Here is a 144179-nt window from a genome sequence, read left to right on the forward strand (position 1 = left end):
GAGCTGCTAGACTTAGCAAGTAGAAATATAGGACAACCAGCTCAATTTGAATTTCAGACAAGCGAGGAGTCAATTTTGTAGTATAAGTGTGTCACATGAATATTTGAGACATGCTTATACTAAACTATTATTTGTTGTTTATCTGAAATTCGAAGTTAACTGGGCATCCTCTATTTTATCTGTTTATAGGGCAACCCTATTTCCAACAGTTTTTTAAGATCAGTTTGGTGATGATTCATGGAAACTGATGGAAAGGCTTTCAGAGCTTGCTCTTTGTTGTGAGAGGTTGTCCTGGGTGTTGTAGGACATTTAGTAACCTTCCTAGCTTCTGCTCACTAAATGCTAGTAGCCTCCCCCCTCCTTCCATTGCGACAACTAAATATGTCTCCAGACATTGCCAAATGTCCCCTGGGGATGGTAGGGGCAAAATCACCCCTAATTGCGAACCACTGCTTTAGACATAGTGGCGAAAGCAGGACTCTGAAATATATCAAGATGGTAGACCAGAAGATGGCACTTTTATCCAAATAATGATACAGGTCCTGCCCCTACCTCCACTGCTCACCCCCTCCCTACATTCTGGGCTCCCTCCCAGTAATGTGAAGAGCTGTCTCCCTCTGTAGAGGAGCCCAATGATACAATTTTAGTCCTGTGTTGACTCTAATCATTCTGTATTCACTTTGCCTTTCTAAACAGCTCACATGAGGCTATATATGGCAACTGTTTAGGTTTTAACTCAGATATCTTATTCAAAGAACACCCAATGAACTATTAAACCGAGTACTTACATTTTCTCACAGGTCACCAGTTTGTGTGGCCTGGAGGGACTTAGCGTGTGATGGGCAAAAATCTTATAGTCAAACCACTTCATGTAAGTGTATGTATTATTCTTTTGCTCCATATCATAGAGGGAGAGATTTGGAGGCATTGGATAAAGAATTCTGTCCTTCAAACATATCCACCTACATGTTTATCGTTAGAAAAAAATGCTGATGTGCATCCACATCACAGTTTCTATTTGTAAAGTTTCCCTGTCTGAATATGTTTTCTTACTCTCTTGGAAAAAACTGAAGCCACTTTCACTTTATTAACTTTGTCCAGCATTGATAATTAATTTTGTAGGCCTATCAGCTTATGTAGTGGGAAAATTTCATTAGCAAGTTAAATGTAACTTCGTTTCTTCATCGCTTTCCATATTTTGTAGGGTTTTAGAGGAGCAATGGTTTTATAAAAATCCATTGAGCAAAGCAAAGACAATGTAACTATCTGGTTATATTGCTGTGGGAAAAAAATCTCTGTTCTTCATTCCCCATGAAGGTTGTATATTCTCAAATCTCTTTTGTCCAGTGTTCTTCCTTAAACAGGAGTACTCTGTTCCCTAAGAAGCCCATCTTAAAGAATAACATTATCTTTATTTGTAATCACAGGCCTTCATCATTGCTGAAAAAAATCCGAGCCTTCTCAGATTCTGATATTTGTATTTAGTCAATAACCACATTGCTTTTTCATCTATCTTACCTCTACAATTGCATTTTCCCAGCTGTGTATGTTTTATTGTGTAAGAATTCAATTGAAAGAGCCATTCATGGTTGCAAAAAGGATGATGTTTTATTATTGGTCATAAAGAAAAGAAATTTCACACTTTGTATAACCAACCCTTTCCATTATAGCATGGTGAATTCTGAAAGTGGGGAACAAGTTAACAAACTGTGGAGAGGCCACGACGATCTTGTAGTAGTCCGACCACATTATAAAATAAGACCTGGCAATTTTTATGTCTCTAATTGACAAGCATTCAATTCACATTTGAAATGCATAAACTTTGGACAATTTAAGGGTATACAGATTAGAAAGGATAAGGAGATGATGGTCAAAATGTTTAACACCAGTATGGCATGGCCTAATCAATGACACCAGGTACCATATTATTGGGACAGGATCCCAGAGACCCCCTGCAGGTCCTGGTGTTCTTTTAGTGGCTGGACCATGGGAAAGTGGGGTGGAGGGGGAGCTAGGAGAGGGGCTAGGGTGTCTGGGGGCACGGGGGAAGTACTAAGGAGGTTCAAGGTAGCAACTGTGTATGAGCCAGTCTGGAACTATTTTAATATTTGAACCATTGGAACAGTTGTAGCACTGTGTGGAGAGCTATGGAGTGGTGTGGTGTAGTTGGAAAATTAGACTACCTGCCAGAGTTCCTGACACTGCCATTAGCTCACTGCATGGTTTTGGATAAGTCAGTTCCTGCGGCCTCTATTTTCTCTTATGAAAAATGAGAATATTACATAAGAACAGCCCTAGGTTCCCTTCCTGTTCTAAGAATCTACTTTTTTTCCCTCCTAATGATCTGTAAGTTCTATGCATAGAGTATAGAGCTGTCCCTGAGCTTCTGAAAAGCATAGAGACTGAAGTGTTTCATAAGGAGTGTGGGACACTCTCATGCTCTGTGGCTTGTGAATAACATGATAGTCAAACAGGAACGAAGCTGGCATTAACCGTGGATGCACTGTGCTGTCAGGAGCAAGCCAGGAGCAATTAAATACCTTTTTAGAGGCAGTTTAAAAATATTTTTTAAAGACTGCTAGTTTTCAACGTTTGGAGGAATTTATTGCAGCGTGGAAAAATGTGCTAGTTTACTATAGAAATAAAACAAATGTTGCCTTTGCTTGAAATTATCCAAGTCAGGCAAAAACAGGTATTTTGTAATTTGTTGTTGTTGTTTGCCTAGATTGCAAAAACTTGTCTCGACTCCCCACTTCACTTTTGTGTTCTTTGTTCGGTTGTTGATATATTCTGCTTTTTTATATTCAATGAATATATTGAGATATCTCCATGGGAATATAAAAGCACACATTAATGAGCAATGTCATGCCTGTAGAAAGTAAAGAAGATTCCAGAGTAACTTCAACCTAGATTTGTTTTCCCCCCCAAATTGCTTGTTTTAATTTGTTTGAGTTGGAAATCACTTTCCAAGTTTTTATCACATCTTGAAAAAAAATTTTTGTAAATATGAAGTGGTTAACATAATTATGCATTACTTTATCAGAAAAAGAAAAAAAAATGCTTTCTGAAGCACATGCTGTATTAGGAAAAGTCAGTGCTGAATAAGTACCTGCATATGTCCTTCTTTTGGGTGCTTACACAAATGATAAAGTTTAGTAAAATGAGCTGATTCTGTTTTAATATCCTGTTGCTTATTGTACCCGACAGAAATGAGGAAAATGAAGAATTGATTATCTAGGGTCATTTTCTTGAAACTTGCACGTAATTCCCATTTATACTCATTAGAATAAAGAAGAGCCTTTCTGTAACAAATTAAGAATATGCGTAACCTGTTATGACATAGTCATAGACATATAATAATATGGTCTAGAATTACAGTACTCTCTCAAAGTACATCATATTCAAAATTCACTGGAGATGTCTTAGAGACATCTGTTGTAATTACAGGAACATGGTTTCTAATTCATTTAATTCCCTTTCCTACCTAAACTGTACATATAAGTGAATTTTAAGAGACTGTATAAATAAATTTTTAATTACAAAATGATGTTATACAATACATTATTAATAATAACCAACAATGCATAATGTTTATGCATGAGTCCATTAGAAAGACAAGCTAATGTATGTCAATTCTAAAAGAATGCACTAATTTGTCCTGAATTTGTGAATGAAGTTGAATCCATGATGCAAGCCAATGAGTGCAATAACAGAGTGGTTTAGCATGCTGTTTTATAGTCAAGAAACATCTTGTACCTATGGCATTTAAGAGGTATTTAAGACTTGTTCATCACATGTGATCAAGATCTTATTTTTCAGTGAGCCATGCGGTTGTGAAATTTGGAATGAGACCGTTGAGTTGACAATACTAGCTTTCCCAGACAGGTGCAGAATAAAATGGTCGAGAGCATCCAAGAAATGTGTGCAGTCCTTACGTATCAGCACATGGAAATCACAGTCTCATTGTAATGGAATTTCCCTGCTTGGCCAAAGGGTCTGTCAGAACGTGGTTATTTCATGGCACTAGCGGTAACAGATTTCTGAAATCTCCATGGCCAACTCCAGACACTCGCTGGTCTCGTAGCAAGGTTCAAAAAGGCTGCAGTCCACGTCACAGTTACAGTTACAATCGTTCCGAGCGTGGCTTTCATCCGAGGTGTGGTGATACCTGTGAGAGGGGCAGCACAGATTGGTACACACCGTTTCGCACATATCGGGGAGCATCAGGAGACAGTCCCAAAACTGGCAAAACAGACAGGTGAGGATAAGGGAGGCACACTCCTCTGTTTAAAGAAGAAGAAAGAAAATTAATCATGGCACATATGGGGGCGTCTACAAAGGGCAGGCGTGTGTGGTGGTATGCTTGATAACTTTACAGCCAACTCTCAATTATTTATCCATGTTAGGGGTAATGTACACGGCTACCCTCTCAAGCTCCCCTCCCCCATGCCAGTACTCACTCTACTTAAGTAATTGCTTTATTAACTTCCTGAGCATTTCCTCTTGATTCCATGTAATCTGGTTATTTAAAGTGCTGTCACTTTTCTAAACTTTATTTACTTTGCTGGCAGGGAAGCCACACAACTAGCCACCTATCTGGAAACCTTGCAACTGTCTGAAAAATAGCAAGTCCTCCCCCAGGTGCAGGGAGCCTTCAGGAGCAATCAGAGTTGGGGACAAGGAGAGACTGTACAAATTTCCAGCTACTTGTCACAAGGTTTTCTTGTTTGTTTGATGTGGATTCTCATAAACCTGCCGCATATTCAAATGCGAGTGAAAAACGTATTTCAAAACCTAATATAAACGATTTTTTAAATAAATCATAGTTTTTTAAATTATATTTTATTTTTAATCCCTGTCTCTTTTTTTCTCCAGTTATGTAAAGCCTTGATTTTATATTCAAGTTAAATGAAATACATCATCATATGCCTAAAAGGGGATAAATCTTATCAATCCTCTTTAAGAAAATTGGTTTAAAAATTTACTATACACAGTTGTAAAAATCTGAAAAGTATCTCTAAGGCATTGAAGGTAATTGGTAATTCAAGCCAAACAGCTGTGATGGGTTATAAATTATTATATTTTTTGTTTCCATAAAGGGAATTAGTTAGAAGATGTAGCAGTTCTCTTGTTAAAATTATAACTTTTCTTTTTTTTATTCTTAAGTTAAAAAAAGTCTCCGAAACACGTGAGGGTTTCGTAAAAGGGTAGGTAAATGTTCCCGTGATATATCATCTAATTAATTAAAACCAGTATCCTCAAGATTGTTGATGGTTGAACATTCTAGCACGAATTGGAGAAAAATTTCTTCCTTCTGTTAGGCTTATCACTTGATTAAAGTTAGACTTTCATAAGGATTTATTTTTTTTCCCAATAAGAATGTTAATAACTTTTGGTTTTCAAACTTGGGCCCACTGAGACTGTACAAGCCCACAGGAGAGATGTTGCTCTCTCAACCAAGTGTTCTTAGGGCCCAATTCATTTACTCCGAATGGTATTTTCCAGAAAACTTTTTTCTTTTATTGTTCATATACTTGTTAATCTTTAAGAGAAGGGAGAACATGAAAACTTGCTCCATAAGGGAACTAATATTTTAAAGAAAGCCATTTCAATTTCTTTTAAAAACACTGTACAAAGGTCTAAAGTGAGTCCTGAATCTAGGTGAACGGGAATCTTCTTTCCTCCCTCGGTTCCTCTCTCCCTCCCTCCCTGCCTTTCACCCTCCTTTCCCTTCTTCCCAGTAAGCTGATGGTAAAGAACCACACCACGACTTTTATGACGACTTTAATTGCCATATATTGTTGCAGGTGCTGTGGTCATTACTCAGTATTTATAGTTTAGGCAGCATATTCCATAATACCTCTATGATGTATGTACTCATCTCTTTGCCAGACGGGGTGTATTTTTATTCACTTGGAGCCAGCTTCTAGCATGTGGCCAACTCACCCATATCTCATAAGTCACCACAAAACACCCACAAAAATTCAGAAGTGAGTTAGTACAGTATATAGACTCTATTTTGCGTATGCATTTCTGAAGAGAGCATGTTGGTGGTCAAAGATCTGGGGCATAAAACCTCATCAAGTTTTACCAATGCCACGACTGCTACTATAGCAGCCCCTGGCAAAGAAGAGCGTCTCAGTAGAAAATATTCCAAGCAAATGCTCCCTGATCCCTCAGGCTGGAGGCTCAAGAGACTTATACAGGCTATGACCATAGAAAAATGATCCTACTAGATTCTGTCCTTTGCAGATGCAAGGTTGAAAGTTTGGTTTGGAGTTGAGTCGAGTTGGGTGCAGGGTGACTTGTGAGGATAGAAGCTGGTGTTTCAGGGTGTAAGGAACCTGTTTGTAAAATGGCCTTATAATTTCCTGAGGGCATATAACTTTTTGGTTCAATTCCTCTTGCCAATGTCTCTTCGGGTTGGCAGACTCTGGAAGGCTCTCCTTCTGATGTGTACCGTAGATTTTATTTACAAAAAAATGATTTGGCCGAATCCTTTGGCCAAATTGGCATTTGTTTCCTTCCACCTCTATTTTGCACTTGAGAATAGAGCCCATTTTTTTCTGTTTATAAGTCAGTCCTTTTTATTTGGTTATAAAAGGTAGAGCCTCTTGCCCAAAAAAACACGGCCACGTTAATGAATTGAAAACAGATTTTTCCAAACTTTCAAGCGTGTCCCATGTTTTTCCTAAAAGACATGTTAAATAATTCTACACGAGTGGGCAAAACTGTTTTGCATATGGCTGGTTTTTGTTTGCACAAAGTAACATAAGCAGTTCAGGGGAAAATTTGCAACCGTTTGAAAGGAGCATTAGACTTCTCATTCTCCTGAATGGGTATATTTTCCTTTGCCTGCACTATTTCTTGGGGCTTTAGTGTTTAATAAACATGATATTTAAAGTCATAGCCCATGATCAGCACCCCTTCTCTCAGCCCATACCAAAGAGAATGCCATGCATCTAACTGCCTGTTTCACATCTCTTCTGCAGTGTCTTCCAGCATCTCACACTCACCAAGGCCCAATTGCCTTACGAATCTCCCTCTTTCCCCCATTCCGCAAACCTGCCCCTCCTCTGGTTTTCCCTTGTGAGCAGCTCCTGAGCACTCAGATGAATTCCGCAGAATGCTGGAACTCCTTGTCATTTTCAATTCCTCATCATACCCTCTCATCCAATTCTTGGCTGAGTTCTGCTGATTCTTTTTCAAATTCGTATTTGAAATTCATAAGCCTCCATCCCCCTCCAGTGCCACTACCTTAGTTCTAGGCACCATCAGCCATCATTAGATCAACAGCAATAGCCTCCTATCCAAGATGCTGCTTCCACATGAGCCCGTCTCAAATTCTTCAGCACCTGTGATATTTTTAATCATAAATTAGAACAACTCACTCTCCCCTTAAAGTTCCAAATCCTTGCCATAGCCTGCAAGACCCTGTATGATTGGGTTCCTGCCTATGTCGCTGACTTCTAGTCCTAGTCTCCTCCTCACTTGCCGCACTCCAGCCACACTGGCTAAATTTCAGTTCCTGGGATGCACCTAGCTCAGGGCCTTTGTACATGCTCTATCTTTGGCCTGTGTTCTTACTCTCCCCTCACAACTTGACTAACTCCTACTCAACCTTTGGGTCTTTAGCTTAAAATACTTTCCTCTAAATCACATCCTTGCTGAAACTCTCATAGCACTCTGCTTTATTTTTTCTTTATGGCACTGACCACAGGATGATATTAAATTAATTAGTTTGTTCATTAGTTTCTCCTCTACTAGAACCCAAGTCACAAAAAACCCATATATTTTGTTGAATGAATGAATCAATGAAGAATAAGAGATAAGTAAAGTGATCCCCATTTTTTAGATGAAAGGATTAAGGCTCAGAGATTGTCACTGATTGTCCCAAATCTTTCAACTATAAGGTGCTAGAGCAAGGACGCAAATCTAGGTCTTTCTGGATCCAAAGCCCATGCTCTCTTTCCCATTGTTATACGTGTCAACTGTTTCATGGAAAGCAGATTTGCAGTCCTCCATCCTTTGTATGTATCTCACATGGGTCTTTAAATACCCCTGAGCTGAGTGCTATTACTATCCTTGTTTTATAGAGGAGGAAGCTGTGATGCAGAGAGTTTAAGAAACACAGGAAGTGGTGGGGCCGCCATTTGAACCCAAACTGTCTCCTCCAGAGCTCTTAACTCTGAAGCTGGCCTGCCCTTCCCAACACTCACACTTGCTTGCATTCATGGTGGAACATGGTGCAGGATGCTGCAGGCTTACTAGTGCCTGCTCTCCCTCCATTCCCTGCTCTTACCCTGCTCCGCTCTGCATTCCCAAGACTGCTAATGTCTATTTTCCAGGTCCCATCAAGTGGCTTCTAGCTGGCTCCAGCCAAAAAGAGGCAGCGACAGGAAGTGGGAGGGTGGGAGGAAGGGAAAGCCTGGGGTATATCTCCTTCCCTGTCTCTGCTTTGAGTGGTGTCTTAGGCAGTATTTGTATCTTCTCCTTGGTTTTATCTCTTTCTGAATGCCCTTCTCTCTGTGGCTGCTGCTAATGCTGCCTACTATTGGTCTGTCTAGTAATGGTTAGTTACTAGTGGTCTACGAGCTAATGTCAGTACTAGTGGTCTGCTAGTGACCCAGAGGGACAAAGGGAAGAGGTGGCAGAGCCTTCTTATTGTTGCTAAGTTCTGGGTGGCCTCACTGTTCCGTTACTTGGCTTTCACATCTTCTAAAACCTTTGTGACAAGTTCTCTGTATATTCAATTCCCTTATGGAACCACCTGGCATCCTGGCATAGGTTCCAATTGCTGCTGTCAGAGAGCCCTTCTCATGTTCCCACTTCTTACTTTCTTAAACTGGATTAAAGATGGTTTAAGATGGCTTCAAGACCTGCAGGCCTTACAGCCCAAGTGGTATTTGGCTGTGAGCAAGAAGCCTGACAAAAACTCTCTGAGGGTTGTTTCATTTCCTTTTTACACCCCTAGGGTACCTTTAGGACATCAGGCTCTAATGTGCTAAGTGATACCCTGATGACACTGAAGGACTAATGCAGCCTCCAGAAGTGCTAAATGTACAACTGGGGATTAGCTAATTAAGCGAGAGAATCTGCCTCATTAGAAAGAACCATGTTTAATTATAGCGGCAAAGGTAACAATGCAAGGAGTTTCCACAAATGTATCTGAGCTCAGCCTCGAGGTCACGGTCCTGTGATTCCTGAGTTTGCCCTCCCAGCTTTCCATCTTGCCACCATGATGCCTGGGATTCAGAGGAGGGAGGACAAGAGGCAGCTTTAGCTGCCCACTGTAGTTCCTGTAGCATTCCTCAACTCCAGAGACGTCCCTCCTGCTACTTTGGGAATCATTGTCTGAAGTAGCAAGAATATGGTTCTTCCAGAAGTGACCCCACATAAACCACAATCTCCCCTCCTCTCACCCCAAAACAAAGTAAGAAAAGAACAAAAAGCAAAATGAACCTGGCCCAAACCCAGCATTCTAATACGTTAATGGTTAACGTGTTATCACAGAATTTGGCATAATAACAAGATTCATGACACAATGGCTCTGACTGATTCCTGAAAGTTTTTGGTCAAAAAGTACAAAAATTGGTTCCCACTCCCCCAACATTCTGTTCTTTTAAAAAAAAAAAAGGTCTGTAATGTAGAATGGGAATAAATAAAGTGTGACTGAATGCCTTTCTCTAGCTGGGGTATCATCCCTGATGTTATCAATTTTAATAGCTACTTAAATATGTCAAAATCTATTTAAGTTCAGACAAGCACAACTAACGTTCTAGTCATTTCTTTAGAACTAGAATGACTAGATTTGGGTGATACTTAGTAAATTTGTGCTTATGTTTTTTTCTGAGCAAATGAACTGAAATAATTATAAAATTGAAACATTTTATAAGGTGACACTATTGCATTTAATTGTATGAAATTTACAGTGTAGAAAATGTAATCATTTTATTCAGTAGTCCATGGTGTAATTAAGACTATTCTTTTGAGGTATCTTGTATTTACGATTTTCCTCTTCCACCTGGTTGAGACGTCTCAAATTCAAAATTATACATCAATTAGGTCTAGTCTCAGGATTCTTTTTAAGGAGCCTGTTTTCTAAGATCGTGTGTATCCCTGGTTTTATTATCCATGAGGATGCTTTTGCAATCAGAACAGAGAAACAGAAGCGAGACACAGAGAGAGCTCTGGACTTTATCCATTTTCTTCGGGAAAGGGACCACACAGGATGAGCCACAATTTCATAATAAAGTAATGTTGCAGCACATAGTGTGTGATGTACAGTAAAGATTCTTTTAAATTTCCATCAGAGCACACACCATGAACTGTGCTAATGGATGTAACACATTTTACAAAATCTGCATGGGTGAGATTTTTCCATCCTGTTTTAAGTGGGGGAATGTATATAAATAATAGATATTAGCAATTAAGCATCCATTCCTATGCACTCATTTATACATTTGAAAATAAATTAACCACAAACTACATGAAAGTGAATGCAATCTTCTCTTTTCCCTTCTGTTTCCCCTGCTGTTCCTTAAAGATATTTCTGTATTTATCTCAGTACGAACAATGACCCCAGCTCTCAATTTCTGCATCCTTAAATTAATTACTATCAAAATTTCCCTAAAATGAAGTGAGTCTGACTTAACTCTTGATTTCCTTGATGTTTGCTGTTTAGGATAATGAGGGCTTTTTATCAATATTTGTGAGCCTTAGTCTGGGTGTTTTACTCTCTCTTTTATCCAGGTACCAAAAACTCTTACCTCAGTGGGGGGTATTTTTACAATGGGGAGGAAATGAAGGATGGGCTACTACTTGTGTTGTCAGCTTAAAATTGGAATTTCCTGGGTCGTACTGGTCTCAGCCCAGACCTCAAGAAAATAGTCTAACTCAACTGTCTTCACGAATTTTCTTTGCTCTTTTGAAGAAAGAGTAATTGATTCTTTTCCTGCATGAGGCTCCTGAATATCAGTTGTGATTTTTATGGAGTAGTCATTTTGGCCCTTCCCTGAGAATACAAGGATTTGGGTATCAAGCTAGCTGCACCGGCCCTTCTCATTCTCCCAGAATCCCTGATAGACCAAATCAGAGTAGTTCTGGAGGGGCACTGGGTTTTACTGTGTGGATACGAACAGTGGCAGTTCCTAATTCTGGGATCATTACAACCAAGATCCATTACAAGTAAGATCCATGCATCCCTCATACCCCAATCATCTGATAAGATGCTCTAGCATCAAAATGCTTTTGCAGAGAACTCTCCTGTATTGCCTGTTTTCTTGATTAGCATCAAACTTTAATAAGGCCAGAGACTTGGGAATCATCTTGGATTTGAGGTCATAACCTGGCAGTTTACAGACCAAAGTTGGCCCAAAGCTGTGTGTTGTTGGGAGTGTCTGGGGCTTCATAAAAGAAATAGAACTAATGTCAGCACTTAAAAATTTGGAGACTTCACATAATACTCTAGATCTGGCAACTCTGGGCCTATATTTCCTTTTTGCAGCTATCAACTGGAGCTGAGTAGAGGCATTGAGCTTTCGATGAGACATGTGTTCTTCACTTTGACATAGTCCTCACCGATCCCTATTATTTACTTCCAGTTTGCTTTATTATTCATATTATCTCCTGACAACCTCAGGCAATTGTGTCTGTAGCTTCTGATTAAAGCCTCCATGACAACATTTGCACAAGACACCGCATATGTAACATATGTTAGAAATCTTCCCTCCCTTTACTTTCTAAAACTGTAGTCATAATAAAAGCAAAAATTGAATATCTATTATGTGACAGGTTTTGTACTAGATGCTTTACACATGTTATTTCACTTGATCTTCAAAACACCCTATGGTGTGTTACTAGCTCCATTATATAACTGAGAAACTGAGATTCAGAGATGGTAAAAAACGTATCCAGTTTTACACAGTTAATAAATTTCGGAGCCAGGAGTTAAACTAATGTGATTCCAAAGTTCTGTTATACAAAGTTTATTTAACTTTTTTTCTTATTTTCAAAAAGTAAATATGACTTTAAATGTAAACCAGAAACTATACACTATTATATTTTCCTTTGGGAAATTCCTAGCTTTCTTTAAATGCAGATGTAGGTATTGAACACTACAAAATTCTTGAATGGTTTATGTCTCCTGTAAAAGTCGCTGCAAAGTTAACCTGAATAAAATTCCATGTCTTGATGTGGAGTTCGTGACTTTGAACTTGACTGTGCTCATCATTTAGCACCAAATCAATCTGGCTTTGCAAATGGAACATGCCTTTTATGTCATATACAGGGATGGTTTGGTGTAGGTTTGCACTGATAAAAATGCCTAAGAAATGATATTACCTAGAGAAACCAACACTTTTACACAGGTTGCTGATGTAAGCATCTTGATATTTTATACAGTCTATATATACACATTTCCAGCATTTCAATACCATTCCACTCTGATTTTACTTCCTCTCATCCTCGAGTCATGGGCTGAGTAGTCCCAGATCTGAGAAGAGAAAGGAGTTTGCCATTTTTCCCTATCCACTTCACAGCCCCACAGCAAGAATGATTCCACCTCACCCCAGCTTTTAAAAACAGTTTGCCTCCGATTCCCAGCTTTGAGAGCAAACAATCTGCCAAGCGCCTCATAATTGCAAAATGACCTTGACATGTGTCATTCACCAGGGTTTTCAAATCGAAGTCTTCCTGTTTAATATTCATAAAGACTTTTTTTTTCCCCAACAGCATGTGTGATGATTTTACAGGGGCTAGGGGTTGAGGAGCTTTATTTAGAGATGGGTTGATTCTGAGAAACATACCATCAGTGTCTCTCTGATGAACTGAAGTATCTGTTTGGAGGTAGGAAAATTTCGTTTGGCATTCTTCAAGGGAGGACAGTGATGTGCTGGATTCTGACAGTTTTTTCTCACTGGGGGTTTCTTTGGCTGGTCCATCTGTGATATTGAATTCGGATACTGAATTTATAACAATAGCATTAATGGGTTTCTCGTCTGCATGCTTTTCATTTGTGAGTTGCGTATCTAGATGAAAAAAGAAAACACATACACAGACTCACTGTAGTTGACATGACCTAGTGATCTAAGAATGGACATTTGCAGAAAATTTCACATTCTAGACGTTTATAAGAGTGAAGTCTTATTTAAAAGAATGAAGCATTATTGAGTAGGATAATTTTGAATGAAAATATAAGAATAAAAGAGGGCAATAATTGCAAAATTTTACACATGAGTTTTACCTATCACAGTAATATGTAACCCTTATTTCTACTGTGGGTTTTCTTGGTGATGGATGGAGCGAATCAAGGAATTTATCACTTGGATCAACAAACTCTCGAAGTATGTTGTCAGCTTTCTGTCATAGGGTATTATGGATCTGAGAAGCAATAAAAAAGTCTGAAATGCTGGGAAGTACTGCTCAGTAACATGTGTGATCTCTATCAAGTCGTTTTATTTCTTTGTTTCTACAAACCTCAGTTTCCTCCCTTGCATAAGAAAAGAGGATATTGGTTAGGTCTCTACTCAGGTGATAGTCTAAAGCTTTGGGAGTATGCTTCTTGGGAACATGCCCCTTATTTCCATATACCCACCTGGCACAATTGTTAGAGATGTTCAGGGAACCTCTAACAAACTCCTTGTCTGAGATTCTGGTTTGGAGAGGTATAGAGATGGCTGAGAAGGCCTAGGTGTTTCATGTATTTTAGAACTCCCGTATGTATTCATTCATTCCCACATGGTAATTGAGGGTCTGTTATATAACAAGCACTGGGCCCAGCAATGGGGATACAGTGATGACTAAGACAGGCATGGGCCCTGGCTTTCACAAGCATGAAATAAGTTAGCAGAGAAATAACCACTTAAGTTACAATATTGAGGAGTGTGTAAAAGAGAAGCATGCCATGAAAACGTGTTAGAGAGAGAACCAGACTTGGTAGTGGTGCAATTAGATTGTAACTTATCCACATTCATTAAAGAGTCCTAAGATCAAGAAAAGTGTTCATAGAAGGTATTCTCAAACATGCAGCCAGGCCGATTCCCAGGGACATCTTAAGACCTAAACAAGTAACAGTCCTGGTGATTTGAGGGCACTATTGGGAGATGGTAAAGATGCATTCTGGAGATTTACATTCTCATTGCTAGCGCAATGCCTGGTTAATTCAATTGTGTTCATTGAGTGCCTGAAATAAATAATAACATTGGCAACCTGGTTTGATTTTACCATGCTTACACAGCTCAGTGCAAGAAATATATTCTTGCCAAGTCCATTTTCATTGTCATTTCGAAAGTTTTTTCTTAGTTTGGGGCAGATAGAAATCTCTACTTGGTCCCACCTCTTAGGGCAGTGGTTTCCAGACTTGTCTGCAGAGTAGAATCACCTGGTAAGTTTTTTAAAAATTTGGAATTATTTTTACAGCTCATGGAGCCCTCTCCAACAGAGTAGATCACAATTCCAGGGGATTTTTGAAGCTCCCCAGGTGATACAAACATGCAGACAAATTTGGGCACCACTGCCACAGGGGCCTTCTACTTTTGAAAGTGGAGGAAGGAGAGAGAACAGCCCCTGACCTGTGCATCAGTGATTTTCAGAAACCAATCATGAAATAATTGCTCTCTGAAGGCTCCTGACTGGCACAGGAGCTAACAGTATGGCACACACAGTTGCCTTAGGCCATTTTTGTTTTCTTCAGAGCCTACAGCTTTGGCTTCCAACAATGTTTAATTTTTATTCCCTACCACTTGTGCTGCTGGCCTTCTGTCTCTTAGTTGTGATTTGACTCACCCTGAAAAGGATTGGCAGAAATAGGAGTTCAGGAAAATATCTATTGTTGATGTCAATTAATATAATATTGAATAGATAGAATTAGCTCAGCAGATTGGGAAACTCTAGGCTTCCTGTAACCCAAGAAAGATTTACCAAATTAATGATATGATGATGATGATGATGATGATAAAAACAATAATTAGTTTATTTTTCTTACTTGGGTATCAAAGTGTCCAGTAACCAGCTAATATCGCATACAGCCGTTCAATGCCTTAGGACACTTAGAGTAATATTGATATTTTGGGCTAGATAATTCTTTGTCATGGGGAGATTGTAGGGTCTTTAACAGCATCCCTGTCCTCTACCTACTAGATACCAGTAGCACCCATCACTCTGGGTGATGACAAACAAAAATGTCTGTAGATATTGCCAAATTTCCGCTATGGGGTAAAATCACCCAGAGTGAAAACCAAACCACTGCTTTATACACATACACACATACACATATGTAGTTGCATGCATTTAATGTCAAGTTCCATGTTGCCACTTACATACCTTATTTAACTTAAGTATTACAAAGACTCTAGGAGGTAGATATTGTCAGCCTCCTTGAACAGATGGGAAATGTATAAATTGATATCTCCAGTTAACAGATAAATGATGGTACCAAGGCTTAGATAGTTTACCTAGATAATTTGCCCAAGACTTCCTCATTAGTAAATGCTAGAACTGACATTTGAACCCAGGCCTGGTGGATTCCAAAAGCTTTGCTCTTATCCTGGTCTCTTTATATTACACAACATTTTCTTTGATTTGTTCTTAGGTTTATCTCTGCTTCCTAGCTGCTGAGACTGCTCATCAGCAAAACACGCTTCACCCTAAATCCAATGATATGTCACCTACCAAAATCGAGCCTTGCAAATAGCTTAGTTTTACAGATGCATCTTTCCCTGAGCAGTCTTTGCAAACCAAGACTACCTTCTTGCACCCTCGGGGAAAGGCTGTTCATTCACAGCTGCTTTATACTGTATATTAAAGAGCAGCTCAGAAAGAGCTGATAGATAACGAAACCTTGATGAGTAGAGATTGCAGCGGCTATTTACTTACAGAATTAATTAACAATCAGTTCAAATTATCACACGTAGTCAGGCTGCATGTAATTTAAATTGCTTTTGCACACAGTAATTCAGTAGCAAAAAAAAAAGTTGGATAGAGGTTACTGGAATGTAAGAACATGCAGAGAATATAGTATACAGCCAAGTGGTATATGATTCTCTTTTTAATTTTGCAACAATTATAAGTATAGCATTTTGAATGTAAGTGGTATGCTACATTAAGCAACCATTTGGAGACACTAGCTTGTACTGAGAGGATTTTATGGAGAAGTTAAACTGCCATTCATAAAGTTATTTTAATTCTATATCCCTGTTTATATTTTTATTTTTTTCATTCCCCAGTGGGAACTATCTGTTGCTCATTAGAAAATCATCTGACATACACACATTTCAGAACCCAGTCTGTTCAACCCAGAATTCTGACATCTGAAGTGAGTCACAATTTTTGGGTGAATGTTGCTGACATCTTCCATCTTTTATAGATGGAATGCTAACAATAATCTCCCCAGATTCCTTCTTTTGTGGTGTTATTTGACATCATACCCAAAGTATTATAAAGTAGCATAAGCTAAAAGGAGAAACACATGAAAAGTGGAATCACATCTTCTGCAGAGAAAACTATTTTGGAATTAAATAGGGAACTCGTGAAACTATATTTGGGATGTTATACATAGTTCTTGACATTAACTTAGAGAAAATAATTTTTTTCAACAGAAAATAACCCACCAAAATTAGGACAAAAATTAGAAGCTCAAGTATATTTCTTAAGAAAAAAATTAAAGTGTATCTTGAAAGTCAGTGAAATAGAAAATTCATGTTTGGGCTAGAAGTAATTGTGAAACCAATGGGCATAAACGTAAGTAACAGAAAAGACAGACAGTTAATTAATTTTTTATTACCATTGAGCAAATGTTATTAATTTAATTCAATTAACATTTATTGAGTACCCACATGCAATAGATGAATCAATGTGACAGGAGCTATTAATTTATTTACTTTACGTTATTAAGGAAACATTTTAATGATTTTCATTTTTGCTCACTAAATGTGACTTTGTAATTTTTGCATCCATGTATTCTCTATTTAATTCTATATATATAAATGCATTCAAATTGTGAATAAGTAGCATCTCTTCTTTCCTGGCTCCTCTGATTCTATTCTTGTTTATTCCTTTCCATCCCTTCCCGTTCCGTTTCTCTCTCTTGGTTTAATTCTCTGCCTGACCTTCCCTGTCTCTATTATTGGTTTCTTTTTTTCCTCCAGTTCCTTCAATATATTTATTTCTCAAGACTTTGTCCTCTTAGTTCCTTTTTTGTACCCTACCCTTGAAGGTTCTATTTGTCCACACTCACAACTTAATTATTTTCTTTGTGAAGTTGGCCCTTAAATCTCTATGCAGTCAGTCAGCCAGCCAGACAGACTTAATGAGCATAATCTATGTGCCCAGCCCTGTGCTAGGTGCTGGGGAATTCAAAGAAGAATGACAAATAGTCTTGGTCCGCAAGAGGCCCATGGTCATCACAAATTGCAGTCACAATCTTGTAACTGACTATTGGATATTTTATTTGAGTTACCAGCCAAATCCTTGTAATTATTATGTCTCTTTCTACTTATTCCCTCATTCTTCTCCCAAGACTGGGTAACTCTGGATAACCCTGGGGAATTCATAATTCAGTTTATTTTTATTGTATTGTTATTTTTCCACTTCCCTAAGCTTAAAAATAGTCTTTGACTTGCCCCATCCCTCCATCCAATCATTTACCAGTTCTTATTTACTCTTCCTTCTAAGTATCTCACAAGTCCATGTCTGATTTTTCTTTCCTATCACTATCACTCAGGTTTAATCCTCTGTGTCCTCAAATCTGGGCTATTTCAGTAGCAACTGGTCTCAACCATAGTGACGACCCTCCCCAAGACATCTTATACACTATAATCAAAATGATGTTTTGAGCACTATTCTTCTGATCATATTACCCATTAAAACACACACACACATCATGCACAATACAAAATGTTAATAGTTCATTATTACCTGAGTATTTTCCCATTCTCTTGTTCTCAGTTAACCTATCTATTCTATTGCCAAATTGCCTTTTGAAAATGATGGCTTGTTGTTAAGTTTTTCTTGTGAGCAGTAAACTCCAGAAGTGTATATGAGAATTATTAGATAAACTTTTAAGGCAGAATGATTTAATTTTACTTCTAGACCAAAATGTTTAAAGTGAGTGTATATTTCAAATGCATGGACGATTTTTTGTGTGTGTGTGTGAGGAAGATCGGCCCTGAACTAACATCTGCCAATCCTCCTTTTTTTACTGAGGAAGATTGGCCCTGGGCTAACATCCATGCCCATCTTCCTCCACTTTATATGGGACGCCGCCATAGCATGGCTTGACAAGCGGTACCTTGGTGCGTGCCCAGGATCCGAACCGGTGAACCTTGAGCCGCTGCAGCGAAGCATGTGCACTTAACCTTTTGCGCCACTGGGCCAGCCCCACATATGGAACATTTTTAAAGCTATAATGGTGAATTACATTTTCCCTTGGATTTAAACTATACTCTAGCTTAGAATCTAATACTGTAATTATATATGTTTGACATCACATCAAAGCAGACAGGTGACACTGCAAGGTATAAGCTACGAAACCACTAACAAATAATCATGGTTAGTGAAAGTAGTTAATTGAAGTGACACTGTAGAGGGGAAAAAAAGTTTTTTCCTTCATATGTAAAGTTTGTAAAGTTTACACTAATGTCAGAAATGACTTTTTTGTTGTTATTGTTAGAACATATGGACTGTATTCTCCACAAGTTGGTAGGTAATAACACAATACACAAAATATGGGAAAGCATTCAACATAATCAAACCTGGTGAAAATTATTAGACAGAGCTAGAGTCACATTTTTTAGATGTGTGGAGCACTATTATTCTTATGTTGAGTAAAATTTGAGAACTGATACTATGGCTAAAACAGAATAAAATTAAGATGGTAAGAATTCCTCTGATCTGACAAAAGCATAGTGAAAGATAATTGATACTCAAAGAAGCTGTGTTTTTTAAAAAAAAGAAAACATTTTCTTTTTTGGAAGCTGAATGGGATAATTTTCTCGAGCTGAAGGATGAAGGCTTCCCAAAATATCCTCACCTTTTTGAAATGAATGGAAATAAGTAATTCATGGAGTGTTCCATTTCTATATTCTGTTAGACTGGACAAAACAAAATCTTGGGTTCATTAAATCCATTTTTTGGGGGGGTGAGGAATAAAGGAGATTATTAGACCTTTTTTTCTTTGAATTTCAAATGCCAGCTCTGGTTGGAAGATGTCATTTAAAGACTTTCACGTTAAAGCAGCAGGTTTATATATCATTGCTTTAATTTGTCTTCTGCAGCCCTTCAACTAAAACTCTGCTTCAAAAAAACATTAGATGGAATGTTTATCAAGGGCCCTGACAAGAGGACATGTTAAGCCTTTTCAATCAGCCTTAGTAAATCTTTTTTTAAAAAACAGAGAAAAAGCAAAAAAATATTATTTCTCCAGAAATAATAGCAGTGAATGTTCAAGGTGAAAAGGATTAAACAATAAGAAAGAACTAAAAGAAGGGTGAACACAGCCCCCTCCCCAAGCGTCCTTGACACTAGCAAAGCAATTTCGGTCTTTTGGGGCCGAAGTGGGTTTTTTGGCCTAACTCTTCTAGATAATTACCTCAGTTTTCTGCTTATGACTATATTTTGCAGTGTAGACAGATGTAGGCTAAGTGATATACTTTTATAGCTAGATACTAAGCTGTAACAAGGAGCAATTCACTCATAGGAGGTGGTTGAATCTTCTTCAGACATGAAAACAGTTTGCAATTATGAGTCTCCATTTCATTTTTATGCAGTTATCTTCAGTTTAATGTTTGTATAAAATGTCTCAAGAAATAAAGATTATGTTATCTCAGAAAAAAAATTGGCTAGCAGTTCTTATAGCTTCATGCAGTTGGATTGGTGATAGGTGTAGGGCTCTGAAAAAATAAATGAAGTCAATCAGGCTATAAACTCATGCATAATTGGTATTACATATACAGTTGAATTTTTTTTACTGTCAGTGTTTAAATGTAAATGTTAAAAATTAAACTATAATTATTCAAAATATTCTCTATTATGTTAAAACCATCACAATTTATTCAACCCAACTATTTGAATGTCACTTAAATTCTCTTACTTGCATGTCTCATTTGAGGCTCACAAGAGTTTTGCAAAGTATTATTATCATCACTATTATATGAATGAGGAAGTGGATGCAGGGTTAGAGAGTTTAGTGGTTTGTCCAAGATTGTCCAGCTGGTAAGGGACAGACCTAGTACTTGAACTTAGATCTCATTCCCGTGCCAGTTCAACTTTACATTCACAAATTGCTTTATGAAACCAGGTACTCTGTTAAGAGATCAAGATACTTTTCTGGAGTGAAACTCCCTTGTCACTTCTCACATTGTTCTCTCCAGATTAATCGATCTTGATGATATCTGATTAGGAGGCGCTGTATGTGTATGCTCAAAACCAAAACTCTTACTAATGATTCCATTTTCCAGACTTACCCCTCAAAGCCCAGTGCAAGTGTCACCTCCTATGTGAAGCTTCCTATAATGCCCTCTACTTCAGTTGAAATTAATTTTTCCCTTTGGGAGCCCCCAGAAGCCTGAGTTGATATCCTCATTATAGCTCCTACTTCAGTTTATTGTACTGTGGTTAATTGTGGATGTATCTCTCTTCCCTGTTCTATTGTGAGCTCCTTGAGGAAATGCGTGCTCCATTCATCTTCGATTTCCTAGCACCTAGCACAGAGTCTGGCAGAAAGCAAGTGCTAAATAAATTTCAGATGACTAATGAACTGACTGACAGATTGAATGTGGGGTGTCTCAGCTTTCAGTTGACAATCGACTCATTTTGCCTGGGACAGGTTTTCTGAGCACATCTTCCATTGGTCTTCCTCCCCCACTTTCGCTATGCCAGTTGATCCTGGTGCAAGTCGAAAAATTCTCTCTCTATATATCATATATATAGTGCTTCCAAGATGTGTCACTCACTCTTCTAGGACCTTTGCATATATTAACTCATTTAATACCCAGCAACCCTATGTGATAGGTACTACTAGTGTCATCCCCATTTTTTGGATGAGGACACCAGAGCACAGGGATGTAAAGTAACTTACCTGAGGTCCAACAATTATAAATGATGGAGCTGGGATTTTAACTAAAGCAGCCTAGCTCCAGGTCCATTCTCCTACCCATTGGGCTATAATGTCTGTCTAGATAGAGACTTAAAAAGAAAAACAATGTTGGGTTTTTACTGAATGTATTATGTGTTACCATTATATCATGAGTGTTTCCCTACATCCTAAAGATTATTAAAAAATATACTCAGGTCTCAGCTCAAATGTCACCTCCTCACAGAGGCTTTCCCTTGAGCGAAATCTAAAGCAGTAGTTTTCATTCAGGGCAGATTTTGCCCCCCAGGGGACATTTGGCTGGAGACATTTTTTATTGTCATGACTGAGGTGGGTACATTTAGTGAGTAGAGGCCAAGGATGCTGCTAAACATCCTACAATGTACAGGCACCCTCCCCCGCCCCAAAAAACCCCCATAAAGAATATGCTTTCAAATGCCAGTAGTGCCGTGGTTGAGAAATCCTTATATAAAGTGGTCCCAAGCCTTCACCACCAGCCACTTCTACTACCTCAGTGTTTCATTGTCTTCATAGCGCTTTTCAGTATTCTGAAAATGTTTTATATATTTATTTACTTGCTTATGGAGTACATGTCTCTTTTACCTTTGGCTAAAATATCACCTTTATGAAAGCTTCGTCTGTATCAATTTTTTATTTTTATTTTTTGTGAGGAAGATCAGCCCTGAGCTAACATCCATGCCAATCTTCCTCTTTTTGTTGAGGAAGACCGGCCCTGAGCTAACATCTATTGCCAATCCTCCTCCTTTTTTTCCCTTTTTCTCCCCAAAGCCCCAGTAGATAGTATATGTCATAGTTGCACATCCTTTTAGCTGCTGTATGTGGGACGCCGCCACAGCATGGCCGGAGAAGCGGTGCGTCAGTGCGCGCCCGGGATCCGAACCCCGGCCGCCAGTAGCGGGGCGTGCGCACTTAACTGCTAAGCCACGGGGCCAGCCTCTGTCTCTATTAATTAATTGCTACATCCTAGAAGAGAACCTGGGACATAGTATGTACTTAATAAGTAAGGAATCAAAGAACGCATAGCATTTCTTGCATGGTGTATCATAAATCATTTAACAATTCTCCTATTCAATGAAAATGTAGATTGTTTCCAATTTTTGCTATTATAAATATTCTTAAACATTATTTTGATGAATATTTTCATATATGTGTTTGTTTATGTAGGTTGAATTGATAGGGAAGGACTTATTGAATTAATGGCCAGATTTCTAAAGCTTTTACTATAATTTACTAATTGTCTTCCAGAAAAATCATGTCAATTTATACTCATACCAGCAGTGATTGGGAGAAGTTTTTCGGCTGTTTTCTGGCCAATTCTAGGTTTTGGAATTTATTTCCAAATAATTTATTTATTTTTATCAATTTATTTTTATCAATTCAAAAAGAACTTTGATTCAAGTTTCCAGTTTTCTACATCTGAAAAGATAGTCTTTCACCATCATGAGAGGTAGAAGATTTTTTTCCGTATTCACTGCCTTCCTGGGGAATTTTTGTTCCACAACTAGATTCCTGGGTAATTCTGAGTTCTCCTGCATTATACAGAATTAGGCAGTTAAAGGCACTCATTCTGTGTTTATAGATCAATAAATTCTTGTTGAAAAATATTTATTGGATGATTGACGATTGGATTTGTTTATTTGGCTGGTTCTTGTCTATGTGTTGTGTGGGCTCTGAGGCGACATATCGGTTGACAGACTTTGGAGGCCCCCTGTGGGCTTCTAGGCCTTGATGGGTTAGTATCCATCTGTGAAACATGGATATAAATGTAAGATAGGGATAAATCTATACAGAGGCCCTGGAGAGACGAGAAGTCAAACCACACTAGAAGGAAGAGGCAAGAGGTAAGAGGAGGGAGTGAGTGGAGAAGAAAATCACATGCTTATTCACAGCTCCTTTTGCCCATTGTGTGCCCAATGTATCATGGAATCTATCAAAGGCCTAACTGGGGGCTTAAGATCTATTTTCCTGGCGGCCCACCTGGTGGAAGTTTAGCCCAATGGTCTCCAAGTGGCATATATATACCTAGGGAGGGTACAAGTCTATCCAATGGGGTTAGAGCATCTATTTATGTTTATTATTTTTTGAAATCCTGATATTATAGCTATTTTTGCATATTATATAATGTATATAGCAGTTAATATAGCAGCATATGTATCCATTGTGTGTGTATGCGTGTGTGTATGTATATACATAAGGTGGGCTTGCCGTTTTGCCCCTTTTTTACTAATAAAGATTTACAATAAAAACTTTGGAGACCACTGGTCTAAGTAATAGACTGAGGTCAACTCACTACATCTCTCTCCACCTGAAGGAAATTCAATTTTCTTATGCTTCCATTGGTACCCAGGGTGTGGTTGCTGGAACATTTACAGCCACAGCAGCTGCAGTAGTGGCCTGAGTAGACTTTTCCTCTGAGTTTCTATAGTGGTAACAGGATTAACAGACTCTATTCTGGAAGTACTTGGGTGGCGTAACACCTCCCAGCAGAACTATTCCTGACAAGGATGTGCAGATGGAAATGCATATTTATGTCACTTAAAGCCTACCAGAGACACAAGGATTTGAGCTATAACAATAAATAGAAAAAAAAATCTCCAGCGTTTTTGGTAACCCATGCTCAAGCGCATTGACTGTGCTTGGCGAAAGACCTACAGTTTGCTCTTTGTCCAAGCATAAAATATTCAGCATTCAAGCATGTTAAGGTAGAGTATCCTGAATATATTTTAGAGTGTTAAAACAAGCTAGCTCAAAGTTAGGTTAAAATTTCAGGTCTTAAAAATAACAGGACAATTCTATGAAGTGTTTGGGCCATTTCAAGAAAAAAAAAAAGTCTCCTTTAAAAAAGAGTGTCCATTTGTTCCATTTACTAATAATGATAAGTTTTATAAAATTATTTCCAAAGGCCAAATAGTCATTGCAGTCAAGCCTTCCAAGTTTAAAATAGTCTTTATAGCATTCCTTGATATACTTTCTTCTAACTTCCTCCTCCAACACCTCTGACAATATAGAAAAAGAAAAATGCTCACATCCACAAAATATGGGTTTGATAGTCTTTGGAAAAATTTACACTTCATATCAAACCCATTAGAATTGAACTGAAGAATCCCATCAGTCTGGCTCTGCTGAGAGTGAAACGAACATCCTTGGTTTCCCATGTTCCTGGTTCAGAAATCAATATTTTGTGTCAACCAGAAAACTGGGCAGCCACCTCTTTTGAAGAGGTGTGATTTTGATCTGACCAGAGAGCTATAGTTTTTGTCACTCTAGCCAATCCAGATATAATATATTATAACACACAGAAGAAAATTTTCAAAAATTGTTCGAGCTTCTCATTAGTTTGCACAAAGAACTCTGAAGAAAAGAGAAGATAATCTTAAGGAGCAAAAAATTGAGATGAAAAATCTACAAGAGAGATCCAAAGGAACATGGTGAAATAAGAAAGATTCTGAAGAAGTCAGAATTGTAATTACAGAATTGAAATCTACATTAGGGGCAGTAAAACACAGAATTGACACTGCAGAAAATACCAACAGTAATGTGGAAAGCAAGTATGAAAAACTTTTCCATGGTTGAAAAGGAAAGGACAAAAGATTAAAGTTATAACGGTAAAAATGGTGCGAGACACAGGGGTCAGGGCATATACATCTCATCCAAGAGATAAAGAGTTTCCAAAAGAAGAAGCCAAAACAATTTAAATATAAGCTTTGTTCAACGGTAATCCTGTGGGCCGGCCCAGTGGCATGGTGGTTAAGTTTGCGCACTCTGCTTTGGCAGCCCAGGGTTCACGGGTTCGGATCCCAGGCCACAGACCTAAACACCACTCATCAAGCCATGCTGTGGTGGCGTCCCATAAACAAAGTAGAGGAAGATTGGCACAGATGTTAGCTTAGGGACCACTTTCCTCAAGCAAAAAGAGGAAGATTGGCAACAGATGTTAGCTCAGGGCCAATCTTCCTCACCACAAAAAAAAAAAAAGATAATCCTGAGGTATATGTCCTAAGTAGAAACAATTTTTAAGTGTGTACCTCACTGACTAAAATTAAGTAAAAAGAGACCAACAATCCCGGAAAGTATTTTGAATTATGAAAATAAAAATCATTTTCAAGCACCCAGACAAGCAAAACTAGATGATATATGAAAGAAATGTCCTGAGGTTGTCGCCCAATTGTTCCTGCACGAAACTAAGTGCCAGAATACAGTGGTGTGATGTTTTTAAAATTCTGAGGGAATAAGATCATCCCTGATGATTTTGTCCTCAGTCAACTTGTCTTTTCTGTGTGAAAGTACAATAAGGTGTTCTCATCACATATGATCAGAAGAAAATATACTCCTCTTAAAAAAACCAACAAAACCTTTCTTGAAAAAATTAGTGGAAGTCATATTTTCACTTCCTGAGAGAGCAAAACAAAATTAGAAACTGAAGTTTTGAGAGGCTGAGGCAAGGAAAGAATGACTAATTGTGTTGAGGAACCATCAATTGGAACAAAATCGAAATCACAATGAAAGCGTTGAGGTGAATTTCAGCATTGAAAACTAACTCTGACCAAAGGCGACAGAGCCAGAAAGCAGGAAGTGTTTGGCAGTGTTTGGTCTCCTTGTAGAATGGTGTCTGAATGTAATGTATAAGGAAACCTTTGCATCATTAATTTTTATTCTCCATTATGCCAGTAACCTGGAAAGTACACGTAAGAAAGATTCTCTGACAAAACCTCCACTCACAAAAGTAGTTTCTGAATTTTCCGAATGTCTGTAATGAGCATGAGTTTTCCAAATTTTCTGAATCTTTCAAGTTTTCTTAAATGAGCATTTTAATGTAAAAGCCCTTCATAAAAGCTAAGAAAAATATATTTCTTCATTGAAGAAATATTCCTTTTCAAAATGACAAGTTAAAAATAGGGCTCTTTAAAATGAGTGTTATAAAGTACTAATGTGATGATATGGATTAGAAACCAAGATGGTCAAATAGAAACATTAGCGGCTAGAGTGATCAGTGTGCATACGCTGACACATTGATAGCTTTAGTCTTTGGAAAGTGTTATAAGTATTTCTTTTGTTTAATGAAAAGAATGATGAAGGCAAGTATTGTATGTCTTTATTCTTTAGTGATTCTCTAAAATATTTTCATAAAGAAAGGAGGAAGAGAGAATTAAGGCATTTTGGAGAAGACCCTGGAGCTAGTGAACGTTTGAATGAGGAAGCCAACTCAGAACTATGTGGGTGCCGACGAGGTCAGAACGAGGGCAGCGATCAACACAATAATAATGGAGTTGTACAGCACTTTGAATTCAGACAGTGTTTTCATAGCCACTCTCTCATTTGATATGCAGTTCCTTCCCTCCGGACAGCACCCTCCGATACACATATATTTGTGTCTCCCAATTTTGTGAATGCCCTTTACAAGTGTCATTCTTTCTGCTGAGAGTTCCCTTCTTCTTGTCTCACCTTACTGAACCCCTAATCATCACTCAAGACTCAGAGGCAATGGTTCTTTATTTACTCAACAACTGTTTGTCAATTGCTACTATACTTGGAAACCCTGCCAGGTACTGGGAATATGGGATGAATGAAACCCATTTCCTGCCCTCATGGACATTTCACCTTCTCTGAAGCCTCTGTTGATTTGCTAAATAGAAGGTCATTTCTGTGCTTCCATGACATTCTGTTATAAGCATATCTTTCCCACTGTGAGAGAAGGGGCCTATGCCTTTGTATTCCTGAGCTTGCCATAGTGCTTGCCATCATGATTGAATGAACGTAGATATCTATCAGCTTACTAAGTGTTAAGTAATGAGATGTTTAAATTCTGGTTCTCTGGCTTCTAGTCCTATGCACCTTCCCTGTATTATATTGCATCCCAAGTAGGCACAATAGTAGCCAGCACTGGTGAAATATTTTCAGATAAGAAGTTTTCAGGCATGAAGTTCTTTGAAAACTCAATAGTGTTATAGAATTTTAGTTGTGGAATAAACCATAGATGTCAGTTCGTTTCATCGCCCACACACCAATTCATCCATCCATTCATTCATTTAGCACCTGCTATAATAACAATAATGATAGCTAACATTCACTTCCACTATGAGAAGCTTTGGCTAAGTGCTTTAAATGAATTCTGATTTAATCCTCACAGTAACCCAATGAGGAAGTTGTTGTAAGTTCAGTTTTCCTAGTGAGGAAAAGCAGCTTGGAGAGGACGGCAGCTGTGCCTTATTTGTTGTTTTATTCCTAAGCTAGTCGAGAGTGGAGTAAGAATTTGAATTGAGGCGTTTGGAGGCTGCAATCCTTCCTCTTAACCACTGGGGTATGTTCAGGAGATACAAAGATGATTGAGGCACCATTGTGCCTTTGGGGACTTTGTGGTCTATTCAAAGGAGGCAAACATGTCAACGGATAGACTGCCCACAAGCATCCCTTCTATGCCATCTGTAACCTGATTTTTGTACCAGTGTAATTCCCTTTAATGACTAATGGCTGGTCAGAAATCCCCAAGGAGGCCAAGGTTCAAATGAAGGAGGAGAAAAGACAATGAGATAGATCTTGTATGATGGGAGATAAGGCAATTTGGCTGTTGTCTCACTTGCTGGGACTCTGATGCATATGATTATGTCAAGCTATCATTGTTGAGGCGGTCTTCGGTATTTACAGGGCACCGCTAAATTAGATGATGAGTGTTGGTCTTCAGCCCATCAGTTGGGTAGATTAATCACCTGATTCCACCTTAAGACCCTCTATCAATTAGGTTGTCATAGAAAAAGAACCATTGAGCCTGGCTGAAATCCTGTGTGTCAAGTAGGTGAGTGCTCTCGCTCTATCCTGCTTATTAAATAACAACAACAATATAACTATTACCACACCCGCCCTTTGTTTTAGATTTCTCTAGGTGCTTTTATGTTCCATACACTCTCCCTCCAAGGGTACAGGATGAAGAAGTTCTGCTGGTCTCTTTCTCCAGAAATCTAAGGTCTAAGGTAGGAGAGCATGCAGAGCCATAAGAGTCAGAGGTTTGGGTAAAATTTGAGTTGTTCTTTGCAACTAGAGATGAAGACTCTGAAATTCTAGGACCTCGGCTTCTGAAATACTTTTATGTTGCCATAAAGCTAAAGCTAGTCATTTTAGCTCATTGGCGTTTTTGTTTTCGTCAAATGTTATATAAAACTATGCATTTTAAATAATTGATATTTATGGATTTGTTTGTGTCTGTGCTTATAATTTAGTACTTTGGATGGGTAGGCTTTCAACAAAGCAATTCTTTACTACTACATCTGCTTTGGATTAATCTCACTTTAATTGAATGCCAAATACATTTGCAGAAGCTCAAAAGGTTGAAAACAGTAACAGAAACTCTAAAGGAATAATACTTAAGATGGAACCATAGGGTCTCCTGGGTTACATGAGCTTCCTTACCACTGAGCTAATGGAATATTTAACCCTGAAATGAGCCAGCCATACTTTGTTTGAAGTTGTCCCTTGGTGATACAAACAAGTATAAATATACCAGGTGATTCCAATTCAATAACGGTGGCAGACTGGAAAGAAAATTTTTTTCTCCATGAGAGCTCCATAAGTCATCAGAAGATACTGCCGATGTTTTAAAGGAAGTACATTTGCTATTGTCAAGGTTGCTCTAAGAGGAATACCTTTACGGGTGATCAGCTCGTTGAGTCCAACTGGTACTTGTGCATAGTTTATACATCACGTTGGCATGAGCCCACCTAAATATTGTTTTATAATACCTAGGTCAGTGGTTCTCAAACTTCAGCCTTCATCAAAATCACTTGGAGTGCTTGTTAAAACACAGATTGCTGTGTCATACCCTCAGAATTTCTGATTCTATAAGTCTGAGTTAGGGGCAGACTTGTAACTTAGAATAAATTACATTAAACAGAGAGCAATGGAAAACCTGGCATATCTTATGGCCAAATTTCTGCCACCTGCTTCAGATGAGTCACATTATTCTGTTCTGTCCTTTTAGTTTATCTGCAGGAGGATGTTAATATGTGAAAATGACACTTTTGGTCAAAGTTTTCATTTATTGTGCACCAGTTATGAGCCGCGAGGCAACTGAGACTCAGAGATGAAGCAACTTGCCCAAGCTCACACAGCTAAGACTCAAACCCAGTTTGTTCTAACTCCAAAATCCTATCTCTTGCTGCTATCTATCTCTGCACAGATTCCTTCCAGTCACCTTAAACAAGTACAGAGCACTGATGGAAATACTTGTATCCAGTACTTTGGGCCCATATGTGCTTAAGAAGATGTTTGAGTTAGAATTAGAAATGATTCCATCTTTTCCTTTCCAAGCAAAATTTATCTTTCTAGATTTCAAGGGAACTAGTTGCAGTGCCTCAATTCAGAAAGATTGAAGTTCTCTCCCTCTAGAAATTGGGAAATCTATTGACAAATTCTTGTACTCTGGGCTGTCATATTGAGTCTTAAAGGCTGGTGCCCTGTCCCAGGTTCATCTCCGAAACTGAAATCTGAGAAATTTCTTTTCCCGGCAGACTACTCAATTTTAAGAGCATCCCAGAACAGAACCAGGTCAACAACAAGCTTGCATACAATCGATTTAATTCACATACAAATAAATATTTGGCTGCTTTGGGTTCTTGCAGTGTTTTTTTTCCTCAGAGGAGAGTTTGTTTTTATCACTCTTTTACACCTAATCTTTGATCCTCTTTATTTTTATTTTTTGCTGAGGAAGATTTGCCCTGAGCTAACATCTGTGCCTATCTTCCTCTATTTTGTATGTGGGTTGCCGCCACAGCATGGCTGGCAAGTGGTGTAGGTTGGCACCCAGGATGCAAACCTGTGACCCTGGGCCGCCAAAGCGGAGTGCGCCAAACCCAACCACTATGCCCCAGGGCCAGCCCCTGATCCTCTTTTATTGTGCTCTTTCTCTGATACCACTTGGTCAATCTGACTTTTACACCCTCCACCCCCACCTTGTGGTTACCTTTCTTTCTTGACTATAACTTGATATGCTATCTGCATTAGATATGTACAAGAGCACAGTATCTATAGTCTTTGTGTATTTCCCCATGCATCTTTACCTTTATTCTTTATCACAATAGACGTTGTAGGAAACACCAGGTTAGTGTAAAACCCGAATACCCGTGTGTATCTTTATCACTACTAACAAGCAGAGGGAAAATAATTGTACTGTGGGTGAAACTGCATTAGTAAACTGCAAGAAATAGCGAAAATATATTTTCTTCTAAGTTTGTAAATGGGCATTTCGCATTCCGATTCAAAGTCCCAGCTAAGGACTCAACATGGACCAGACACATTGCATTCTTCCTCGGTATTCCAAGCACATTATAATGGCAGATGAACAACCCCAGTTCACGTATAGAAATGAGTCCATACTGCAGCTGATGTTGAAACCTCAGTGGCTGAGCCATTTTGCTTCATTATGTTCTATCACTGATTCTGGAAGCCATTTGGATGGGCTCCAGATGTTCCATAAAAGGTGGCACTTTTTATAAAGAAAAAGGCTTACTTTTCTTGTTGGCAGCACTTAATGAGCGTGTTCTGTGAAGATAGGAGAGCACCCTGCAGAGGATACATTTAACACGCTATAATTTCCGCAACGCTCACTCAGTGCCTGACTTTACAACTGCCCCTTTGCCTTCACAAGTGCCAGAGGCAGTAATGGGGTCAGTCAGAGAGCTGCCTTCAACACTTGCGAATCGACCCTCGGAGACTTCAGTGGAGTTAAACATCAGGAGAAAATTCACCCTTCTGTTTTTTTTTTTTTCATTCATTTAGAAGTTCACTCAGCAAAATGCCATTTCCAATTCTGTTCTCTATTAAAACACTGCAGTTGATAACATCACTGTAATTTTTACAGTTTTTTTCCCCTTAACCATCCAACAAAAAAAGGAGATGGATGAAAATGTATGTTAAGTGAAAACATAATATTATATCTTCTTTTACTTTTGCAAAGGGTGTTAAAACAGATTCATTAGTTTTGACTAAATATGAGGTTTCCGTGAAGATTTTCGATAAGTGACATGTCAATGTTGATACGTGCACTCAAGACAATGGAGATTAAAACTGTTTTGAAAATACATTTCTCTAATATAGCTTGCGTGTTGGGAAAGTTACAGAATAAATATATGGTAGATATTTTTCAATGTAAGAAAAGGATTTTCAAGGCAGGTATGTCTTTTCGTAAAACACCTTTTGTGCCATGATGAGCTAGCCAACAAAAGAATTTTTTTTTTTGGTTTCATAAGAGAAAGTAATTTATAATACTGATATGTCAATATGTTTTTTCAATAAACTTTTCCCCAGATTTTCTTGAATTCTCGTCAATGTAAGAATTATAATTATATATCTTTCTCCTACTTTGAAAGTGGTACAAGGTGCTCATTTGCAGTTCTGCCGTTCAAGTCGTCACTGGAATAGAAATGTCACGACTCAGTTAACAATGCTTTATTATTCACATTGATCTTTTTTTATAGTGTTCTTTATCTCAAAAACATTGTAAATCAGATATCTACCTCCCACTCTTTTGTTCATTTGCAAATTTTTATTATTCTAGTTTAAGGAAGCAATGGTGTGTCAAGAGTCAGTGTATACTGTTTATGTTCTCCTTGCTTCAAAATCCTTTTCTCTGTAAAAAGTGAAGATGCCAGAAGCATGCCTAATTCCAACTTCTTTGTACACTATTCATAAGAAATTTTGTTTCTCTTCTGGATCAAAAGAGGTTTGGTGTTTCTTGAATCCATGAAGATGAAACAATGGAGGGAACATATATTTTACTGATAAGAATGAAAGCACTTTAGATTTATGTTTTTTAAAAAAATATCCTTGCTTCTGCCTCTGTTTCTCCTTCTTTAGCTATGTATATGGCTTGTACTGCAGTAATGCTATTTTACAGCTCAAGATATACGGTGGTGCTATTGTTGAAACAATATTACAATGATCCCCCTTTAGACAAATGATGCTAGTGGAAAGGATGCTGGCCTCCTATGACTTAAAAATCATGGTATCAAATCTTTGTTCCATCACCAGCTACCAAGTTGTTCATTGATATGATGCTTACATGATTTAAAACAATTTAGAAAGGGTTCACGTGAAACATAGCACCTTATTCCTGAATTCATCTCTGTGTGGAAGAGTATGGTAATCACGTGAATTAACCAACATTCATTAAGAAAATATCCCTCAGAAGATGTCAGGCAATACCCCATCTAACAGATGAATTCGAAGCAAGGCAGCGATCAGTAATTCACTCACTCATTCAGAAACATTTATAGACTCTTTATAAAGAGCCAGTAAGTATGCTAACTGCTTGTAGATACAGAAAGATGAATAAGACCAGGCCCCTGCCTTCAGAGTTCACTTTTCAGTGAGGTGACAGGCACTAAGACAACTTCAATAGCAGATGATAAGTGGATAATAGAGGCATGTATACAGTTCAACACGGAAGTGTGGAAAACGATATTTAGCAGAGCATAAAAGAGCATTGTAGGGAGAGGGAGAGAGAGGAGGGACTGTGGCAGTTAAGGTGAAGCTTTTTATGATTGCCTATGGATTTTAAACTTTAGCTATTGGAGCAGTGGTTCTTCATCCAGGGGGCATGGACCCTGAGGAAATATATGCATCCACTCCTTGGAAAAATGCACCATACGCAGACATACTATGCAGTTTCCCCACCCCGGCCCTCCCCCTACAAAACACACAAACTATATCTAGGTTCCCTTAACTCCTATTTAAGAGCCTGAAATAAAGGTTTTACGTAGGGATGAAACAAGATCATATTTGTCTTAGAAATGCCAACATGGAGGATGAGTTATAGGGAAAGTAGACTGAAGTCAGGACTCTAGTTATTCTTATTTGGCTAGTCTCCTTCAAATTAACCTGTAAACCAATTACAGCCTTCTCCCCTTCTCCTTACACTATTTTTCTCTGAGCTACCATGATATCAGTCTCTCTGAATTTTTCCATACCTCTTCTCCTTGCTCAAGAATTGAGAACATTTCAAGAAAAAGGGTGTGATTAAATGGACCAAATGCTGCAGAGAAGGCAAGGATACTTCAGGATGGAAAACAAACCACTGAGTTTAGCTATTTGATGACTTTTGCTAGAACAATTTAAATAGCTGGATAAGGCTAAAAGACAGATTAAAATAGGAAGAATGAAAGAAAACAGAAATAAGAAAATAGAAAAGTTGAACATATATTACTCTCTCAATAGGTAATAATAGCTAAATGTTTCTAGAGCCTTTTGATATGCCAGACAATGTTCTAACAGGCTTCCAATGTATAAGCTTATATAAATCCTCACCTTAACCCTATGGGCTAAACTCTATTACTATCCACATTTTACATATGAGGAGGCTGAGGCACAGAAAGGTAATATAAGCTGTGAATTATTATTACAGATAGTGAGTAGCAGAGCTGGGATTTAAACCCAGGAAGTCTGGTTCCAGGAAAAATGAGCTTTTAATTACTATGGTGCACTGCCTCTGATAAAGTAAACTTCATAAGTAAATAGTAACATTCATAGTATGTGTAATATAATAAATAATATTGATAATATAGTAGTATTATAATAGTAAGAAATATAAATTATATGCAAAGGAGAAACTTTAATGATCTCAGTTTGAGTAGGTCCCCACTATTATTAGGATAATGTGTGCTAAATATTTCAATACTTCGAACTGAATAATATGCTAACAGTAGTTTTTACTACCCCTAAGTTTTAGAAGTTTGATATGAAGAAAGATATTTTTTAGAGGTGAATATCTACAATAAGATCTAAAATGCTACAATAATTTTAAAATACTGAAGAAAATATAAGACTATATTATTTTGTGTTTCACTGTGAATGGAAAAATATTGACAAAAAAATCTTTTCTCTAATCAAAGTTTAACTATGAAAAGTCAGCATAAGTATTTTTTTCCTATCTCTCAGACAGAACTGTTTGTCTTGTAACTGATGTTAGACTACCAAAAAAATCATATTTCACTAATAGAGCTTCAGAGATGGTCTCTTTTTTTGTTAATATAGCACAAAAGTTTTGGGAGAAGGATCCCTGGTATGCTTGTTCTAAATTGTTTGTCCTTTTTCTACCTTCTAGTTATAATAAATTAATACATGTAGGAAAGGAAAATATTTCCAAAGTCAATTTACTGGAACTTGGTGAAACACTCAAGATCGTTTACTGTTTTAAAGTATGGTGCTAAACGTTAAAAACTGAAAACAAAAAACCAAGAGTTTTATACTTTTATAAAGGAGAATGTATATTCCTCCCATTAATTTTTTTCGTGAATCATTTATTCTTTGTCAGACAGCACTCCCGTTGCATTTGTATTATGGTTTTCTTTACTTAGGAAGAGGTACAGCTGGGTTACACCTCAAATTTCTTTAATTCATTCAGTAAATGGTATTGAGTGTCTAATACATGGCAGACATTGTACTAGGTGAGGAGAAACTCAGATAAAAGACATAAGTCAGTTTTCAAATAGCTTCTAGTCCAATAGCAAAGTCTAATAAAGAGACACTGAGAATTCCACATAATAAATGCTATGACAGAGGTTATGGGGATACCAATGAGGGCATACAGCTCAGGCTCCATTGTGGAAGAGGTCTTCCCAGAGTAGATGAATTAAGACCTGAATCTAGAGGAAGAGTATGGAAGATGCACTTTTTCTTTTGTAAAAGCATAAAACTTTTTGCAAAAAGTTTGTTTTTCAATTATCAGCATCCTGGTACTCATGTTAGAAGACGAACCAGCAAAGGAGACTGAGGAAGAACAGTCAGAAAGTAGAAGAAAAACCCGGAGACAGCCAAGGAAGGTGAGTGTGTAACAGAATTTAGTGGTCAACAGTGCCAGTGCATATATCAGGAACATTACATATTCAGAAACTCCTTATTTGCAATATATTGGCATATCCAATGCTTCAAATATGGTTAAGGAAAATACTGTCAATTACGTCATCTTTAGCTCATAAAGATTGATGTTGGTGACAGAGACTGGCTGGATGCATATTGAGCCAAATCTACTTCTTCTTTCTGGAAACACAGTGAAACTCCATTTTCTTGCCTCTTTGCATCTACATTGGGTCATACAAATAGTTCTCACAAAAGGGATGTGGGCAGAAATGATGTGCCCCACTTCCAGGTTTGTATCCTGAAATATGTCACATGATTCTCCACATTTTTTCTTTACTTATTGGAAAGCTTTAAGCAAAGAATACAGTAGTAAACCCTGAGAAGCCCTCTAGGGATGGCAGAGGCACAAGATGAAAAAATCCCGGATCCCTGAGTCACCACATGGTGGAGAGCAACCCAGAAATGTCTGCCTGCATTGAGCTTCGGGTGGCAAAGAATGAAGTTTATTAAGTTCAGCCACTGAAAACGTGAGAGTTGTTTTTTACAGCAGCTACTGTTCATAAATCTGGCTAATAATATGGACTATACCTCATATGTAAATTAATCAATAAATGTGTTTCAGTATTTAGTATAGAATAATAATGATAAAAATGTTTAATATTTTTTGAATTCCAGGATTTGTACAAAGTACAATGTATTTATTATCTAATTTTATCCTATAAGAAATGCGATGAGGTAGGTACTATTACTGCCATCCCCACTATAATAGTTAAGAAATTGGGGCTCAGAGAGTTGGAAACATTTACTTAAGATCATAGAATTAACAATAGTGTAGCCAGGATTCGAAGCCATGCTGTTAGACATGAGAGCTATCCACTTAACTGTATATTGTCTCCCATTGCTGGATACCATAATATATGTTGAACAACTAATATCTCATATTATTTCTTTCAAGAAGGTAAACATAGTTTAACAACACCCAGTATAGTTCCCTTTATTCTGTAGACTAATATAGGAGATCCATTTCACCTTTAGTATAACAATAAAAATTCTTTTCACCAGTATGTCCTTTCATAAAAATATGTATTTGTTTGTGTGCTGGTGTCAAACCCTTATTTTTGACCATTAAAATGCTTATTTGGTTCTCAAAACTTCTACCAACTCATTGTTATTGTTAGGCAAATAATAGATGAATCATATATACACACACAATTTTTTTTTAACTCTAGCCAAATGGATGTTTGAATAACAACAGAAATCTCTCTTGAAATTGGCTGATAAAAGTTATCTATTTATTATTTAGTGTTTAATATCCAGATTCATTTAACAAAAACAAAATGAGCTGTGATAACAGCAAGCTGTAATTTATTAGTCAAGGATTCTAGTTTTTTGGTGGATACCTCTTCTAAGTGGTGGTTTATCTATGGAACTCTTTATGTCATCCCCTCATCCTCCTTGAGTTTTGAAGGCGGTGCTCCATGATGAATCCAAGGGCCAAATACATACTCAAATATGAGGATGCTGCAGGGCCCACCTCACTTTGCTTGTATTACCTTCCTCTTCCCAGGTGGGACAAGACAGTCTGAACAAACAAAGCTCTTTATTAAAAAGGTGAACTTCAATTTGAATAAAAAAATCACAACCTGATCTCATTTTGCTACATTTCCCTGCCCGCGGGGGCTGGATTGACCCTTAGGAGGGACTGGCAGCCATGAAGCACAGCCACACTGGCCACTGCTCTGCGTTTGTAACAAATACTTTTTTACCTTTCCTGACCAAACAGCCCTATTGTTATCAACTGTAAGTGTATCAAAAACACACAAGAGCATTTTAGTATGTGTATCGTGCATGAAAAATATTATTGCCTAACGGGCTCCAATTGGCAAGTGAAAGAGGTTTTATTGAAGGAAACAGCAGTAGCAAACAGCGAGCAGTGCGCAGGAAGGTAATTGTTCCTCTAACGTTGGCGGCACACGTTCACTTACGACTGAGCTCCTGCCCCTGCCTCATCCACACCCAGAGCACCTGCTAGACAAGCAGCCCGCCGCCTCTCTCTGGGATCAAGCTGTCAAAGCAAACTTGCATTCTTTCCCTTTTTCTGAGCTAAGCTCTACCCCCAGAGCTCCCGACGCTTCCTGAGTGAAAGCTCGAAAAGAGCTCCCTTCTAAATTGCGTCACGCGCGCCGCACTCTTCAAAGTGACAGAACAAAAGAGCCAAATTCCAAAAGTCTGGTCTGAGTGACTTGTTAGTTGCGCAGGATGATTACCTCTTAATGGGCTCTGAGAACAGGCTGTGGTCGTTTTGACGCTGCTTAACTACGCCTTGCAGAGTCCTTTCCTGGTTAGTTACTAATTAAGGTTGATTTGCTTAATCAGCGAAACACACACTAAGGAGAGAGAGAGAGATCTAAGAGAGGGGGCAAAAGCAAGTCCCTACTACGCTCCCTCACCTCTCCCACTTAGTGGCAATGAAATTACTTGGACCAGGAGTCACAAAAATAAATTCTAGTGTGGAAGGACTAAACAGGCCTGCTGTGATGTGTGTGTGTATGTGTGTGCAGGTCTTTTTCCCTCTCAGATCTGATGCTACACCAAATAATAGCCCTGTTTTCTTGACGGCTATTTAGCGCTGTGTGCTCCCAAAACCTTGTTGTCTGCTCCTTCCACCCTGCTCCCCCCTAACCGTTAATGCATATGTTCAACTGGCCAGGGTCACTTGATTATTCTGACATAATGAACTGGGGGATGTGATTTCCAAGTTCTGAGGCTGACACGGGCAGGGTGACGCCTTCACCTCGCGGTGCCCCGACTGTATACTCGACACACTTGGAAGAATAAATATTGATCTGCTTTCTGGGGATGTGTGCCATGTGAAATGTTAATGCTTTTAAACGACTTTGGACATACAAAGCGGCTATTATTACCACTATTATTATAAGGTATAAAATCTCAGAAAGTAGCTAATCTTTACCCTTTATCCTCATGATTAGTGCAACATGTGTTGAGTGCCCACTGTATTCACACCACCACTCATGTGACTGGATACTGTGATGACATTCTGAGACAAAGACATTGATTTTGAGACTCCCCAGCAAGGGAGATAAGGATTATTCTCAACAATAATGTGAATACATATTGTTTGGCGGACTACCAATAATCTTCATGAGGCCTCCCTTGTTATTATGGGGTTGGAGATTTTCCATTTGTCTTCCCTGGATGATTCACTCTTTTGCACAGAGAGAAGGAAAAAATTGCCCATAGCCTAAAATCATTCTTGCACTGATTTAAAATCATAATTGGCTCTAAAAGTTTGGGGGCCTAAAAGGGATGAGGTTAATATCTGACTTTTGGTTTGGCAAAATAATTTCTGGGAAAGTTTGGGTTTTAAAAGTGAGTTCCCCTGAAGCCTGGTGTAGGAGATAGTCACAGTTAAATTTTTCTACGCAAGAAAAAGCTGAATTTGGGGTTTGCGTGTTACTGGTGAAGCTTTAGAGAGATAGGAGTTCAGCAAGATGGTAAGAGGGAAGGTCTCAGCATGGATAATGGCCAATGAGGATGGCCAAGTGACACAGTTAACAATTTGGCTATCTAATATCTAATTTTAAATCACTTTCTAGCTGGTGCTTTGATGATAATGCCCTCCTCCCTATTGTTGTCTCACTGTTGTCGAAGTTTAGGAAAAATCTATTACACACACAATCTATTGCTGATGGCATGAAGAATAAAGAGACTGAAGTCATATCCAATGGAGCCAGCTGAGGCCCTAGGTAGATCTGAGTGAGATGTGGAAAAGTACTTGCAATGAATGACTTGGGATCAGATATGAGAGAATTCTACTTTTGTCAAGGATTCTAGACATTTGAAGAGAGGGCTAGGCTGACATCTGAGTTATACATTTGTTTATTTACTAAGTTACTCATTCAGCTAATGTTTATTGAACGTCTACTATATGCCAGGGACTTGATGGGGCTTGGGAATGCAAAAGTGTGCGGTACTCATCTCTGTGCTTAGAACAGCTGACGGTCCTAAGTAATGAGATACACATGTATCTATTTTGCATCAATTTAGAAATTTATAATGATCCTTTGTGATCTGCCCACCAACCAGCTTTTCTATTTTCTTTATTTCCTCTGTGCTTCCTTCATTTTAGGTCAGTTAATTTCTTTACTAGCTCCTAGTTTTTCAGATTTTGCTCAAGTTATTATCACATGTAATGACTCCCCTTCTTCTCACCCAGTCAAATCTTGCCAGCTCCTCTTTAAAGCCTGCCTTAGACACCTTCAGCCTAAGAAAATTTCCAGTTTTTCTGATTTAATTGGTCTAGAGTGCAGGCTGGGCATCACAGTTTGTAACAACTGCCGAGATGATTCTAACGTGTAGCCAGGGTTGAGAACCACTTCCAAAAGCGTACATATAATCTCATTGGTGCAGTTTCCTATGATTGCATTTTACTGCAAAATTTCTCTGTTCCTTTACATTTCCTTCTATCCTCTATCAGAAGAGAAGGGGCCTTCCTCCTTTTAAAGATGAACCTCTGCATCAGGAGTGTGAATTCCTATCTCTTTCACCATCCACAAGATGTGTCTTTTTCCACCATCATCCTCTTTCTCTGTATTTTTAGTCTCACTCTTCTGACTCCTTCCTCTGCACGCATGCTTAGGTGTACCATAGCCTAAAATCCTCCTTGTGTTAATTTTCCCATCACCAATTCCTCAGAGGAGTCCTTAACACATACTATTTCAATATCCACTCATTCCTTAATCCCTCACAATTGCTTTTCGTCGCAAATGAAAGTGATCTTGCAAAGCTCATGTGCTACTACATGCTAGGTCTTAATAAATATTTGTTGAATGAAAAAACAAATGAATACATGACTTTCTGATCACCAAATCAATGATCTTTAATTGGTCTCCCTTCTCCTTGATACATGGTTAGTCAGGCCCATGACTCTGTCCCTGTCTTCTTTAACATAGAATTCTGGTTTTTTTCTTATTCTGATGTTTCTTCTGTGATCCCTTGGCTGGCCACTTTTCAGGAGGCCGTGTTACACACGTTTATGGGTTGTGGTGGCGGACAGACTTGGGGTTCAAATAAAATCTCTGCCACTTCATAGCAGCATGACAGGACAAATTGCCCACTTCGCTCAGCCTCATTTCTTCATCTGTAAAAAGGAGATGATAATAGTGTTGTTCTAAAGGTTGATATGATACTTAACACCATTGCAAAGGCAATAAACGCTCAGTTAACGTTAGTGAGTATTTGCACTCCAGTGAATATAAGCTCCCTATGGGCAGTTACCATGCCATTTTTTTCTGCCATTCTATTCTGTCTTCAAAACCTGCAGTGTTTGGCTCAAGGTCCTCGAAATTATTAGCTGTGAATGAATGAGTGAATGCATTCTTCCCCTTCTCTTAATGGATAATCTTTCCCAAGGTCTTGGCTTCAGTTCTCTTCACTCTCTCCCTTGCTGACTTCATTTAATCCCTGATGACCTTTTGATCTCATTCGCTTCTTCAACTATGGTCTTCATGGAGATGACCACCAAATCTAAACTGAAATCAGACTCAGCTCCTTGTGACCTCCAGATTCAGATTTGCTGTCTTTAAGATACTTCCCAAAAGACATCTTCAAGACATTCTTTGATACCTTTTTCTATATTTAAAAAAGAACTAGTCTTGACTCTTCATCTTATTATTCATTCGTATCTATTCATTATATATTCACTGTGGCATATATTTGTTTATTATACATGTGTATTTGGAATAGCCTCCTATATAAAAATATATATGTTTAATCTATATATTTGTTTAGTTTATGTATACATATACACACACAAAATCTATGTATCTATATTTGTAATAACCTCCAAAGAGTTCTGCCTGCCTATTTGTTTATTGGCTTTAAGATAATCCCACCTGCAAAATATTATTCTTCCTAATGTATAGCTCAAGGTATTAACTACCTGCCCCATTGACAACCAAAAATAATAACATTAATTTTTAAAAGACCACACCCCTTATCCTGCCAGTAATTTAGCCTTTATTTTAATAGAAAACTTTATTTTTTGCAAAGAATATTTATTTATTAAGCAAGCAACATATAGGTACATTTTTATTGTGAGAAAAAGTAGCTCAAACAATACAGGAGTGTAAAAGTAAAAGCAAAATCCCCACTTCGCTGCTGCTTGCCTCGTTCTTGCTACTCTTTACAGAGGTGACTCCTGTTATCAGTTTGGGACAACTGTTTTCCAGACCTTTTACTTACATTAATGAACATCTGCATGTTTGATTTTTTGCTTAGTGTAAATGGGCCATACTGTATTTAATAATGTGAAACTGGATTTTTTCCCTCATTAATATGTCTTGGAGGGGTGCTCATTTAGATCTGCCTCTTCCTAGAGAGCTACTGTGCAGTATTGCCTCGTACAGAAGCATCATAACGTGTTTGGGCAGACTTTTATTGATGAATGCTTAAAAGCTATCTTGCTATTTATTTACCATCCCTCTCATATGTGTGATCTTTTAACTAAATGAGGGGGCACATTTCAAACTTGTGTCTCTCGGCCCCTTTGTGCATGCCGTTCTTTTCTTATTCCAGACAGTGAAACTTCTACTTAGCCGCCAAAACCCAGCTCAAATGTTAACTTATACATGCAGTCCTTTAAGCTAGCTCCAGCTTAACGTAACATATTTAAGAGATTTCATGATCCTTTGAAGAAAGACACTGAGGTTTTTGTACTCCCACAAAGCTTAACATAGGGTCCTACATATATGGTAGAGTCTGAATCCATGTATTGTGTAAACAAGTATGTGATTATTAACCTTTTTTTCTCTAACATGTATACACAGACTATAAGCACCTCGAAGGTCAAAACATATCTCAATGTACCTTGAATAATGCAGATATTTGATGTTTTATAGGCCAGTGCTATGGCAGCTGTACTATGGACATGGACAAAATGGAGTTCATCTCTCATCATATTGCACCAAAAGTGCCCGTCAGTCAATATAGAAAGCTATTACAAAGAAACAGAGATGAACCTACCAGGACCTCCAAGAGGATTTTGAATTGAGCCGAATAATGCTAAAAGAAGGCAAATTAAAAAGAATTATTTTCATGGATATCCATTGTTTTTTTGTTTGTTTGATTTTGCCTGTCCAGGATCCCTTTCCCTTTTTTTCAGGAAAGATAACCTCACTTTCCAGTGGAGGACCTGTTCCATGTGGCTTGAGTGGAATGGCCTTGCTCACCCTTGCTCCCTGCACAGAGACGTGGAACCCAAGTCCTCTATTTCCTAACCATAGTGGTTTGTGTGGGACGGTTCTGAGAGTCAGGTAGTACTAATCAGGGTGTTCCCTGAGACTTGAGATTAGCATGCTGGGAATGAGGATCCACCCCTCCTTTGTGAGGTGGAAAGATAATGTAGACTTGTGACTGACAGAAGCCATCTTTCCTGCCATGTGTAAAAAGTCTGAGAATAAAGTCAAAACAAGGGGCCAAACAGCCTAGAAAATAAGGTAAAGGCAGGGCACGGAATTCATCTTTGGGTTCCTGGATTTACTTACTTCTGAAGCTTGTCTACTCCTGGACATCCTAGATGTGTGAGTCTACAAATTCCCTTTACCTAAGCTAGTTGAGTTTCTATGATCTATATTGGAAAGAGACTCACAAAATTGTATAGGAAGTTTAATTAATTTTGAATATTTCTTCTGACTCTATTTTCTTCTTATCTCTTTTTAAAGGATGTATGCTGATGAAATTCTCCAAATTTAATTGTTTAGTCTCTGCTTTCTAACTCTCAAAATGTTCACAGAGTGGAAGTGTTTAATTTTGTGAAGGTATGCCAAAAATGATTTATAAAAATGGCTTCAAATTAGAGTCTGGATCTTATGTTAAAATGACTAGTAAGAAACTGAGATGTGGTTTCTACTGACCTGGTCTTTCATCAGTCCTATTCCATTTACGTCAGTGAAAAGAGGGGACAGAAACTGCTATGAGTACCTACTCAGTTCAACTGTCTCATGAAATTTATCCCTTTCATGTAGATATTGTTATCCCGATTTGAAAGATTTAAAAAAATCCAAATGATTTTCAGAGTTCCATTCTTACCCAATGTCACCTAGCTGGTTAGGCATAGAAGATTCAAGATTAGAACCTGGTTGAGTCTGACTTCAAAACCCTCCCTCTCCACCATCTGAGATGCCATACAATTAGGATGGATGTTGACTCTGTTCTCCTTTCTCAAAGCACATTTCCAACTCTTACTCAACTGTCTTGACATTCGCGGCTTGGCCATTACTATTTTTGGGGGAAAAAATCATTTTCTGGGGAGAAGTATATTGCTATATAGAGAGTATGAGATTTGAATTGGGAGACATGAATTCTAGTCCTGTGATCTTTCCATTAAAGAGTGCTGTGATTTTGGAGCTCAACGTTTCTAGGTCTCATTTTCCTCGTTGGTCAAATAAAAGACAGGGCCAATCATCTCTGAAGTCTATTCCAGCACTCTTCCACTGCTAAGTGCTTCCCCAGAACCCTGTACTTCCCCGTTAGAGATCATGTCACCTATGTTATGATTATATGCTAGATGCAGTGATGCATCTTCCTATTCAACTTAGCATTCCCCAACCACAAGCCCAGTGTCTGGCAAATGGTAGATGATCAATAAATATTTGTTGAATAAATAGATGAGGGGATGAAGTCTATTCACTTTTATGTACATAATACTACTCTTTATATTATTTTTTTCTCAACTGACCAAAGAGTCATCTTTGAAATTATAGAAAATACTTCTAATTTTGTTGGTGAGAAGTAAAAATAGGTTAATGATAGATTAGAGGACTACAGTGTTTCATACATGAGCATGGATTTTAAAGAAGACTTTCCTTTAATTCAAAGCTCAACATAAGCAAACAGCTAACTCAAATTTTAAAAATAGGAGATGTGCTTTAAAGAGTAAAATGGTCATTTTAGGTGGCCATTGTAAGTCAGCTTTTAAAGCTTGGTAACTGAGCGATCCTGGTGAACCTTCTGTGTGAATGAAACCTTCCCTAATCGGCTTTTCCTGCGCTATTTCATCCTGGGAAAGAAAAGCAGTAGCTAAGCCAGAAGCAAGCAAGATAACAAAAAAAAGGAGTCTGTGGCCAACACAACAGAATTACTTTTCTTTCATCCTTTCATTTGTGTTTGTGAAGGAAAAGTCAGAAACATAATTTTTTGTCTTTGTTTAGACATTGGACAATACAAATCACAAGAACATATATTTTTGACATACTATTTTTTTGGTGTTCCTTGGAATTTGGACCCTAATTAAAAAATATGTGTTTCCTAGCCCTTCTTTCTGTGAAAATCCTTGGCAATATAAACAGATGCACTGGTTGGCTTTTAATTCTGACACCAGACTGTCTGAAATAATAGCTTTAAGAAAGTGTGAATTCTTTCGTTCTTCAAGCTTTAATTATAAGTACTTAATTTGTTTCTCTTTCTGTTGCCGACTATTGTACTAATCTGGTTTATTTTTCATCTGGCTAAACTTGGTGTACCTCAGAAGCCCCTCATTTTGAAAAGTTTATTCTTCCTGGGAAGACAGAAACAAGCTAAAAGTTTCAGTTATTTTCATACTCTGGGGCACGTCACTGTAATTTAACAATTAAGATATTAAGTGATGTTCTAAAAATTTCAGTAATATAGGCCTGTAAGATGACAGAATGAGGATCTTGATAAGCAGTTTGAAAACACTGAATATTTCTCACAAAAGTTGATTCATCATTTGAAAAATGAGCCAAGTTAATAGCTTACTAACTCACCTTGACCTTTGACAATTGCAAACATTCTTCCCTTTTTGTGTCCATCATTTTTTTGTGTGTGTGAGGAAGATCGGCCCTGAGCTAACATCTGCCAATCCTCTTCTTTTTGCTGAGGAAGACTGGTCCTGGGCTAACATCCGTGCCCTTCTTTCTCCACTTTACATGGGACGCCGCCACAGCATGGCTTGACAAGCAATGTGTCGGTGCGCGCCCGGGATCCGAACCGGCGAACCCCAGGCCGCCCGCAGCGGAGCGCGCGCACCTCACCGCTTGTGCCACTGGGCCGGCCCTCACGTCCATCATTTTTTACACTTTGTAACCGATTTGCTGCCACAATGTTTTTAGCCAGGAGACTGACTGTGATGATACTGATTTCTGTAATTAGATGAGGTACCGCATATGGCACATTAGCCAAAAAAGTCATCAGTTGCTGAGAGTAGGGATATTTTGAAAGAATCTCTAGGTCTGATCTTCCTGAATATTGTCATGTTTCCATTTTGAAAACTTCACTATGTAGAGATGTATTTTTATATTCTAAGGGCAAAAATAAAATCAAAGAAAGACAAATCATTGCTGGAACTCGTGATAAACATAGTGAAGAAAGGCTCGTGATCTTCCTTCCAACTGGCTTCTTTCCAAGCCTCTCTCTGTATATGTATTTACATTTTGAGATACTTTCACAATTATTTTGGAGCCTAATACTAAAGTTGTTTATATCCTCTTTGTATATATGATGGAAAGAATGATTATGGCTAAAATGTAATGAGATTTATATTAAGAATTGTTAAGCCCCGTATTTTTATTATCATTTTAATCCTCGTAACAGTCCTTTAAGGTATTGTTATTATTATTAGCCTCATTTTAGAGGTGAGGAAACTGAGATTTAGTGTAGCTAAGTAACTTACCCAAGTACACAGAGCCAGGAAGCTTTGGAAGCAGGGATTTGAACCCAGGAAGGGCCAGAGTGTTTAATCATATCCCTGCTGCTACTAGATATTACAGCTATTAATATACCTTATGCTTTACACACATTTAATCCTTCCTAAAAAAACATTAACGTGGGGAATATTATACCCATTTTACAGATGGAGAAACTGAAACTCTGATAAAGTAATTTGCACAAGCTCACTCGTTTCACAAACAGTGGAGATGAGCTTAGAATTGAGGTCTACCTGATTCCAATAACCTTGTGCTCAACACCTTCATTCTAAACTGCATAATAACATTTGTTTAGGGCTTTAGAGTTTATTACCTAAATCTAGTAGATAGCACCAAAAAAAAATTCTTCAGTATGTAATGACTATCTTAGATGCCAGAAAGATTAGAGATAAGGGTAAGGGCCAATAACGTGTACTGCTGTTTTTGACATTTTTATAACAGTGATGAAAAGGAGTCTTGGGGGATATGTATTTCCAGTGGTAAAAGCAGAGACTAGGGATTTGGGCTCCTGGATTATTTTCGTAACTCTCCTTTACTTGACACATCATTTAACTCATTTCCCTCCAATTAATCTCCCCCCAAATTAAGTTTGCCATGATCACATCTCTTTAGAAACACTGGGAAAAACACACGGTGAAACTCTCTTGATCTTTTTGCCAAAATGCAAGTACTATTTTGTCCATTTTTTACTTTTTTCCCATAAGTAGAAAATTTGTTTTTGTGGAATTAGATTTTTGAGACTATGAAATCTCAGTGGCCCTTGAGTTCTGTGACACACTTTGGGGCAATAGCTTGGACAGCAGTGATAGCTTCTAAGTTGTTTCCTGTTTTTCTTGGTCTCATTGCAATCCTTGCCAAAGCTTCCCTCCTTCTCTGCTGCATTAGTAATGCAAAATGAAATTCATTGTGCCCATTATATCTGTTAAATGGTTTCCATTTTAACTTGAGAAAAATGTATTGACGTTCATGTGTTTGGCATGGAAAATGTGTATATCTATCGAAGATAGCAACTTGTCTGTTGGAATTACAGTGCATTATGTATAATGCTGCTTTTAGCTGTGCATGTACATTTCCTGGAATCTTATTGTGTCAGAGCTTGGAAAGTTTACACAAGCATTGGTAATCTAATTTTTGTCTGGTGGGTGGCTGTGGAAATATGGAGTATTTGAAAAAGCAAATGTCTTGGCCATCTGTGCCAGGGAGTGGTTTGGTGGCAGGGGTGTATAGTCAGGTGGGTAAAAAGCATCCATCAAAAAAAAAAAAGGTTTTAAAAATATTGCCCCAGGCCTAGCCTAAACATTAATTTCCCAAGAGCAGAAAGATACAACAGTTATTGTGACATGATTTTTAGCACACATGTGGTTATTCTTTTTAGGAGTTCTAATTGTAAGGTTGAGGAATCTGTTTTATCTTTCTCCTGCCTCTTAACAATAATCCTCCTCTAGACTATATTGTTTCCTATGTCTTTTGTCTTCACAGACATGAGTCTTTGGCTCACGAACATCTTGTTAAGGTCTGTTGAGGATTAGGGGCTGTGACACAATTTTCTTGCTGAGTCTTTTTATTGGGGATTTTTCAGTTGGTTTGTCTTGGAGGTCTTTGAAATGTCTTCTATCAAGCAATGATTTTCATTTTTCTTTGTTCTCCTCAAAATTGGGATTGTATTCTGCTCAACTGTTCCAGGGGTCTAGGTAATGAATTGTGTTATTTAATAGGCAAATGTGAAATTCTGTGTGCAGCTGCTGTACTGCTCTCTGTCTCTCAGAGTTGCTTAAATCTGACTGCACTGCTGCTGAACTGTGATGTAGTTTTGTTTTTTAGCTTTAAGTGTACTTCAGTCATCCACCTAAAGTAGGGTTTCTTAACTTCGGCACTATCGTCATTTGGGGCTGAGTAATTCTTTGTTGTGCGGGCTTGTCCTGTGCATTGTGGATATGTAGCAGTGCCCCTGACCTCTACTCATCAGATGCCAGTAGCACCTTCCCTCAATATCTCTAGGTATTCCTAATGTCCCCGGAGCGGGGTGGGTGGGGAGGGGGGATGAAATCACCCCATTTGAGAATCACTGATCTAAAGCAAGGTTGAAAGACAAGGTTGGCGTGATGTAAAGGAATTTCCATAAAAAGCAGTGAACTCAAGCAATGTAATGACTATACTGAGAGAGCTTTGTGTCTTGGAGGATATGTGGAAGAACTGTATCACACATCCCTGGAGGAAATACTGTAATAATTGTCTATAGTTTCTTAGAGTGAGTAACAGAGGAGGTAAGGGTCACCTTTTAACTGCTTTGCTTCTGATCTGCTAATTATCTCCTCACCCTGTGATGCTTTTTATCTTGCCTCTGCGAAACTTGACTCACAGAAGGAAGATTCTAATTCTTCTCAGATTTTCCACCGTAACTACTTTTCTAACCTAACCTCCCTGCTCTTCTGTTTCCCCACTGGTTTCCTTTGGCTCAAATGGGGACATGGTGGCCATTTATTTCTTTAATCCACTTCACCACCTAATAGTATATTCTCTTCTGAGGATGAATTTTAACAAGATGCTTTCTACTCATAATACACTTTGGTAGAGAACTAATGTTTACCATGATCAGCATCCTCTGTTCTGACTGAAAAGCAGGGATGCCATCGACCACTGCAGTGTAGACTTTTTCGTGTTTAACTTTTTCTCAATGCCTCTTTGAGTGAGTTCTATCTGTTATATTTAATGGCAATCTTATAGGCCTGTCAAAAGGGCATCTTTTTGCTACTGAAATAGCAATTAAGATAACGCACAAACGAATGAAGTAATCAAATGCATCTGATGATAACGTCGAGATTATTTTTTATTTTTTTTAATGCTGTGAAAGTTGTGGAGGTAAGCTAACAAATCTATTTGATCAATATATGGGATATAAAAAGAAGAAGAGACAAGATTGACTGATGAATAAAATGAAACTGACACAAACAGGCTGACAGCCAGCTGTAAGTCTCTTTAGGGCAAATGCAATTAACTTAGAATAATAGACTAAAATTTGATGGTTAGAAATGCATTTTTATTAACAATCACAGGCTGAATCATTATGCTCTTATGAATAAAATGGTACTTATATTTTGTGCATGTGTCTGCATGCATATATAAATACGTATACATATGTCTCTGTACGTATATATCTATGCCTCGCACATTCCTATGTGCTCTGCTTACAATTTGGGTGGAAAAGTTGATTTTTAGAATAATGTACTTTAACAAGGAAATTCATTCATAAATTGTCTCCAGGACTATAAATTCTGAATATTCTCCCAAATTACTTATATAAAAAGCATGCTACTTATCGGGTGCTATTAGATGTAGAGCCGGTGAGCCCTGGTCCCAGAACTGCTGCTCCTTTGGGGATTTGGAATTGCAATCAGGGATTTACAGATTTCATTTTGAAGAGGAGAAGTCATTACTAGAAACCTAAGCTCATTTCCTCTCCTTTAATAGCTATTTTAAATCATTCATTTAGAAAATACATTAACTATTTAGGGTACTTGCAGTGCATTTTTCTTGGCATTAAGTCTGCATTTTTTAAAGAGTTTTTTTTCTCTAAAATTATTTCAAAAGAAGATGAGCATTAGAAAAAAAAAAGACCAAAGGACTTTTTGGTGATATAAAATTCCTTTTGCATAACATTTTCCTCTCTCATTACCTAAGAAGAAACAACTTAAAATTTTAACAAAATATTAAAATATTATTAGCAAACTCTTTTAATGCCATAGAGATGAAAAAAAAGTCTGTGCCCCTTGGAAAATTACAAACTAGCCTTTGAATATGATTAAGAAATGGCATATGGTCAACAGCCTGTTTAAATGAATTTGTTAATAATTTTAAGAGAAAGCGGTTTTAATTCTGTACTACTTACTTAACATTGATTCCAACCTTAACTAGTAATTGGATAATAAAAGGAAAAAAGGTTATCATAAAAAATAAGTAACTTGATAGTAAAAATAAGTAACTTGGAATATGGAGTCTTGCATAACGCTGCAAACTGTTTTATATATATATATATATATTTTTTCAAATGCAAAATAAAGCTCCCTGAGTTATGTAATTGCTATTCTTCAAAAGGACATCGTGAAGGTTGACAATTTAAAATGTACTCTTCCTGTCACCATCCAATTTCTTTAAATGTCTACTGATGGTGTTAAAAACAATCTCCACCGAAGAGGGCTGCCATTGCCAATTTAGGACACTGGCTTTGTTATTAGCGTAGGCATATTAGATCATCCTCTTGCTCTTTCTGCCTGCTTTGTTCTTTTGATGTGGCAGGGAACTGAAATTGACAACAGCCTACATTTATATAACAATAACCTGCATTGTTAAATATATAGGTGTAGATAGACAGATAGAGAGTTCTTTTATTCGCAAAAGATATCAAAGTTCACTACACAGCCTGAAAAAAACCACAGAAATATGCAGATGCTTCTGAGGTGAACCATGGCAACTATTTAAAAGCATAAAGTATTGACAGCCTCAAGTTTCTTGGAATAGTTCATAGTCATTTTTAATTTTTGATATTTTTATCCCTTTAGAAAATTTCTGTTTTCTTCGGGAGGAGGAAAGGATAAAGGTCACACTTGGTGACTTGTGGGATAAACCAGAAGCCTTTAGGAAAGTAAGCTGGGTATATAATTGTCCAAGTCTACAAGCTTAAAAAACATTTCTGCTGTAAACACAGGGCTGAGTAGGCTGCTTTATATCTCAGTCATTGTGTGATCCATTGTATCTGTTAAAACAACATACAGTGAACTCAAAGTGGGGAGTCTGAAGATTGGATGGGCACCACTATAAATAGAGTTACCAGATTCAGCAAATAAAAATAGACTCCTCAGTTAAATTTGAATTTCAGATAAATGACACATAAGTTTTTAGTATGTGTCCTATGCAATATGTGGGATATACTTAATACTGAAATTGACATCAGCCTACATTTATTTAACAATATGTGGGACATTAGTAACACTAAAAAATTATACATCATTTATCTGATATTTAAATTTAGCTGACATTCTGTACTAAATTTGGCAATCCTAACTATAAAAGCAAGGCTTAGTGTGCTGTTTAGAAAGTAGATTATAATTGGGGTAAGGAAAGTTTTTAGAGAAAAAACAATAGAACTTTATTCTTTGTTATCCTTAAAACAACATTACCATCTTAGAAACTTGTAAATCTCTTTTCCTTACAGAATAGTAACTCACAATATTATATTGAGACATGACTCTTTGCTCACTTATTCATGATTATAGGTCCTGGACAGAATATTCTTGAATAATATAAGGTTCAGGTCATATTATAATAATCCGTGGGTATCTGTCTGTCTCCCTGACTGCCCATGAAGAATAGAGAATTTTTTAAAAAATTATTTTCCTGAATACCAGATATGGTGCCAAGCAGGTGGTAGGAGCTCAATTCATGTTACTTGAATGAATTTATTTTCTGGCCATTGAATTTATTTTCTCTCCTTTCTTCTAACTTTTTGTCATTTCCCTCCTTTTTCAGACATAATGATAATATTTCCCTCTATAGTTTCATTTCCATTTTGAGATATTCTTCATCATGCACAAGATAAAATTTGACACCTTCCTAGCGGTAAGGTATAGGCAATATTTCTCTGGCTATATTTCTTACACGGATGGGACTAGATTAGGTCTGGGTGGTCGAGGGTGACTCTCCTAGAGGTGCAGAGAATTAGTGAAGTATTATTTTTTTTTGGCCTAGCATGAAAGTTGTATTATAGAAACATTTAACTGAAGATATTCAGCTGTACTCTTGAGCACTTCATATGTATTCTTAATTATGTAATGTACACTATCTATTTATATGAATGTGTTAAGAATTTTCTTAGAGGACTTTAAATATATAGAATTTTTATCTTAGGCACTGTACCAACTTTTGAACCACAGACCCAAGCTGCAACTCCATTGTGTTAGAATTTTAATATATAACATTATATCCCTTTTAAAACTCAGAATTTTATGACTCTTTAATAGCAAAAAGTAAGTCTTTTTATCCCCATAGTCATTGTCATTGGTTTCCTTCCTATTGTATACATGCTATGGGAATTTGCCAAGGAAATATAAAGCCGGAGGGATTGGGGTGAGGGTAGCAAGAAGCAGAGTGAGATAGAACCTTAAGGAGGATTCAAGGTTACAAACACACAAAATAAGATTATGGTCATCAAGAATATAGAAAATAGAAGTATTCATCAAGCACAAACATAATATCAAATTATTTTTCCTCTTAAGTATAAGTTTGTATTTTCTGTGGTAAAGAGATTCTTATTCTCCTTTTAGATTATATTAGATATTACATTAACAAATGAAGTAAAATTTTCAGTTAAGATAATCGAAATAAAAGTTCAAACAAGTCAATTTAATCCATCTTATTATTTGGAGGGCAGGGAGGAGAGTGGTAAAGGAGCTGGGCTAACATTTATTGAGTACCTACTACTTTCAGGCACTGTGCCCAGCAATGGGAATACTAAACCATAATCTCTGACCTCAGGACTCTTTGACTCATGGTCTAACAGGAGAGACATGCAGAGGAAGTAAATGACTGCAATGCATTGTAATTTAGTGCACTAAAGACGTAGTATGTTGTACTGCCATGGTCTCATGTAGAATGTTATCAACCTTCTAAAGAGATTGCATAAATGTCTTCACTCGGAAATAATACTTGAGTTGGGTTCTGAAGGAGTTTATCAACAGGGCAAAAAAGGATTTTACATAGAGGGTACAACAATTGCCAAAGTGTTGAGTCATGAAGCAGCATTAGAAGCAGACTGATTTGATTGGAGTGTAGGGTTCAGGGTAGAAAGAATTCCAGGAAATGGGACTTGAGAGATAGGCATTGCTCAGAACTTGGAGGCCCCATATATCATAGAAAGGAGAATTTAAAGTGCGAAAATACATGGTCAAATTTAGAAAGAGAATGCTGGCAGCAGATTGGAAGGGACAAGATTAGGTTAGAAGAGCAATGTTTGGGCTCTTGCAATCAATGGTTCAGGCAAGAGGTAATCAAGGCTTAAACAAGATATCAGTTTGTAATTGGAGATGGACAGGATGTAACAGATTCAAAAATTAATGAACCAAAGAACTCAACAGCTGAACATTCTGGGGAGGGATGATAAACCCAGTTAGGGTACAATAGGACCGTACTGAATAGGCTGCCGTATGTGATATGTTTGCTGATGGGAGCCTGTATGACTCAGATGAAAGGAAATCAAGAGAAGAAAAGCAAATTAACTTTGTTGATGGTAAGTCACCTTAGAAGGAAATGGTTTAGTTTGTTTTACATACATTATTCCAGTTGACTACTTCACAGCCATCTTTTTTCCTATGGAGTTTTATCCCAGTTATCTGAAGAAGAAACTGAAGCTCAGAGACGTTAAGTGTAATATTATAAGTTCACAGAGCTAGGAAGCGATGATGTGGAGGTTCCTTCTCAAGTCCATGTAGCCACTAAGTCCTTGATCTTTCCTTTAAATTGCAAAGCCTCACATTGACTTCAGGTGGATGTGGGTATTTGTACCAAGTTGAACAGGGATTTAATTCTACATCAGGGACACTTTAAGTAATCGATCCAGGGCTATGAAGTAGATTTCAAGGGCTTTGTGTCTTTAACATTTCCTAACCAATTTGAGAGGACAGACTGGATTCATTCATTCATTAACTCAAGATTTATTTTGTGTCTTCTTTCTTATTGGGGTCATAATTTAGAGCTACCTCAGGCTTTAGTGTCTAAGAGAGGAAACTGAGCACGCCGTGCAAGTATGAACATTGGTTTGGATGCAATTTAGGAGAAACTAACAGATGCTACCATTGTTGTGACCACCATGTCCCAGGAGAAAAGGGAGTAGAAAATAATTAAATTTCAATTTTTTCCCTTACATCTTTCGTTTTTTGATTAATCATCCTTTTCCCTCCCTCCATCATCCCTGTCCCTGTAGGTCTAAGTGAATTTTTTCCTGAAATATATCAGTGCAGGTGTCCCCGCTGTGAAAATGGAAAGAAATGTAATGTTTTTGGCCGTGGGAGAGCTGCCAAGTCCAGAGTACCAGCACGATGAGAGTCATCCTCCGTTTATTCCTCCCTTTCCCTTTTTTGGATGTTGATGAGACACTAGTGTGGCATGAAGCCTGTTTGCTCCTTGCTGTATTTATTTTGTTAAGATTAGAGTTGCTAAGATACGGTAGTTATTTCAAATTGTAACCGCCGATGCCAGTGGTCATAAAATAAAGAACTAAAATTCTTTTATTTGCTAACTCTAATGAAAAACATTCTTGAGGGGGTGAGGGAGTTTTTTGTCCAAAAAATGAACAGTATGCCAAGTGGCCTATGTTATAGCATGTAATTAGATCCACTAGTCCAGCTGATGTTGAGCTATTTTGGTTTAAAATCTAGGGAGAACTTCTGAGTTTGAGTTGTTTATTAAGTTATCATTTTTAAACAAAGGGCGTGGTCAGGTTGTGCAAATTTTATGTCCCCTCTTCCATTTAGTGGTTTAAGCCAAGGGATTTCTTTTTCAATCTGTTGCTAGTTATTTTTCTCTGTTTAATAAATATTTTGAGAGATTTGGAGTTTCAATACTTTCTCGCAACTTCTTGAATTGGGCCTCTTAATTCTTCTCATCTTGTGTAGTTAAGGCCCGAAATCTCTCTCACTGTACTTATTAATTCTACTTTCTTAGTATATAATTTTAAATTACTTGTAACCTCACTGTTATCAATGATGTTTTTTAGGTAATTGAGAAGAGGCCACACCCTATGTTTCAGATTTTATTGTTATTGACAAGAAAACATTCTGTATTTTTATTCATAATGAGTCATTTTTTAAACACTCAGAATGTTTTCCAAATTTCAATCAACTCCAGGACATTCCTTTGAGCTTGTAGGTAAATATTTTCAACTAATACTTAAAAGAAAAACCATTAAACTATTTGGGCGGAAAAATAGTCTCTGAGCAGCCAGTTTGGCAAAGGTTTGTTCTTGTGAATATGTGTAATTTCAAATTACTGTATGTTTTTATTTCACAAATATTTCCAGCTTCCCCAGAACACTTCAAATACTAATATCCAGAGTTTCCACTGGCAATCTTTTGTTTGTCCTGGAAGCATCCTGCAATTTGGGACCAAGAAAATATTGTGTTCCCTTTGGATTCATAGACATAAACATATGTATTTTTCTTCAACACACTGTTCTTTTCAGACGAAGCCAGGTTTAATGGGCAGATTGTCAAATAATAAGAAGGCTTTATCAAAACTATATAGCATGTTTGGCTAAAAAAGTGATCTTTGATAAAATTTAATCTCTTTAGAGAAAGATAAACCATAAAATAGTGACACATCCCAATGTGATTTAATTAAAAGTAACATTTTGTGAAATCACTGTTTAAATACCTTTCCAGAGAGACTTAGAGAATATGCTGTACACTATTGAATTGTATTCATTAAGCCCAACTTGTAATACCCAGTGGAGCCTTATTCCACAACAAGCCTGTGGTTAATTGTAATTCCATTAGAGAAATTGCAAAAAGGTGGTTTCTGCCCTCATCTTTGGAGACAAAGTGACTCCTCAGGTTCTGTGGTTATTGTTGTCTCAGGATTTTGAGATGCCAGTGCTTTGTAGAGTTTCAGCTCTACTCTCTCAGTTCTTAGAACTTAATGTCCAGAAGGTAGAATGATTTACCACAGTCTTCGGTCTTTATATTCTGTTGATAGTTCATCTTTGCCATAATAAGGACACCATCTGAATTTTATTTTATCTGACTGCATAGTGAGGTCTAAGATTATAGACATACCAGTCCTCTGTCTACTCGCATATAATAGTAGGTGTATATTAGATTAATTTATTGGTCTAAAATTTTCACTCCCTAAATAGCATTTTACCTATACACTCTTGCTCTGGCTCATGATGGGTGGAGTGTACATCCCTGCTATTTTTTGGAGAGTTTCATATTGTGACCTGACTTGGCCAAGATAAAGAATATGATGAAAGCAATGTACTTGCAAATATGGGCTCCTGCCCTTTGCATTGAGAATAACATGCCTAGATAGTTGCTAGTCCAAGAAAGACGAAGGACATGTAGGGCAGACCTGAACCCAGTCTGCAACTTTGAGCTAAGGCCTACTGCACCCAGCCTAGATTAGCCAAATTGTAACTGACTCATAGATACGCAAGCAAGAAATAAATGCCTATTATCATTGCCATTGAAATTTGGAGTTGTTTGTTACACAGTATTATTATGGCAATATCTGACTGATACAGTGTGCCAATTCTAGTTCCTTAACCGGTGTCTTCAAAACAACATTCTGGATAGGTGAGGAGGTGCTGATCTAAAGGGTGACATCTCTTCTGTTCTTAATTAAGCCTTTTGGCTCTATGCTAGTCTGAAGCGGCAGTTTGACTTCAGCGTGTATAGATTTGATTTGATTCAATAAAGTTATGAGTCATATGTAATTGATCAATGCCCAAAACTGTTGGTGAAAAAGAACACAATAGGAGGTTTTTGCAATCTTGATATAATTTTGGAAATGGAGATACACGTAGTCTGGGTGGAATTCTTACCCAATATATCCCTTAGGCATAAAGTATGTGTATTACACACTGTGATTTTCCACTGGGATATGATGGGTCCTGCCAATGTCCCAAACCTTTTACAAGTGCCACCTCATTTACATCAATGAATAACCTTTCTTTGATGGGTGGAGAGAGGAGAAAGTCTCAGCTGAGGACATAAGCTATTATAGTAATATCTGTCAAATGGATTATTGAGCTAAGTAGTTCACTTAAGAGATTCGAGAGTAATAGGTTAGACACATGATTCAAGGGTTATAATCTCAAAAGTTAAGCAAAGCCAGGCAAACATAAATCAATAAAGTGGGCCAGGTAATAGGAATTAGACATCCATGGTAAACTGGAGAACATGTGCCTTATTTATAGGAGGGAGCTATTTCGCCCCAACTGGCTTTGTCGTGCAGGCACTGTATTGCCTTTTGTTTATTCAAAAAAAATGTTTTGAACACCTGTTACATGCTGAGAACTGTTTTAGATTCTGTGGATACAACAGTAAACAAAGCAAACAGAAACTTTCATGGAATTAACATTCTAGTTCATGAAACACATCATAAAAAAACTAAAGTAAAATGAAAAATATTTTAGATTGTGATAAGTGCTAAGGAAAAAAAATATAGCAGAAAAGCAAGATATGACATTTTAGAAAGGGTAGCAGGATAGGTCCTTACTGAGATATTTTACTAAAGACCTGAGTGAAATGGTTAAGTGAGCATGGGGACAGGGAAGATCGTGTCATTCATGGGGAATGGCAAGGGCAAAGATTCAGAGGTAGGAGTGTGCACAGTGGCCAGTGGGGAGGTGATTGTGGAAGGGGCTGAATGGATAAAGGTGAGCATGGCATGAAAAGTTGTAGAACACCCAGAGCCTTGGATTGTCTGTCCACTTTGTTTCCACATTGAAACTATTTCGTCCAGACCTTGAACTCTGAACATACAACATCCAGGAAGACCATGCCATAACCCATTTAGAGAAGTTTGAAACTGTTGCATCAAATAAACCTAAGAGAAAAATTCTATTCTAGGAGATAAAAATATTTAAATATATTAAAAATGTACAATCATGTCTAAAAACAAAACAAAATAAAATCCAGAAGCTTTTCTATGATGATCATTGGTATAATGTAGCTAGTTCAGCAAATGAAAAAAAAGGAGTTAACAAATGCAGAAATAAAGTTAATTATGAATCTGCATAGTTTTATTTAAATAACAGTTATTTAGTAGGCATATTTATATTTTTAATATTCTTTTCAGAACATTAAATTTTTTTGGTAATTGTACATAACAAAACCCAGTTCCAATTACAAAAAAAATTGTATGCTAAATAGTGATGATAAAACATTAGTGTCAATTGCATGATTTTAACAGCTGTAAAGTCTGTACTTGAATTCTGTTGAATTTAATGGATAAATTAAAGTCATATTTTAAGACTACTTAAAAGAATCTTTTTTAAAAAAAGCTCAACCCCAAACATTCTAAAATTGCTTATTTTTATTCAATCTTGTGCAATTATTCTCAATTATTATTTTGTTTTATACAGGTTTTACATTATTATAAACAGATGTGAGTATGAACTGAAACATAATCCATCTTAGATACAAAGGATATAAAGGCAAAAATAGACTTTATTAGGGCTTTCCTTCCACTAAACATCAGGGAAAATTAGTTTTCACTTAGAAGACTTTTGGAATAATAAATACAAGTCTCTTTTCCCTAATAGGTGGCAGAGGTACTTGCACTTAAAAACCAAAAAGTGGAAAGAAATTTTCTTCTATAAAATAGAGATTATCAAGAAGTTCATTAGTTAAGTTTACCACAGTGGTAGAAAAAGGCAGTCTTTTTCTCAAGATTATAAAATGAAAATTAGACGTCCTACCATTCCTCAACCACTCCGCCTCAATGGAGATGTCCAATTACCTCTCCTAGTGGTTAAACTATGTATTCTTCTATACATGATTTATGCATATAATAGCACTCCCATTTTTATTTAAAAAATGAGAGCTTATTATATGCAATAGTCTTTATTTTTCTTTTTTTCCACTTCAACATTTTTTCTCTTTAATGATTTCATAATATTCCTATGCATTTGACCAGTAATAGACTTATGGCATTTAGATTGTTCCATATAATTTTATAATAATAATTTTTGGAAAGAGTAGGGAACCAGCTTGAAGAAGAGAGAAGTGCAGGTGACAGTTGTGGACCAACTAAAGGTGTATGTTTCAATTAATGAAAATAGTAAACAAGTGAAGTGCTTAAACCATGCTGATCCTTTGGTATCCAGGAAGTTATTTTGAGATATGTCATTACAAGACAAGTAGAAGGAATTTAAAATATGTATTATTAAACAACACACTGAAAGTAGATTGTGCTAATGACTGATGATTTTGTTTTTTTAATAAAAGGAAATATGAAAAATATTTTGTAATTTTACAGGCATCATAAGTACACAAATAAAAGGGCCAAAGATGAGTCTGGGCTGGTCTTGACATTTCGTTCATGATAAGCAGATATGGAATAAACCTGCTGGTTCTGTGATTCAGGAGTATATAAGCAGTATATATTGAGCAGTATATGAACAGTATATTGCTCAACTATGCCTTATGTACCCTCTAAACATTGGGAAGTAGGGAAACATGCACATCAATTGACGAACACCTCTGTCAACTTGGAAAAATGCTTTAACTCCTCGGTTATGTCTAAATAGTGGATCCGGAGCATTTCATGAAAAAAATCTTAATCACATGGAGAATTAGTAAAAATTTTTAAATTACACTTAAAATCAGGGTCTACCCCCTCCTCTCTTCATTAGAATCGATCCAATTTAAGGTGTAATAATAGCACCCAAAATTCTTTTTTAGTACAAATAGTAATAATATACCAAGAATTCAGGATTCTAAGTAACGGGGCAACAAAGTCAAAGAATTTTATCTATTGGTTTCCCCATGGTAAGGAATAATTCTTTAAGACAAGTACTTGCAATTCAGATGGAAACGTTAAAACCTTAATTATATTATAAACTGTTGCTAGTAAAAATAAAATCACTTTCTGGGAATCAAGATAACTTGTATCTATATTACAGGTTCTCTGAGTCATACAGAACTGCATTCATTATTTGAGAGACATGGTTTGGCCTTTTTAGCAACACTCTCTCCGATGATCTATTGTATAAACTAATCTCTAAGGTTTCCTTAAGATGGAATGCTGACTGTAAACTGTAACTATTAAAAGCTTATGATACTAATTCTAATTTAGGGAGGTATATTAACTCTTTGAGAATCTCGGGACCTGATGGTTCAGTTAGTTCTTCTAAGTGTTGTATATTGGGACCCTAGTGACTTTAAAGAAATTAATAAAGTATTGAAAAATCTGTGCTACTTTCTGTTCCATCAATAAAAGAAATAATGCATTATACAGGAAAGCCTAAAGTTATAAGATATGCCCCTCCTTTTCTAAGGGTGTGGGTAAGCAATGGAAAGGGTCAAATGATATTATTGGTCTTCTAGTTTATTCTGACTGTGAGAAATTCCCCTATTCATCATTTTCTTCCAAGTTAAGAGCTTCTAAACGTGTTTAACGTACTAATACTACAATTCAACATAGATAGGCTATTTCCCCTGTGTTGGCAAATAGAAGCTTAAATAAACTTCTTTAGATGGATACTTGGGGTTTTAGCAGATGCTTTTAGTTCCCTGGAAAGTGGATCAAAATTTGTCCCCGCTGTGAAGCCCACGAAAAAGCCAGACTTTGTGGGATAAGCAAATGAGAGGAGGGAAAGACCAGTGGTAGGGAAACTCTCTAGTCAATATCATAAAGTTCAGAGATTTGATGGTGAAAATCAAATAGAACATAGATTTACAAAAAAGGAAAGAGACTATTTGTACAGTGTTTATGGAAAGGTAAATCAGCACTACTTTTCTAGAAAGTAATTTGATAATATATGTCATGGTTATTGTAGAGGACTTGTTAACTATCCTTTTGTCTTTCCAGTACCTTCCCTCGGTATTGGACAGGGGTTTCTTTGGCAAATTTTTTCCAATTCTTGAAAACCTGTTATATTTGGTCACTCAGGACAGTTAAAGGATAGACTTCTTTGGGAATTTTCTGATGGAGCTAAGAGGGAAGCATCTTTTCCTTTTGGATCATAAACTTTAAGTAATTAGGTTTAGGAATGTCAGTGGTCATTTTTTCTCTTGGAGAGAACCTGTTTGTGGCAGGAAAGAATATGGCCAAGAGGCAAAAAAAGAACATAGACAAGCAGAGCTGGAAGATGGAGGGAGGTGCGAAGAGAGAGAGAGAATTGGACAATGAATTTGAAGAAAATACCATTTACTATAGCATCAAAAACCATGAAATACTGACGAATAAATTTAAGGACATGTGTGTAAGATCTGTACACTAAAACCTACAAAACAATTGATTTTTGACAAAGATGCCAGGTTAATTCAACGAGAGAAATGAATAGTCTTTTCAACAATTGGTGCTGGGACATCTGGCTGTTCATATGGACAAACTAAATAAATCCCAACTTTCGTCTCACATCATACACAAAAAATTAACTTGAAATGGATCATAGATCTAAATGTAAATGCAAAAACTATCATCTTCTAGAATAAAGAGAAAGTCTTTGCAACTTGAATGTTAGGACTGGCAAAGATTTCTGAGGACACTAAAGGGATGAGCCATTAAAAAATTAATAAATTTGGCTAATCAAAATTAAAAATATCTGTTCTTTGGAAGACACCATTAAGAAAATAAAAAGGTAAGTCATATATGGAGAAAATATTTACAGTACATTTATTTGACAAAGAATTTCATTTGAGAATACACACACATACATACACATATATACACGCACAGATACTCATAAACTCTGGATGCAGCCACAATTCTAGATCAAGCCCTAGACTATCCAGTCATGCAAGCCAGTAGAGTCTCATTTTTAAGTTAGTACGATTTGGATTTCTATCAACTGTAGATAGAGAGTACCGATTGGCACAATCTTTTAAAATATCCATATGCTCTAACCCAGCTCTCACACTACTAGAAATTTATAGAAAGTAAAAAGAAACTATGCAGTCAAAGCTTTATGTACGAGTATGCCTTGAAGCATGTTTTAAATAATGAAAACTTTAAAATTATATAATTAGCCATCAATAGGGAACCTTACAGTAAAATATTATTTATCCAATAAAATATAAAACTGGAAGGAAATACACAAAAATGTTGACGGTAGGTGATGGCTATAGTTAATTTTTTTTCTTTAAAATTTTTAAGAGCATATTCTAATGGTGAACCTGTTATTTTTATAATTAAAATTTATATGTAAAATTGAGAAACAACTAAAAGGTAAAGAAAAGTACAAGAGAGATAATAGAGAAAGATCCTGAAGTTAGTGCTAACTAACTAGATCAAGATAATGCACGTATCTGGTCAGTCCCTGCTTAAAATTAACCACTGGTTCCCAATAGTTCTCAGTTTATCTTCTAAATGTCTCAGGATCCAGACAAGGTCCTTTATTATGTGGCCCTTTGTCCAAGTCTACAGCCTCAGGTGTAGCCATTTCCCAGAATACATTCTATTCGTAGTCAATGCTGGAAACCTAAAAGAAAGAGTAAGGTTTGGAATTGCACATTGTCTTTCAAGAAATACTGACCTTTATCAGTCTAAAGAAAGTAATCAATCAAGTCTTGCACTCAGGTCTGTGTGGTGTTGCAAGTAGTAGGGAAGCATTTGAAGGGCAGGGACCTGTCTGCTATATTCTAGGCTGTCTCAGAAATCGGAGCTGCGCAGAACTTTCTAGATTACCCCTCTGCTAGATACTTTTTGTTTGTTCCTCCAGATTCACTTTCTACCCTTGTCCAATCATCTCTGTACCCTGAAAGTCTGATGCGTATGGACTGCATCAGTGGACTCTTGCGTTAGTTTCCTGTAACCAAGTACCAAAAACTACGTGGCGTAAAGTAACAGAAATTGATTGTCTCACAGTTCTGGAGGCTGGAAGTACAAAATCAAGGTGTCTGCAGAGCCATGCTCCTTCTGAAACCTGTAGAGGAATCCTTCTTTGCCTCTTCCTAGCTTCTAGTGGTTTGCAATCTTTGGCATTCCTTGGCTTGAAGCTGAGTACTCTAATCTCTGTCTTTGTCATCACATGGCATTCTCTCTGTGTGTCTCTGTGTCCTCGTGGCCATCTTCTTATAAGGAGACCAATCATATTGGATTTAGGGGCCCACTCTGCTTTAGTATGACTTCATCTTACTAATCACATCTGCATGTTCCTATCTCCAAATAAGGTCACATTCTGAGGTACTGGGGACAAAGACCTCAGCATATCTTTGGGGGTATGCAAGTGAACTCATAACAGCTCCCTTGCCTTTTACCTTCTGATTATGTTAAGGAAATGGCAAGGAGTCCCTCTCATGAGATTAGAGGGTGGGAGGAGAGAAAAGTCTGGCTATTTTATTTATTCCTCAATCTTCTTCCTTTTGGGTTCACTGGGGACTGCACCCCTCCAGGAAAAGTTGCAACCTCTGTCAGACCACCCTCTCTGTAGGCTGCTCTTTCCAGATGCAGCACCTGGGGTGTCCGTAACTACTTCCTCTCCTTTCACTTCAGATGTAATTCATGCTAATGACTCACTCCTCCATTGTTGCTGGCTCCAAGGTGCTGTGCTCACTTGTTGGTTTCTCTGACGTCTGCCCACACTTTTGAAAATAGTCCCCTTATGAAACTCTCTTCCAATTAGAGAATGTGCCATCTTTTTGCTGCTGGGACTCTGACTGATATACTCCCATTTGATGGATAAACCAAGTCCAGGGAAGAGAAGTGAGTTTTTTCAAGGTCATAAAATTTGCAGAACTTGTAGACCCCAGATCTCTTGAAAAATTTCCTTTGGCACCAAACAGACCTTGCAAAAGGAGTTCCTCAAAGACTAAGAATATAAGCACTTCAGAGTTGTATTTAAAGTTTACTTCCATTAATTCTGGATGAAAGCACAAAAATCAGATGTCCATAAGCAGAAAATATTATATTTCAGTTTAGTTCTCTTTTGCACTGTTTGAAATGTACTCAAAGACTTTGGGTGGTCAAAGCTTTGAATCATTCACAAGGGTCAATCCTAGATTTTTTATATCAAAGGCATGACTATTGCTCTTAAATTAAGGGAGTTGGTACGGTGTGGCTTTCTCTTGACTGATCCCTTGCCTTGTCCCTTCTTCATCATACCCTAACATCTATGCTTCAAAAAAAGCATGCGTGTGGAATACACATGCGCTAGATCTGAACCTCACCAACTTCATTCTCTCCATCAGCTGTGGCCTGTCAGCATCTCAGATGCAACTTCCCTTGATGGTTGTGACTGTATTTTCCTTGCTTCATTCTCTACCTCCTGACTGTTAATGTAGACTTTAATCCTCTTCTGTAGGTAATGATCCCGTCATCACCCCTAACGTTGTGTGATTTTTATACTCGTGCGCCCAGAATGTACAGACACTGGATGAGATAGTGGTTAAAAGCATGGGCATTGGAGTCAGACAAACGTTAAGTCCGAGCCCTGTGACCTTGGAAAGTATCTAACCTGTCAAAGGCCTATTTTTCTTCATCTGAATGGCAGAGAAATAAGACCCCTTACAGTGTTGCTGTGAGGGTTAATGAGATACTGCATGTAAAGTCCTCAGCACACTCTTTGGTACATAAAGGAGTTCAATGAATGAAAGCGGTTGACATAAAGTGGTATTGAATGGGCTTTCTTCACTTTCAATAATTTTTGCTTTCAATAGAACCATCAAATAAAGATGAAAGAACAAAAGCCAAATGAGGACAGATTGGGAATCAATAGATAGATAGTTGTACAAGTAATGTTTGAGTGAAAATAGGCACTGGACTTAGAATAAAATTTAACTCTGAGATTCCTGGGAGCCAAAGAAAGATGGAAAATAATACATTGTTAAAACTCATCATCTGATAAAATAAGCTGTGATGAGGGGAAAAATCTAAGTGGAATCTAAATTGAAAAGCATAATGGACAATGACTTCAATAAAAGCTCTTTGAAAGATGTGGAAACATTCTTCACAAGTCTCTTTCTATAGAAATGAAATAAGACCACCTTTAGTCAATGCAGAGGAGTTTATCTTGGGGGATGGCTTAGGGAGACCTGGAAGGCCATTTCATGTGGGTCTTACTTACTGTCAAATAAAATAATTTAAAGGTTATTTCTTTATAAGGTTTATGTAACGTATGTACAGAGATTTACTCCTAGGTTCAAAACAAGTAGTCATTCACTGCAGTTTTATGCTTGTGGCACACAACAGGACTTTATGATTTGTGCATGCATTGTGTTTATCCTGCTTGGGGTTATTTGAGATTCTTGGGTCTGTGGCTTTCTAGTTTTTATCAAATTTGGAAAATCTTTAGTCACTTTTTCTTCAAATATTTTTTTCTGTCTCTCATCTCTCTCCTCTTTTTTCTAACTCCAATTACGCATATGTTAGACTGCTTGATATTGTCCTGTAGGTCAATAAGGCTCTGTTTTCTTTCTCAATATTTTGTTTCCTTGTGCTTTGTGTTGAATAGTTTCTGTTGCTACATCTTCAAGTTCACTGTTCTTTTTATCTTCAGTGTCTAATCTGATGTTAATTACATCAGTGAAATTTTTATTTTAGGTATTGTGTTTTTCACCTCTAGAAATTTCATTAGGTTTATTTCTATTTTAATCATCTCCTTCCTTATTACATTGTATTTCCTTTACATCTTTAAGCATGAAAGCAAATTTATAATAATTGTTTTAACACCCTTGACTTTAAAATTCCATCGTATTTTTCATTTATTGTTCTGTTTTTAATCGACTGATTTTTCCTTCTGGTTATGGACCACATTTTCCTGCTTCTTCTCATGTCTACTAATTTTTATTTTATGTTGGACATTGTAAATTTTATGTTATTGAGTGCTGAATTTTTTTTTTTTTTTGAGGAAGATCAGCCCTGAGCTAACATCCGTGCCAATCCTCCTCTTTTTGCTGAGGAAGACCAGCTCTGAGCTAACATCTATTGCCAATCCTCCTCTGTTTTTTTCCCTTTTTCTCCCCAAAACCCCAGTAGATAGTTGTATGTCATAGTTGCACATCCTTCTAGTTGCTGCATGTGGGATGTGGCCTCAGCATGGCCGGAGAAGCAGTGCATTGGTGCGTGCCCAGGATCCGAACCCGGGCCGCCAGTAGCGGAGCACGTGCACTTAACTGCTAAGCCATGGGGCCAGCCCAAGTGCTGAATATTTTTATATTCCTCTAGGTGTGTTAGACTTGTTCTAGTGGCAATTAAATGAATTATGATCAGCATAATTCTTTGAAGTTTTATTTTTAAGTTCTTTTAGGGTGGGCCTATAGTAATATTTACTCTAGGGTTAATTTAGCCCTTCTTCTAAGATGTGAGCCTTCTGGAATCTCCCCTGAATGTTCATGTATTCATAGAAGTTTTTCCACTTTGGCTGGTGGGAATTCAAGTAATTCTCAGCCTGAAGTAATGTCTGGAAAATGTTTGGCTTTCAGATCCCTGGTAATTGTTCTTTCTCTGGAAGTTTGTGATGCCTAGCCTCCTGGGGTTTCACTCTGCACATGTAGATGGTATGCCTCAAGGACTTGTATGCAAATTTCTCAAATATTTCTCTACATAGCTTATTCTTCTTGGGCTCTCTGCTCTGCAAATTCTGTCCTATTTGGCTTCCCCAGTCTTCAGTCTCTAGTTCTTCAGCAGTGACATTGCCTGGCTCCATTTGGCTTCCCCTTTCTATACCACAGTCAAGAAATTACCCCTAAGCAGAAGGTCTGGGGGATGGTAGGATTTACTTTGTTTCTTTTCTCTCAGGGATCACAGTCATGCAATTCCTATCATCCAATATCTACAATAGTTATTTCCTATATTTTGTCCAGTTTTCTAGTTGTTAATATTAGGTGGAAGGATGATTCAGATCCTCCTATTCCCTCATGTCTGAAAGCAGTAAGTTCACTATGAATTATTATTACTTTAAAAATTCTGTAATTATCATGTGGCTAGGGCAATCGTTTTGCCTTTTATCTTTTTGCATAAAGCTTTACTTTGAAAATGATTAAAAATATAAATATTTAAAATATAGTTTAGATTTTGCAACAGGGTCTTGGTATTTCTTCATTTTTTTAAATATATAGATTGCCTCAGGAAAAATGGCAAAGGCTTGAGCCTCTCTTGACCTCCCTTGACTCCTAAAAGGCCTTGCTATTGTCAGGGGAATACTAGTTGTCTCCTTCATTGAGTTTATTTTGGTCATTTTCTGCAGGACTCCATCATCTTTACATTCTCAGAAATCTGCTTTTGTTTCATCTTCCAAGAATGGATTTATTTTTCAGGGACTATCTCACAGCAACCAGGCTCCTTAGGTGAATGTCTAAGAACTGAACTAATGTTTGCTAATTTATGGAACACTCACAAGAATCAAAGTGCCTGAGTCCACATGACCAGTGCATTCTCTCCCTGTAGGAGACACAACCTAAAGACTCAATGGTGAGCATGGAATTTGAACAGAGTTAGGTGAATCAAATATTGCTGGCATCAGACCACACATTCCATCACTCATCTATGCAACAAATATTTACTGAGCACCTACAATATGCTATTTACTTGGCTAAAGACTTGCTTTGCTAAATGCAGTGAAAAAGGCAAATGCAGTCTCTTGCTCTCACAGTTCTTGGGCAAACATTAGACAGGGAGTAATAGCATGGGACGAAGCTTATGCTAGGGAAAGTACAAGGAGCTATGAACTCTTGAGGGGTGTGTATAACGGGAGAAATTAAGTAGGCTAGAATTCAGGTAAGGCTCTCTGGGAAAATCATAGTTAAGTTGAGATATAGAGGATTAGTAAGAACTATCCACATGAAGAAGGCAGGAAAGCTAACCTAGTAAATTATTCCCTGAAGTGTGGTGTTCTTTTCGCTAATAGTAGGTAGAAGCAGGGGTAGAATGCAGGTTTTGGAGCAGATATGAAGGAAAAAAGAGATAATAGAGGAATTAGGCATCTCTTTTGACTTGGGAACTTTGATAAACACCATTCCAACCTCTCCCCAGCCCCACCTTATGCCACCTCACCTCAACACCCTGTACGCATATACTAATACACAGTTCATGAACGAAACTTCCCAACCATCTTGTGACTTTTGAGATGGGGTTGAGCTATCAAGAATGCAGATAGTTGGAAACAGCAGTTCCTGGATCTCTATACTGAAAGGGCCCCTAACTATATTCATTGCTTGGTTCAGGGGTCTTGGGAGGACTCAGGAGGAATTGTAGCCTTGAAATGTGATTTAGCTGAGGGCAGTAGCTAAGAGCATGGCTCTGGAGTTGAAAACTGTGTTGCATGGTCTTCAGCAGATCTTGAACTCAGTTTGGTTAGGTATATAGTGAAGATAATAATGGCACCTATCTTCTCCAGTTATTGTGAAATTTAAACAAAGTGATGTAAATGAGATTGAAATGAGGTATGTTAAACACAATGCCTTATATCTAAAGAGTGTCTAGTAAATGATAGCTTTGTTATTTCTTTATCCTGCGCCAGAGACAGTACCCCAAGAAAGAGAGTCCTGAGAGAAACTGACTGAGAGTCCGTTAAACTCATTCATCCATTAACCAATCCACAAATATCCAAAACTTTTTCCCCTCTCTGAACAGCCTTACTTTAAACTTATCTGAAGAGCTTTATGAAGATATTTGACACATTATGTGAAGACATTGGAAAGACATGATCAAGATGCTTTATTAATATTTTTCACAAACATTGAGCAACATTAAGTGAATAAGGGGCATTTTCCATAATGTACTTTGGAACTTGCTAAATGAGTAGGCATTTTTAAAAGAAAAAGAGAATGTGAGATCTTTGTCTTTTGAACCAAAAGTTTATTGAACAAACGTTTCTTACATTATTTTGTTTTTTATATCTTTTTCTCCAATTAAGTAGCCTTAAACAGAATGTCCCTTTATTACAAAGTATTTATAAACATTTCTGTTCTTTTCATTGAGGAAGCTATTTTTAGCTACACATTTTTGTAAATTGATTCCATCTTTTATAACTTATATTTAATTGTTTATATCTACTGTCAAATTTTGAATTTATAAAGTAGAATTGCATTTTGTTTAACCTCTTTGCTTTTTAATCGAAATATTTTATGGCAACTGTAACTGCTTTGCTGTTTTACTTATCATGGAGATAATATCATTTTCTTTTAAAATATGTATAGTTAATTTCTTAAACATGAAATCAGTTTTCAAGCACATTAATAAATATCAATCCAGATGGTACATGAATATGTCAAAAATCATTAAGGTAGAAGTTTGGGAACATTAAACCCATGTATCCATCTTCACAAGAGGCATGGTCTGGCAATGGGATAAGATTATTGGAGTTTGTTGGCTGAGGAACCTTTACATACGGACGTGCTTGGATGGACACTGCCAACATTTGCCTCTCATAGTTTCCCTTATTCAAGCTCTCACGAATGACCAGTTCTAGCTTCCTTCTGAGCAATGTTGTGTCAATGGATTAAATTGGGTCACTCCCCAAAATTGCTGGCTAGGTGGGTGGGGAGTAGAGAAGAGAGTATCAGGCTTCTATTTTTTAATTTTTTTCTGATCAATTATACAAAGATTTTATACTTAATTTTCCCTTATTTCTCAGATAGTATAGGAAGCTTCATTTTTATCAAGGGCGGAAGGAAAACTAAGAACTGATGGATACATCTTAGTATTTTGAAGGTATTTCTATCATGTTCTAAGATAATGTAGTCTAACTTTATAGGATTGTGGACTCTACTATCTAATATAGATTTTTTAAAAAACAGTATTTTCATGGCAGCTGCATAGCAAACATTTTAAGATGAAGACCCTCGCCAGGTGAGAGCTAACTTGTTTTTATAGGAAACAAGTTTTGTTAAGTAAAAATGGGAATCTGACATGATAATCTATTCAAAGGATTAGTTCACCTTCTGAAAGGTGAATTTGGGAATTTGAGCATTGGCTCTAATTTCTGAGCATTCCTTTTCAAACTATTAAATTCTCAGTATCTTCTCCGTTTTCTTTTTGTGACTGATTAAAAAAAAGCTATTGATTCTGGCAACTCCTTTAGAGAAGTACGTCAATGAAGTTTCAACTGTATGTTTGATTATTTGCTTTGGAAATATTTTCCTTTCATTTATAAAAGAACTTAAACTATTATTACCAAATATTTTGTATCAATAGATCTATAAAATCTCAAATTATGAAAATAGTTTTTTTCCGAAGCACATATTGAGTGTGTCCTCTATAGATAATTAACAATGGAAGCAATTAAAACATAGTGCTTTCCTTTGGATCAGAAAGAGGCTTCAGCTCCTTGTATATTACAGAGGTTAAATATAAAGAGAAATTGAGAAAAATACTGTTGTGGTGGGAGATCTTAATATCCCTTTATCAATCTGTCAAAAGTTAGAAAAATACATGTGTTTATACATAAATAAAGAAATAAAGATTGGAATAACAAAACTTACAAGGCTGAATTATATAAGAAAATACATATTCTTTTTAGACATCCATGGAATATTTATTTGGAATATCCACATTCAATATTTACAAAAATTAAAAGTTACTCACCCATTACATGCGAGGTCATAAGAAAATACCAATAAATTCCAAAAAAGCAGAAAATGTACAGGCCATATTTTTACTATGGTGACATAAAATTAGAAATTAATGATGACAATTTAAAAAAGAAATGCTTAGCCAGTTGAAAGTTTAAATATTATTCTCCAAATTGTTATTAGGACAAAGAAGAAATTAAAATAAAATTATATTGTATTTAGAACACAAAGGCAGTGGTACTAAATGTCCAAACTGAAAGCAGGAATCAAATATAAATGTGGGAAAATTACTATTCTTAGGGGATAGTAACTGGAATAAGTATTCAACTCAAGAAAATTGACAAAGAAAAAAATGATCCTAAGGAAAAGAGACGGAAGGGAAAACAGGTTGAAGCAGAAATAAGAATTGGACGAGAATACAAAGATAAATAAATCCAAGAGTTTATTTTTCCTCCAGAGAAGGAAAGACGTGGAGAACACAGAGTTCTGAGAAATATAATGCAAACCACAGAATTGTGCAAATAAATTAGAAATTTTAGATTACTTATAAATTTGGAATACATGGACAAGCAGAATAGACTAACAACTTTGGAAAAAGTGGTAGAAGTCTCAACTACCAGTTGATTTTATGGACGAGTCCTTTCAAATTTCTAAGGTACAGCTAATTCCAGCACTCTATAAACTATTTCAAAGCAGGGAAAATAAATAAGAACAGTTTCCAAAATAATTTTATAAAGAATATATAATTCTGAACTCAAAATGATAAAGTAAACAAAAAAGAAAAACACAGAACCATCACGTATAAATACAGGATCTGTTTCAGGGCTTTTTGTGTTTCTTTCCGTTGCCGATCAGTAGCTGACTCGCATTGTGTAAGTCCTGGGCTATTTTAATTACTGAATCTTTCCCTAGCACATGTGTGGCTGCTTCCTTAGTCCTACTCCAGTGTTGGCAAAAGGCTGGCTGGAATTTCACAGCTTATGAGAGTTTTCTGTACGTATATACATGAGTGAATAACTTTACAGGACCGATTCTTATTATGTTAAAATTTTATTCCTAAAATTAGATCATAGGTCATTTATCAGAGCTGAGAAGTTGTTTACATCTTGAGGATCCCACTTATTCATCAATGATCTAGCTTAGGGTTTCCGAACTGAAAATGACCAGGGGCTAGACAGGTATGTAAATGATGAAAAGGGCCTGGTAGGAAGCAAGGTGAACTGGAGAGTATTATGCATGGATAAGCAGAGTTGTGGCTAATCAGTTCCAGCTAACTGGTGCCATTTGGGATGCAGATTAAGTATCATCAGATATTTGCTTTTCAAGAGAAGCCAGAAGTCTGGAATTTCTATGAAAATTTTCTGATTCTTAAATATTGGTAATTAATTCAAATATTTAACAAGAATTACTCTGCGAGGATTACATTGTACTGGACTTGCAAATGTTGGCCAAATGTGACCCATGGGCCACCAGTTTGCAAATTCTGACCTCATCCATTACCTTCATCTTACAGCTGAGAAAACTGTGACCCGGGTAAGTAACTGACCCATCTAAAGAGGTCTCACAGAGAGTTGGCAGCAGGGATGAACCTGAATCTTAGCCTTTTGACTCACAGTCCCCAAGGCTGTGTTACGTTGAAAATCCTATGAGAAGGTCCTCAATCCCAGTGGTTGAAGTTGGGATGGTTCAAACACTTTTTTTAAAGGAATGATGACAATCTCTATTACAAGCCAAGGATTGCACAGCACATTTATTTTGGTCAACTTTATTGAAGTATAGTTTACGTACAATACAATGTACCTATTATAAATGTATGGTGGAGTCTTGGCAGTTGAAAACACCATCATGATCAAGATAAGAATATTTCTATCTCCCCAAAAAGCTATCTCCTGCCCCTTTGCAGTCATCACGCCCCTCTACCAGCCAGCCCCAGGGAGCCGCTAATCTGCTTTCTGACACTATAGATTAAATTTCCCTTTTCTCGAATTGCATATAAATGGAGCCATACAGAATATGCTCTTTTGTGTCTGGCTTCTTCAGCTCAGCATAATGTTTCTGAGATCCATCTACATTGTTGCGTTCATTCATTTGTAATGCTGAGGCACAGTTCCTTTTATGAATAAGCCACAATTTGTTTATCTATTCTCTATTGATGGAGATTTGAGTGTTTCCTGTTTTTGGCTAATATAAAGAAAGCTACTAGGAATATTCATGTGCAGGTCTTTCTGGGGACATATGTCTTCATTTCTCTTGGGTAAAAACCTAGAGAATAGGTTTTTACCTATTCTGGGTAAATGGTAAGTGTATGTTTAACTTTATAAAAGTCTGCTCAGCACATTTTAAATTGTGAGTTTAGGTAGAATATGTAGCATTGCTGGAATGTAGAAACCCTTTTATCCTTCCACTAAATTTTTCGGTGCTTCCTCCAAGTTCTCACTGAAAAGCCTAGATGAATATTTCCTGTGTCACTGAGTTAGAATTCTCTTTCAGCAAGATTTTTGGAAGGAAAAGAAATGGAAGAGAGATCAGAGGAGATCACTGGATTAAATAACTAAAGAAACAGCTAGCAAGTAATATTGTGCCAAAACTCTTCGAAGAGCCATTCATAGCCATCTGCCTTCTAATTGGTGCCATTAAAGCCTCAATCCAGGTCAAATAGTATTTTCTCTCCTCATTCTACCTCCAAATAGTCTTCTCACACTCCTGCCTACCAGTTGCCAAAGGAAGTCCAGCCGGAGAGCTGAATGCTGTCTGAGAAAGGCTATCTGTACAAGGAAGATGAATCAGATCCTAAGAGGACTGCCAGATCTAAGATTTACCCCTGTGATCAGTGAGACATGAAAGGTATGCATGAGGTTTCATGCAGATGGGAATGCTCGTCCCAGAGGTGGAATAACAAGTGTGCTAAGCCCAGCTAGTTCATTAAAACTTACTCGACTCAACAATTTCTCTGAAGATTACTCTAAAGAAAATATGTGTTTATATAGTACTTATCGCCTCTTTTTTCATTTTAAAAATGAGATGCTAAGACCTTTAATCCAGAGGGAAGTCTTAAAAGCTTCAGGATGAGATCACAGAATTGTTTCTCTCCAGGAGTATTTTAGGATGATTGCCATCACCCAGGAGATGCTCCAGAAAAATCCTCCCTAAAACCGTAAACTCCAGATAATACAGTAATATCATATAATTGGGAAAAAGCCAATCCTTGTGTAAAGTCTGAGTTATAGAGATATTTTTTAAAAAAGAAGTATGGGTCCTGTTTTTGGTTTACAAGAGTATTTTGATAGTGTCAGAGCGGAAAAAGGCAAGGCATAGAAATACTTGGCACACATATGCTGTCATTCTTCATATACTGTACCAATGGCAGGCATTACTAATCGATCATAGTTTTTAAAGGGTAGCTTTTTTAGAGTTGTTTAGTAGTCAAATGCACAATGAGGTCTAGAATTTGCTTTTTGATACCAAGATTTATCGGCCTTTCAAAAGCAAGAGGTTGCTGTAAATATTATAAATAAAATGAAGAAATAGTTGCCTCTGTGTGTGTGTGTATGTGTGTGTAGAGAGAGAGAGCTGATTTTTTTTTTTTTTTTTTTAATAATCTCAGGGAGTTCAATTAGGCAATTCAGATTATACTATTTTGGTGCTTTTGATTGCAGATCAATTATGACTGATGAAAACAAAACAAGGTTTAGAGTCATCATAGTCAACAAAATAAACTTAACTCTGTTGAAATATCAAGTAAATAGCTGATGGAAATGAGCTCTGATATATAATTTTTTAATGACATTGTTCATCAACTTGGTGTTATAAGATATATTTAAAAAATATTTTCTGAAAATAATTCAATTTTAAACTGACTGAAGAACTTAGGTGCTTCTGAATTGAATATGCATTAAGGAATGTTATCAAAATTATTAGATAATTGCAAGCGATTTAACTTTAAAATCCCAATTTCTTACTACTCTTCCTGGAAGCTCTAGATTAGTTCTGTTAAAGAGTTTTCCCCATTTTGCAAAATGAGTTATATAAAAAGGAGGAATAAAATCTATCACTATTTGAAACTACTTATCTGTGAGAACGAAGACGCTCAGTACTTTGTCTTCCAAAGCAAACTGCAGAAATAAGTGGTCTCTTCAGGGTGATGTAAGTCTGCAGCTGTCATTTATAACTTCCAAACAAAAATTCCTATAGTTATCGGAAATGCCTCCTTATTATTCTTAGTCATCTTATAATTATATAAATGTTAGAAATTTTAACTTACAAAAAAATCAATATTAATAAATTATTATGTTTTATGTATTGTGTTTCCAAATAGTATTTATGATGATTAAAAATACAGGCCCCAGAACCATATATATATAACAAAAGTGCTATATGAGAACCTCATAAATAAAATAAATTTCACTTGAAATAAGGACTTTCTGCTAAAAGGTTCTAAAACCCATGTCTTACTCTGTGAGTGTTTAATTAGGCAATAATTAGTTAAAATCAGATTATTTGTTATTGATGCAATTCGTGTTAACTAATCAGCTTTGATAAATATTCTTAATCAAAATTAAGTGAATGAAATTTCCCATGATTTTATTTCTCTACAATTAATTTTTTAATGTTTTGATGAAGAATATTTCAAACTTAAAAAAAAAATTTATGTATACTCTTTTTAACAAAATAGCAATCATACTTAATTAAGATAGTATGATATCAGCTTATGTGGACAGAATTCTTGCCAGTTCCTGCTGTATTTCAGTGTGTGGACTAATGCTTGGTATATAGCAGGTATTAATAAAAATACTTGTTCAATGGAAAATGCTTGTTTCTAATAAAATTTTTTACTTCATATAGTTGAACATATTTTAAAGATGTTAAATATTACTCTTCCAACATTATATATCATCATTTTTAATGATTGATTAATGTTACATCTTATTGCTATACATATTTTCTTCATCCACTTCCCTATTGTTGGATATTTATGTTACTTCTATTGTCTTGCTATTATACACAAATATTGTGACAAGTACTCAGAGTGAAATATTTGCATTTACCTCTGATTATTTTCTTAGAGTAATGCCTAGAGGTGGCTGGCCAATGAATTATATGGAGTTTTAAGGCTTATGATTCGTTCAATATTTATTTAATAAATATTTACCAAATATCTGACCTATGCTCTGTGCTAGACACCTACATGGGGACACCATGGTGAATAAAGCAGGTATAGTCTTGTTCACATGGACCTTATAGTCTAGTGCAAGGGTAAACTATGGCATGGGTCAAATGTGGCCTACTGCCTTTTTTGTTTTATAAATAAAGTTTTATTGGAACACAGCTATACTCATTAGTTTATGTATTTATGTTCTCACGCTACAATGGCAGAGTTGGATAGTTAGGACAGAGACTGTATGGCCTGCAAAGCTGAAAATATTTACTATCTGGCCCATTACAGAAAAATTTTGCCAACCCCTGGACTAGAAGATTGTAATTTTGTGAGATTATACTCCAGAAAGTTTATGTTTTCAACTATAATCTGTGAGAAGTCCTTACATTAATAAGGCAAATATGTCTTGGTTTCACTGGATTTATTTTTTCTTAAGAAACTCCTTACAAATCAGTCATTTTTAGCATCGCACACATGAGTAATTGAGATTTACTTTAAATGAAATATGAGAAATATTGGCTGAGCCTGTGTGATTGACTGAGCCCTCAGAAGTTTTATCGAACTTTCCTTATATGTTCATAAGGACCGAGAAGGCTTGAACAACAAAAGTAGCCCATATCTTCAACTACCTGGAAATAAGATTTTTAAAAAATACTGGAATTATTGAAAGGGATAGTATATCATTTTACATATGAAAGCCATTTTGTTTATTCTGAAACTAACCAAGATTACCTTAATCACTTATGTAAACGGAAATATCAGTTATTTGACTTTTTTTCCCCCAGCACTGGCCTCACACAGGCACGCTAATGATTATTTGTCAAAGTCACACTGTTTGCTTACAAGGTATGAACGCTTTTTAGACACTATAATGACGGCTCTTGATTCATTTGATAATATTTAGAATAAGCCATAAAAGCCAATCTCTGAATGAACAGACCGCTTTTATTGGCTTTTAGTGCTATTACTGCTGTCATAAGTGGAAAATTGGCCTAATGCAAGCAATACTGCTGTGTCATACTGCAAAATTGCTGCTTGGTTTTATGGTGTATTTCTTCTAATCAATGTATGGCCAGGTATGAGAATGGTTCCACCACCTCATGAGCTACAGAGCCTGATGCCACCATAGTCTATGTTTCACCTGAAGAACAGGGAGAGATGTACTTAAAGATTGGTGGGAACTTGCTTAATGTCATAGACCTGTGCTCCTTTGTTACATAAATGCTGTTGAGTTCTATTATATGCCAGATGTAGGGGATGAAAGTGAGAGACAGATCTGATTAAGATGGAACTCAGTTTTAATCAGAAAGTTGATGATTGAGGGCCTGCTCGCTAGATTTCGTTGGCTTCCTCAGTGTTTTAAATTAAATTTTTATTGAGATTTGATTTTATATAGAATAAAGTGCACAAATCTTAAGTGTACAGATTGATTTAACTTTTTGTGTAGGCCGGGTAACCACTACCCATCAAGGTAAAGAACACTTTCAGCACCCTAGACAGCTCCCCTGTGCCCCACTCCTAGTCAACACCTTTGCCCCAAGAGTAACTACTATTCTGACTTCTGTCAAAATAGGTTGCCTTTGCCTGTTCTTCATATAAATTGGATCATCCCATGTATATTCTTTCGTATCTAACTTTATTTGCTCAACGTCATGTCGGTAAGATTCATCCACATTCTTTCATTCATACAATGAATTACACCAGTAATTCATTCTTTTTACCGTTGTATAGTATTCCATTGCAGGACGACACCACAATTTATTTACCCATTTTGTTGTTGGTGACATTGTGGCTATTTCCAGTGATTGGCTGTCTTGAATATAGCTGCTTTGAACACTCTTATACATGTTTTTGGTGGACATAAACACTCATTTATGTTGGGTATAAAACTAGAAGTAGAATTGCTGGGTTGTAGATTAGGCATATTTTTAACTTTAAGTAGATACTGCTTAGCAATTTTCCAAAATGGTTCCAATTTATACACCCATTAGCAGCATATTAGAATTCTGGTTGTTCTGTGTTGTTGCCAGTACTTGGTATTGTCAGTTGCAATATTGTTTCAATAGATTTGAATGCCTTTATATGCTGCATGTACAGAAAATTTAAGAAAAACACACTTGACTTTAAAATATGTTTTCTGTGTACACCTGAGCATTGGTGGAGAATATGATGGTCGATAGGGAGGTAGTGAGAACACATGTTTTGGAATCACAGGCATTTAAGTTGATGTCTCTATCTCTACCAATTTGTAAATGAGTAGTCTTGGTAAAGTCACTTACGTTGCCTATGCCTCAGATTCCTCTTCTGTAAAGCATAGCAAAACACCCCAAATCAAAGGGTTGTCATAGTGACAAATAAAATAACACATGTAAAGTAGAATGCTAGTGTCTGGCACGTGCCTGAGGCTCAATGAATAGTTCCTTTCCCCTCTTCCTAGTGGTCTGTGCGGTCAAGCAAAACAGTGAAGCTGCTCTGAGAAGATCCATTTCCATATAGCTGCCTATTAGCATCTCATTTTCTACCTTGTCAAGCTTTCTCCCCTCCTTAAAATCCTCTCACTTGCCCAAGTCAGACTCCTGAATGTCCTCTTACATTCTGTCCTCTGCCTCACTCACGGCATGCAATAATGACAACAATGAGTACCATTCCTATTTTCCATTTAGCAAATGCTGTGTGCCAAACACTGAGAAATGCTTTACACGTGCTGTTTCATAAGAACACTCCAAAGTGCATATTATTATTTCCATTTTACAGATGGGAAGAAACTGAGACTCTGAGAGATCAAACAAATTATTCTTGATCTTAGAACTAAGATTTCAAATCAAATCTGTTTGACTCCAATGCCCATTTGACTAACTACAATTCTATACAGCAGAGTAGTCAGAAAGTCCTCTTGAATTTATCTCCTACACATCCCTGAATATATAATTTTATCTTTATCCCCTATATTGCATGACAATCTTGTACACCTTCTCAGGTTCCCTTGACAATGTTCTTCTTGCCAAATGTGTCACCCTACCATCACCTTTACTGGCACCCTTGGTGAGCTCCCAGTTCACATGGAATCAGAGATGAAGACTCAGATTTGGATGAGTCTCTTCTACTACATGGTGAGTCTCATTTGCGTTAAGTAGCTCCTCAATTTCCACATTTACATGAAATGCACACTACGGGGTACAGAATCAAGTTTCTTGAGTAGTCACCAAGGGGCTGGATGACACACTCTGGCACATAAATTACCCTTTTCCCTTTCATGGACGGCTGTGGGGTATGGTTTCTCCTTACATACCTTCTCAAGAAGTCTCTTGGGCTGCACAGCTCCACCTGCCAACCCACCTGCTGTGTCATGTCGTGGTCCTGGTTCTTTGCAAAGTGGTGACCAGCATGGTAAGGCATCATAATACATTATATCCCATTGCTTTGCATCCTTTCCTTCCTTGCTACTGTATTAGTTTCTTAGGACTGCTAAAACAAATTACAACCTTGGTGGCTTAAAACAACAGAAATTTATTCTCTCACAGTTCTTAAGGCTGGAAGTCTAAAATCAGTTTCACTGGAACAAAGTTAAGGTGTCAGCAGAACTGCACTCCCACTGGAGTTTCTAGAGAAACGTCATTCCTTGCCTCTTTCAGCTTCTGGTGGCTGCGAGCATGCCTGAATTTGTGACTCCTTCACTCCAATCTCTGTCTCTGTGGTTGCAACACCTTCTCCTCTTCTGTGTGTCACATCTCCCTCTTCCTGTCTCTTGTACGGACACTTATGATTGAGTTTAGGGCCCACCCAGGTAATCCAAGATAATCTCTCCAGATCAAGATCCTTAACTTAATCACATTTGCTAAGACCCTTTTTCTTTACAAAGTAATGTTTACAGGTTCCAGGGATTAGGACCTGATATCTTTGGGTGGCCATTATTCAGCCTACTACTTTTACCTTATTTCTTTACCTTCACCACCTTAGGTATGCACCTCTCAACTAAGCCATCAACACTTTACCCTTGCCTCAAGCTCTGCTTTCTAGAGGAGCTGAGCTAATGCATTATCTTTGCCGTTAACTTAGTTCCAGCCATCACTACTTCTTGCCTATATTCCTGCTGTTAGAGGTCACATGTCAAAACTCACATCTGGTCATGTCACTTCCTGTATAAATTTCTTCAGGGTAACCCCCCATGGATTTTGTGTCAACATGTCAATTCTTTGGCTTATACAAAGACATTCAAGGACCTCCTGATCTGTTGTTACCTTTCAAACTTCATTATTTGACTCTCATTAGTCTAGTGGTTAATTTCACAAGCCTCAGAGTTAAACCACATTTGTTTGAATTCTGCTTTCCCATTTACTAGCCCAGTAATCTTGGATAGGCCACTTAGTTTCTCTGATCCTTGCTTCCCTTAAAGTCCGTTTCACAGTAATTGGGGTGATAAAATGAGATCACATATATGCCTGGCACGGGGTAAAAGTTAAAAAAAAAAGAAAGTTGATCCAGTTATGTCAAATCACATGAAGGAATCTAAGTGTTGGATGATATTTTATGTCTCTAGATATTTATCCATGATGGTTCCTCTCCCTGAGGGATCCTCAACATCATCACTCTCTTACCTCCGCCACAAAATTAACTCTTTCTTATCTTTGGGACTCAGTTCAAGAATTCTCTTATCTAGGGGCCATCCCAGTAGAATAGCAGTTAAGTTCATGTGCTCCGCTTCAGCGGCCCGGGGTTCGCAGGTTCGGGTCCTGGGCACAGACCTACACACTGCTCATCAAACCAAGCTGTGGTGGCATCCCATATACAAAATAGAGGAAGATGGGCACAGACGTGAGCTCAAGGCTAATCTTCCTCAGCAAAAAGAGGAGGATTGGCAACGGATGTTAGCTCAGGGCAATCTTCCTCACCAAAAAAAAAAAAAAAAAAAGATTAAAAAAAGAGAAAATAAAAAAAGAATTTTCTTCTCTGCAAAGCTCTCATTGACTCCAGTGGTTGTCCAAAATTTCTGTACATGCAGGTCACCAGGGCACCTTGTTTGAAATGCAGATTCTTTAGCTCCAGCCACAGAAATTCTGGCTCATCATGTCTTGGGTAGAGCCCATGAAATCTTCAGTTATAAAAAGCAGTTTGGGTGATTCCAGTGTGGGTGGCCCCTTGATCATAGCTTAACACTCTGTGCACTGCACATGGCAAGTCCTGGCTGGGAATGGAAGCCTCCTGGACAGACATATCACTCAAGAAAATGTGTCCACCCACGTGGAATCTAATGTGTTCTCCCACCGAATTCCCAAATGTCTGCATGTCTTCTCCCTACAGCCTGAATTTTACAAATAAGATCATGTTACCACATATGATAATGATTTCCCATTCCTCTCAAACTAAAATTTAAAGCCTTCTATGAACCGGCCCCTGATCCTCTCTGGTCTTAACTCTTGGATCTCAGCCAGACTCATCCTACCTCACTGGCCTTGAAAGTGGCAAGCGTTCTCCTGACTCAGAGACTTTGCACTTGCTATTTCCCATGCTGGAAATTCTTTCCCTCCAGATATAAACATGGCTCTTGCCCTCATTTTATTCTGGTCCCTGCCAGAATGTTACCTAATCAGAGAGGCCTTTCTCTACTACCTTATTTATACCCTACCCATGTCCACTCCTTAACTTCTCGTCATCAGACATATTGTATCCTTGTTTGTTTGCTTATTGCCTGCCGTTCACCACTAAAATACAAACATAACTATTCTGTTTTCTCCTTCCACCATGTCTAGAACAGTACCTGGAAAAGTGAGATGTTCATGATATTTGTAGAATAAATGAATCTTTCAGCATTGTCTCACCAATAAAAAACAGGAAAAAGGGGGAATAAAAGATGAGGTTGGCAATTGAGTGTCCAAGGTAGGCCTGTTGCCAAGACTAACTCTGGGAACAAGACAAAATGGAGCAGGAGACTGAAGAAGCCGTTGAATACAACCCAAGCATCAAGGCTTTTGAGACTAATGGTTTGGGAACATCAGTAGGATGCTCTCCACCAATGGCTTTTGGGGTGATGGATAATCAAACAATAGAATCCATTTATATTGGCACTGGCAGCAGCACTAGGTTGTTGGGAACATAAGTGGTCTTGTGGTAGGAGATGCCTGTGAATCCCAGCTTTATCAGGAAGGAGGAAACTGGAATAGGTTTGCAGAAGCCTTGTAGAATCAGCAGTGCTCTCGTTGATTGTTTTTTGGTTGGTCTGTGTTTTTAATGCACTGTACCTGGCAGATAGTAAGTGCTCAATAATGGTGGGATGAATAGGGCCTGGATTTGGCAGAAGCTGAGCCTAGATGGTTACTGTTGAGACTGACGGATATTGTTATTCTTCCTGGGTACTGTAGACAACGTGCAAAGAACAAGGACCTTGAAGACAGGCAGAGCTGAGTTCAGATCCCACAGGTGTCACTTACTAGCCTGAGCAAGTCTCAGCCTCTCCTAGCCTCTGTACCACGTCTGCACAATGGGCATAATTGTGTCCCCCACCTCCGTGCTGTTTGCACGGATTAAAGGGATTGAAGCTTGGGTCAGGCTCTTTGTAGTTATTATCAGAATAAGAGTTGGGGTTTGGATGTCTGAATTTCAGGGGGGTTTCAAGTTAGAATCCTAATTTTATGCAGAGTAAGAGAGAATAAAGAGTATGTGATGCTTATTTCTTAAAAAAAAAAAAAAAAAAAGAAAAAGAGAAAGGATCTGAGGCAAATATGGCCAAATGTTAACAGCTGTTAAATCTGGGTGGTAAGTAAATAATATATTTTTAAAAGAATGTGTAAAATGTCAAAAATTAAGTACTTAATATATGTGCTGTTAATAATCTTACAAGATTGTTAACTCTGCTTCTGATCCCTGATGGCCAGTCTTCCCACCATCCCACCCTTGTACCAAAAGGCTTTCCATGCCTTTGGGTGACAGAGATACTGGCTAATGACTTTTTAAAATCCTGAACTGAGCTTGGTTTTAAAGCCCAATTAGACTGGTTTTCATGAGTGCAACTCTTAAAACTGTTAACTCGCTCTAGTTAAAGTTCCACGAAAGCAAGGTCATGTTGCGCTTCATTTATAGTTTTTATCTCATTAGAGAGACTTAATGAATGTTAACTAGCAGGAAAAGTGACAAGGCCAGGATATTTGTACTTGTTAATCCCTATGATTTATTTTTGTAATCCTGCCCTACGATTTTATAGAGTGAGGTTAGCCCAATTCCAAATGGTAAACTAGCAAAATTTGTATCAGACTCTTCATCTATTTCCTGTGAAACTCTGTTAACTCTTCTGAAAACAAAAGCAGAAACAAAAAAAAAAAGGAACAACTCTGTCTTTGAAGAATAACAAACATCAAGAGCATATGGAATTGCTATGGCTGACCCATGTTTTTGAAGTTTCATTGACAATGTTATGTGGATTAAACTTAAATCACTATTGTTCCAAATTACTTGTTTCTTACTAAGGAAAAGAATATTCTTTTTTTTTTTTTTTTTTTGTGAGGAAGATCAGCCCTGAGCTAACATCCATGCCGATCCTCCTAGGAAAAGAATATTCTTGAAGTGATTTTTCTTATCTCTGTAGGAAATACACCAGTGCAAAAAAAAGTATTTTTCACATATTTTACTGGTTAACGTCTAGGGCCCTGGACATCTGGGGTTTACACCCAGCTTCCCCACCTACCACGTATTGATCTTGGGCAAGTTAACTTACATTATCTAGAGCTCAATTTTCTCATCTGTAAGATGGGGATAATAATAGCAGCCATCTCATATGATTTTTAGAGAATTCAATAAAGTAAAACATGTAAGTGCTTAGAACAGTGCTGGGCACATTGTAAGCATGCAGTATATGTACACTGTTATTGTTGTTATTATAATAAATCAAGTTACTAATTTCTCCAAGCAGAACTCCTGTATCCCTTTGCTGGATTGACCCAGAAACTTGAACATAGTTCTGTTCCTGTACTTGTCACAGCATATTGTACGTTTTCTGTTTCTTTGACCTTATCTCCCACTACACTTGAAGATTCTCCGGAGAAGGGACAATATAATACCCTTAGCACAGTGCTGGGAACATCAGTGGGCAAGAATGGCAAATCTTTGGCAAGTGTGCCGTCATTCTCCCCTCCAGTACTCATGAAAGTTGCTCCCCTCATCCCACCAGAGTCCTCTTCGACACAGAATTCCTAGGAGTTGCTGACAACAGACGAGAACCAAGCAGTTCAAGATGCAATGTATTTGTTACTCATACAGTAGATGCTCATCAAATATTGAATAAAATATAACATTTCCCTTGCCTTTTTATTTATTTATTGTTTAAAAAATTTTCAAAGACGATTTTTTAGAGCAGTTTTAGGTTTACAACAAAATTGAGAGGGAGGTGCAGTGATTTCCGATATACCCCCTGCACCCACACATGCATAGCCTCCTCCTTTAGAAACACCCCTCACCAGAATGGCACTTTTTCTTTTTTACCTAGAATGAACCTAACCTTCTTCCAAGATGCACAGCCTGCAGATCTTGTCTTTGGCTTCCTGGCAGAATGCAGGAGTGTAATATCTTTTGTTCTCCCATCTTTCACCTCTTCCTTAAATTTTGTCCAGTGTTTTATTTTTATTAAGAGTCATTCATTTGTTAAGTTTTACCTATCACATATAAGACCCGATGGTTTCAAAGATAAATAAATAAACGATCTCTTCCCTCAAGAAGGTAAACGTTAATACAATATAAAGCTGTTATTTTATGATTAATTTTGTGTATTTCCACCTCTCCTATTATGCTGGTAGCTCTGGTGGCCCCCTTATGACATGGGGCAAGTTACTCCATGTCTCTGAATTCAAGCTTCTTTTTATGAAATGAAGATAATAATACATATCTCATAGAGTTGCTGTAAGAATTAAGCGAGATAACACACCCTAGAATTTTCTTTCATAATACTGATAACAATTGTATTTACTGGATTATTTGCTATATGTAGTATCTGCCTTACTAGACTGGGGTCTCTCAGTGTTGTTACTATGCCTGTGTTGTTCCCCTTGATAGCTACAACTTCAACCACTGTGCCTGACACGGAGTAAACCCAATCGCCGTTACTTAACGGTTAATCATGATTAACAATAGTAAGGGTGAATCTGGAAGCAGCTGCAAAGATGGAATTCAAGCTATTTGTGTCTGGCTCCTTTAGTTTGAGGGACATTGAGAAAAGAAGTTCATAAACTTGTGATTTTCTTTATGTAGCATTATTTTGTCTCTGTTATGTATTTTTTACATGGGAGTATTTTGTATTAGGATGAATTTTCCTCTGTTTGAGCAATAGCCCTTTTAAACCATCTAATAATTTGACAAAAACTAAAATTCATTTCCAGTATGATAGCCTATGAAAAGTTCTCTTGAACGGTGTACAAATGTTTAAAACTATATATTTGATGATATATATATATATTACGTATATATCTCTATGTATAGATGTATGTGTTGTCTCTCTCTGTTTATCTGCCTATCTATTTATCTATCTAAAATTTGCAGGTAAAGGAAAGAATTCCTTTCCTTTTCATAGTTACACAATGGAATTTTAACTAAAAAATAGCAGTTTTGTTCAAATTTTTTCTTTGAAGGTAGAATTACTCCTGTGGATATAAATCCTATATGATCAACTTTTCCAAAATAAGCTTTGAATATTTATGATTCAAAATTATCTAACAAGAGAAACAAATGTACAACTGATTACTAAAAGTTCAAGGGTTTATCTTTTTGAAAGAAGTAAAGGCTGTTTGTTAGTAGTGCAGTCACAGGGCTTTGATTTTTGTTGTTTGACAGGAAATAAGTAGCGTATTGTATGATGAAGCCAGCCCTGGTGGTCTAGTGGTTAAGATTCAGCACTCTCACCGCTGCTGCCTGGGTTCATTTTCCGGTCAGGGAACCACACCTCCCATCTGCGGATTGTCATATTGTGGCGTCTGTGTGTTGCTGTGATGCTGAAAGCTATGCCACTGGTAGTTCAAATACCAGCAGGATCACCCATGCTGGACAGGTTTCAGTGGAGCTTCCAGGCTAAGACGGACTAGGAAGAAGGACCTGGCCACCCGCTTCTGAAAAAACTGGCCAGAAAAACCCTATGAATACAGCGGAGCATTGTCTGATACAGCGCCAGAAGGTGAAAGGATGGCGCAAAAAGACTGGGCAGGGTTCCACTCTGCTGTACACAGGGTCGCTAGGAGTTGGAATCCCCTCGACACTCTAACAACAAATTATATGATGGGAGGAGTAGCCAAACCTGCCTCTGCCCCTCGCTTTTCAGATTCCTCGAAGTGTTCTGTCCATTTGCGTTCTTTTAGTTCAGGACTCCTTAACATTTTTTGGTACCATGGAAGCCTGGTGAAGCCTCCAGATCCCTTCTGAGAATAATGCTTTAAATGCATAAAATAAAATGCATAAGATTATAAGGAAACCAATCACATACGGTTATCAAAATATTTGAAGATTTGTGATATAGTAATATATGTGCATCTTTATCAATAAATAAGACCTAGAAATTGAATAACCAATGATGGGATGAGAATAAACAATATTTTGAGATATCAGTAACAATTGTAATGTGATATGAAAATATTCATGATTTCTGCTGTTCACAAAGTCACAGTTGTTGCCAGTACTGCTATTGTGATATTGCCTATGTTTATGATCAAAGGGAATTCTCAATTTTCGTCAGAAGTTAGTGAAAACAAAACACTTCTGTTTTAGTTGGGTGTTATAGTGATGTAAAATGGTGTTAGCTTGGTTTTTGTCCCCAAATAAGACTTTTTTTTGTAGACCTGCTCCTTTTTTTCCCCATTTTCTCTTTTCAGCACAACACTTGACTTCACTACAAGTAACAGGACTTTTTTAATGACATGAATATGCACCACACAGTCTTAAGAATAAAAAAAGATGAATGAGCATCTGAACCTTACTGAAAAGAAAGAAAAAAGACCTTCTCACGAGCGTGGTTATATTTGCTAATTGGTAAAATTAACTGTACTACTTTCTAGCTCATTGCTTTATTTATTTTGGTGTTACACATTGAGGCTTAAAGAGACTTCTGGAGCTAGAGAAAGAGTGAAGTTATCTAATGAAAGAAGGAGTATCCAACATAAAAAGCCCAAGCTATCACTCAGGAATGTGAATGTAAGATCACGATGCTACTTTGGGCAACAGTTGAATGAATTTTTAATATTTATCAATTTTTATTACAGACACAGCCTGGTTTTACAAAGACATTGTCATGTTTTAGGTTTTCTCATCTTAGTTTCTTTTGCTCAGTGCTTTAGAAATGTCAGTTGTTCAAAATAATATCGCCCTGGCATTTAAAACTTGGTTCATAGAAGTGTATATATTTTTTTAGAATGAAAAATATATCATTCTTTAAAATGAAAGTTATATTGATTTTTTTCTCATACTATTCTTTAGAAAACAGTCTCTCTTTTTGCTAATGAAATCTGTCCATTCTTACTCATTAATAGACCTTATAGTACAACATGTGAGGATGCTTAGATTCAATTCTATTTGAATTGGACAATATTTGTAAGCACTTACTGTTGACAGACACTGCTGTAGGTGTGTAGGGGAATATAGAAAGGAATAAGAAACCACACATTCCCTGATGGTTTCGAATTGTTCAGAAAAAGAGAGAAACGGACCTAAAAAGTGAGAAAAAAGGTAAAATAATAATAACAGTCATTATTATTGGGTGCTCAGTACTGTTAATTCAGTATTGCTCATTCTACAAAGTAGCTTTCAGCTACAAATAACAAAATTCCAACTCAAACTGGCTTAAAAAAAATAAGGTGATTTATTACTCATTTAGTTTCAGAGGTAGGGTAGCTCAAGGGTTGAACAAATCAATGGCTCAATAACATTTGTAAGAACTCAGTTTTTTTCCCATTTTTCCCTGTGTCATTCTAGTTTACACGTGTGGCTTTATCATCAGTCTGGCTTCCCTTTGTGATAAGAGGCTTCCCCAATTTCAGGCCTCACATAAAGATTTGATAGCATCCAAAAGAGGAAAGAATCTTTTCTTGTGAACTCTTAGAAGCCAAAACAAAACAATAAAACAAAAAAAACAAAAACAAACCACAAAGCAAAATAATGTGACCAAGCAACCTACCTTCCCCCAAACAAAATAAAATAAGCAAAACAAAAACCTTTACCAGAAGCTCTCAGCAGACAACCCTTCATATCTCATTGTCCTGAATTATTTCACAAACTTTTGTCTGAAACCATCACTGGCTAGGGCAGTGGGACCACCATCGTTGGGTTAGACCAATCAAAATTCATCCCACTCCCGGAACTGCTGATGGAGCCTGCCTCCCTGGAAATGTGTGGTTGCATTGAGATGGGTGGGTTTCTGAACAAAATCTAGGGTCTTTAAGAAGAAGGGGAGAATGGATGATGGGTTGGCAACCGACTGAGTCTGCTGCAGCAGCCTTTATTATTTTTGATTTATAGTTTTGTAAATTGAAACTCAATGATGTTAAGTGATTTGACTAAGATCTACGTTTAATTAGTAGTAGATCCAGATTTTAAAGACAGGTCATTGTGTTTCCAAAGACTCGGCTCTTGACTGCATCACTCTCAAGGGTATAAAGACTACAATGGAACTATTTTAAAGTGCTGTATCTTTTGATCCATGATATCTTTTGAGTCATGAGCAATATCTCAGGCAGAGATGTTGCATTTTGTTGTTGATATAAGGCCTTATTTTATGAAACTGAATATAGTTTAATAAAAACACATGCTCCCTACTTTCTTTTCTCCTTGCTTCCCACACTTGCTCATTATATTCCTTCATCTTCATGGGAACAACAAAGCTAAACTATGTGTAAAAATAGAAACAACTCTGGCTTGCAAACATCACAACCTCTTTGTACACGATTTAAGATTGCATCTAATGTGTCAACTTCTTGAAGACATCAACAGAATTCTAAATGTGTTTTACATCTTGTAATTCATTAAAAGCAGCGGCATTTTTACTGATGGGGCAAGGACAAAAGCCTTGTTTGTCAAGACATTTTCTTCACTTAGTAATAAGGCAAAGATGAAATGAATGAGTTGTTTACACCTGTCACTAACCTTAGATTTCCTTTTCCTATAAGCCCCCAAATAAGTTGTAATTTAAAACCTGAGATGCTGTGAAACTTAATTTAAACCCTATGCTTCATTTGCCTCTCCAAATCTTGAGCTTATTCTTCCTAACTAGGAGACTGAAATAAACTCTAAACATGATACTTTCTTCATATTAACTATTGCATCCAGAGCCTACCAGAAAATATGATGGAACTCATTTTAGTTAACCAAAGTCAAAGAAACACTCAGCCCCAATTTCTAGAACCTATCACTTCTAACATCTTGACATTGGGTAACATACTTTTCCAAATAAGGTAGCTTAAAAAAATCATTTAGTTATTTAACTCACACCAGGTGGAGTATACACCATAGTTCCTGTGTTTCCAGTTGAGCAAAGAGCTTGATCATTTACTCAGTAACTTGGATGCTGTCCTTGATGTCATTATCTCCTTCATCCCCTTAACCAATTTACCAGGAAGTCCTGACAATTCTTTTTTTTTTTTTTTTGTGAGGAAGATCAGCCCTGAGCTAACATCCATGCCAATCCTCTTCTTTTTGCTGAGGAAGACCGGCCCTGAGCTAACATCTATTGCCAATCCTCCTCCTTTTTTTTTTTTTTTTTCCCTTTTTCTCCCCAAAGCCCCAGTAGATAGTTGTATGTCATAGTTGCACATCCTGCTAGTTGCTGTATGTGGGACGCGGCCTCAGCATGGCCGGACAAGCAGTGCATCAGTGCTCGTCTGGGATCCGAACCTGAGCCTTCAGTAGCGGAGCGCGCGTGCTTAACCGCTAAGCCACCGGGCCGGCCCCCTGACAATTCTAATTTTCAATGAATTTTCAAAATTTCTCTTCTCCTTCACATTGTCATTCTTTTAATTCCTACTTTGGCTACTGCAAGCCCTCCTACCTGCTTTGCACCAATCCACTTTTTCTCCTCTCCAATCCACACTACTACCAGAGTGGTCTTTTTAAAAGGCAAATCTAATAATGACCTCTCTGTGCTTAATGCAGTTAATATTTTCCCATTGCCCTTAGAGTAACTTCTTTCACATGGCTCTTGGGTACTTTGTGATCTGCCTCTCTGTTCTAGCCTATTGCCAGGCTCTGGTCCAATACCTCCCAGCGTGTCATGGCTTTACCAATGTGTGTTGATTGACTAATTAGGGTATATGTTATTCCTTATCAAAGGGTTCTTCTGAAATGATACAAACCTATTTCTCTCTGAACCCTGCTTAATTTAAAAAAGAGAACAAACTAAATTAACATTTAAGCACAATTCTCTGCTTGTTGAATTTAATATTGAACAATTTTAATAATTGTACAAATTATTTTGCCTGGCTCTGGGTAATTAGTTACTGTAAAATGAATCCTTACAAAAACAAAGTGAAAGAACCAAAACGCTTACCTGTTTACTTAACTATGCTAGGGAAAGTTGAGATAGAGGTTTTAAGATGATTGCCACAGACCACAAAAAGACTGGATGCCTTGGTGGAAATTAACAGTTTGGATATTTGAGCCACTAGAGGGCTGTAATTAGACTATACTTCTGTTTAACCCCCAAGTTGTGCTTTTAGTTTCTCTTATTACTAATGTCAAATTCATATAATCTGTATAGTTTCAGTTGGTTAGACAGAAATACGAATGCTTATTATTGCATATGTCTGGATGCCTTGTGGAGCATTAAATGTGTGTAATCAGAATTCTTTGAGTTGCATTAAATTTCTTCTTGGAGGCTGGAAAAATATTTGACTTAGTTTCCTCTCTTCTGTAATATGAGGAATTAAAATCCTTCCTTAAGCATTTTGTTATTGCTGTAGTTTTTCTTTTGTGGGGTAGACAGTAAGAAATCAGGTAATTTGTGAAATATCATTTGATTACCTAAAAAAAAAAGTTTATAATTTTAACTAAAAAATATCATTATTGTAAACTCACAGGCTTCTGATTACCAGAGTATAATTGAATTTAATTCATGATTGAAAAATACAATGGATGCAGTATTCACAAGGGCTCTCTGAAATATGTTATGTTTATTTCTGGCTTCAAGCTTTTACAGAGTAGTGTCTTTTATTCTTTGCTAAATCCTACTATTTAAAGATTTAAGAGGACAAATTTTTAAAAATTCTAAATGTAACAAGGAAAATCAAGATCACGTCTAAGGTTGACGGTGGCATGCTACCTGCTAAATATGAGAAAGTGGGGCTGTGTGTAATATAATTTTCTTACTGGAGAGATGATATGACCAGATAGAAATACTTGAAAATTAAAGTTAGATTTGGCATCCAAATATCCTGAGGTTTGCAGGTTTTTGATCTGTTTATTAGCCATGCAAAAATATATTGCTGTTTCTTAATCTGATCAGAGTTGATTCTGCCACTGGAGTTATTTTTCCCCCACACGTTGATGTGATATGTTTTATTTTCAAGTGCTTGTTTCACAAAGATCAGCAAACAAAATAAGATTTCCACTTTCCTCTTCCATCAGCCACGTTTTTTGTTTAGTTAGCCAACTTCAGTGGGAAGATATTAAAATGATTAATCCTTACAACTTGCCTGTGTCTTAAATGACTGGATACTGTGGGAGCTGAACTCCAACTTTTATCTCTTAAATATGAATGCAGTAATATTACAAAGTTGTAATTCATTCTGAACTATTTAATCACTACAATCTGTAGATAAGTCGGCTTCTGAATGTTCGCCTGATGTCATAACTAAGTCCTCTTTCCCATTCAAATCACCATGACCGCTGAAAATAGGTGTTTAGAGAATCCAACTAAATGAATAATAGGTTTAAAGACGCCTCGTCTGCGTGACTTCCCTAAACTTCTCCAGTCTGTTTTAATTTTAGTCGTCAAAATGAGTGCAGATGAGGGTTTATTGGTTATCCACCTTCAAGTACATTTCAAGGCAGAGTCTATGATGGAAAACCACTGGATTTAGGAGCAGAATAGCTGGCCTGAGACCTGGTCCTGTTGTCTATTACCTGTGTGACTTGGGACCAGATTATTTCAACTTCTCTGACCTTGACTTTCTTCAACTATAAAAAAAAAGAATGATAAGGCCATCTGCACGTGGCTTTTATGAAACTGAACGGAAGCACTGATGTGCAATACATTGTGAACTGTCACCTGAAAGCCACAGGTAAGATGTGAGGATTCCACAAGGTACTTTTAGTTAGTCTGCTTATAAGGAAATTCCAATAGACGTTGTAGTGTATTCCTTTGAGATTTAAAATAAAAAACTTTGAAACAACCTGAATATCCCAAAATGGAGAATTGGTTACATATATTTTATTACTTCAATAGTGGAATACCATGTGTATACCATGGAAATGATGCTGTACATCTATATTTATTAACCTGGAAAGGTATTCATATTCATTTATGAGTAAGGAAAACACAGTATTAAATATATTGCATCATCAGATTTTATTAAAATTACTAATTCATGTGTATGTCTATACATACACATTGATACATGGATGTAAAACATATAAGAAAAGATGTACAGTGGCTATCTATGGGTGTTGAAATTTGGAATAATTTTTTGCCATTTACATCTTCCAATTTTTTAAAAATAAACATAGAATACTTACATAAAGCCACACACACACACGAAATTCCAGTTTCACTCCAGAGCGTTTCTATAAACTCCTTCTCTCTCTCACCCCTTAACATCTAGTCCACGGCCAAGGCCTTGGGGTCAGCACTCTTGGATGCTAGCCCCGTGGTTTCCAGTGCCCTGGCGACCAGTATCCCACTCCAGAAATCATTCTTCCTCATCTGTGGATGCAACAACCTTCCAACTAGTTGCTCTATTTCTACCCTTCCCATCCATCTTCATAAAGATCCTCAAATGAAAAACGTTTTCTAAAGCACAGAGTTGATTCTGTTATCTTTAGGTCCTGCCTGCCTTCCTGACCCTAACCCCAGATATATTTGATGGCTTCTCTTTGTTCTAGAACATTCGTTTTATGTTCTTCAGCCTGGTATTAAAAGCCCTTCATAATATAGCCAAGATTTATTTCCTATTCTTCCATACATATCCTTTTTCCAGCCAAACATAACTGCTGTTCTCTAAACATCCCAGACAGACTTTTCCATGTCCACTTTAGACCATCATATTCCACCAGTTTGTAATGCTACTGCCTATTGAGACTCTACCCATGATTTATAGCCCAGCTAAATTTCCAATTTTTCTGACTTCTAGGTGTGCTCTTTCCTACCCCTGGATCTCATACCATCCTTGAAATTTATTTATTCATTCATTTATTTATATCGTTTTTGAGCATCTACTCTGCTCCAGGGGCTATCTGGATGCTCAAATACAGAGGTAAACAGCCACATACACCCTTGCCCTTGAGCAATTCACAATTTAATACTTAACATTTTTCCTTTATTTAAATCTTTTGACTTTCGATGAACTTTCCTTAACTACTACCACTCCCTGCAACATGACACACACACTAATTGTAGATACCTGGAGTGTTATTTGTGTTTGATTTGTAAGACAAAACTACTGTGTTGTCTTGCAAATAGAAGATAGTCAATAAATGCATTGTTGGAAGGCCAGAGAAAAAGATGGAATAAAATATTTTGTTCCAGTAAGATAGTTATATATATAATATATGTGTTATATATATAGTATATATATGTATTATATACTTTAACCATGTAACTTTTCCCTATATAGTATTTTTGAAAATTAAATTTGATTCCTAATTAGCATTATTAATTTGGTCTCTAAAATGATGAGAACAAGTTATTTCTGCTAGTTGTATCCAGGGAAGTCCAAGATGAGACTGATTTCCTTAAGTAAAATTGAAGCAAAAAAGTAAATTCTTCTATTAGAGAATAAGTTATGTTACAGAACTCGTACTTGGTAATTTGACCTAGAAATCAGAGGCCTGAATGTTGCTTCCTAATTAATGCGTTGGCCTACAGAATTTAGAGGGTTAGTAGTATGCTGATTTTGGACAATGTATTCATGCCCTATAAATATACTATGTTTCCAAGTTGTGTTGTTATTAAAAACAAAAAATTGCTTACTGCAATGTTCCCTCTTCACTAAATAAATGACTCACTTAGGAATTTTCCTGGGAAAATTGACCTCCCTTACTATCTATTAAGTATCTCTATCTCTTTGTGTTATAATTTTTCCTCATTTTAAAATGAAGATATTGTTTTCCTTTTTTTTTTTAAGAAAAATGACTAGGTAATAAAGAATATTTACATAAAAATATATTTTTAAGAAACATATGTAAAAAATCTAAGTTAATATTCTTAAATGAATCCTGCTGTTTTCAAGTGAGTCTTTAGTATAGTTGTTTTAGCCCCAATCTGCTGAATCTATTAAAAACAAACCAACAAGCTCTCTTTTAATCTCAAGAGAAATCTGCATCTATCTAAGGAGTCTGGTGTACTCATATGGTTTGGTGTGTGAGAGATTTAATACTGACAAATTGCATCCAAATTGGTTGTGCACATTCTACTGTATTTCAAACATAGCTGAAGAGTTTGCTTTTGTCTGAATCGTATGGGAAACAGGATGTGTTGTTGATATTTTATTTCCTCACCTGAATTATAAGTTCCTTGAGCACAGAGTCACAGTTTATTATTTGTGTAAGTCTGTACTTTGCAGGAAATTAAAACATTTCTTGATTTGGTTTACTTAATTTATATTATTTTGTAAAACAAATGCTTCTTTTATAGTATGAATGGTTTGTCTTAGCAATCTGAATTTTCCCATATTGGTCTAAGAAATTAGTTTTTAAGACATATGTTTAGAGTGGAATCTGTTTTTTTATTAATTGTGGTCTGAAAATAACTTTTGATATATTTTTCATTCTCCAGAAGAGTTTGTATATATAAATGTATGAGTTTATTTGTATATATATGAGTTTATTTACATAGACTTTTATATTTTTATGAAGTTTGCATTCAAGATGTTTTAGTCTTACCATATGTTTTTTGGTAATTCTAGAAGAAATATTATTTCTTATCTATAATGCTGATTATTCTAAACATAAAAAAGAAAATAGGGCCGGCCCTGTGGCTTAGCAGTTAAGTGCGTGCACTCCGCTACTGGTGGCCTGGGTTCGGATCCTGGGCGCGCACGGACGCACTGCTTCTCCGGCCATGCTGAGGCCGCGTCCCACATACAGCAACTAGAAGGATGTGCAGCTATGACATACAACTATCTACTGGGGCTTTAGGGAGGAAAAAGGAGGAGGATTGGCAATAGATGTTATCTCAGAGCCGGTCTTCCTCAGCAAAAAGAGGAGGATTAGCATGGATGTTAGCTCAGGACTGATCTTCCTCACAAAAAAAAAAAAAAGAAAAGAAATTTGGTAAGTGAAAGAAGAGCTGAAATGTAGATTTTCCTCTGCTATTGTCTGTTGTTTGAGATTAGACATCATGAAACACCTTCCTTACCTTCTGCAAGGTAGCTATTTCTTTTCAAATCCATATTGGTGCGGAAATTCAGCTTGAGAGGAAGAATTGCCTGATGTCTTATTTAATACTACGCCTCTATGAGTTGTCCTCTCCATTTTTTCTTGAAGTTATACACTGGCAAAAGGATTGTCATTGCCCTTGCTTTTTGTCTTTGCTGCACATTTACTTTTCGACAGGCTTAAATAATGGCTAAAATGGTTGAAATGATTTATGCCTGTAGAGTGATGTCTTCATTTTCTCTGTTCACATTCCTTTTTTTACTAATGGTCTGGTGAACACCTAGTGTAGATGTATTTTATTAGAGAGTATATTCCCTCTAAATGCTGTTCCTAAGCTGAAAGAAATGGGCCATAATCATATAAAAATAAAGTATCTCTTTGTAGAATTTACAAGAAATGGAATGTCCTTATTCCTGAGGCATAGAACATAAGGGACTTTCTTCTCTCACTACAAGATTGCTGTTTATACTAATGTTGATTAAGTGTACCACATCAATAACTGTTGTGACATATAGGAAAATGAATGAGTCTACTGGACATCTCAGTTGAAAGGAGTAAATCTCTTGCAGTTTCTATTTATCTACAATTTTCATCTTTCTGTTGAGACAGGAGAGATTGGTTCTCAGTCTCTACAGATTGCTTCACTCCTAGTTCATAAAATTGCAATTAATAATGGCGAGCTAAGATCATTCCGGATTTGATGTACTGCCCTATCATCGTTGAAAGAGAGTCTTTAAATCTGCTGTTTAACAACTTATAGGGACTTTGCACTGATTAATTCATCTGGTCATAGTCTCAAGGCTGACATGGCATCTTCCAGGCCTTCCATTCCATTGGGATCAACATCATCATTTTATAAGAAATGAACTTACTACTTTACAGGCTTAGTTGGAAAGAAATTTCAACCGTCAGCTGTAGAATATGCCACTGGAATTTAATTTGTTGGCCTATGAGAACACAGAAGATCTCATCTTTTACTGAACTTTCTAAACATAAAATAAGGTTATCAGAGAATCAAAATCTGACATTTGAACTTCAGGAGAAGGCCAATATATTTAAAATAAGTACTTTCCTTCCTGAAATGTTCAGTGCTCCATCAACAGCACGTCAGGTTCTTAAGAAAATATTATCCCTTGTGGAGAAAAGCACTGGAATTTGGGTCATGGGTACTGACACTTAGAGTAGGCGTTATTTGGGGGCCGCACAGCATTTGCTCTTCTTTTATTCTGGTGTTAGAACCCTGAATTCCCTCTGAAGAAGCATCTCTCCCTCTTTATGTGTAGCCTTGCGGTGCTGTCAATCAAGGTTCCCTGCCCTGCCTAGCCAGGAGGCAGACTCACGGCCAAAGCTATTGAACTTTCTTCCTTGGGATTTGGAGTCTTGAGTACAGAGGCATGAGAGAACAGAAAAAGTATGTGGAGCTAATTTGTTCTGGGAATGGTGACTTGAATATACTGTTAAGTCTTGCTATCTGAATTGCCAGAGCTAGATTAGTTCCTGCCCCTTCTGGACCTGGATTTTCCTTCTAGCCTGTGAAATACCTCCAAGGCTTCCAATAAACTCTTTTCATTAATTTAGCTAGAGTCAGTGTCTATTGCTTTCCTCTCAAGAACTATGTGATGATTAATTTTGTGTGTCAACTTGGCTAAGCTAAAGGATCCCTGGTAGCTGGTAAAACATTATTTCTGGGCGTGTCCATGAGAGTGTTTTGGGAATAGATTAGCATTTGAAGTAGTAGTCTGATTAAAGAAAATCGCTTTCACCAATGTGCATGGGCATCATCCAATCTCTTAGGTGCCTTATAACACAAAGGCGGATGAAGGGCAAATTTGCTCTCTCCTCTTGAGCCAGGACATCCATCTTCTCCTGCCCTCGGACATCATCACTCCTGGTTCTCAGAACTTCTTACCTGGGCCAAAATTTACACCATTGGCTCTCAGAACTTGGGGCTTAGACTGGAACTACACCACTGGCTTTCCTAAGCTTCCGGCTTATAGATAGCAAATTGTGGGCCTTTTTAGCCTCCATAATCATGTCAGCCAGTCCCTCGTAATAAATCTATCTATCTATCTATCTGTCTATCTATCTATCTATCTATCCATCCATCTTATTAGTTCTGTTTCTCTGGAGAACCGTAACTAATACAAACTATTAAAGTTAAATTTTGAAAGTAGTGTGTTATTCTTTGGTAGTGTTTTACCTGACATTCTTTTGAGTATAAAATGTAGTGGGATATATTTTACTACAATATAAAATATATCTTTAGTAGATATTTCCGGGGTAAAGAGTTTATTAGAACTCAAAATGCTGGCTATGAAAGGTTCTAGGCTGTGTTTCTGGGCAAACTCCCCAGACTCATTGAATACCAACCTTCCTTTGGGTCAAGATGCTCCAGCCTCTCTTATTTTCATCCATTTCTTGGAGCATAACATATTGTTTTCTGCCCCATTCCTTCTACCTGAAATTTTATTTCATTTCCTTTACTCTCTCCATCCACAGATGCCTTCTCAATCTTCCAGTCTAAGCAAAATCTCTAGCAGACTTTCTCTGTCAACACTACTCAAAGTATACAACTGATCTCATATACCCTATTGCCCAATTGGTAGTCTTCATAGGGATGCCTCATAGGCATCTCTCCCTTAACCTGATGCACCTAGATTTTTTGGTTGTCCATCTCCAGCCAGTTTTTTCTTTCATTCTTTTCCGTTCAGCATTACCATCATGCAGTGTCTCAAGCCAGGAGTCAGCCTTAACTCATTTCTTTCTAGTGCCCCACACCAACGTACCAGACAGTTCAGTTGGCTCTACCTCCAAAACAGATCCTAAATCCTGTGCCTCCTTTCACCTTCACAATTTTATCCTGTCCTGGTTATCATCTTTTGCTTTGTCAACTGCAATGTCTTCTATTTTATTTCTGTATACACTCTTCACCTTATAAAATGTAAGTGATTGCTTATACTCCTCTGCTTAGAATCTCCACAGGCTTCTAATTCTAATTGGGAAAAATATCCAAATTCTTGACTGTGGCCAGAAAAGTCCTACATTATTTCTAACTTAAACACCTTCCTTTCCCTCTGTCCCTCATTTTCTTTCTTCTTTCTTCCCCGTCCCCTTTTCTTTCCTTCCTTCCCTCCTTCCTCCCTTCCTTCCTATCAAGCCATTTTGAGCCATAGTATCTTTGCATAGGCTCTTTTCCCTTTTGGGATGCTCTTCCCAGATTCTTTGCACAGCTGGCTCCTTCTTGTCATTTAAGTCTCAACTCAAATATCTCTGCCTCAGAACTTCCTTGACCACTGATTCTAAAGTAGGTCCCCATGCCAATCTCTATCACATCCTCTTGTTCCAAAGCTTCAAAAACAAGTATCCTCGTGAAGTTATCTCATTCTTGTACTTGCTTTACTTATTTATATGATTTACAAGGGCATATTTGCACATCTAATTTCTCCTTTCAACTATGTTTAAAAACAAAACAACATTCTATTTGGCTTACTTTTTTCTCACCTGTATTTTGGTTATTAAGTAGCACATTTTCACAAGTAATGAAGACTACAGAAATAAGAGCTAATCATTCTGTTTCCTGTGTATACACGTAAAAGGAATCTCAAGATATGCTATTTGTGGAAATTAACAATTTAAAATAGGCATTAGTGTGGCTTAATTTTTAAGCTAGACAGAAAAAGGAACCCTTTTAAAACTGAGAATTATCTGAGTGAGAGAATTAGCATGGATTAATATTTACTCATTATTCACAATAGCCAAGACTTGGAATCAACCTAAGTGCCCATCAGGGGATGAATGGATAAAGAATATGTGGTATATATACACAATGGAATACTACTCAGCCATAAGAAACGATGAAATCCAGCCATTTGTGACAACATGGATGGACATTGAGGGTATTATGCAAAGTGAAATAAGTCAGAGGGAGAAGGTCAAATACCGTATGATTTCCTTCATTAAGTAGTAGATAATAACAACAATAAACAAACACATAGAGACAGACATTGGATTGGTGGTTACCAGAGGGGAAGGGGGGAGGGAGGAGGGCGAAAGGGATAATTCAGCACATGTGTGTGGTGATGGGTTGTAACTAGTATTTGGGTGGTGAACATGATGTAATCTATGCAGAAATAGAAGTATAATGATGTACACCTGAAATTTATACAATGTTATAAACCAATGTTACTGCAATAAACAAAAAATTAAAAATAAAAATAATATTTACTCATTATAATAAAGCACTTAAATACACGAGTTCCTTGAGGGCAGGAACTGCGGCACTGTCATTGTTTGACATCTTTGTTTCTTTGCCTAACATGTTGTCTGTGAGTTCAAGAGGAGCTTCATCAAATGGTCGCTGAATTGAATAAAATACATATTTTGGAATGGTTTTAATGCTTCTGATCTGAAATTATTTTTTGAGCAAATAAAATAAATTGTCTTCACTTAGAATTAAGGAAAGTCCAGTGAATTTATGAATGTCAATAAATGTGAGTAAGATTTTCACATTTGCAAACAGACATTAATCAGGAATGAGATGGAATCCTTTATTATGGACTTGAGGTTTTATATTATATTGAGAAGAGAGTTTTTGGACATGGCTTTCCGTACCTCTAGGCTATTTTCCAGTATCTTGAATAATTAGTCTCTAGTATTCATTAATTCTGATTAAATGATAACCAACGTATTCAAGATGCCGAGTCACTGATGACCCAACTCCTCTACATCAATACTAAATAAGTTTGGGGGAGTTTCTTCTAAAATGTATCTAAATAATGATTCTGAAATCACCAAAGACTATAGTCACCAGGTAACTACTTGTAGAAAAGCAGCTATACTTAGTTCAAAATCACTATAGAATTCTCTTCTTCCATGCTCTTTTCTTTTTGGCATTTACGAAAAGTAGGAGAAAAACTTGTTCATTGCCCTCCCCTCCCTTTTTTATAATCCAACCTTTTCTCTAAGTATGAATTTTCCGATTGGGGAGTAGTTATTGGACAGAGTCAACACCTGGTTAGAAGGTTATAGAACTATGCTTTGGTACTTTGAGGCCACATTTGTAACTCGATATGATTTTCTTCTTCCCTCTATTTGTTACACCCATAAAGAGAATACTTCACTAAAACAGTTATAGGTAGCTAGTCTTTTACAGGACAGTTTTATTTCAATGTTGTTAATTTCACTTGTTATTTTTTTGGTGAGGAAGATTGGCCCTGAGCTAACATCTGCTGCCAATCCTTCCCTTTTTGCTTGAGGAAGATTGGCCCTGAGATAATATCCGTGCCAGTCTTCCTCTATTTTACATGTGGGAGGCCTCCACAGCGTGGCTTGATGAGCGGTGTGTAGGTCGGCCCCCAGGGATCCAAACCCATGAATCCCAGGCCGCCAAAGTGTAGCACACAAACTTAACCACTACACCACCAGGCCAGCCCATAATTTCACATTTTTCAAGTCAAACAATTTCTTGACTTTGCTCATACATGTACATATATGTGTATATCTATACATACACACATATTTTTATATATATATTTATTTTTTTATATGCTGATGTAGCAATATTTATGGAAAATTGGTTTTCAGGAAATCATGATAGATTTGTTTAGGGATACAAGATCTTAGGACAGAAGTTACAAACTGGTAGCCTATGGGCTGAAATAGACTCATACAACTTGGTTTCATTGTCCTGCATGGTGCTTTATTCTTGTTGTTGTTGTTATTACTTAACCTTTAGAAATCAGGAGAATTCATATAGAAATCCAGATTTCCAGCTTTTCCTGAAAAATCAGGAGACACTATAAGCAACTGGGCTGTTCAAACACTGGTGATGCTGTGACTTTAAACTGCAAATGTCAACAATTTAAAGGTTTCCATCCCTTCATTTTGATGTTTCTCTTCGGTATCAAATGGTGTTAGGTGCAGACACTGAAATGCTTACCCAGAATGCTCCCTGGCTTAATGGGGTATTACATGCCATCTTATTTTGCCTGTAATTTTCCCCCCAATTTCTACGTTATATCAATTTTTCCTTCATAAAGTTTTTCACATTTGGGCCTATTTTCTTCATCTCCTTGTTATGGCTTTTATCCAGGTCATGTTTTCCTCACTTCAGTGTCTGATTGTTTTAGCCATCACCATCTCTCCTGCCGTAACCTTTTCTCTGCCTGCCCCTTCCCGCTCTGCACACCAGTTACAGATTTATATTGCCCAAATCATGCTTCAATATATTAGTCCTGGTCCTCAGACCTGCATTGACAACCCAGAACCTGTGTTCAACTACTTAACTATAGTCAGAACCCATTCTGTCTTTCCCCCTCATTTTGAGTTAATCCATACACAAATAACTAGCCAATCTGCCCATATCCCTAGCACCAAAGCAGGCGTATTCCAGCCTCTGATGCTCCCAGCATTATCTCCTTCTCTCCATCTGTGCAAATAGATGGTGACTACCTTCAACACTGGCCTCTCTAGACCCCCTTGGTTCACAGTCCCAGAGTACAGCTCATCTTGCCTGGTGCATATTTCAAAATCATATTTTCTTTCTCTGATTGTCTAAAAACAGGATTTGGGGGCCAGGCCCATGGCCTAGTGGTTAAGTTTGGTGCACTCTGCTTTGGGGGCCCAGATTTGGTTCCCAGGCACGAACCTTCACCACTCAGTGGCAGCCATGCTCTGGCGGTGACCCACATACAAAATAGAGGAAGATTGTCACAGATGTTAGCTCAAGGCAAACCTTCCTCACCAAAAAAAAACAAGCAAACAAACAGGGCTTTTCCAAGTCTAGTCCCTGGATGTCTTACTTCAGAATCACTTGTTTTGCTCTTAAGCATTTATTCCTGGGCTCCACCTATATCATCTTGAATTCTTTAACTTGGGACCCAGGAATCTGATAAATCTAAAATTTGAGAAGTCTAGAATTTAAAGGCAAGGTAACTAATAGTGGTACAAGATTGCCTGATGGTTTGATAGAAGGTAAAATAGAATTCGATTAATTTTACGACAAGTGCATTTTCAGGTCTGCTAGCGTGTTTCTCAAACACTATTTATCCTAGTTGTTGATAATAGCTGTGCGTGTGGCTTAAACCGGCTCTTTGACACTGTTGCTGAGGCCCTCGTGATCCATCCAAGGAATAGTGGAAGGCAAATCAGAGCCTCTTCACCTTTCAGGCAAAAGCAAGACAATTACATAATGAACTTTTGAGTGCAGGACTGTTTCTTTTTTTTTTTTTAATTTTTCTCTGCCACACTCATGCCTTGTCTCCAGTAATGCCACTATTAATAAATGTTGAACCGCACTGGATAAATTGAATGAATGTTTGAAGATGAGAAGTTAGAATGAATATCAGTACTTAGGCTGGCAACGATGGTGATAACTCTTATTGAGGTTACACACTGCGCTCAGTGCTTTATGTAGATTATCCCAGTGAGTGCTTGCTCCAGCCCTGATAAGGCATCACGATGATTCCCTACATTTGAACAATGGGGAGTTTTCAGCTGCAGTTCCAGAGGGAGGCAAGAGACATTGTGATGTGAGAAGCAACCACTTTTGTCATTCATGAAAAACTTTTTTGAACAACTTTAAAGCATCTTTTTTTTTTTTTAAAGGAGAAAGGGGCCTGATAAATTTAAAATACTGATTGATAACTGTTGGGGAAGTCACTGTGATAAAGTAGTTTAAGGCGAAGAACAGAATTTGGAACTACAAGACCTGGGTTCAAGATTCAATTGGCCACCGAGAAGCTCTGCAAGTTTGAGCAATATCCAAAGTCTCTCTCAGCCTCAGTCCTTTAATCTGTAAAATGGGGACAATACTGCTACTGCATACCAACTTGTTGTAGGGAACAAATGCAGGAGTTTATATAAAATGCTATAAAAATATACAGTGCTATTCCTAGTGCAGATTGTTCAAGGTGTGAAGCAGGCTCTCAAAAGTCCTAACAATACTGTTTTGAATCATGCTGTAAAGAGAGAAGGAAAGAGAAATAATGAAATCTCATCCCCATAATTTCACAAAGAGGTATTACAATCCCCGGCTAAGGACTCTGAGGCTTAGGGAGGTTAAGTCTCATTGCGAAGTCAACCATGCCTGCCTGACTTCAAATGCTGTGCTCTTTCCACGGCACCAGTTTGCCTTTTTTTAAAACAAAACAACACATACACTTTTTCTTAACATGAAAAAAAAAGACGTTTAAGTTAGAAACTAACTCCTTCTGATAATTTCCAATTAAGATGTTGTCATCTAGCATCTGGCTCGATTTTCTTTTATGAAATATGGTAAATATAATTTGAGCGTAGCTTAAATGAAGTGTCCAAATAGGATAAAACAGGTCATCTGGGAAATTAGATTTTATAGATTACAAGAATTCAATGCCTAAATTGTGCTTAACGGACACCATTTTTTAAAAAGAAAATTCTTCAGGAAACAATTGACTAGTCTACCAATTTCATCATTATTTCTATATGAGACACCTATAGCATGGAGCAATTAAACCAAAACTAAATAATATAAACTTCACTATACGTAGTAGTGAAGAACACCTCTGTCTTCATGGATTTGGGGTTCACAAGAAAAACGAAGGGAGATCTTTGACCCAAGTTCAATTTTTTACTTCCACATTGTTTTTTAAAATGTTCTATTTAAAAATCATTTTATAAAGAGAAGTTAGAGAATTTTCTTGCCCTGTGGCTTTTTGAAGGAAATGATCCTGAGAATACTTCATGTCTGTGCCAATTTTTATCGTAAAATAGGAGTTCTAGTGGAGACGAGCTCCAACTATTAATTTTGGTTACTGGGCCATAGGGCAGAAGGATTGATCTTTTTTTAAAAAAAGTAAACATTTTTAAAATGAGGGTGGGGGTAGGGCAGGATTAAGGATAAGAGTGAATGTGAGGGTATGCAGGAAGGGGGAAGTGTTGATTTAAACACTGTAGGAAAAATTTGAGCACAGCTCATGCCTTGACGAGTAACTTAAACATCTCTCCTTTGGAACACTCTGTGAGGTGGTAGTTAAGTTCCCGTGCTGTGGAGTCACACAGTCTGGGATCAAATCCCAGCTCTATCACTTCCTAATTTTGTAATTTTAGGCAATTTAGTTAAACTGCTTGAGACTCTTATTTTCTCATCTGAAAATTAGCAATAATTACTGCTTCATAGGGTTGTTATGATGATTCAGCATAATCATTAATACACATTGTCAATGTGGTTGATATTATTATTATTGTTTTGGTGATGTAGGACTTACTTGACATATATATTAAAGTCTCCATGGCCTTATAAAACAATTTTGAAGAATGACAACTACTTGAGAGCGGTCTCTTTACAATTGAATAGATTCTTGAAATGGTGTAAAAGACACACATACCTATTTAGATAAAATATCAAGTCAGTTTCCTTTAAGAGACCTTGACGATGTTCATAAAATGACAAGATTATAAAACCAAACCTTCTAGTAAATAATCATGAGTTTATACATTTTTCAAAAGTGCACAAATTTGTATTCCACATAGGAGAACTTATCGATTTGTGTGTGTATTTCAAGCAACCATCTTACGCATGCTGTGCCCGTGGCTGACGGCGTTCTCCCCTGGGAAGGTGGCTTCTCTAATTGCAGTGAATGGCGATTCTATTTGTAGACATTACTTCCTACAGCACGCATTCCTTTCTGTGATTGTTATTTAAAAAATACTTGTCCTCAACTTTTTTAGTGTTCTTGGCTATCAAGGAGAAAATTCTACAGCACAAGAAGAATCCCATAGATAATACATATCTGAGATGAAAATGTGTATTGTCTTACCAACAAATAATCTATGTTTACTGCACCACAGGGAAAATAAGAAACATTTCAATACTAAAGCCCTCAAACCACCACTTAAGCCAAAAAAAAGAAAAAAGAGAAAATCAGAAGTATTAACATCATTTGAACTGCCAGGGCATTTTTCTTCCTTCTCTCACGCTATCTCTTGCTTATAAACAAAAGCACAGTTTTCACATTGATAGAAAGTCAACAGCAAGAGGACTTACCTTCCTTCAACCAAGAAATGTTATTTTTATCATTTTCAAAACGCTCTGCTGTTTTTACTTTTATCTTTTCCAGCTCAGTTTCGGACATCTAAGTGGAAACAGAATTTGTGATATAAAAAATTCATTAAGAACCCAGATTTATAACATTGAGCTTTATATTTAGAGACTACTGCCACATTATAGGAGAATTTTATCTCTGTAGTTTTTCAGTTCACCGTCTAACGGTAAGTCTTACCTTTATCCATTTGCAGTATTTTAAAACACTGGTGTTGAAAACTAAACTTTATATATTTCATTTTTCAGCAATAAAGATTGCTATAAGATCTTATAATTTCTGAATATGAAAGAATAACAGATTAACAACTAGCTACAGATTTGTAAAAGACAAACATGCAGTTGCTGTTTTCATGTTTTTTTTAATGGTCTACAGAAAACACGCTGCAAAGTGATAGAAAAAGATATAAATAATAATAAAACACAGAAGAACCTTTTTAGCAATTTATTGGGTCAAATGAGAACCTTATGACCTAAGCCAGGCCAAGTTGAGCTTCCTGACGGTGTTGAGGAGACCTATATGCACTTTCAGTGCATTGCACTTGACTTGCATGGCACGCATACAATGAGCTAGGATGCTCCACATAGCACCTCAATATACTTACCTGTGTGTTCCAAAAGGAGGAGGCCCAAGCGTGGGACTGGGGAACAGCGTGGCGATGCTCTGGGCAGCCTTTCTTGTTGTCTCTCAACGTCCAGCATTCCTCTACCCCACCAGAAGTGAGCGAAGAAGCAAACACACTCTCTCCCTGGGTGGTGCTAGATTTGTACCGCTGCCAGAAGCATCCAACTTGCGGCTGAGAGGTTTTTTTTTTAAGGTAATATAAAGCCTGCGGTTCAAAACAATAAAAACCTTCTCCAGGCTAGCACTTATTTAAAATGACACTCTGTAAAATAGAGTAAAAATAAAGAACTCTTTTCAAATTGACAGTTTCTTCAATCGCCTTCCTTCCACAGCCGCCATTCATCACTTAGATTAATATTAAAGGGTGTAGAAAAAATATATTGAAAAATACACACAGACTATTTGGGTTAAAAGAAAATGAAGGGGAACTTCTAAAGCTCTATTCTCTGGAAGTTCATCCTACAGCCGATCTTTTGAAAAGCAAGTTTCTCTAATATTTTATAGGCAACAAGAAAACATTTCAAGTTCGTTTGATAGTCTGTAGATATTCTGAAAAGGATTTGGAATAACATTCCAAAGAGGATTTGTCATTAGATTCTTAGTCAAAGATAACACTGTTTTCAATGGAAGGTTAAAAACAAATAAAACCATAACCCTTAGGTACGCATAGTAATAAACAGTCCAACATTCCTAAATGTTGTCATTTTTTTATCTTGGAAAATAATCTTTATTTTTTGGCCCAAAGCGGTTTGCTTCCTCTAGTGTCTTTATCTAAACAACTGTTATCTGATCACCTTGTGTCCATTTCACGTCCTTTTCCAGCTTCATTTCTTCTTGTACTTTGCTTTTTGTTTCATTGTCTTTAAAAACTACCTTGATCAGCCGATTTTCATACTAAGATAACTTTCAATTCCTCCCATTATCAATAAGATAAATTTCAGATTCCTTAGACAGCTAAGGAAGACCTTCAAGGGTCAGAATCTGGAACAACAGTAATTTTCAAACTGTGCCTCCAAGTCTTAAGATTTCTCTGAGGTGCCTAAACTTTTACTCCAACCTAAATGTAATGCTGCCATTCCTAAAACTCACGTGCTTCTGTTATTAACATTCCAGAAATGTTTCCTCAAAATCCCGTTTCCACCCCCACTTTGAAGCCTCTCTCATCTGGAAATGATCTTTCCCTTCTCTTATTGGGAAGGACTTGGGACTCCTCACATAGTTGTCTCCATTTTAGTCCTATGTAAACCTGTCTTAGCTTCCTGACAAGACTATAAACCCGTTGAGGTCTCAGCCTCTATCTCAGTATTTTATGCATCTTGCTCAGTGTTTGACATGATCCCCTACAGATTAATAATTGTCGAATAAACAAATCCACCACATCAAAAACCGAGAGTGTTTTTCTTTGTCCCGAAGTCACAGGATTCACCTGATTACAAAGTTCCTGTAGGTTGTCTCCTTTCTGTAGTAACAACATTTTGTGTCCCTTCTTCATATATTTGGAGACATAAACTAATTCCCTTAATAGTTTAGGCCCTGTCCTTTGGAAAAGCAAATTATCTAAATTTTATGTATTAGTAGGACCAGAAGACATTTGGTAAATAATAATCACAGAGATCTTAAAGCAATGAACAGTGATAACACAGGAGCTAAAGAAAGTCTAAGGTGCAAATATCTCGATGAGAAGAGACAATTGGGTACCCAGGAGGGAATGAGTGAGCCAGGGACACAGTTGAACATATTGTTCCTCCTAGTTTATTTTCAGTTGTATTTTAATATTAGACCATACAATTATTACTGTTATTCCTCAACAGAAACAATTTTTTGGGGGGGATTTGGAATGGATTTTGGATCTCTGTAAGGTTACAAGTCATGTAACCTCTTCTTCCATGCAGTTTCTAAGGCAGAGAACCCATTCCTGTGAGCGGGTGATAACTCCAGGTTCATGATGAAGCCTTTTCTCAGATTCTGTGACCACTTTTGTATATTTTATTTGTATCCGACTAAACTATTTTCCAATTACTGTCCCAAGAGCAACCCGTAACTCAAATCCTTGTCCACGTTTCTTACTTTGGAGATTATGGAATATTGTTGATTATGGTTTATTCTTTGATTATTCTTGATTTATACATATTTTCTACTTGTTTTACTTTTGCAATTAGTGTTATACAATTATTTGAGGTCCAGTGTTAAATAAATTGCAAACTGTAAGATCTTTTTGCAAGAATTGTTCTGAGGAGGAAATTTTTATGAAGATAAAGTTCATTTCTAATCTGGAAATATTACCGAATTTGGGCTAATGTATTTTCAACGTGTCCTAACACTTGGAATTTTTCTAGTGTTTTGTTTTATCATTTTTTTCTACTTAGCCTCTCACTGCCCTTTGCTTTTACGTTTTTCCTTTGAATTGGCTTTTGTCTTCTAGAGTGAGTGCCATTACTTGAATTTTCTATATGGAATTTTCTTTCATTTTGAAGAGCACCATTTTTTGAAATTGGACAACTCATTTTGAATTCTATTCCTGTCTTTGTGAGTATTAGCAATCATTCTTTATGAGAACTGTAGATGTTAATAAGCATCGTATTCATCTACTTTATCGGTAAAGATGATAAGAATAGGCACCAGGTACTTTTTCCCAAATCAACTGTACATGACTAGTGTCCTACTTGGACATTGAGTTAAGGGTATCCAATACTGGTTACAATCTTTAAACCATATGTTCATCCACCTAGAGAGGTACTTGGGCAACAAAATTCTCCATCTGGGTGATGGAGACTGGTTTGGACTGGGGTTTTAATCTCTTGAGCTGAACTGGGCCTTGGGATGAATGAGATAAACCACATTTGATGGTAGGAAGTAAAAAGAAACCAAATCTGATGAATCCCAGGCAGAACAATCTGGGAAACAATAGATCGTCCAAAATGAAGCTCAAAAAAAGACAAGCCTCAGAAGTCAAGCTGGTCTGACTTGAATCCAAAGAGAATAAACACATTCTTAAAAGAATTCCCTGTCCAAATCATGTTCCTTGTACCCATTGGAAATAATGAGCTAAATAATTCAGACCCAGGGATGTCGTCTCAAGGCTCAAGTTTTTTTGTTAAATTCTATTTTCATTTCTTTTCTAAATGGAGATAGTTAAACGTACTCTTGTAACTCTATTCCTTTTATTTTGACACATGCACACATGCATCAATATTTCCAGTTCCTTATCAAAATCTGACCTAAAGATAGAATCTTTAAGGGCAAACTATCCAGCAGAAGGCAATCTTTGCCAAGAGAAAAACCTGCAAGGTTATCATATGTTTCATGTTTTTGTTTACTAAAATTGAATGCAGGAAGCTAGAGCCTTCTTTAACAAACAAATAATTATGTGCTATCATATTAGTCTTTTTTAATTGTCTTCAAAATCATCACATTGTCACTTGCCATTCTTTGTAAAACAATAAAATTATATGTATAATGTAACAATATGATATTAATCAATGTGTAGAGAAGTCACCAACTCAGATTACTGGATTTGAGGACAATAATTTGTAGAGTAGAACTTTCTGAAGGATTAGTGGATTGGATGCAAATGGAAATGGTATAGGAAGGTGTACTACTCCTTTGAAAGTATGTTTTCTGCTACAGAATGGAATCTCTATGTTATTTAGTACAGTTAATTAAAATGTTTTCAATAGCCATTCTGATGACCCATAGATGCCATTAAATGTTTTACATTTTTAAAATTCTCTCTGAAATTTTGTGGCCTTGATACAAAAATACACATGGAGTAAATAAACATTGGTCCAAAGAATCAAAGAGAAAGGTAAATAAAACAAGAAGAAAATTCCTTATTTGTAACACAGGCTTTCCCAGGGAAGGTCACAGCTAACACCACAAGGCATACCAATTCAAGGATTTATTAGATGTTAGATCTTGTCAAAAGTTTGGGTTTCAGAAATAACACTCAGGGATATAAAATGCTTAAGTTTTATCCTTGTTTCATGCCAGATCATTTTAAAAAGCTGTTTACCTTGACCAAATTATTTTTACACCTTGTAGAGTTGCTTTTACTAACTTAGACCTTGGCTGGCATTAGGAAAATATAGAAGAGTAAACATGTAAATGACACTTGCTAGTGGGTTTAATATGAAGATTTTTGGTTCCTCAGGATTACAGTTTGCTTCCTTAACTTAATATAGTCCACTTAGTGTAAATATTGTTTCAAGTCATGTTAAATTTAATAACTATATAACTGTATAATTCCATTTGCACACTCTCTCCTTTGTACTATTATTTTCATATATTGTACATCTACAGATGGTATAATCTGACAGGCAGTGTTTGTATGTCTTTGTGTGTGTGACAACAGCCAGTTGTCTTTTAAAGAAATTAGGAGAAGAAAAAATATATAATTTTTTTTATGTTTACCCACATAGTTGCCATTTCTGGTTCTCTTCCATTCCCTCTATTAGATCTGAATTTTCATTTGATTTCATTCTTCTTCAGCCTAAAGCACACTTTACCATTTCTTAAAGTTCAGGTCTGCTAGTGTCAAAGTTTTTCGGCTTTTGTTTATCTAAAAATGTCTTTAGTTCACTCTTATTTGTGAAGGATATTTACCCTGGGTATAGAATTCTTTTTTTTTTTTTTTTGGTGAGGAAATCAGCCCTGTGCTGACATCTGCCAATCCTCCTCTTTTTGCTGAGGAAGACTGGCCCTGGGCTAACATCCGTGCCCATCTTCCTCCACTTTATATGGGATGCCACCACAGCATGGCTTGCCAAGCAGTGCGTCGGTGAATGCCTGGGATCTGAACCAGCGAACCCCAGGCCACCGCAGCAGAGCGTGCGCACTTAACTGCTTGCGCCACCGGGCCGGCTCCTGGATATAGAATTCTTGATTGCCACTTTCCTTCCTTCTTTCCTTCTTTCCTTCCTTCCTTCCTTCCTTCTTTCCTTTCTTCCTTTTTATTTTGACATCATTCCTATCATTCTTCCCCTTTTCCCCCTCTCTGGTAACTTTAATTGTTTTTTTATCTTTAGTTTTCAGCAGCTTGACTATGATGTGTTTAGGCGTAGTTTTCTTTGTATTTTTTTCTGCTCAAGTTTTGCTGAGATTCTAGGTTCTGCAAGTTGATGTTTTTCACCAAATTGAGTGAAATTTGTGGGCCATTATTTCTTCAAATATTTTTTCTGTCTCCTTCTCTCTCTTCTCTTCTTCTAGCATTCCAATTATGCATGTTTTAGACCCCTTAATATTTTCACACAGGTCACAGAGGCTCTGCTCATTTTTTTCCCAACCTCGTCTCTCAAATCTTCAGATAAAATAATTTCTGTAGATGTGCCTTCAAAATCACTAACCCTTTCTTCTATAGTCCCCAGTCTACTCTTAAGGCAATCTTGTGCATTTTTCATTTTAGATATACTTTCATTTCTAGAATTTGCATTATATTTGCTTCTTTCTGATAGTTCCTACTTCTTTGTTGATAATACCTATCTTTCACTTATTATCACTGTTGATAATACCTCTCTCTCACTTATTATCACCATCTTTTCCTTTAATTTATTGATCATATTTATTATAGCTAGTTTAAAGTCATTATCTGACAACTCTGACATCTGGATCTTCTATTGACTGCTTACTTTCTTGGTTATCATTTACATTTTCTTAATTCTTCAAATGTCTAATAATTTTTTATTGTATACTGGACATTTTGGATGATACATTGTAGAAAGGCTGGACTATGCTGCATTCTTTTAAAGAGTGTTGAATTTTGTTCTAGCAAACAGTTAAATTACTGATATATCCTTTGTATCCTGTCAGGCTTGGTTTTATGTTAGGGTCAGGTCAATTTTAGCTTTTTTCTTAATCTTATTATGTAGTTTATGCTAAAGGATCTGGTTATTATGACCAAGGCATGTACTTTCTTAGGTCTCAACTAAATGGCCAAGGTTCTCGGTGAGATATGTCCCTTCTGGATGGACCAGAGTGTCTTCTAGCACTATATTAACTGTGGTACATACATTCAGTGCTCAGCCCCATAGAAGCTACTTTTTGCAACATACTTCAAGCCTCATCCTATGCATGCATAGCCCAAACTTTAGCCAAGAATACTTGTGATTAACTCTGCCACTTCCCTGTTTTGTGCAGCTCCCTCTTCTCCAGAACCCTATACTGAAAATTCTAGCCATTTCAGAAGCTCAAACTCCAGTCTCTGCCTCTTCAGCTCAGACAGTCTGCTACTCTACTTGGGTTCCACGTACTTGCACTATGGTATGGAAAGGGTTGCCAAGTCAAGAGCTGGGGCAAATGTGTAGCTCATCTTTTGTGTTTCTCTACTCTCAGGAATTACAGTACTGTTCTCTCTGTTGCCCAATGCTTAAAAATAGCTTCCTCATTTATTTTTGTCTGGTTTTATAGCTGTATACAAAGAGATGCAAGCTCGGTACCATTTACTCCGTTGTGACCAAAAGTAGAAAGAATTTTATGAATTCCTTTACCCCATCCTTCCATTCAATCAGACATCAAAGATAGCTTTCTTTCACCATCCTCTGGTGCAGGGCAGATGAGCCTAGAACAAAGGGTAGCTCATCTTTGAGATTCAAATTTCACTTTATTTTAAGTTCATAGAAGAATCAGTAGTTTTGAAAGCAAGTCCTTGTTATGATAAGTACCAAAGAATTGAGATCACATTTAAACCATAAATCATATTAGGTAAGAATAAAAATTGCTTAAAAGTACTATTTGAGCTAATCACCCCACCAAATTAAAGTTTGACAAGTGAGTAGGAAGGGAATTTGAAGGGGATGTGTGACTATGGTTTAGATGCTGGATGTTCATTAAAAAGGAACTCAGTGCATTATTGTCTTAGATAAACCTAGAAAGATTCAGACAATAGGGTCCTCAGATAATCTGGAGAATACTGGAGCAGAATAGATCTTTGCTCAGTTTTCTAGAAGTCCCTTAGTGGTTTTTAAGACTTAGAGAAAATCTCTGCATCTATCATGACATCTAAGTATCAATAGCAGATGGAAAGGCTTGAGTATTTCCGTAATACAATGTATTATGAGACATCTGGGGAGAATCCCAAACTTCCTCCAAGTTTGAGAGAAGTGCTAAGGGCCAGCAAACAGGAATAAGGCTCTCGATCACAAAAAGAGATGCCATTAGTGGATGCTGCATAGAGAAGGCAAGTTAGAGGCAATGGAGGGGTTATTGATTTTGGGAGAAGAAATAGTGGAGAAAGAGATGATCCCCAAAGGCCAGCAGGAAGTACTCTCCCTAAGTGAAGACAAGCAATGACAGATGGTTACTGTGTACTAGATTTGCTACGCAGGGGGAAAGCAAGAACGAATTGTATGTTGACTGAAAGCCCCTCTTTGAAGCTGGAAGAGATTGAGTTAACTTGAAATCGTAAGTTTGTTTTCCACCATCAGCAAAGATGTGGGCTCAAATGCTAAGTTAACATCAGTTATGGAGAAATAAAAACATTATATGTTTTGTGGATCTGAATACATAGCTTTGCTCTATACTTTCTTTCCATCTATTCTCCTGAGACCTGTAAGATGAGTTCACCAATGTAGTCAACACTATAGGAGTCCTACTTAAAATTGCTTCCTTCTTAGATAATGACCACCATCACTCACAGAGGTGGGTCCAGTACCATCAGGTGACCCTGTTCCTCGGCCATAACATATTGTATCAGAAATAGGTGATTCAAGCTGGCCAATCCAATATCCTCTTCCGCAAAATTTGGAATTGGGATCCAATCATTAGGATTTAGCAGTTTAAATCATCTAGGGTTGTCTGTGTCATCTAGGGTAACATGTCTGAGCTGTGGGAAAGTAGAGAAATTAGGCAATTAGGGGAGAGCAACTTTGCTCCAGTTTTGTCATTTGTAGAGTACAGAGAATAACAATGGTATATACTTTGGAGTTGTTGGGGGGTTTAAATGTTAATGAGTGTAAAGAACTTGGAAAAGTGCCTGAGCATGTAGTAAACACTCAGTAAAGACTTAGCAATTATGTTTATTACGAGTGATTTTTTTCAACTTTTTTGAGGTATAGTTGAAGTACAACAAATGACGCATTTAAAGCATGTGGTTTGATCAGTTTTTTTTAATTGAGGTCATAATAGTTTATAACATTGTGAAATTTCAGTTGTATGTTATTATTTGTCAGTCACCATATATATGCCCCTTTATCCCTTATGCCCATCCCCAACCCCTTTCCCCTCTGGTAACCACTAATCTGTTCTCTTTGTCCGTGTATTTGTTTATGTTCCACATATGAGTGAAATCATGCTGTGTTTGTCTTTCTCTGTCTGGCTTATTTCACTTAACCTAATACCCTCAAGGTCCATCCATGTTGTTGCAAATGGGACAATTTTGTCTTTTTTTATGACTAAGTCCATTGTATATATATACCACATCTTCTTTATCCGTTCATCAGTTGATGGGCACTTGGGTTGTGTCCACGTCTTGGCTATTGTGAATAATGCTGCAAAGAACATAGGGATGCATATGTCTCTTTGGATTGTTGATTTCAAGTTCTTTTGATAAACACCCAGCAGTAGTATAGCTGGGTTATATGGTATTTCTATTTTTAATTTTTTGAGGAATCTCCATACTGTTTTCCATAGTGGCTGCACCAGCTTGCATTCCCACCAGCAGTGTATGAGGGTTCCCTTTTCTCTTCTCCTGGTTTTATCAGTTTTTATGTACGTATACACCCATAAAACCATCACTATAATCAAGATAACAAACATCTCCATCACCCCAAAAGTTTTCTCATCCCTTTGTAATCCAATTCTCCTTCTACTCCCATTCCCAGACAAACACTGATTTTCTTTTTGTCATTCCCTGTGGATTAGTTTGCATTTTCTAGAATTAAATATAAATGGAGTCACACAGTATGTATTCTTTTTGCTAAATTCTTTTATTCAGCACAATGATCTTGAGATTCATCTACATTACTATGTCAACAGTGCATTTATTTTTATTGCATTCCATTGTATGGGCATACTGCAATTTGTTTATCCATTCATCTGTTGATGGATATTTGAGTGGTTTCACATTTTATCTATTACAAATAAAGTTGTTATGAACACTTGTGTACAAGTCTGTTATTTTTCTTTTTTATAGTTTCGGTATTTATCATATTAAAATTTTTTAAGGGGAAAAATGAGAAAAACCCTAAAATAAATTGAACTGTAACTAGAAAATACAGTTCTAAAAATAGTGTCCATTAGCTTGCAAAGTTAATTTTAACCTAGAATATACAACTTCACCTTTAAGGGACTAGTTGATATCCACATGGAATTTACAACTGTCTTGTCTTTATATGTGACTACTATGAGGTCCTTACCTAACTAAAACCTGCTAAAAAACCCTCTAAAGGAGAAAAAGATGGCTTACAAAAGTCAAGACAGTAAGACTAGATATTACCCCTTAACCTTTTAAAATTGCATGGTAGAGATGAAGAGACATAATGTCTTTCCATAAATGTGGACGATTATTTTTCTTAAGATATAGAAGTGTTAGTACTCAAGCAAGCTCAATTTATTTTATTTTAAAAATAAGTTACAGAAATAGCTGCCTTGGTTTCTCACTCAAAACCTAGATATTTTGAAATACTTGAATGATAGCTATTGCAGGAATATAGAGTGTTGCTTACTGAGTTTGTATTAGAAGTTACTTTAAAATTATTTATTAATAAGAAGATATTGATTTATTGGATTCTTACAGTACAGTGCCTTTTGTTAAATTCTTAATAATTATTTAAAATAATTATGTAAACTAATAGATAATATTGATGAAGGTATGATGATGCTTAAAACAGTCTTCTTTAATCAGTACAATATGTCAGTAAAATTTACCCAAATGTTAACATCTGGAAATGTCTCTCTCTTTGAGGGAGAGGCATTTCTTGACTACATGTAGTTATTTTCCTTCTGTTTTAGTCTCCTAATTGTCAAGTTCTTTGTCATCTTCTTGACTGTGTCTTTGCTTTGTAGTTCTAAGATATTTGACAGAGGTGTCAAATAAGGCAGACAAACATAATTTCTTTCATGTAATACTTGGTCTTCTACCTACATTAGTGAGGAATACTTTTGTTTTAACCCAGGAGAGAAAGAAAAAAAAATACGTTATCTTGATCACTCTTTTCCCTAGACCATCTCTCATGGGTCAGTCTTAAAGCAAAACATTTAAATAAATTGAACTTCAAATACAATTTCAGTTTAATAGGACTTTTGGATCCAAAAAGAAATTCTAACATTTGATCAGCTATTCACAAATGATGTCTTTGTATCCTTTAAAGAACTATAAAGCATATAAAAAATTGTAAGCTGTTTTATTTGATGGTATGTGAGATAAAATAATTCTTTGAAGAGCCGTAGAGTCTAATTGGAAAAGAATATCAGTATATCCCTAAATTATGAAATTAATAAAGTTAAAACCACACAGGACCTACATAGGTAATGGCACAGTGATTTAAGAATACACAATTGTTAATGTTGTATAAATTCTAAGGGGAAAATATGTTTTCTGGAGAAGAGATGATAAAATTTTAGTAGGCAGAGATTAAAAAAATAATGGTTGAATATGGGAAGGGAGAAGGTGAAGATGATAAAAGGGGAAATTTCTCCTTCCACAAATTAGATTGAAAATGTCATTTTCTTTGCTTTTTTGATAAAGGAAAAGTTCCAAGTTCTTTTTCTTGAATTGTAAATCACCTCTAAGATGCATAGGACAGAAAGAAGAAGAAAAAGAGAAGCTGTCCTTTCTCTCATAAATCTTGTTTGGAGTTTAGAAAAATATAAGGTTAATCCAAGATTTTTTGTTATTGGTGTTATTGTATTTGGAAAGGTGAAAAGAAGCAAAATCATTTTGAATGTGTTTGTTTCACTAATAAGTGGCAGGATTGGGATTTCCATGCAGGGCTTATGGGTCTTAAATTAATACCATTGAAAGGGAAATTTCCAACATTACCAGGTCATTTCTCCCAATTGCCAAGTGCTCTGATGTGACTGCATGATTCACTAGGATAGTCTCTTACATCACCATGCACTTCCTTTTTTTAGCCCTTATCATAGTAGAAATGTTACCCTGGTTGCATGGTTAATGCCTTCGGGCTGGCACATGTGGTTGTGCAGGCTGTACACTGCAGAACTCTAGGGTGCATAAGGTGACTTTGTAATATGTCAATTTAGCTAGGTTGAACTACATTTCCCAGAATTCCTTTCCTTGTATATTCCCAATTAGAGTGGGCCACAAAAGATATTTTTGTGGGCGATTTGAAAGATATAAGCATAGTAGCAGCTATGTTGTTTTTACAACAGGAAGGTTAGGGTAGACACTTTTGTAGTTCCTGCACATTGTTCCTTATTTGCTGGCTCACTTCCTTGGTGTGGGCAGCAGCCAGACTGCAACTTTCCATCTTCCCCAGAGTCATCCTCCAGCTTCTCCATCTCCTGGGCTGGTAGTGTGTTTAGCTCCATGATGAACGGCACCAGCTTCTCCTGCAGGACACCCACTTCATCAGGGTTGGAGGTGGTGAAAACCGACACAGATTCCAATTCAAACTCATGGGTTTCAGCTCAAGCTCAGGGGTTCCAGTTTATCCTTGTCCTCTTCCACTTTATATGCAGTCTTGTCTTCCTGATGACCTGCTCTGCCAACTTGAAGCTCCAGCATTGGAAGCAAGAACAATAGCTTTATAGAGACTAACCAGCTCCCCAAATTGAGTAAGGTCAAGTCCCTGTAGCAGAGCCCTTAATATATAAACCTCCTCATGGTTCTGCTCTTTTGATTGAACTCTGACTGATAGAGTGCACCATTCACATTGCACCATATAAATGGCACCACCCCCTATAGTCATGCAGTGCACTGCCTGGAGGCCAAATCAGCAACCCTGAAAGTCTATGTTCCCAAATTTTAAGTGGCATGAAGACTAGAATCATTTGTTTCTTGTGGGAAAGTTGGCTCCATGACCAAATACATTTGGGAAACACTGAAATCATCCCTCAGCCCTGCATTAAGATCCTACCACATTCACACAGTAAAGGCTCTGTAAAGCTATGCACTAAAGTAATTTGTTCAGTCCTGCCAAACTTATTTGACCATGGAATCATTTTCTAGGTAGTGCCTGTTAGCATAGCCCTGGAACTAGTGGTCTACAAAACACACTTTGAGAAACACTGTATACATTCTGATAAGCTCAGTCATTTAACATTTGACTCTCATAATTTCTAAGTGCTATCTAAGTACAGCATTAATGTAACTTAAAATCCCATTTAGGCAGTCAAAATTAAATGCAACTAGGGCATGCGATAATAAGAATGTAACAAAGAACAATGCTTGCTGATGTGCAGTGTAATTCATTCCAGCGCTTTTCAGAAGATCTTAAACAAGAAGATCTTGCCATAGGAAAGGCACAATGTATTGCACCATGACAATGAAAAGAGGTGATAGAGGAAATGTTTCTTTTCCTCTCTCCATTCCTTTTCCTTCTTAGTGATGAGTTAGAAGATGAATATGTGAATGGCAAAAAAGGCAATGAGATCAGGAAGAAAAGGCATTGGATATTGAAAGCTGGAACCAGGTTAGCTTTGAGTGAAATGGAGGAAAACTAGGCTCAGAGCATCCACACAATTTGTATCTTAATTCAGCATTTACATGTAGATGAGATATTCAGGGGCATGCTTGTTGCTGCAAGGCCAACCCAGACAAAATTGCAAAATAGACAAGGTTAATTTTTGATGCACTTGTTTTCTCTTGATGAAGTAAGCAGTGGTTCTCAAAAGGAGTTTTGGGGTTGCCATAATGACTGGGAAACATCACTGGTATGTACAGGACAGGAGCCTGAGATACTAAACATCCTGTCGTGCAAGGAAAATCTTGCCCAATAAAGAAATGACCTACCCAAAATGAGTTGCCTCTCTGTTGAAACACACTGAAAGTACTTGGTTTGGTTCCATATATTCCTTTTCCATTCCAGTCACAGCACCCATGTGGGCTATGTGTTTCTCAACTAGGTGTAGATCTGATTAGCTGATAAAAGTTATTGCAGAAAGATTGAATAAGACTCAACTTTCAAGTGTTCATTTACATTTCAAAAGAGGAAATAATCAACTCCAAAGAGTCTCAAACTAATTGATGCTGTGAGAGGGAAAAATGTATTAAAATATTTTATTAGAAGAGTAATGTAGTCCTCTTATATGCAGAGAAATTCTGAGACATTTATTTCCTTTGCAATTTGCTCATTTCAAGTTCTAGTATCTTTTTCTCTATACCTCTACTCATCATATGCCCTTTCCAGGGAATCAAATATGTACAGCTAATATTGCACCTGCACATCAACCTTTAATCTTTGTAAATATGTGTTTATAAAAACAAAGTGCCAGCATTTGAAGAGAACTGGTAGGTACGTCAGACTGTAAATAATGCCTCTGTATAAGTAAAAGAAGTCTTGTCTGAACTATTAATTTAAACTCTCTATGAAAAATAGGTGATCAGACAAAATGGCAGCCTCCTACTTTTCCTTCTCGCCTACACATGAGCGAAACAAAAATATTTAATATTCTTGCCTGGTTTATGGTGTAATAATCCCTTTCTGAATTATTATTTCATATCTTGGAGTAAAAGCTCCAAAGGTAGGAGAATAGGAGTAGCTGATGTGTTATAGGACTGGCTGCTTTACATATGTATTTATGGAAGCTCTACATTCTGAAATGTGCATTATCTCCATCCTAAATATAGGAACCTGAGGCTCAGAAGGCTTAAATATCTAATGCATTTAATGATAAGAGCTAGTACAATTGACCCTAGGTCAGCTTAGCATTTAAGCTCATACTTTATTACTATGTCTTACAATGTCCAGGTCTTTTTAGTTTGCTTTATAGGTTGTCCTGCATGAGTATGCATGTTCCAGATAGCTTTGAATGCAGCCAACTATTTATTGGGCTACTCTAAGGGAAGTATAAATAAGCCCTACCATCAGGGAGGTCTGGCTGTAGTTGGAGAGATGTCACACGTACAATGGCACATGCACATGGAAAGGTAGCCAACAAAACATGACATAATATTAATTAGTGCCAGCTGAGATGCACATTCAATAACTCTGTAGGATTTTAGCAGGGAAGAGCTCACTTTGAGTTGAGGTAGTCAAAGAAGAAGCCAAGGCTGGCTTTCAGACTTGAAGTATGACTAATAGTAGCCACAATTTACTCATTAAAAAATGTTTGACAAGCATTTATTGTGTGTAGACCTGGACTAGGGCCTGTGAATACAATGGTGAAGGGGGTGGACAGAGACCCTGTCTTTCTTGTGACCCCTTCCCTCCCAGGCCCCAACATTTCATATGCCTACAGAATCACCTGAGCATCCTGTTAAAATGCAATTTCTGATTCAGGAAATCTGGAATAGGGCCTGAGATTCTGCATTTCTCACAAGGTCCCGGATAACAGCCATGCTGCTCCACACACAATACTTTGATTAGCAGGACTCTAGAAGAGGGGGTGGATGAGTGAATGAAGAAATGAATGGTGAGCATATAACTTCAGCAAAAATAGTTGAAGGTCCATTAAGGGCATGTAGCCATCTTGTGCTAGGCTTTAGCTCCTATCTTCACAAACAGACCAGGCTACCATTGCTGCCTTGGCATAGCTGGATAGGCCTAAAACATCAGATAAATCACTTTGGCTTACCTTCTTCTACATCTATACAGACATCTTTCCTTCTGTTGAACTGTTTTTCCTCACATATTTGCAATCCAGTTGATTGTTGCAACTTTTTTTGTCCATCACTTTTTCACTCTTGCTTTCCTAGTACTATTCTCCAAATCCTAGCAAAATTGATTTAATTTCAGCTACATCCTGATCTTGGGATCAGCACAATGGCAGAGCATTTCTGAATTCTGTGAATTTCTGATCTCATTTCTAATGTGCTATCTCTCTCTCCTCCCTTCCGCCCCACCTCTCTCTCTCCCTCCCTCCCTTTTTTCCTCCTTCCCTCCCTTCTTTCCTTCCTTCCTACTTTTCTTCCTTCCTTCCTTCCCTTCTGTTGTTCTTTCTGTCATTCTTACTTACCCTCAGAATGTAATATTTTCAAATTAGTGGAGATTCTTCATTTAGCCCCCAAATGATGAGTTTGACACACTAGCTATGCCATTTATTAGTTATCTGACTTTGGGAAAGTTATTCAACCACTCTGTGCTGCACTTTCCTCATCTATTAAATAGGGATTAATAATATATCCATCTCACAGTGTCATTGTAGGATTAAATGATTACTAAATGTTAAGTGCTTAGAACAATTGCTAGCACATAGTAAATACTATATAAATGTTGGTGCCTTTTGTTGTTGTTATGCAATCTTCTCTTCCTGCCTGTGGGACAACAAACTTTCTTTTTGACTTGACAGTACAGAAGTCCATGGCACTGAGCATGAAGTTCAGTGCAGTGGTTGTCGCTTATGTTCTGAGGAGACACTTGGGAGGGTTAAAGATTTATACCAGAATTTTTATCCTTCCATGCATTCTTCCTGCCTGTCTTATCAAATTTTGGACATTTTTTTCCCTGTCTCTTATATATTACCTTTCCTTTATCTCATTATTCAATTACCTCATAAATGTATATTTCATGGGCATGTAGTTTATGTCATGATGGCAAGACAGTCATGGATGAAAATTGTTTCACTATTTTTAGGTATCATTGTACAAATTTGATGATGATGATGATGATTACTCCTACTAGTATTAATATCCATCAAGTGTATTATCAAGGACTTCTGCTTCCAAAATAATGGAATAAAAAGAACCAGATTTACCCCCCCACCTTGAACAACTGAAAAAAAAAAAAAACAGACAAACAGACACTGGACAACAGGCAATATAGGACAGTGATCCTTGACAGAAGGAAACAAATAAGATAAGCCCTATGACTGCCCCAGCTTATTGCCTAGAGAGATTTTAGAGGTTCAGTGCAGGGTGGCTGAACCTAAACAGAGTCTAGCAGCCTCCCTAGAGTTGAGGAGACAGAGTTCAGGGTTCAGGGAAGCCAAAACAGATAGAATTCACATGGCAGAATATTGGGGAGGAGACAGCCACACACAGAGCAAATGATTCCTTTCAAGTCTTCAGCTAAATATGGATCAGTGCCTACATGTGAGGAAACTACCAGAGTGTAGGAAAGCCTATCAGGAAGGAACAAGCAAAACAATACCTGGAGTTCACATAGGGTCAGAAAGAGTTTGTGTTCCCAACAGCCAGAGCAACAAGACCTAACACGCTGGGATCAAGTAAGCTCTCAGCCTAACAAAGTGTAGAAGCAAAGCCACAAAATGATCAGATTGTTTCCAAATAAATTAATTGTGTCCCAGAACAAAGATGAAAAATATTTAAAGGAATGATGACTCCTCCAGCACTTAACAATATAAAGACAATGTCTGATATCAATCAAAAATTACCAGGCACACAAAGAAGCAAAAAAACACAATCTGTAATAAGCAGGCGTAAAAAAATCAATCATTAGACATAGACTCAGAAGTGCCACAGATAATAGGATCAGTAGAAAAGAACTACAAGACCCCTATTAAAACTATACTCCATATCTTCCAAAAGGTAGAGGAAAGCATGCACATGAGGAGACACATGGATGATATAAAAAATAACTAATTTGAACTTCCAGAGATGAAAAAATTACACTGAATGGGATAAAAAATATATTAAATACTGAAGAAAAAAAGATTAGTCACTCTGAAGACATGGCAATAGAGATTATCCGAAATAAAACACAAAGAAAAAAATGACTAGAAAAAAAAGAACAGGCCATCCGTGAGGTGTGCAACAACTTTAATCAGTATAATATATATATAATCAAGGCTCAGAAAAACATGGAGAACTGGGGAGACAGAAAAAATATATTTTAAGAAATATGACTGGAAATCAAAATTTTTGGAAATCAAACTTCCAAATTCGATGAAAATTATACACCCATAGATTGAAGGAGCTCAATGAATCTCAAATACAAAAAACAGAAAGAAAATTACACCAAACCACATCAAATTACTTAAAACCAGTGTTAAAAGAAAACCTTAAAAGCATCTCGGAGAAAAGGACACATTACAAATAGAGTAAAAAGGATAAATGATAGCAGACAACAGACATCTCATCAGAAATAATGCAAGCTGGAAGACAGTGATGCAGCTTTTTTAAATACTGAGACAAAAAAATCAACCTCAATTTCTATACCTAGCAAAAACGAAAGTAAAATAAAGGCTTTTTCAGACGTACAAAAGCTGAGAGACTTCATCACCAGCAGATCATTATTACAAATAGACAATACTGCAATGTGCTAAGCCTTCTATGTGCTTTTCTTCATCTAATCCTTTCCCAAACATTATAGGTACATGCCATTGGCATCCTCACCTTATGGCATAGGGAGTTAAGGTTGTGAGATTGCAAAGAAGCACAGCCATGGTGTAGCCAGACTACAGAGCTTGCACTTACAGATTTCAAGCCAATCTGAAAAGGTTATATAGTGTATGATTCCAACTATTTGATATTCTGAAAAAGGCAAAACTATACAGACAGTAAAAAGATCAGTAGTTGCCAGAGGGTGCGGGTGGAGAGATCAATAGGTAGAGGACAGAGGATTTTTAGGGCAGTGAAACTACTCTGTATAATACTATAGTTATGTAGACATGTCATTATACATTTGTCCAAACTCATAGAATGTAGAACACTGAGTGAATTCTAATGTAAACTATGGACTTTGGGTGATGATGATGTGTCAGTGTAGGTTCATCAGCTGTAACACATTACCACTCTGGTAGGGGAGGTTGATAATGGGAGAGGCTGTGCATGTGTGAAGGCAGAGGGTATATGGGAAATCTCTGTACCTTCTCTTCAATTTTCTTATGAACCTAAAACTGGTCTAAAAAAGTCAAGTCTTAATTTTAAAAAACATCTGCTACCTTCATATTTGTTTCACTAGTCTAAGACCTAATTTATACCCAGGGAATGTTTTGGCATTTAGCAGGATGTGGGGCCATCTCAGTTGAAATCAGGTGTCCCAACAAATGTTTTTGACGATTAAGCTATTAATGTTACTATCATTTCAAAGAGTGATCATATTTACTAATGACCTTTGTTACAAGAAAGATATTTAAAGGAACTTCTTAGCTACGTTTTAAACAATAAACATATAGTGCAAATTTTAGGCAACACAGTACAAAATTTTAGACAATCATGTCTTCATATATTCAATCACGGTCATTCATCATATTAAAATAATAATAGCAGCAAACTTTCTGAAGTATTTAGTATTTAAAAAAGACTCATAGACCTCCTTAAGCTTTTCAGTAGAAACTCTCTGAATACAAGTGAAAAATTAACCTTATATGTTTGATAGATTATTAGATTTTAAAAGCATTAGTATTAATTCTTGCCTTTATTTTTTCATTCAAAAAACTCTAAAAATGCTATCTGTGAGCAAGGTAATGGTTAAGCTATTTTACTGTTACTTTACTCAATTTTTCTAAACACTGTCTAATTGGGAGTACTGTAAGAGAGATTTGTAACTCAATTTATGTCTGGTTGCATTAATGAATTATTAGTAACTTGATCCTACATACTGAATCTCAGTAAGAAGCTGTGCAAAATTATTGTTAAAGTATTGCATCATAGAAAAAATTGAGGGGCTTATATTATTGAAAGTGTAACTTCCACATAAAAAGTGTTTTTTTAACAAAAATTTTCAGGTGATTTTGATATACTGGAGAAACTAGAAAACATTGTCTATGAGAGAAAAATTATAATATAAGTTTTAGCATATTTCATAAAACTCGTTTCTAGACACACTATCTGAGATTAAAGAAAAATCACGATTGAAAGGATTTTAAAGGTTTTACTACTTTAAATTTTGAAGGAGCAAATAAGATCATTTTGTCTCATAATTTGCTTACTCAAAGTTTCTCAAAACTTCAATGAAATAAACGGTTTAATTGAATAATAAGAAATATTTTCAGTACAGAGGTTCATCTTTGTATTTTGTAAATTATCGAAAAACACCTAGATATACTTCATATACTTCACAAGTATTGGTAGAAACTGAAATAATTTTTTTTTTGGTGAGGAAGATTCCCCCTGAGCTAACATCTGTTGCCAGTCTTCCTTTTTTTTTTTTTTTGGCTTGAGGAAGATTAGCCCTGAGCTAACATCTGTGCCAATCTTCCTCTATTTTGTATGTGGGTCGCTGCCTCAACGTGGCTGACAGTGGTGTAAGTCCACGCCCAGGATCTGAACCTGTGATGCTGGGCCACTACAGTGGAGAGCACCAAACTTAACCACTATGCCACGGGGCTGGCCCCAGAACCTGAAATAATTTTATATGTAATAGAAAGTTACTAGATATTTAAATTTTGAAGATTCAAGGAAAAAGGTGTAATCTAAGTCTGCATTACAAGACAGCTAAAAAACTTGATTCCAATGTGAAAAAAGACCACTAACTCTGTCTTAAAAAAGAGAATGACTAATCTGTAAATAAGTATATAAATTCCTTATATAATATTAACCGTTCATAAGCCTAATTCAGAAAGAATACATAATATTCTTTGAAACTACAAAAGTGATGAAAAGAATAATAATATTATTATGTATAAATGTTTTTACATTTTTAAAAAGTCAAATCATTTGAAAATCTTAATGATGAACTGATAGTTGATCTAAATCTTTCAAAACCCACATACCTTTTTCTATAATTAGTTATAGAACTTTGAGAACATATCAGTAATCTGATGTACATGAAAAGTGAAAGGAACAATTAACATTAAGTGGCATATTCAGACAAGCTATCTTTATCTTTGTGATATATCTATATTTGTCTTTATATAATATCATTGAACATAGCATTTAGGTTTCTTGAGGTCTTTTGTAAGTAAAAGAAAATACTAGGAAATAATCAAAGGAGGGGAAAAAATATTCTTTGTTTTTCTGTATTACTGTGTTCGCTTATTTATTAATTCAGTCATTCTTTCGTTTATAATATTTTCATAGTACTAAAAATAGTTGTTTATATATTGTACTTGATAATTATTTACTTTAATATTGTGCTATTTGAGTTAGTGTGGCTTGTTTAAAACTAGGTCAATTGTAAGGAGGAGGATGTTTTGGGTTTTTGATTAAATATAAAAATAGTAGTAAATTATAGTAAGTAGTTAATTTAATGCTGTAATTTCCTCACATCTCAATAAAACATTCCAAATAGAATCTAAACAAATCATTTAGACTTGTATAGAAAATACTATAAGAAGACATTTATTGTATAGAATCTGAATGATTGCAGTGATTGAAAATCAATTACAGGCAATTCATTATATACGATTTTTACACTTATAAGTGAAAACAAAATGTAATTACTTTTAAATTAGGATGAGTTAAAAATGCACATATCTTAATTAATTGAATTTTATTTCTGTTGATAACAATATGCATAACTATCCTATGGTGATATAAAACTTGGGAAAACTAAGATCTGAAATTTGAAGCTTTTCTCCTCTTAGAAGAAGCATGAATACTTCAAAGCATGAGCCCTGAAGATGGTTTAAATGTGCCCAGTGACTCCCACCCTACCTTGTCAGGAAGAACTTCTATAACGTTATGTTTATTTCCATCACTCTTCTATTCTTTTTTTCCTCTCCAATGCATGATTTCCTGCAACTGTCAACCCTCCCACTTGGCCCAATCAAAACTTAGTCCCTTGGAGTAATTGGTACAAGTGGGTGATCTAATATTGTGGACAGCTAGGACTTATGTGTGCAGCTTATCACATCATGGGACTCCAGGGGGAGAAATGCGTGTTTTCTGTTTCCTTCTTATCAGAACAAGACTTGGGACCACCTGATATCAGACACTAGATTTTACCTCCCCCACAAATCCAATTTATTCAATCTATTTAGACTTAAGCATTCCACATAGCCCTCGACACCTCACTGTATTTTATAATAGATAAGGTAGAAAATTCAAGGCACTGTTGATGAAAATAAAACAACAAAGTCTGCACATAGAAATCTTGCCAGAGAAGTGCATTTAACCATTTTGAAACATAGAATTCACTTACTTAAACTTTTCTAAGCAGCTTGTTTATATAAATGACAGAATAAAGCGCAGTTGTTTTTGTTTCTAAAAATTGTCAGATAATTTGCATCCTTGCCCTTTATCTGTACTATTATTGAAGTATTAGAGGAATAAAGTTCCATTTGCTTCTATTCATAGAAGACTGTCATAGTCAGATAATGGCACAATTCAGAATTTATCAAGTGCCAGGAGATTATAAAAGTTAATGGAACAAAATGGTGTTAGTATGAGATTTTGGGAAAATCTCATGAGATTTGGTACAGTAACTTCACAATTAAATTACTATGTCACTACTGTATGTGCAGACAAAGGGAAGTGTGGTATTTGTGAATTTAGTATTGATGGATCTTATGAATGATATAGAAATGAAAAGCTCCATTTTTTAGATAAATGTGAATCTTTTTGGAGTATTTCTTTCTCCTTGTACTATACAAATATTCAAAGTGCCTTCACACAGCAATGCAAATCAATAAAGTAGACATTTAAGGATGGCTTTCTTTAATTCAAAACACACAGTGTTGAGTTCACGCACTCTGCTTCAGCAGCCTGGGGTTTTCAGGTTCAGATCCTGGGCGCGGACCTACGTATCGCTTGTCGAGCCATGCTGTGGCAGGCATCCCACATATAAAGTAGAGGAAGATGGGCACGGATGTTAGCCCAGGGCTAATCTTCCTCAGCAAGAAGAGGAGGATTGGCAACAGATGTTAACTCAGGGCTAATCTCCCTCACGGCCCCCCCCCCAAAAAAAAACACCACACAGTGTTGAAAAGAGATAAGATGTGTTTGAGGATACAGGTACTATTATCAGAAGCTCACTTCAGATTTGTTTTATTTTCTCTTCACTAAAATCTTCCATAAATAGGCTGACTCTTGTAGAATTCATTCATGGTGTTGAAATGACTCTATTTCCCTCCTTGGCACTCCAGGCTAGTCGGCCACACCTAGGTGAAGCGCCTTCTGAATGACTCCTAGGCACCTCCCTCCAGTCCTCATCCTGACTGCAAGCCACAGTTCTTGTCTTCACTTTCCTTGTGGGTGTCCAGATGTCATCTCAGACTTAGTGTCCCCCAAACTGAGGTCATTACCTTCTCTAGGAAGAAGTTACTTAAAATATGTCATCAAAAGGATTATAGTGAGAGTTAAACGAGACAATGAAGCTCTTAGCACAGTGTCTGCCACCAAGTCCTAATAACTGTTAGTTGATGCTATTAACAAGCAGTAGTATTCTCAAATGTAGTGGGTCCTCCTGCATTCTCTATTGTCCATGTTTATCTTTCCTTGACCACTAAGTGTCAGAAACTTGAAGTCTTTTTCATTCCTTTGTCATCCTCACTCAGGCTGTCCTACTTGATCACAAGTTCCTCTATGTTCTATTTTTTGGGAATTTCTTTTTCTCTTGTCACTGTGACCATCATCCCTTAACCTCTTGCTTTAAATATTGCTTAACAACAGCCAGTCCTTACTCCTTCTTCCTTGTTGACTGAGCCTGTTTCCCAGTTTGGAGACTGAAATGCCGTATACTAGCATTCCCATCCTCCTTTGCACCTAGAGCAGAGTCATGTGAGCCAGTCCTGCCTATGAAATGTGAGGGAGACTTCTAGGAAAGGTATTGTTCTCTTTAAAAAATAAATAATCAATAATTAAAAACAAAAAATAATAAAATAATTTGAAATACTTAAATCATGAAAAACTATACAAAAAAAGACATAAGTAGAAAACTATTTTTAAAAAGACTTACGTAAGTGGAAACTTCCATAGTTTTCTTCACTGGAAGTTGTCACATCTACATGTGATCCTGGAACAGCCACAGTCATCCTGATACTATATAAGAAAACATCACCTTTATACAGGATGACTGGGGGATAATGGAAGCCGTCTGGGTCTTGATTTTATTTTATTCCTTTTAAACTTTTATATCGAGCCTAGACTCTAAATTGGTCTTCCAACTGGTCTGCTTGTTTCCTCTTTCATCCTTCCAAACTACCCTATACATTGCTGCTAACTAGTACTCTTCAAACCTCCCTTTTGTCATGTCTCAATCCTGATTGAACACCGTTAATAGTTTTCAGTTTTCATAGTAGTGATCTCCAAATGGAGTGGAGTGGGCAGAATAACCCAGTGGAGCGTGTGAAGAAACTGTTAGGAATTATATATAAATGAGGGAAATTAAACTTTAGTTGTATTTTATATATCGATTCTTGGTGGCTTTTTTATTCATTCATTTATTTATTTATTTATTTATTTATTTATTTATTTATTTAGTGAGGAAGATTAGCCTTGAGCAAACATCCATGCCAATCCTCCTCTTTTTGCTGAAGAAGACTGGCCCTGAGCTAACATCCATGCCAGTCTTCCTCCACTTTACGTGGGACACTGCCACAGTATGGCCTGACAAGCGGTGCGTTGGAGCATGCCCGGGATCCGAACCTGGGCCACCAGCAGCAGAGCATGCCCACTTAACCTTACGCCACGGGGCCAGCCCTGTTGGTGGCTTTCTAACCAGTTCATTTATTTGATGGTCACATATCACACAAGGTGGGGATTCTACATTGAGGATCTATAAACAAGGCACCCTCACTTGTTCAATTGCTTTCAGAATATTTTGAGATATTGAAGGTTACCTGAGCTTGGTTAAATGGATTAACAGATTATATAATTTAGTTTTTTCTAAACTATCTCTAAAAAGTGGCTTAGAGAGATTTCTGTTAAGTCACAGTACTTGAAGATAGTATAGTTATGCAAGCGTCCTTCTGCTATTCAGGGCATGAGCTCCCTGTCAGCCTCACTGTAAGGCACGAACAACAATAATCTAATCATATTCAACATGAGTCAGCCAAAGAAATTAAGAATTATCAAGAAGACAATTTAAAATATGGATTTATATTCACTGTCATTAATGATGACACCTCCTCTTAGGAAGAGAATGCCTTGAGATATGAGCCCATGGTAGAAGTATATGTTTGCTGTATATAAAGAAATATCTGTACTTTGGGGGCATAAGCTCAAGATGGTGTTTCACTAGTACCAACTTCCATGAAAATAAATTGGACATCTGTTACCTATAGCACAATGTCTTTGCTACTTAGCTAAATCCTGCTCCTTCTTCAATATTATAAATGATTATAAATAAGTACTCCCATTTATTGAATGCTTAATTGTATGCCTGGTTCTGTGCTAAGCCCTATGCATGATAACATTTATATTGTTCAATATTCCCTGTAAATTAAATATTGTCCTCCCATTTTTATAGATGAAGAAACTGAGATTTGAAAAACTTTCCTGCTCATAAGTTAAAGATGTTAAAGAACTGGGATCCAGGTTACATTGAAGCCCTAAATACTACTTTAAAGTCTCTCTTTATCTTATCTCAATTCCTATGTCACCCTAGGAGTGGCAACAAATAAATCAATAAAAATAATTAAATAAAACAAAGCATATACTATGTATTAGAGAGCATGCTAGATATTTTACAGCATTTTCTAATTTAACATTTTCAGTAACCCTGTTTGCCAGCTGGCATTCTCCCCCTTGTATTTCTTTTTTTATTTTTATTTTTATTTTTATTTATTTATTTTTTTTGTGGAGAAGATCAGCCCTGAGCTAACATCCATGCCAATCCTCCTCTTTTTGCTGAGGAAGACTGGCCCTGAGCTAATATCTATTGCCAAACCTCCTCTTTTTTTTTCCCTTTTTCTCCCCAAAGCCCCAGTAGATAGTTGTATGTCATAGTTGCACATCCTTCTAGTTGCTGTATGTGGGATGCCACCTCAGCATGCCCAGACAAGCCGTGCATCAGTGCATGCCCGGGATCCGAACCCCGGGCAGCCAGTAGTGGAGCGCTGCACACTTAACCGCTAAGCCACAGGGCCAGCCCCGTCCGCCTTATATTTCTGATGAACAAACTTCATTGCCTTCCATCTCACTACAATCCTTTCTCCTTTTGAAAGTTTTTCTCAATGTCTACCATTTCTTTGGCACTTAATTATATCCTTCCTTGTGATGTATTTTTGATACCTGATTTTGCTTATCAGAGCCAGTGTGATGTAATGGGGAGGGGGAGTGGACTTGGTTGCAGGTTGATCTGGAATCTAATCTTGGTGCTTCACCCATCTATGAGTCAGTGCAGATAAGAAACCACAGTTCCCTCATAGGTAGAATGGGCACAAAAGTCATTCTTCAGGTAAGTCAACATCTAGCACACTAGACGCTCATGCACATTCAATGAGTGTTATTTTCTCACTTGGTGGGTATATCTCATCTCCAGCTAGACTGCAAGTTCCTTGAGGGCAAAGTGTGGATGTTTCGCTATTTTGTTTCTCTCACAATATTGTCTACATAGTATACCCAGTACATGTTGGTACAGCATGTGGCTAGCTCCTAGATTCCTCAGATCTCCAAACATAGTTTTGTTTTATTTGAGGTTGGTTGTGGTAAGCAGAAAAAAATATACATGCTCATCTTTTGTCCTTTTGACCAGCACATGATCATATTTAAGGTTTTCATAAAAATTTTATCTAAGTATTTTTTCTTAATACCACACACAATATTTCTAAGAGAGAGAAAGAGCTCAATTAGAATTGACCATTGTGAGGTTGAATAACCAAAATAGCTGCTTTGAAATAAAGACAGCCTATTAGCCACTGTGGGACTGTCCAGTGTTGTAATCGTGAGTAGCATTGACATACTGCAGTGTCTTGAACTTGTGCCCACTCCTATGTGGGTAATTTTCAGTCAATATCCTAGGCTTATATCATGCTTATGAAGTACAGAAGTTAAATTCATTTTGCCAGCAAGAAAACAGCTTTACGATAGCGTCAGCAAAGAGTAAAGGGACTTATTTTGATATCTTAAAAGTAGGGATCTCAGTCTTCTAACTCCTCAAATAGTAGATTTGAAATATGCTGTAAGTCTCAAATTGATCTTTCCCATTATGTTATTATAGCCTTATCCAATAGGAGCTGCAAAGACAATTTAATGTCTAGAGGGGTACCAAGATCTAGGCATTCTTCTAGTGTAATTACAGTTTCTGGCTGAAGATAGGAATTGGCATCACCAGTAAGACTGGAAGTTCTTCCTAAGAAGGGAGCCTCAAATTTTAAATTAATAGACCCCCCCAATCAAGGTCTTTAAAAGAATCACTGTACAAATAGCACTCAGCACCCGGAAGACATGTGAGCTTGGACATCTTCTAGTCTTGCAATTTGAATCAGTAATACATATATGTTGTGGCTTTAACTTGAAAATTGAGATCAACTTTTTAAAATATCTAAGAACTATATGGTAAGTTATGTGAAAGAAAAAAAGTAAGTAGAGCCTGAGTTTTTTTAAGGCAAGAACCAATTTGATGACTTTCTACAATTTCATTATAGTTTCTTTGGAAAATTAGTACTCTTTTATACTGGCAATTGTAAGACAAGAGTAATGAGTGTAGCAGTGGGTATCTCTAAAATTATACAAGAATTTACTTCCTTTCCAGAGTTTTCCATGTTATAAAGAGTTCCCCTTTCCCACTCAAAGACATATCTGTCAATCATGGAGGTTTGTGGGAGAAACTTGTGGGAGTCAGAAAAAGTCAAGCTTCAGGAAACTAACATTTTTCTGGGTCTTTTTATTGGTTTGGACATCTCCTACCTAGGAATAGCTTTTGCTCTTTATCAGTCTTGTAAAATTTAAATAAACCACAGCAGTATGATGCCTGCCTGAGATGGGACTTAGAAGAACTCAGTAGTTGAGTTTAGAAGGACGATTTTATTTTCTTCCATATCCATACCTAATGAGCCCTCTCTTTAGAAAAGAATCATCATCTTTCCTTTGGCTTTGTTATAGGACTTAAACATAATGGTCAGTTACATGGTTCTTGTTTTTCTCTGTGTATGTGTGTGTTTTGTGTGACAGAAAGAGAAAGAGAGAGCAAGAGAGGAGTCCATTCAAGATTAGAGTCCTTACCAAAAGGTAATATAGTTCATCTAACTATTCCCAGACCACCACCAGTGAATCAAATATTCTTCCTCATGTTACAGAAAATTAGAATGACTTAATAATAGTATCTAAACTTAATAGGGAGTTTTATATCTCATGCTCTTAGGTATTTAATTTAAAAATAATTGCTCTGCTGTTTCAGGATTAGAACCGTAAAGATAGTACCAGTTTCTCTTTGAGACGTAGCTTCCTGCTCTAAGAGTGGGCCAGCTGAGCTGGAAGGCAGCTTCTGTTAAGTGCTTGTTTCCCCATTGTCTATTCTGCACTATAGCTACATTTCAGCTGTTAGTTTTCCCCAAGGAAAAAGCAGCAAGCAAAGAATATGAATAAATAAATGTTCAACATCTTGCATGTCCAAACTTTATTATAATTTCTTGCAATGATGATAGACATTTTGCAAGCTTTATTTAGGGAGATATTGTCATCACTTGGCATAACCATATGCTGTAACTAATATTTGAAGATGCCTCTGTTCCTGCTAGGATATGGATTTGGATACTAATGTAAATAATGATTGTGTATTTCATAAACTGATCTTAAAAATATGATTCTCAAAATGGAATTTTGGTCATGGACTCAATGAAGATTTACATAAATAAAATTCAAAACAGTAGCATTTATCGTGTTATGTTTTATTTAGTAATTACTTTTGTTTTTATATTTTGTTTCTTCATAGATCATACAGCATACTGTTGGTTTAAAGTAAGCTCTAATGCTTTGTTTTTATTTAAAATTTCATTTCATTTCTCTAGTTCCTTTGAAATTAATTTGTAGATAGAAAAATCATAGTCAAAGTATTAAACCCTTTTGATTGTATACTTCACAATATGTAAAGATTATCGTTATATATTTTTATTACTTGATTAAAAGTTATAATATATTTCAAATATTTATTATATGACCAATTTTATGAAGCAGTGTGTTTTAACGGGGGAAAATTCGACTTGAACATTTGGACAAGCCTGAGTTAGAATCCCAGTTCTGTGGCTCCTTCACAAAGGTTACTTTTTAATCTTGAGCAAGACAGATGAACTCTCTGATTCCCTACTTTCTCACAGTTGTAATTAGATAACAGATATCCGTATATCTACTGCTTTTCTTTTTAATGTTATAAATTCCCTTTATTATAATCAAAAAGCAAAAAGGGGGATGATGGGATGTGGAATCAGAAGACCCAGGTTCAAGTCCAAGTTTTAGAATACTCCAGATCTGTGATTGTGCAGAGAGAAGAGCTAACAGCAGGCCTGAGACTTCTATCCTTAGAAAGGCCCACTTGAAATGGTGGCCTTGGGTGAGTATATGGGAACTTGGATTTGGGAAGGGTTCCCACCCTCCTAACCCATAAGAGTGGCTGGCTGTGCCTAAATTGTTTGTATAAACCATGTGGTTTATGCCGAACACCTGCTTTCCTTCAGGGGATCTGGAATTTGGATATGTGCTAGGCAGAGGGTGCCTGTGTGACCAGCCCCAGTAAAAACCCAGGGCACTGAATCTCTAACGTACTGCTCCAGAAGACAACGTTTCACCCATGTTGTCACAAGTCATTGCTGGGGGAATTAGACACGTGCTGTGTGATTTCACTGGGAAAGAACTCTCGGAAGCTTGCACCTGGTTTCCTCCACGCTTCTCCCCATTTTTCCTTCGCTGATTTTGCTTTGTCTCCCTCCACTGTAAAAATCATAGCTGTGAGTGTGACTATATGCTGACTTCTGTGAGTCCTCCTAGCTCATCATTGAATCTAGGGTGGTTTGGGGACCCCCTAACACAGTGGTCTTGAACAAGTTAATAAGCCTCTCTGAGTCTGTTCCCTTTCCTGTTAAATGTGTATGACACTGACATCTTTCTTGCAGGGTGGCTGTGGAGTTAAAATGTGATAGTGTATATCTGCAAAATGTCATATGTAGATGAGTTGCTGTCATTCCTATTATTATTATTATTATTATTATTTTATTTGCATCATCGTCATCACATCCTTTATGTTACACCTCTTTGTGGTGCTTTGGGCTATACTTTCTTGATGCAGCATGAGTGGAGGGGAGGGGCATCCAAGTGACTCCCCTTTCTCAGCTCGGCCCTACTATGGTTCCCATAAGAGCCCACGGTAGAGCTGAAAGGACTTACATATACTGTGACCAGTTCTCCCCCACTAGCATGGAGAACTGTGTGGCAGACCTGTTTTTTTACCTGCTAAACAGGCAGCCAATACCATCTTTGTTTCCACCTATCAGAACCCTGATTTTTTTCATGGGAGAGTAAGAATGCTTAATCTCAGTGAAGGTAGTTTCCTACCCCAGCCCAGAGGATGAATCATGGCTGGTCAAAACAAATCATGGTAAAATAATCTCATTTCCCTTGACCACTGATTGGTCTAAGAGTAGACAGGTGACTGTGTTCTAATTCATGAGGTGGAAAAGTAAGACTGCTAGGGAGTATTTCCCTTCCCACATAAAAAGACAAAGCCTCATGAGGAAAAGCCATTTCCTACTTGACTCTTTCCTCTTTCCTGCCAAGAACATGAATGTGATGACTGGAGGCACAGTGGCCATTTTGTGTCCATGAGGACACAAGCCAACAAAGTAAGGACATCCGAGCAGAAGGACAGAAAGAGCTTTGCCTTTAATGGTGTTATGGAGCATCGCACTGTTTCCTTACTGACACACAGTGTCCAACATGTGATAGGCACTCCAATGAGAGAAACTTTTAAAATATTGCTTTATTGACATTGGGTACATATGACAATATATATGATATACCAGTAACATATAAAGCCTGTGATCAGATATCCTTGTGATTCAATGAAAGTGTCAAATCCAAAGAAAACATTTGCAAACACAGCTTTTGGAGCCTTGCTGTAAAACTGTCCTTGTTTTAAATCCCAAAACAGACTTCCTGTTGGATTATTACAAGGAAACAAACACTTTTAGAGCAATAGTAACAAAGTTTGTTCTGAAATACAGCCGTTAATGGAAATGCTTTATTCAGTTTATACCATTTCTGGTCATAAAATACTGTTCCCATTGAGTGTTTGGGGTCATTTTGTTTCAGGCAGAATTAGTGATGACAGAAAGCACTTCTTCTCTTTGCAAAAACTGGGGAGAAGATCACATGGTGTCTATAATAAGAAACTTTAGGTGACTCACTTCAAACTCATATCTTCAGTAGCTGTAAACACCTGCTGTCATATTTGACACTGCTTGTTAATAAGTGGAAAATTTTTAAAATATCTATATTTTAGCATATCTGCTTAGCTGGCTTAGAATTCATGAATAATTGAAGCCAATTTTGAGTTGAGATATATCGATGGTGCACACCGGCATAGTTGGCTTGACACTATCATCTCTCCAAAGTATTCATCTTAGTGTCTGATTAACTTCCGAGGAACCAAATGCCACTCTCTTTCACTAAATTGATTGATTAATGGATAGCTGTAAGCTACATTTTCTAAAGGAATCCCAAGTGTCCTGTGGTCTTTCATGACCTCTGCTGAAAAATATAACAGGGAGTTTATGAGATGTACACCCTTTCTTTCCGGAAATATCATCTTTAGGCAGAGGTATACTGCCAATGGCTAAGGGCCAGTTAGCATTGCATGAGGTCACTTTTGGTGACCCTGGCACTTCCAACATAAATGTGCTTTTGTTTCTTTTCTTCTATCTCTCTTCAAATTTTTTTCCCTTTCTCTTTTTCTTTGGCTACTGTTTATATATTGTGGCAGTTAGGGGTAAAGAGGTGGCTGATTTCTGTTATGTGACAGTTCAAGCTATTCAGTGTTTGGCAAACACGAGTAGTAGGTACTGAAAGCTAGCAGTGGGTGTAAAATGCTCTGAAGAGTTACAAGTGCCAAGCAAGATAGAACTGGAGTGTTACTCTTTTAAGGAAGACAGTTTTGTACTTGAAGCCAATTCCCCACTACTTTTTAAAAATAAGCTTTTTATTTTAGAATAGCGTTAGATTTACAGAAAAATTGGGAAAATAGTATAGAGTTCCCAAATATCCCATACTCAGTTTTCTCTACTATTAACATCTTATGTTAGTATGATACATTTGTCACAATTAATGAACCAATATTGGTACATTATTATTAATTAAAGTTTGTATTTTATGCAGCTTTCTTAGTTTTTGTCTAATGTCCTTTTTCTGTTCCAGAATTCCATCCAGGACACCACACTACATTTAGTAGTCATGTCTCCTTAGGCTCCTCTTGGCTGTCACTCTTTCTTAAACTTTCTTTGCTTTTGATGACCTTGACAGGTTTAAGGAGCACTGTTTAGGTCTATTGTAGAATGCCCCTCAATTGGAATTTCTCTGATGGTTTTCTCTTGAGTAGACTGAGGTTATGGGTTTGGGGAAGGAAGACCATGGAGGGTCAAATGGGATTCTCATCACGTCATATCACGGGTATACCTTCTCAGTATGGCTTCTCACTGTTGATGTTAACCTTGCTCACCTAGATGAGGTAATGGTCGTCAAGTTTCCACTATAAAGTTATTCTTTTCTTCCCCCTTTTACTACTGGTACTCTTTGAAAGGAAGTCACTATGCTCAGCCTACACTTAAAGCGGGGGAGTTATGCTCCACCTCCTGGAGGGTGGAGTATCTACAGAAATTATTTGAAATTCTTCTCACATGGGATTTGTCTCTTCCCTGCCAGCTATTTATTTATTTTTTTGGACCCATGGATATTTACTGTGTACTTTAGATTATAAACCAATGATACTTTATTTTGTTTCTCAAATTGTGCCATCTTGGGTCATCAGGAGCGTTTGTGGCTGGCTTCTGTGTTCCTTTGACATACCTCCAAAATTGTGGGTGTTTTTGAGCACTTCCTTACTTTCTGGCACTACAAGATGCTCCAGGCTCATCTACTATATTTGCTGCCATAACCCTAGAATTAGCCATTTCTCCAAGGATCTCTGGTTCCTTTTACTAGAGTATGGTATCAAAAACCAAGATCTAGTGCTAGGTATGCTTGTTGTTACTGGGGTGTCTTTGATTCTAGGCCTTCTCAGCTGACAGAGCGAGGAGGTATATGTTTGTATACTAACTCTTGTATATACTTTTATCTAGAAATATTTCTACATGTAACAACGTATATCTATATTAAATTAAACTTGAGTTTATACTGATGTCTCCAATCCTAATCTCCATTATCACACGATCGTACTTTCTCCTCTTGCTTATCTGTAGCCTCCTACTTCAAGTGAGAAATCTGGCTCCCAACACTTGTCATCCATTTACTTAATCATTCGTTTGCAGCGTACATGTATAGTGGTTTCAGAAGTAATAACCTGTTTCCATAGGAAACAACTTTATCAAGTGTAGTTCAGTGCTTATGTGCAGTTCCCTTTGCCTTTAGTCTTATAGACTCCACTTATTTCTAATGTTACTTAGGGAGGCACCTTTCTCCCCAACCCTTTTCAGTGAAGTTGTTTTGTACATTTGTAATGCGGTCAGATAGTTTGTACATTTGCATTTCATCCTTTGATTCTCCAACCTCCTGAATTATTTTTTTAATTTGCATACGTTAAAGTTGATTCTTTGTGCTGTAAATTTCTACGGATTTTGACAAATGCATAGAGTCATGTATCCACCATTACAGTATCATAAAGAATAGTTTCACTGCACTAAAAAATCCCCCGTGCTTTACCTATTGAAACTTGTCTCCTATCCTCTCCAGGAACCTGTGGCAACCACTGATCAGTTCACCATTTCTATTGTTTTGTCTGTTCCACAATGTCATATAATTGGAATCATACAGTATGTAATCTTTTCAGACTGGCTTCTTTCACTTAGCAATAGCATTTAATGTTGATCCACATCTTTGCATGGCTTGATAGCTCATTCCTGTTTATCACAGAATAGTATTCTGTTATATGATTGTACCACAGTTTGATCATCCATTTACCAATTGAAGGACATCTTGGTTTGGCGATTATGACTAAAGCTTCCATAAATATTGCAAGATTTTGTTGTGCAAGTTTATGTGGACATAAGTTTCAAATCAGTTGGATAAATACCAAGGAGCACAATTACTGGATCATATGATAAAACCTTGTTTAGCTTTTTAATAAACTGCCAACTGTCATTGAGAGTAGTTATACCATTCTGCATTCCTACCAGCAATGAAGTAGAGTTCCTCTTGCTCTGCATCCTCATCAACAATTGGTATTATAAGTTTTTTGGATTTTAACCATTCTAATAGGTGTGAGTTTTCTTATTGTTGTTTTATCTTGCATATCCATAATAAAAAGTGATGTGCGTATTTTCATATGCCTATTTGCCATATGTATATCTTCTGTGGTGAAGTATATTTTCATATCTTTTGCCCATTTTTAAGTAGGGATTTTTGCTTTTGGTGTTGTATATAAAAACTCATCATGAAACCCAGGGTCATATAGATTTTCTCCTATGTTCTCTTCTAGAAGTTTTATAGTTTTGCATTTTACATTATGGTATATGATCCATTTTGAGTTAATTTTGATTAAGGTCTGTATCTAGATTTGTTTATTTGCATATGGATGTCCATTTGTTCCAGCATTATTTGCTGAGAAGACTATCATTTTGCCTTTGAATTGCCTTTGCTCCTTTGTTAAATATCAATTGACTATATTTGTGCGAGTCTATTTCTGGGCTCTCTATTCTGTTCCATTGATCTATGTGTCTACTATTTCACCAACATCACCATGTCTTGATTATTGTAGTTTTACGCTAAGTCTTAAAATTAGATAGTATGAGTCCTTCAGCTTTGTCCTTCTTCTTCTTGAATATTGTATTGGCTATTCTAGGTCTTTTGCTTTTCCGTATAAACTTTAGAATTAGTGTCAGTAACTACAAAATATCTTATTTTAATTTTGATTGGAATTATGTTGAATCTATAGGTCAAGTTGGAAACAATTGCCCTTGAATCTTCTAATCAGTGAATATATAGTCTTTTCATTTATTTAGATCTTTGACTTCTTTCATTGTAATTTTCCACATGAAGAAGATGTATACATATTGTTAGATTTATACCCGGTATTTTAATTTTTGTTGGTATTATAAATGTCTATTATAAATATAAATTATATTGTTTTTATAATTTCTAATTCCGATTATTTGAAAGCCATTGCTTTCATCTAGGAAAGCAATTGATTTTTTTTTTTTTTTTTTGTGAGGAGATCAGCCCTGTGCTAACATCCGCCAATCCTCCTCTTTTTTTGCTGAGGAAGACGGCCCTGGGCTAACATCTGTGCCCATCTTCCTCCACTTTATATGGGACGCCGCCACAGCATGGCTTGCCAAGCAGTGCGTCGGTGCTCGCCCAGGATCCGAACCAGCGAACCCCCGGCCGCCGCAGCGGAGCGCGTGCACTTAACCGCTTGCGCCACCGGGCCGGCCCCTGGAAAGCAATTGATTTTTGTTTATTAATCTTATATTCTACAACCTTGCTATACTCACTTATTCATTCCAGAATTTTTTTGGTAAAATCTTTGGGATTTTCTAGGTAGACAATCATGTCATCTGTGAATAAAGATAGTTTTATTTCTTCCCTTCATGACTTTTTATCATCAGAAAATCAAGAAGTCCTAGAGTATAACAGAAAAACACAAAAGATCCTTTTCAATTTTCTCTTATGTTTCCCCTGGAGTCTTTTTTGTTCAAAAACTATCAGCACAACTACATTTAAGCTTTCCTCTGTACTAGGTACATTGCAAGAAAAGGAAAAATTTGTCTTATATATTTATTTAAGGGGAAAAAAATTCTCAAACAGAAATTTCTAGGGAGGAAATGAAAGTTTAGGGATGGTGTCATAACTCTTCCAGAGTTGGTTCAATATTCCAACTCCTCCCCTTTGATGAACTAAGTAACAACTATCTTTTTATACCTGTAATCCAGTCATAGAACATCCCTTTTTCAAGGGTGAAGTAATAACCTCTGATGTGTTATGCTTTAGCTCTGAGTTGTTGACTCCTTTCAGGAATGCACAAGTAGATCTTGCAATGAAATTAATCCATAACCATTACGAAAAGACATGTGCTGGTTATACACTGATGATATATTGATTACAGATCTAAGCAGAAGAGAAATGGAGATCACCACCCAAAACATGAATTGGGCCATTAGGTGGATTGCAACATGCTAAAATAAGATCCACAAACACTGACCTACGATGCATGGAAATTAATTTAATAGCAAACTAGACTCAGATAACACAGGCAAGTAAATACATCATCAGTCTGAATTTCTGACTGTAAGCAGCCGCAATACAAGAATTCCTTTCTGTGGAGCAAATAGCTTAGCCAGTTAGATTTCATTTACGCAAAGTTGCAGGTATTCTTTTAACATAAATGTGTGCATTGTATGCAAAGCGTTGTGACAAATCAAGGGAGGGTGGTTAAAAGATAGAAATAAATGAACTTGGCTTTTGCTTTCTTAAATGAATTAATTAAACTCTTAGGTCAAGCCATAGTAATTTTTTGGAACTGGCTTAGATAAAGGAAAAAGTTTATTTTGTAGGAATCTCTTATACAACAAGAGTAAGGATAGAGGAGGGCCTCAGGAAGGGTGTGGAGCCATGAACTGAGGCACTAAAGGACACCTTAAATTCTCTTCCTATGCCTATCATCTCTGACTCTCTTCTTTATATATATTTTATGCTTTTCTTTATCTTCAGACCTGCCTTTTCTACTCCCCTGTTTACATGCTAGGAAATAGTTGCACATTTACTCATGCAACAAGTATTTATTGAGTGCTCCTCATTCCAAGCATTGTTGTACATACTTGAATACAGACAACAATGAAGAAGAGACAAAAACACCTGCCCTCGCTGAATTTTTACCCTAGTGTGTGGAGACAGATAATAAACAATAAACGTCAAAAATAAGATATAAGAAAAATGTTAGCAAGTTATGAGTGCTAAAGGTAAAAATAATTAGAACAGACTCAGGGGGACTGACTGTGCTAGGAATAGGGGAAGAAGGTTGCAATTTTAAACAGAATGTCAGGATAGGCCTCACTGATAGGATAACATTTGCGGAAAGACTGGAAGAAGTATGAGACTTGGGCGTGCAGGTGTCTGGGGGAAGAGAAGCATGGGCAGAGGGAAGGATCGGGGTGAAGGTCTTAAGGTGGAGCATGCCAGGGCATTGTGGAACAGCATGGAAGCCAGTGTGCCTGAAACTCAAGGATTAAGAGGTGAGAAGAGAGAGATTAACAGGGCCACAAGTCACATAGAACTTTGTAGGCTATTATTAGGACTGGTTTTTTCCCCCTGAGGAAAATGGGAGCCATGAGAGGGTGCTCAGGAGACAAATAACATGATTCACTTTCAAAGTCAGATCTTACTATGTGGAGACAGTTTAGTGAAGCAATCCATCTCTCCTCCCTACTCCTTCTTTTCAGTCTCTGTTACAGAGAAGAGAGGTCATGTGCCCACCCCAGGCCCATCATTGCTCCGCAAGGAGCTGTAGTTTGGTGGGTGAGTCTGATTGCTGGAGCACACAGGAATGATATGCCTGAGAGACAGGGGAGTGGAATGGGAGAGCAGTTTTAAGAAAGTGGGGAGCAGTTGGAGGAAAGATTGTAAGGAGGCTGGCAACCCATTAGTTGTTCGTCTCATGAAAGTTACAATCTAATGGAATAAAATGTGTTCCTAAGTATTTTCTCACCCATATTATAGCTAACTGTAATAAGAGGGGTATCAGTAAAGTCTGAGGGGAGGTTCAGAGGATGAAAAATCACTTTTTATGTGGGTCACTAAGGACTTGAGCTTGCAAGACACTTGGGATTCGGCCGTATGGAGATGGGGGTGGAGCTGGGGGTGAGAGAAGGTCATTTAATGTAGAAGAAACAATATAAGCAAGAAGCCCAAAATGTTTCCTCCCCCAGGCAGAGGTAGGTAAAGTACTGCAGACAGTACATTATGCACAAACAAATTATACAAGAATTTACTCAGGAGACTGCTAAGCTGCTTAACAATACTGGGTAATTGCCTTAGCAAATGCACCCTCCTTTCGCATATGAACCCCAAGAAACACTAAGAGGAAAAGGTATTAAGGACAAATGTCAATGCAAAACACATTATTTTTATAAACATGATTGTTGCTTTGAGCTGTTGCGTAGCATTCTTCTATTAGAAAGTCTACAGACACATCGATTAAAGAAGCAGGAAAATTTCCATTTAAACTTCTTTTACTTTGGATACTTAAACTTGCGTACTAGTATGGGTGACACACTGTGGTCCAAATTCCACAAAAGACACCAGAGGCACTTAAGCAAAATTATCTATTTTAAGCCAGAGAGGAATCCTCTGGGTAATTAAAATCACCAGAATGTTAAACTTGTTCCTCAAAGTTATTATTTCAAAATACAGTTCTGTTTACTTGTTCTAACTTTTTTTGACCTCTCAAGAATTCTAAACTACTAAACTAAAACTACTTTTCTTTTTTTGGCTAAAAAAAACATAACATTTTCTTTCATGGAGGTACATGGAAATTCTAAAGAATAGTGATCTTTTTGACCCTTCTATCTTGAACACAATATGCAAAAAGATCTACCTCAGGATTTGCTACCATAATTGTACAAGGATTCTTCTATTTTTCTTTTTAAAGAATAGTATTGATTTCTAAGATCTGAGTTTTTTCTTAATGTGTATTTAAATAGAATATCATATTGGAAATATCATGTACCCATTATGATCCAATGAGCTAGGACTATTTATGAAAGACAGTCTCATATACAATATTTTTTACCATTTCCTCATGCAAATTCAAAATTTCAAAACTAATTATAAGTATAAAGCTGTTTTATAACATGTGTCACACTAGCCATTCATTCATTCATTCAAATTAAAAGTTTCTTCCTCATTAAACTTATGTTCTAGAGACAAGATAAAAAATAAATGTAAAATGTGTAAATAAATTAACAAAATAATTTAAAATATTGGGACATGTTATGAAGAAAATAATGTAAGATAATGAAATCAGGAGTATATGCAATGGATGGGCTAATTTAGATTAAGCGGTCAGGAACAGCATTTCTAAGGAGGTGACGTTGATTTGAGACCTGAGTGATAAAAAAAGAGCCAGTCTTACAAATATGTAGGTAAAATGTACTTCAAACAAGGGAATAGTCAAGGCATCCCCTAAAGGTGGAATGAGTTTGGTATGTTGGAGGATCAAAAAGAAGACTTGAGTAGCAATGTCATAGTACTCGTAATATGTACCTACAGTATATGCTATTTCAGGTATAGTGAATAATTTGTGGTTGTAAAATCATACCCTGGGGACAGATTTAATTTCATGGATAAAGAAATATTGCCTATATAAAAATGAAAAACATGGGAAAATTGGCCATGTGTAGTTCGCATCAACCTAATTCAAAAACTAAGAAAAAAATTCTAAGAATAAGTAAGTTGACACTTAGAGAATGAAAGAGAAACCAAAAATGTTATGAACAAGTATCTGTATAGAGCTTTCCTTCTTTAATGATAAGTAATCAGAAAAAGAATGTATGGGATTTTTATAATGTTCTGTAGCAGAAAATATGGAGAACATGGTATTTGAGGCAGAGAATGAAAATATGTTTGAAAAAGGTTTTAAAATTAATAGAAATACTTTTTCAATTTCCTAGAAAATGAAATAGATATACTTTTCCCTATTCCTCCTACTTAGTGCAACTAAACTCCCTAGATATGATATAGTTCTAAAAGCCTGAGAAGAAAGGTGGGAAAAAAGAAGGAAGAGTGGCTAGAGATCATGGGAGCTGAGAAACAACATTGTGGTGAGT

At 36.9% G+C, this 144179-nt stretch overlaps 1 protein-coding gene across 1 annotated transcript; it reads right to left on the minus strand.

Moving 5' to 3' along the window:
* Positions 1-4023: 4023 nt before the first annotated feature.
* Positions 4024-106794, minus strand: MDFIC2 (MyoD family inhibitor domain containing 2). Its single transcript, XM_058567816.1, has 5 exons — positions 106696-106794; positions 105301-105492; positions 104642-104729; positions 12807-13058; positions 4024-4283 (listed from the first exon to the last, which is right to left on the minus strand). Exons 1-5 carry the CDS (start codon positions 106792-106794, stop codon positions 4024-4026), a joined length of 891 nt encoding a protein of 296 aa, XP_058423799.1.
* Positions 106795-144179: the final 37385 nt, after the last annotated feature.

Source organism: Diceros bicornis, chromosome 2 (genome assembly GCF_020826845.1).
Source record: "Diceros bicornis minor isolate mBicDic1 chromosome 2, mDicBic1.mat.cur, whole genome shotgun sequence".
Lineage (NCBI taxonomy): Eukaryota > Metazoa > Chordata > Mammalia > Perissodactyla > Rhinocerotidae > Diceros > Diceros bicornis.

Bases quoted from the DNA above. Each gene is read 5' to 3' on its own strand.
- MDFIC2 (XM_058567816.1), bottom strand. From the start codon at position 106,794: ATGTTGTTACTACAGAAAGGAGACAACCTACAGGAACTTTGTAATCAG. The intron at 105,493-106,695 runs GTGGATTTGTTT...AAAACCTCTCAG, and splicing joins CACTCTCGGTTTTTGATGTG to CCGCAAGTTGGATGCTTCTG. The intron at 13,059-104,641 runs GTAAGTCCTCTT...AACTACAGTGAG, and splicing joins CATTTCTTGGTTGAAGGAAG to TCTGTGTATGTGTTTTCTTT.